The sequence below is a fragment of the Anastrepha ludens genome, chromosome 6, assembly GCF_028408465.1.
Source record: "Anastrepha ludens isolate Willacy chromosome 6, idAnaLude1.1, whole genome shotgun sequence".
Lineage (NCBI taxonomy): Eukaryota > Metazoa > Arthropoda > Insecta > Diptera > Tephritidae > Anastrepha > Anastrepha ludens.
Genome location: NC_071502.1, coordinates 24,441,039 through 24,583,312, shown reverse-complemented (window position 1 = coordinate 24,583,312; position 142,274 = coordinate 24,441,039). Strand labels below are relative to the sequence as shown.

General features: G+C 35.8%; 16 protein-coding genes across 26 annotated transcripts in view; 8 read left to right on the top strand and 8 right to left on the bottom strand.

Moving 5' to 3' along the window:
* Positions 1–42,945: 42,945 nt before the first annotated feature.
* On the bottom strand, positions 42,946–67,538 carry LOC128868440 (DE-cadherin). Of its 2 annotated transcripts, XM_054110533.1 has the most exons (3): positions 67,339–67,538; positions 65,245–66,593; positions 42,946–46,914 (listed from the first exon to the last, which is right to left on the bottom strand). In XM_054110533.1, exons 2-3 carry the CDS (start codon positions 66,103–66,105, stop codon positions 43,015–43,017), a joined length of 4,761 nt encoding a protein of 1,586 aa, XP_053966508.1. In that variant the 5' UTR covers positions 66,106–66,593; positions 67,339–67,538; the 3' UTR covers positions 42,946–43,014. The 2 variants fall into 2 exon arrangements, with proteins under 2 accessions (XP_053966508.1, XP_053966507.1); XM_054110532.1 differs by having other exon boundaries at positions 65,245–67,538.
* Positions 67,539–68,342: 804 nt separating this feature from the next.
* LOC128868441 (DNA repair protein complementing XP-A cells homolog) lies at positions 68,343–69,941 on the top strand. The gene is made up of 3 exons (XM_054110534.1): positions 68,343–68,589; positions 68,646–68,775; positions 68,859–69,941. The coding sequence occupies exons 2-3, from the start codon at positions 68,660–68,662 to the stop codon at positions 69,580–69,582; spliced, it is 840 nt and encodes a 279-aa protein (XP_053966509.1). The 5' UTR covers positions 68,343–68,589; positions 68,646–68,659; the 3' UTR covers positions 69,583–69,941.
* Positions 69,942–72,579: 2,638 nt separating this feature from the next.
* Positions 72,580–78,559, top strand: LOC128867557 (F-actin-capping protein subunit alpha). Its single transcript, XM_054108915.1, has 4 exons — positions 72,580–73,428; positions 75,587–75,756; positions 75,833–76,006; positions 77,679–78,559. The coding sequence occupies exons 1-4, from the start codon at positions 73,188–73,190 to the stop codon at positions 77,952–77,954; spliced, it is 861 nt and encodes a 286-aa protein (XP_053964890.1). The 5' UTR covers positions 72,580–73,187; the 3' UTR covers positions 77,955–78,559.
* A 1,492-nt stretch (positions 78,560–80,051) lies between these two features.
* LOC128867561 (uncharacterized) lies at positions 80,052–80,960 on the bottom strand. The gene is made up of 3 exons (XM_054108922.1): positions 80,673–80,960; positions 80,486–80,608; positions 80,052–80,426 (listed from the first exon to the last, which is right to left on the bottom strand). Exons 1-3 carry the CDS (start codon positions 80,827–80,829, stop codon positions 80,293–80,295), a joined length of 414 nt encoding a protein of 137 aa, XP_053964897.1. The 5' UTR covers positions 80,830–80,960; the 3' UTR covers positions 80,052–80,292.
* A 557-nt stretch (positions 80,961–81,517) lies between these two features.
* LOC128867562 (39S ribosomal protein L54, mitochondrial) lies at positions 81,518–82,187 on the top strand. The gene is made up of 3 exons (XM_054108923.1): positions 81,518–81,705; positions 81,776–81,921; positions 81,974–82,187. Exons 1-3 carry the CDS (start codon positions 81,609–81,611, stop codon positions 82,133–82,135), a joined length of 405 nt encoding a protein of 134 aa, XP_053964898.1. The 5' UTR covers positions 81,518–81,608; the 3' UTR covers positions 82,136–82,187.
* A 1,821-nt stretch (positions 82,188–84,008) lies between these two features.
* Positions 84,009–86,818, bottom strand: LOC128867558 (transcription factor Adf-1-like). 2 transcript variants are annotated; one of them, XM_054108916.1, is made up of 4 exons: positions 86,315–86,818; positions 85,269–85,389; positions 85,018–85,205; positions 84,009–84,860 (listed from the first exon to the last, which is right to left on the bottom strand). In XM_054108916.1, the coding sequence occupies exons 1-4, from the start codon at positions 86,475–86,477 to the stop codon at positions 84,559–84,561; spliced, it is 774 nt and encodes a 257-aa protein (XP_053964891.1). In that variant the 5' UTR covers positions 86,478–86,818; the 3' UTR covers positions 84,009–84,558. The 2 variants fall into 2 exon arrangements, with proteins under 2 accessions (XP_053964891.1, XP_053964892.1); XM_054108917.1 differs by having other exon boundaries at positions 84,009–84,851.
* Positions 86,819–87,472: 654 nt separating this feature from the next.
* LOC128867556 (glucose-6-phosphate exchanger SLC37A2) lies at positions 87,473–93,771 on the top strand. Of its 8 annotated transcripts, none has more exons than XM_054108906.1 (9): positions 87,473–87,665; positions 88,333–88,497; positions 88,561–88,712; positions 88,778–89,343; positions 91,557–91,592; positions 92,301–92,505; positions 92,587–92,735; positions 92,964–93,165; positions 93,241–93,771. In XM_054108906.1, exons 2-9 carry the CDS (start codon positions 88,379–88,381, stop codon positions 93,405–93,407), a joined length of 1,596 nt encoding a protein of 531 aa, XP_053964881.1. In that variant the 5' UTR covers positions 87,473–87,665; positions 88,333–88,378; the 3' UTR covers positions 93,408–93,771. The 8 variants fall into 8 exon arrangements, with proteins under 8 accessions (XP_053964881.1, XP_053964882.1, XP_053964889.1 ...); XM_054108907.1 differs by having other exon boundaries at positions 87,473–87,725; XM_054108911.1 differs by lacking the exon at positions 87,473–87,665 and adding an exon at positions 87,783–87,801.
* A 5,487-nt stretch (positions 93,772–99,258) lies between these two features.
* LOC128867560 (phosphomevalonate kinase) lies at positions 99,259–102,120 on the bottom strand. The gene is made up of 2 exons (XM_054108920.1): positions 101,999–102,120; positions 99,259–100,295 (listed from the first exon to the last, which is right to left on the bottom strand). Exon 2 carries the CDS (start codon positions 100,076–100,078, stop codon positions 99,524–99,526), a length of 555 nt encoding a protein of 184 aa, XP_053964895.1. The 5' UTR covers positions 100,079–100,295; positions 101,999–102,120; the 3' UTR covers positions 99,259–99,523.
* A 292-nt stretch (positions 102,121–102,412) lies between these two features.
* LOC128867559 (transcription factor Adf-1) lies at positions 102,413–106,062 on the top strand. Of its 2 annotated transcripts, none has more exons than XM_054108919.1 (5): positions 102,413–102,904; positions 104,301–104,421; positions 104,669–104,850; positions 105,068–105,736; positions 105,807–106,062. In XM_054108919.1, exons 1-4 carry the CDS (start codon positions 102,742–102,744, stop codon positions 105,355–105,357), a joined length of 756 nt encoding a protein of 251 aa, XP_053964894.1. In that variant the 5' UTR covers positions 102,413–102,741; the 3' UTR covers positions 105,358–105,736; positions 105,807–106,062. The 2 variants fall into 2 exon arrangements, with proteins under 2 accessions (XP_053964894.1, XP_053964893.1); XM_054108918.1 differs by having other exon boundaries at positions 102,414–102,904; positions 105,059–105,736.
* Positions 106,063–110,149: 4,087 nt separating this feature from the next.
* On the top strand, positions 110,150–115,920 carry LOC128866990 (D-glucuronyl C5-epimerase B). Its single transcript, XM_054108074.1, has 6 exons — positions 110,150–110,782; positions 111,479–111,988; positions 112,059–112,211; positions 112,521–113,311; positions 114,232–114,446; positions 114,516–115,920. Exons 1-6 carry the CDS (start codon positions 110,558–110,560, stop codon positions 114,665–114,667), a joined length of 2,046 nt encoding a protein of 681 aa, XP_053964049.1. The 5' UTR covers positions 110,150–110,557; the 3' UTR covers positions 114,668–115,920.
* A 3,851-nt stretch (positions 115,921–119,771) lies between these two features.
* On the bottom strand, positions 119,772–121,224 carry LOC128866198 (coenzyme Q-binding protein COQ10, mitochondrial). Its single transcript, XM_054106735.1, has 3 exons — positions 120,984–121,224; positions 120,717–120,818; positions 119,772–120,650 (listed from the first exon to the last, which is right to left on the bottom strand). Exons 1-3 carry the CDS (start codon positions 121,091–121,093, stop codon positions 120,197–120,199), a joined length of 666 nt encoding a protein of 221 aa, XP_053962710.1. The 5' UTR covers positions 121,094–121,224; the 3' UTR covers positions 119,772–120,196.
* Positions 121,225–122,627: 1,403 nt separating this feature from the next.
* LOC128868033 (UPF0545 protein C22orf39 homolog) lies at positions 122,628–124,241 on the top strand. Its single transcript, XM_054109748.1, has 2 exons — positions 122,628–122,767; positions 122,821–124,241. Exons 1-2 carry the CDS (start codon positions 122,708–122,710, stop codon positions 123,217–123,219), a joined length of 459 nt encoding a protein of 152 aa, XP_053965723.1. The 5' UTR covers positions 122,628–122,707; the 3' UTR covers positions 123,220–124,241.
* Positions 124,242–124,417: 176 nt separating this feature from the next.
* On the bottom strand, positions 124,418–126,961 carry LOC128868032 (uncharacterized aarF domain-containing protein kinase 5). Its single transcript, XM_054109747.1, has 7 exons — positions 126,851–126,961; positions 126,157–126,783; positions 125,764–126,009; positions 125,533–125,698; positions 125,113–125,464; positions 124,884–125,048; positions 124,418–124,824 (listed from the first exon to the last, which is right to left on the bottom strand). The coding sequence occupies exons 1-7, from the start codon at positions 126,863–126,865 to the stop codon at positions 124,704–124,706; spliced, it is 1,692 nt and encodes a 563-aa protein (XP_053965722.1). The 5' UTR covers positions 126,866–126,961; the 3' UTR covers positions 124,418–124,703.
* A 976-nt stretch (positions 126,962–127,937) lies between these two features.
* On the top strand, positions 127,938–129,683 carry LOC128868029 (post-GPI attachment to proteins factor 3). Its single transcript, XM_054109745.1, has 7 exons — positions 127,938–128,192; positions 128,288–128,451; positions 128,515–128,667; positions 128,737–128,861; positions 128,925–129,061; positions 129,153–129,357; positions 129,420–129,683. The coding sequence occupies exons 1-7, from the start codon at positions 128,054–128,056 to the stop codon at positions 129,493–129,495; spliced, it is 999 nt and encodes a 332-aa protein (XP_053965720.1). The 5' UTR covers positions 127,938–128,053; the 3' UTR covers positions 129,496–129,683.
* LOC128868031 (peptidyl-prolyl cis-trans isomerase H) lies at positions 129,667–130,639 on the bottom strand. The gene is made up of 3 exons (XM_054109746.1): positions 130,264–130,639; positions 130,028–130,204; positions 129,667–129,969 (listed from the first exon to the last, which is right to left on the bottom strand). The coding sequence occupies exons 1-3, from the start codon at positions 130,345–130,347 to the stop codon at positions 129,679–129,681; spliced, it is 552 nt and encodes a 183-aa protein (XP_053965721.1). The 5' UTR covers positions 130,348–130,639; the 3' UTR covers positions 129,667–129,678.
* Positions 130,640–141,518: 10,879 nt separating this feature from the next.
* Positions 141,519–142,274, bottom strand: part of LOC128868028 (aromatic-L-amino-acid decarboxylase) — an 8,301-nt gene continuing 7,545 nt past the window's right edge. The window contains exon 4 of the mRNA XM_054109744.1: positions 141,519–142,274. This exon is cut by the window's right edge and continues 381 nt beyond it. The gene's annotated coding sequence lies outside the window, so the exon portion shown is untranslated.

Below are 142,274 nucleotides of genomic sequence, written 5' to 3'. Positions count from 1 at the left end.
AAAATTTTTTACAACCAAAGTAAAACCAAAGTTAATGACCTTCAAGAAGGAAAAATATGTACATAAGAAAACTACAAAAATTGACAATGTCAAAACTTCTCAAAGAGTTGGTATATATTAATCTTATAACTACATGTATGCGTGCATATTATATACTTTTGTATGTATGTTTGCTTATGTAGTACATGAATTTCTACTTGTATGGAGTCCACTTAAAACATCTTTTATGTAAAAAATATGATCGACACTCCCTCTTTCTCAGCGCCAACGCTGCCAAATACAACAATTGATGGGAAACAATACACGCTGAGTTACTACCAGGAATTCGACAAAATGTCAGATACAGACAAGCAGAAACTGCCACATACTCGAATACTCGAAATGCAGCCCTTTCATTCCTTGATATTTATGTACTCGCGTGTGCACACATATGTGTGTGTGTTTATGTACAAAACTCCTTCTAGCGATGCATGCAACAAATGACACTTGAAGGGTAATTAATTTTGTGTGAATTCCACGATATAAAAATTATTTCTTCAAAGATTTATCTTGCGAAAATATTTAACACTACACTTTAACGAGTGTAGTATTTTACAATAAAAATTTTGAATCAAAATATGATTTCTTTTTTTGTATTTAGTTTTATTTTAGCACAGTGAGGCCTTATTTGTGACCTCGGTGTGTTGTTGTTGTTCCAGGCGGCAATCATTCAAACTCTTAATAATTGTATTTTTATATACTTAAATTGAGGGAGTCGGCCTGCGTCATTGTTTTTTTTTAAATGAAATTTTTTTTTTTCGGAAATGAAATTTTTTGTCTAAATGTAATAGCATCTCAAAGCAACCCCTCATTATATTTTATGCACAAACATTCACTTTTTTAATCATGCAACTTATTTCGGTTGGTGTCTGTGAAAAAACCTGCTTTACTACTTGCACTGTCGAATTACCTCAAAAATTAACTTCCACCAAATTTCACTAAATACTCGTATGTACATATGTACGTGTGCATATAAACTTGACACGGAAACAATTTGAATATTTCATACCGACACTTGAAACTCAGTTCAAAAGGGTATTTTTGTGCGTATGTGACGCCCTGTGTGCCGCCCTGTGTGCCGCTCTGGCGCATGCCCAGCTCACTCACACTTGAATACACATATGCACAAGTGCAATCGTAGGCTTTTGTTGTTTGTTTTCATACCAAACGTCACTATTGACTGAATTATGTCACAGATGCGCCATGCAGCTGTTGTACTGTGGAACGGAATCGTCCCTTATAAGGTATCCACCACTTGACAACTGGCAACTACTGTTTTTTACATCTCTGTTTATATGTTGTAAATTATTTGCTGGATTATTTGTTTTTGTTTTTTTTTTACACTCAATGAGCAGTGCATAAAGAATTCGTTCATAAAAACTGTCAACGGCAGGAAGCAGTTGGTGAAGTTGCTCTGTGAAAACAAGTGTATGGAATGGCATATTCCATATATAAAAAAGCAAATTTCTAGTAAAGGGTGATTAATTTAGAAGCATCTGGTTATAAATTGAAGTAAAACAACGAGAATTCAAGCTGATTGGACAATCTTTATTATTTTTGTGTAGAACCATTCATGACATTTACTTGTTAAAGAGAATGCCTTTCAAATGTTGACCGCAGCTGCGCCATAATTTTCGGTCATCCGTAAACACCAATTTTGAATGATTCGCTGGGGGACTTCGGTCAGTTGGTCGGTCGGTAGCTCGTGAATAACTTTAGTAATGTTGACTCCCTCAATCAAAGAATTTAAACTTTACATATCCCCACTAATAAAAGTCCAAAAATGTGATATCGCACGATTTTTGTGGCCAATTCACTGATCCGAGACGTGAGATGAATTGTTTACCGAAATGGGGACGCAGTAAATCCATTGTTTCACGGACTGTATGGCAAGTAGCCGCAATGGCCGTCTTGTTGGAACCAAATGTTGTGGAGATCACAGGCTTCAATTTTCGGCAACATGACGCGGTAGCGTTCGCCATTCTCTGTTACTTTAGCGCCAGTCTCGTCTTTGAATAAATATAGGCCGATGATTCCTCCAACCCACAGGCCGCATCAAACGGTTGCCTGTTCTTAAATGGCTTTACATTGCTCTTCAGCCCAAATACGGAAATTTTGCTTATTGACGTATCCATTAAGCTAAATATGGGCCTCATCGCTATACACCATCGCTGGGCCCGAACGCGGAATGAACGCTTTTTACAGAGCGTCGTAATACAATTTTACGATTTGTAAACGTTGTTGAGGCGCAAGTCTTTCCATGATGAAATTTCAATGAATACTGAAAAGAAATATGTATTTAGTTTGACAGTAGTCGCGCCTGATCTGTCAAAAAACCTTATTGGAAAAAGTCAAGTCACCCTTTACATCAATCAGTCAACAATTAGATTGGGTTAAGCTTTATTACTTCCTCTTCGTTATTGGTGCAGTCACCACCTAAACGATTTTGACGTAGTTTCTTTCTCGTATTAACCGATGCCAATTAGAAATACCAAGTGAAGCCAAGAGAATCCAAGTCCTTCGCCGTCCAATGCAGTGGAGGTCTTCTTCTTCCTCTGCTACCAACAGCAGGTGCCTCACTGAATACCTTCCTAGCCCGAGCGTTTATGCCCCCTCGTACGACATGACCTAGCCAATGAAGCCTCTCGATCTTTAGTTGTTGCATGCCGCCGTAGAGCTCATGAAGCTCATTCTTCCATCGTTTGCCACACTCACCGACGCCTACGTGAAAAGCATAAAAATCTTTCGCCGAATCAATCGCCTGAACACTCCAAGGAACACCTCATCGGATATTGTCATCGTCCAAACTTCTACGCCATACAATACATAGGAAGGTACTGATAAAAGACTTGTAAAGTGTTTGTTCGAATGAGAGTTCGATCAGTCGAGTACGTTCAGCACTCGTTCACATATGTACATATGTCGTAATCATTTTTCTGTGTCGAGTGGTACGTTCAATGATGTGATGATTCGACCCCAGCATGAGATTAAGGAAGTCATACAACAGGGAGTCGTCCTTACCAATACCTCATTTGGTATCAAACGGCTCGGAGAGGTCCTTCCCAATTCTAATGAAGCTGCTGGCATTGTACAGCGTATTAGCTTTACAGGAATACCAAATTCAGACATCGGGACATATGGTATATACAAATCCTTTTCTTCCTGTCGATAGCGACTTTAAAATCAACGCAGAGATGATATGTGGCGATTCTCCTTTCAAGGGTAATTTTCAAGAGCTCACATATTATAAATATCTGATCAATTGTTGATTTTCCACGTCCGTGGACATTGGTTGATGACGAGCTTTAGCTTCTCATAAAATACGCTCGATAGGGCGTTGCAATTGAGTAGTAAAGTGCTCACTCGATGAACAATAATAACTCTTTATAAGGCTCTCATCTTGCTCGTGCTATCGTATGGCGCAGAAACTTGTACAATGACCACTTCCGATGAAGCGTCCCTTGGTGTGTTTGAGAGAAAGATTCTGTGGAAGATTTTTAGATCTTTGCACGTTGGCGACGGTGCGTATCGCAAACGATGGAATAATGAGCTGGATGAGCTTAATGACGACATAGACATAGCGCAGCGAATAAAGATCCAGCGGCTTCGTTAGCCGGGTCATGTCGTTCGAATGGATACAAACGATCCGGCTTGGAAAGTATTCGATGCGGTACCAGGCGGTGGTAGCAGAGGAAGAGAGGAAATAGGCCTCCTCGGCGTTGGAAAGATCAATCTGAGAAGGACTTGGTTTCACTTGGTGTGCCCAAAGCAGTGCGAAAGCAGTTATCACGCCAATAAAGAAAGTTCCACGAAGTTAGTTGGTGAAGATTGCAGGATCTCATTTATTACACATTGGGCGGAGGCCACTTACATTCCAATCAAAAGGAAAAGGTTGAAAAGAAGCTGATGCATGCGTAGGGCGCTCCTCGCCACCATGTTTTAATAAAGGGTTTTCCAATAAGAAGTGTTATTTTGATATTCAAAGAAAAAATCTAATTTTTTAATATAAATGATCGGATGTTTATTTCATTACAAAGAAAAAGGTATGCCGTTAATAGTGGAAATTAACATCAGGCAAATGACCACCACGACCACGCTTACGGGACAATATCCTTTTCATGAAATTTTCCATAACCGACTTGCTTAGTGGCTGCCCTATATCCTCGATAGCCTCACGAATTCCATTTTTGAGGTCTTGAATCGGCCCTGGGCTGTTGGCGTAGACCTTTTCTTGCAGTTGGCCCCAAAGAAAAATATCACAAGATCTCGGTGGCCAATTGTGATCACCTCGTCGAGAGATAACACGGTCCGGAAATTTTTCTCGTAAAAGATCAATGGTTTCGCTGCTTGTGTGGCACATAGTGCCGTCTGGTTGAAAATAAACGTTGTCCAGATCAATACCAATTCCGCCCAAAAAAATCGTTCATCATCTCTTGATAGCGCAATCCATTCACCTGTTATTGGAAAACCCTTTAGTTCAGCCAGAGGCTTCATTCACCGTCAACTGCGGAAGTTTTGTTATTCTTTAGCTCTTGCTATGGCATAGTCAGATCATGAAACTGCAGTCCCGTCGTCAAGAACTGAAGGATCGGGGTTTCCACATTCTTTGTGGCATCCACTGCTGTCATCATTCAGTAAGTCTGAAAAGTGTTCACTCTATAATTTATGTATACCTTGGGACGTCAGTCGTCAAGTAGCCGTATTTTTCCTTATAGGAAAACGCCCCGGTCTTGAGGCCTTCCCTAAGCCAAGACCTTCTCTAAACGCTCTAAACCAGAGAGAGGGTAGAACTTCCGGGCATTTTCCTATCGGCCAACCACTCACAACAACAGCCTCACATAAATAACCATAATAGTGTAAAATTTGCTTATGAACATATTTTGCAGCTTTTTTTTATTTAACATACATACATATGTACATACGAGTATAAGTTGATATGTATGAATGTCTCTCGCGAAGTTTCTCAGAATTGCAATCTCCAAGTAGGGATGTGTGCGCTTCATAATTTTACTCAATCGAATACGACGCTCACACATATGGAAGTGCTAACGGGCATACAAAAATAATAGTTCATACCTACATACATACATACATAGTTTTTGTATTTACTTCATTTAGGGTTGTCGGTTGGTTAGAGTTTATTATTGGGGTCATATTTCACTTATAGGGTTTCCAGTAAATTTTCCCCCTTTCACTGTTATAATTTTCTTTTCCCTTCTTTTTGTTTTTGTTGTATTGTTGTATTTATTAGTTTTTTTTGGTTTTGATTTTTTTTACGTTTTGATATTTTTGCTTTTTGTTTTTGCAATTTACAACATACATATTTGGTGAGGGTTGTTGTGCGACAAATTCGCAAATGCACGCCAATAAATGATTGCATGGAATTCCCTGTAGGAAAATCCTTTGGCATCGCATTGGTGTACCTCTAGTCCATGACTAGTTTGCATTCTTGCTTTCATGCAAGCTGCTGTATTGGTGAGCTTCCATTATACCTTCGCCACATTTTTTAAGTTTTGCGATAGTCCTGGAATATAAATAAAGGTCGTAACTTGGGACTTGGTTTAAAGTTGTGATCATTTTTGAAGTGAAACTTCTTTAGGCGCGTCGGGGGCCCCAAGGCAGATTGAAAATAGGCGAGTGAAACGGTAAGTTCGGAGCGTTACCGAAATCCGTCAAATGGGCGGGGCCAAGGAGCAGCTGCTCCTTCCCACTCTCGCCTATTCGCTCTCTCTGTCGCTCTCTCGCATCGAAAGCGCTGAACGATGTGAGGGAGCCACCGAGACACGCCGTATAATAAAAAGCAGAGTACACAGGGTCAAACTGAGCGTACATTTATTTGTATATGCATGTTATGTTCCGCAATTATCTCTTTTATATACAAGTAAATAGCGTGTGGAGACTATAATAGAGGATTTTCGCTTTAAAAATTAGTTTGACACTGGTATTTGAACAAATTTCTATTGAAGAATACTTAGTTACACAACGAAATACTTCGTCTGGCCTTCTTCTTCTAGAAGATAAACCAGTGCAAAAATGCAAACGTCTCTAGCACACCCTGTAGCGAATAATTTCGAAATAATATGAACTGAAATTTATATAGCACACAAGTAAGCATTGAAGTAGACTGGCGACATGCAGGCAACCGACAATCGACAACCGACAACGGGTATTATAGAAAGCCATAGCCCGTGCAAATGAGTGCTGTGTGTGAGTATCAGATAAAGCGCCGATTGAATGTGTGTAAGCGGGAAAGCAATAAGAAACTGCTGTGAAGTAAATAGATGGTAGGTATGGAGGAGACGAAGCGATACAATGAGTGGGTTTGCCAAACGAGTGACGATAGTTGAAGTAGAAGGTTGTAAAATGACATTTCAACCGTTTCGGTGATCAAAGCAAATTGATTAACGCGCCAAAAGTAGGCAAAAAATACCATTGGAAGTGCAAAGAAATGTCAGCGTCAAGTGCAACACTGCACCCAAGTGTCAAATTTGAAGCTAATAAGGACAAAAATAAATAGTACAAATTTATGTGGAGTGATATAGAAAAAAATATAATATATAAAAACCTGAATTTAACACGAGAGAGGGGGGAGAGATCTAAACCGGGGCTCCCATGCATGGAACAACCAACTTAGAAGTTTCACTTCTACCGTGCGTGAGTCTGACAGACCCTAGTGTTTTTTTAGTGACCACCGTTTTGACAATTAGTAAATTGAATTTGAATGTACCTTTGCAATATGATTGGACTCATTGTATCGGGTGCTTTTTTAAGAGCTTTACAACTTAAAATGATAATAGAAAAGAATTTGTTTTTTACAATAATCTGGTAGATCATTCCATAGCAATATGATATCCGGCATATGTTCGTATCGGCTCCCAGGACACAGGGGTATAACTGGGAACGAAGTAACGGTCACATTGGCAAGAAAGGCTGTGGCCTCGTTTTTAATAGTACCCGAATACTTCCTTGGAGGTTAGCTGGCACCAAACTATAGCGTTTGCTTTTTGAACCACCTATTGTTTTGATAATGGTAACACAAATGACATTTACGAAATGGAACGCTATACGCTTGAACGAAATTGGGAAATATTGAAAACCTATTTCCAAAGTGGTGAGTCTTCTTCTTCTTCCGCGGTTACAGTAAATGGCGAGCGTTACCGGATGACATGGACGACATTGTTTTTCAACAGGACGTTGCAACTTGTCACACTACCAAAGTTACACTCGAACTTTTGGCTACCGTTTTTGAATTCCGATATCAATTGGCCGCCTCGGAGCTGTGATTTAAGCCCATTGGACTATTTTTTGTGGGGAGCCGTTAAGGACAAATACTATGCGAACCGTCCAGAGACGATTGATGCTTTAAAACACGAAATCGAAGTTGCCATTCATGAAATTGGAGCCCAAACAATCGAAAATCTGCTTAAAAATTGGGTTGATCGAATGGCTACAGCCAAGCAGTCATTTGAACGATATTATTTTTTATTCATCAAAGCTGTAACTGAATTATTTTAATTTGCTATATCTTTCTTATGAAGAAGCATTTTTTGTTATTAAATAAAACATGTTATTTAACAATAAAAAAATATACGATTTTTTTCTGTAATAGAAATACCATAAAATTTGATTTTTAATAATTTTTTTTTGATGCATCAAATAAGCTGTGAGTCACTGTGTATTTGCTAAGAAAGTTATACTAATAATTCTATCTCCAACTCGTAGAGTTGTTAAGCAAACTCCGACCTCGTTTGCATTCGAGGAACGAACAGCAGCTCGTAATTCGGACAATGCTTCATTACTTTAGGATTTTCTACAGGGTGTGTATGCCCTCCCTAAATATGAAACCAAAAAATTTGCACAACTGCACTCATCCCATTTGCGTTCTAAATAAGGCTTATCGTTATTTATAATTTGTTTGTCGATACAAGTTGTTGTTTTTTATTAGCTTTTTGCGAGGACTCAAAGAATATCGAAATACTGGCGAGAACTTACTGACATGCATGTATACACACATGCATAGGTACATATTGTATTTTATTGCTTTAGCACATCTGCTTCCTTTCCTGTTTGTTATATAAAATACATATACACATACATACGTAGTGGGTGGCTACGTAAAAAACTCGAGTACGTGTATCTGGATATTCCGATCGATAGATTTACCCATTTTATATGAGTTTTTATTAGTTTATTCAATCTGCATAAAAATATGCACTATTTTCGGTTAGTAATTGATTTGTCAATCCTTGCCTAGTCCTGCGCTATAGCGCAATTTTTCTTGCCTATCTTTCTTTTCTTCTGTATGTCTCTCGCGGCGTAAAGTCAATTTATACTCTCAAGTTGTTTAAATTCTTGAAAACTGTATACATTTTTTCTTGTAAAATAAATCGAATATATTAAAAATAGAGGTGTTTTGTACCGATCTGCTTTTCCAAGCGACAGATTTTTTTTTCGATTGCATACTTTTTAGATTTAAATTTATTCGATGCCTTCTACTCATCACGGTACCTCATCCAGACCCAGTTCCCTTATTAAACTTAAGATGGACTCTATGTATGGACTGAGCATATGTGTCTTTCTTCTCGCTGCAAATGCCCGAGATGTCTCAACCTTCTCCGCGCTGTAGCTTCACATTCAAGGAGAAGCTGCATAGGAGTCTCCTGGGATTAGTCGCAGAAACGACAAGAATCAGTGGACCATATCCCAATTATGTGCAGATGACTACGCAATCGACAGTTGCCTGTAAGAATGCCCGCGAGCTTTCTCAGTTTAGCCTTGAGGAGGATCTTTTACACCTCTTTTGGTTGTACACTCCCAGTAAGGATTCGACTAGCGTAGCCCCATAGTTTGGTGCCAGCTTACTCCCCTTAGCCTCCTAGGTTTATCCTTGATGGTGTATTTCCCATACTAAGAAAGGACTCCGGTACTATATATTAATGACGAGGCCGCAGCCTCTCTTACCAATGCCTCCGATACTTCGTTCCTTGCTATACTTCTGTGTCCTGGCACACAAATTAGCGGGATGCGATTGTGAATTTCTAACAGTTTCAATTTCTCGATACACTCAAGGACCAGTGAGGACTTGGTCTCACAGGATGACAAAGCCTTGAGTGCCGCCTAACTGTCGCTTAGAATGTCAATTCGCTCATTCCGGTAGATCCTGTCCAAGCTTGTCTCTGCACATTAGACAGATGGCATACACCTTCGCTTGGAAAATGCTTGGAAAACTACCCATCGGTAGTACAGTGGACCACTTCTAGAGTTTTCTTTCATATGCAAGTATACTCCAGTTTAGTTTGTCGAATTCACCTTTTCGAATTTGATGACTTTAGAGATATCATCTCTGGGTAGCTGGGATAGCGAAGTTCACTGCGTCGGAATTGTGTTTACTCAGACTATAAAAAGTTAGCTTCAGTGGGTGAAGAAATATAAAAAATTGCGCTTATGCTGTATTACCACTCGACTCTCAGTTGAGCTGACGTCATTTTAGAAATTTTTTAAAAAATATTGTAGGCAAATAACTTTTTTATTTATATTATCAACCACTTTACCCCCACTTTTTGTCTTTCACTGAAGTTGATTACTTTCACACTTTCCTTTCGTCCAAACTTATAGCTCGACAAAATTATTAGGCGTGCAAGTTCCACTTCTCCTGTGTAATTTGGTATTTAATTATTCTTAGATTTATAGATAGATTTTCTACGAGGTTTGCACTTCGACCTCATGGTCTTTTATGGTAGTAGTCTGGTCAAATACTAATTTTTTATAGATATTTTTTAGGAATTTGTTTAAAAGAAAATAAAATGCGATCGTTTTGATTTTATAGCTACAATGGGAAAATTTTTCTGAAAAATAGCAAAATGGCGGACTTTTGAAAAAAGGTATGTTCTTCGGGTGGAATTCAGACTGTAGTATGGAATGTTAGGGCTGAAAAGAAACGAAAGTAGCACCTGCCAGAATGACAAGCCTACAGAATAATAATCAGTTTAACTTTTTCGTTTCGGATGTCCTGAAGAGCCAAAATCCTGTTGACAAGCTAGCTATATTTTTTGCTTACTTTTGTGCCCACTACTACAAAAAAATATGTATGTCAAAAAAAACTTGTTTTTGTATACTATTTGATGTCAATAACAACATACTATAAAATCAAAAGGATCGCATTTTATTTTCTTTAAAAAAAAAATCCTAGAAAATATCTATAAAAAATGAGTATTTGACCAGACCTTATGCCATTATTCTTAGTTCATTTCGTCAAACAGTATGAGAATATAATTTTATATGTTAACAAAACCCCGGTCCTGAAAATTACCCATCGACGAACCACTGCGATATTAACACAATCTGTTCCTTAATTAATTTTTTTATTTTATTATTATATATTTTTAACTCTTACTTTCCTAAGTTTCTGTAAATAATTATAATAAACTTTTTATTTGCCTATAGTCTGAAAGCAACTTGTATTTTCATAGAATACATTTATATGAATAAATTATTTTGGAATACTTAGACGAACCAATGTAAAAATTACCCAGTAGCTTAATTTCCGAGAATTCGCTCTCAAAGAGAAAAATAAAAAAAAAAAGTACAGAAACGCAAAACCCATAATGAAAAGATTTTTAGAGGTGTACTACCTAACAGACCGTTATTCGGCTCTGAGCGAATTTTACAGATATGCCGACGTTATTCGTTTTGTGTTTCACTAAGCTAAAGCTAAAGCTAATGAACGTAGAATCCAAAGTTCCCGTCAACATTTTTTTTTCACTATACCTAACGAGCAAATCTGGTATCTATCATCCTTGCGCAGAACCAGTAACAATTGCAAGTTTTACGGACATCTGAATAAATTGTTGGCGGGAAAAACTTGCAACTTCCCCTGAAAATGAAATGTGATTTTGCTTACTCACTTTCCCCTACTTTGCAAGTTTTTTGGATACATGACCACCAAAACTTTGATAACACTGATCACCAAAAAAAAACTTTCGGAAAATATCTTGGAAATCAACACTTGTTTTAAGACAAGTAAGACATGCTGATTACAAATATAGAAACCGTTTGTCTCTATCACCCACCGTTGTTGAGATATTTTGCATTGACCATTTATATATGTTTAATATTGTATCAAAGCAAACAACTCGCAGGCAAGTCACAGTAGAGCATATATCGCTGAATAGAGCACTACTTGACATAAATACACATAGTTTAAGATATAGTACACTTGTAAAATACATAGGTATAACGTAAAGTTCCTTAAATTAAAAGTTAGTTTGGTTTGAATTTCTTGGCTGTAGACTTGCGTTTGTGCTGACAATTTGGCATGTTGCGCTGAAGCATCCAGCAATAGTCGGCTAACATTGCTGCACTCCATCGACTTTGATAGCGTGACTCCATCACCGAGATGTCCTGATGGAAACGTTCACCATGTTCATCACTAACAGAACCTAGGTTTTCTGGAAAGAAGTCGAGATGTGAGTCGAGGAGATTAATCTTGAGGGACATGTTACAACCCATTAACTTGTACGCACTAATGCACTTCTGCACAATATTTACATAGTCAGGAGATTTATTATTTCCAAGGAAATTGGCTACAACAGACTTAAATGCCAACCGTGCTTTTTTTCAGTTCTGCTGAGTAAATCTTCGAAGTGACTGTCTGCTATGATCTTCCTTATTTGTGGACCTATGAATACACCTTCTTTCACTTTCGCATAACTCAACTCTGGAAACTTGTTGCATAGGTACCGAAAAGCATCTGAGTTTTTGTCTAGTGCCTTCACGAAGTTTTTCATGAGCCCCAGCTTTATATGAAGTGGAGGCATAATAACTTTTTCACGCTCAACCAATGGCACACGCAGGACGTTTTTACTACCTGGCTCCATTTTATCTCTAATGGGCCAATTCTTATTTATCTAGTGGTGCTTCCTATTTCTGCTGCCCCACTCGCAGATAAAGCAGCAGTACTTGGTGTACCCTGTCTGCATTCCCATGAGAATAGTGATCACTTTTAAATCACCACACATATTCCAATTGTAATCGCGATAGCAAATTTTTTCAAGAAGTAGCGACATGGTTTCGTACGTCTCTTTTAGATGAGTAGAATAACCAACCGGTACTGATGCATACATGTTTCCATTGTGTAATAATACAGCCTTCAAATTTACCTTGGAGGAATCAATAAATAGACGCCATGCTTCAGTCTTATGTTCTACACCGAGGCTTGACATAAGACCTTGGATGTCAGTGCAGTAGCACATATTGTCACTCATTGCAAAGAACTGCACTAGTTCTTTGTGTCTATGTCGAAATTGTGAAGTTCTTGTACCTGGTGATAGCAAATTAAACTCTTCCAGACGTGAACCTAGCAGTTCAGCTTGACCTTTTGTTAGTGCCAGGTCCCGTACAAGGTCGCAAAGATCATCATTATTAATCAAATGAATTTCATCATCATCAGGATTGTAGTCAGAGTCTGCCATGTTGCTGAAAGACGAACTTTCTTCTTGTGTTGCATCATCGACTCTGTATTCTGTAGGTGATGTTGGTATTGGACAACTGACTGGATCATGTGGAATTGGTTTTGAAAACGAATATCTTGACACTTCACAGATGAACGAGTCTTGTATGAGAAACCTGTGACATTTGTCAAACAGAAATAACAGTCAGTGATGTGGTTGCTTGACTCACGCCATATCATAGGAACTCCAAATGCCAGATGGTTGTTATTTTTAGCCTTCCTTATCCAACCCCGTAAGTTGCATGCACATGTCAAACAAATGAACTGTGGTGCCCATAACTTGCCGCTGTCAACCTTTGAATCAAAGTATAGTTCATAAGCTTTTCTCAGAAATGGTGTAAATGTCTTTCGGTGTCTTTTGTCTGTGAGATAGCCGCACACATAACAAAACAAGTCTGGTGAATTGATGCAGCCTCTAGACGCCATTGTTTTCACTGAAAAAAAATAGCAAATATGTTATTAACTTAGTAAACTAAACTCTATTTTCTTATTCATTCGTAACAATAAGGGATTTAAAAATGTATGTTTATGTTAATATCTTAAAAACCTGACGTGATAGAGAAAAACGGTTTTCAGATTTGTAATCAGCATGAGAAACTGCTTTAGAAAATGTAATCATCAAACAAGATATTTTTGGGTTGTTATTCAGTGTAATTTGTAACAATTGTAAAAATTTGCTTCATGAACAGACCTGAATTGCATCCCATAAATCAATTATCCGTTAGTCGTTGCCTTTTCGGTCATTCCTCTGGCAAATATTGCAATACAATTATTTGATTTTCTCACAAAACTCGGGGCACGCGCAGGTTCGTTAAAATTCAATTGTTGTTTCATTTTTCATCTGAAACCGCATTTACGTACATACTCGATCATATGAAAATATGTACGTGCATACATTTTTCCTTTTTAATTACACAAAAGTTGACTGAGGTTTAACTTTTGCGTAATTATTTTCACAGTTCATTGGTTGTTGCTGCAATTTTTGCTTATTTTTACAAACACACATATTCTGTTCACACTTCATGATCGCAATTGTTGTTGCTTCTTCTCGCCAATTATTTTCTTCATTAAATTTCCAGGTAGATTACCTTCTCACTTTGCACCTTGATTTCAAAATGCCATAATTTCAAGAAAAAAAAAACAAACCAAAACAAATGAAATTCAACCTATTCTTGGCGGTTGCTCTTTTATTTTCGTTGTTTTTGTACTTTACTCAATTATTATTACGCCAAGTATTACTCGAACGCTACACCACCGAGACTACAATTTTTCTGCAACAATCGCATATTTTGAATTATTTACGTATGTATGTATGTATATTCGTATGTCCAAATGTATGTATGTGTGTAAGTTTGTAACTTCGGCACATATTTTCCATAGTATTTTTTTGAAGCTGCATTTTCCACTTACTCGTTGATGATGTAGGTATGTATGCATTGTTTTTATTGTTCGCCACCTCAATGGAGAGTGTGAAGTATGATATTTCATTGTGGTTGTTATTGTTGTCATTTTTAGGTGAATTGCTGCATTATTACATTAGTTTCACTGCCTCACTGTAATTTCATACTCGTAACATAGAGTAGCATTCTCAAAATAATTATGGCTCCTTGTTAATGAAACTTTGATGAAGAGAGATAAATGGCGCAGAAAGCTATAAATATTACGCTGATATTGCTTTATACGGCTTTAGGATAGACTAAATGACATTTTTAATAGGACTAAAAGCAGACAGTTGGTAATTACGAGACAAAAAAAATTGAAATTTATGCAAGTGGCAAAGATGATACAATTCGTTATTAACACTAGAACCAACTTGAAGAAACTTAGCTGACATCTCACTGGCGCACAGTGCGGCCGATTCCCAAAAAGCTGGCCAAAAGTCGAAAAAAAAAGTTTCTAGATAGAGTTTTTTTGTCTTTGGGTTGGCTACAGTAATGCCTTGAGTAGTGAAAACCGTTCATAGCAACGTCCTGTACCCTAAGTATCCTCTGTATTTTCAGTCGCCTTCGTTTGAGCATCGTATTACTGTCGATGAATAGTGAAAATTGTACACATTTGAAAGATTTTGTAATGGAGTAAATTGAACAAAACCAAATGGAATCATCTTCGGAAGGTTAGTAAAATACGAGAAATCTTTAGTACATATCAATACCTCGACACAAAATTTTTAGCTGCAGCAATACGTAGATACATTTTTTGCAATTTTTTTATAAAATTTGAGTTTTCAAAACTGTATAGTAATACAACGCCGTCATATGCTGCTTTAAAACCTATTAAAAGTTACTCAAAAAAGTAATGGTTACTGAATAAAACAAGATTCAGCTGCTACCACTTGCTACCTTGCGACCCCGAAAACATATAAATTTACATGCATCTTGATTATGTTCTTGAATATACGCTATTTCACGTGAAGGGGTGGCCAATATGGGTGGAAGGGGGTGGATTTTCAAAATTTTAAGATCAATTTCGTAATCAGCGACCCCGACAACCCCCGAGTAAGAAATTTTGAATCAATTACTTAATTTTTTGAGTTTGGCCAGCTTTTCGGGAATCGGCCGCACTGTGTGGCGTGGTGAGGGAAGCCACTTAATCTTATTTGGATAAACTATGTCTAACACCCTGTGAGTCATGATATTGTCCTACAAATTGACTAACCTCAGCCAGCGCCGAATAAGCTATGTTTCCACGACACGAAATTCACTCTCTCATTCGTACTTCACTTCCCAATAACCCCTCAAAATACGTAATTTGCCATACACATTTTGAGAGTGAGTTACCTCATTTGTATATAATTCAGGCAAAATTACCATGTGAATTACAAGCAAATCGTTGTCTTCCCTAATTCTTATCAAATAGGCAAACAAAAACAAAGAAACATTGAATAATAATCAGAAAAATTGTATTTATAATAATGAGCGCCCTCGGGTGGGCATGTAACCTCTAGAGAAGCGTGACCTTCTATTATACAGACTGTACTTAGCGCATTATTTGGAGAGGGAAGCAAGGCGTCAGGAACTCGAATTTCGATACGATACGTTAGCTTATCAATACTTTTACCATAGCTTTAGAGCGATATTTTCGGGAATTGAGTACTTAACCCCCGGGATGTATGGGATTTAGCAATACAAGGCAACGGCCGTGACTGGGTTTAACATGGTAAACTCCAGGGCTCTATCCTTGTCACTTGCTTTATTCAAGTCGGCACACAGCCCCCTGGATTTGATCCTGTCTTTTCCTTGACCATCCTGGATAGCTGCTGCGCACCCACCGGGCAGTGAACGAATGTGTGAGATGAATGTCCAACCAGGGCATCAAATTTGGGTTGTGCGCTGGGTTGGGCCCCTCCACGGAAAACAAAAACCAACCAGTGAAGACCGCAATAGCCTCGGATAATGAACCCCTCAACGTTGACGACCATCGCAAACGAAAACCGGACTACGATTTACGGATATGCACTTGGAATGTCCGAACCCTAAATAGGGAAGGTGCCTCTATCCAGTTGGCGGAAGCCCTCGAAAAAATTAAGGCTGATAGCAGCGCCATCCAGGAGATAAGATGGACAGGACAAGGCTGCTCTAAGCAAGCAGGCTGCGATATCTACTATAGCTGCCATGCGGAGCGGCGCGAATTAGGATGCGGATTTGTTGTAAGCGGGAGGCTTCGGTCCCACGTCTCTAGGTTCACACCTGTGAGCTATAGGCTAGCCACAATCCGTATCAAGGCACGGCTCTTCAACATAAGCCGGGTTTGCGCGCATGCCCTAACGGAGGAAAACGACGATACCATCAAAGACAATTTCTATGCGAGACTCGAGCAAGTATATGACCGCTGCCCAGCCCACGGCGTGAAGATCGTACCCCCATTAATTTTCGTCCATCATAAAAGGATTAATTTACTTAGAGTTTTGCGTTTCAGAGCCACATTCTTAGTCTGATAGATATTTTCATGCTAAAGCCTGATACTAAATACATTTTGCGTGCACGAGATAAATGAATCAACCTTTGTGTATGTTCCCCAATGATCGCTCCAAGAAGCCAAAACACAAAAATTTACAATGAAATTTACCTGGATTTCGATGAGTCTTAAGCTTGTAATGCTTTTTATAGGTAACAATATTTGATATGCATTTCAAATATACGCTTCGTATGTGTATTTATGCAGGCAACTTTTTGAGTACTGGTACTTAAGCTCAGTTAAAGGTGTGCCTCTTAAGAAATTCGGCGCACACCACAACGGAACATTTCTTGAATATTTCCAAACGGCTAATATTTAAGCATTTTACAATACTTTGATTCTTCAATCAAAAGTATGCTTATATACATACATTTTTTTTTTAATTTTAAGCTTTCATTATTCTCAAATGCACTTGGAATGCCTCCAACGCGAATTAATTATTCTGGTCAGATCACAGGCGTGGTTTGAATAAACATTTACTTTTGACAAAATGAGTGCATTAAAAGTAAGAAACCCGTATAAAACTTATTTTAAAGGCCTAACAAAATATGAACTCACTGAATCACTTTTACAAAATATGCTTGAAATATCAATAAGCAAACAAAAAATATGGATGAAAAATGTAACGGTATAAAGGTATGAATGAGAAGTGCACTCCTAGTTTTCTTGCATATCTTAACTCTAATCGACCAATCAATGAAAATGCACTCAAAAACTATGCGATGATTCAAACAGAAAAAAGTTTCACACAACGAAAATTTATTATTCTAAGTAACAGAATGTCCCAACTGCACAATGCACCTTGGAAGCAATGTTATGTTACTGAAAAAATGTTAATTATGACTAAGGATTTTCACTGTCAATAAATATTTAGTGGTAGTGCAATTTTTTGTTTCATTATCAGTAAACATTTTAATGAAATTCGTGTTTTAACTACCACTGAAGAAGTTTTCGCATTTATTTTTTAGTGCATTATGCCCAACCCTGATTAATACTGACTCTAAGCTGTACAGACGATAATATTTAGACGTACCTACCTGAATGCCTGCAAACAAAGTTAAGTAGAAGTATTTTACAAAATATTATTCGTTTTGATTAAAGGATACATTTACTTTCATAATGTGCAGCTGCCTTATTGTTGCAAGCTGAAGTGGTCGTATGTTGCCATTCCAAAAGGTAACAAATGCATATCAAAGGCCGATTGCAACTGCTTGTGTAAACACATAAGTATGTATATATGTATGTCTCAACACGCATTCATAACTTCATACATACATACACACATCCACGCTTACTCGCATGTTTGCGAATAAATAGCAGAGTCTGATTTTGAATGCAGCTGCCAGCTGGCTTTGGCCAAAATATCAGAAACAACAGCGAAAACAAAAACCAAAAGTAACAAACACACAGATGGAAATAAAACCAGTAATAAAACAAATTAGTGGAACAAAAGTTCAGGTCAGCTGCTTCTTGAATGCAATATAAGGAGTTGCGTACATATACAGGGTGCATAAAGTAGTTGAGGATGGCTATAACTTCCCGAAGACATTTTTTTTTTTTCTTTTTGCTCTTTTTCAGATAAAACATTGAGGACTTCAACTAAACTCAAGTAATGAAGGGAGATGTAGTTATCGGCGCTATATCACAAATCCCAATTACAGAGATAAAGAAACCTTTAATTTTCTTCAGTGCGCCCGTTCATTCGTTCATAAGGTTCGCCGTGAATTGAAAGCATCAGCCGGCAATGCAGAATCTATTGACAAATGCAAAAAACAACGAGAAATATTCTGACACTGTCGATCTGCAGAATTTATTCAAGAATCATCATCAATCATTCACGAGGACAATCAATGAGTACCTTTTCGTGGAAGCTTATTGTTTCTAAAGATGTTATCCGTCGAGTTATCCATAAAGATCTCCGGTATAAATCCTACGTTGTGTGCAGAAGACAGTTTATGTCCTAGCAAACACGAGAATAGCGAGTGCTCGTTCCGATCAAAACGCCTTCTAAGCAAAATTAAAGAAGCGCCAGATCAAGAACAATTTGACCCTAACGAAAAAAAATGTTAACCTTCTAAACAAAAGTAAACACCCTGAAGCGCCTGATCGAATGAAATGTGGTGATTTTTTTTTTTTTTTTGATGAAAATAAATTTTGGCCAAGACCAAAAGATCAACTGCAAAAATTACCAGAATGACAGACCTCATACAGAGGTTCCTGTTGTCATGCACACGAAGTTTCCAGGAACTGCTATGGTTTTAGGTATTGTGAGCAATAAAGGGCAAAGTCATGCCACCACACTTCTTTACTCAAGGATTTCGAGTGAATTCTACTGAATATATCGAGGTTCTAGAGACAGTAGAGAAATCTTGGATTGATAGTGTACGCGCTGACAGCCAATACATCTTACAGCACGAAGCGGTGGCGATACAAGATTATATGGCCGAAAACTTACATGACCACATAACAACGAACTTATGGCGGCCTAACTTCCCAGACCTTATTCAGCTGGATTACTAGGTATGGGGCGTAGTTGAGCGTGAAACCAATAAACATCCTCAACACACCATTTCTTCTCTGAAGGCTACAACTAATACCGTTGTGCTCAATATGAAAAAGGAGCATTTGATTAGGGCATACGAGTACAATCGTTTTCGGAACGCGAAATTCTTATATAAAAAGATAATGTTGTGTAAAAAGTTCATAAAGTTTGATTAAATTTGTTGTGTAAAAAGTTCATGAAGTTTCATTAAATTTTGTTCAAAATAAATGCTAATTAGTTTTACTCTCAAATTCTCCTCAAATACCGTACGCACCCTGTCTGTGTATTTTATGTAGGTATAGTATACAGATAAGTGTGTATATACCGCATATAAACGCATCCAAACCTCTATAGGCTCTCAAAAAACAAAAGTTGCTCCTTAAGGCCGGATTCACACTATGATGACGATCACGGTCCGCTCTCGGTCCGGTAAAATATTCACAAACGAAAAACAATGACTGTATTCACACTATCCGTGCTGTTCAAGTTTCGGTACAGTCACACTCCAGCATCGATCAAGTTCGAAGAATATTTTGCTGGAGCGTGATCGAACTTGCCGCGGCTTGTACTGATAGTGTGAATAACGTTGCGTTCTCGGTTCAGTCTTTCGACAATAGCAACCTATTGGAGAATTGAAAAAATTTTCAATTTCATTTTCATTTTCAACGAACGATGAATCGCGACTGGACCGATGTAAGAACACAAATGTAGATGTCGAAAGATTTTACCGAACCGAGACTAGACCGAGAACGAACCGTGATCGGCACCATAGTGTGAATCTACCCTAAGAGCAACAGCAGGAAACCAACTCCGACCGGCATTCACCATTGCAAAAGAAAATTAACGGGGAACCTTTTTTTTTTTTAGGGTTTTTAGGGTCTAAAAAATCGATTTTGGTTTATTTGAGAAAATGAATGTACATAATCTCAAGAATGTTGTGTCCAAATTTTAAGTCAATCGGTGCAAAACTCACAAAGTTAGAGCATTATAACCGTTGGCCGCTCCGACTCGGCTACCTGCTATAGAAAACTTTAAATCGAATTTCTGGAAAACGACGTTTTTCAAGTCGGTGGACACTTTTTCTCTGAATCTACTCGACCGATCTTCCTGAAATTTTGTACACACTTTCTCTACATAATTACCGAGGTAACCCTGGGAGTTTTTTTTTCAATTTTATTTATTTTACAATAAACAATATTATGCGATTTATCGTCTAAAAATCGCACTTCTACTTCAAATGTTAAAAAAAAATTGAAAAAAAATTTAAAGCATTTTATTTTAATTTTAATTTATTTCATTCTGTTTTATTTTCTTTCATTTTATTTGGTTTTATTTTATTTTACTTTTTTGTTTTACAATATTTTTTATTTTATTTGGTTTTATTTTATTTAATGCATCCCAAGAAAGGAGGCCAGCTTCGCTGCAAGCCAATAATTTATAACAGGTACAAAGATTACAATTAAATAAATGTATATAAATATTATATAAAATAGTTAACAATTTTACAAACAAGAAAAACGTTTACTGCAAAAAGTTTCGGACTAAATGACAAGAATTGAGTAAAGCTGCTTATTGCATGTCGAAAATTAAAAATTCTGGAAGTTGAAGAGTTTTCACGTTGTCTGCTAAGTTTTTATGCACGAGTCCGTGGGCTGAGATGTTATTTGATAGTATGTAGACCTTCCTTAGCTTCCACTGGCGTTTGACATCAATGCCTAAGTCAGAATATTTGGATATTTTTTCTGCATAAGTTTTTTGCATGTTTTTGTTCAGAGGAACTGCAATATCAATTATATAACCAGTCGTTTGAGATTTATCAATCAGGAAAATATCTGGCCTATTGTGGCATTTGTTAAAATTGTTCGGTCATAATATAGAAGTAGTTGGAGTCTTCTTGAACAAGTTCTGGGGTGTATCTGAAGTACGGTATTTTGCTTTTAATTGGAGTTGTACATCTGCGTCAGCTTTAGATGATTTATTTTCGCGTTGTCATTGTGTCGCTTCAAGTACATAGAGTTTGCCAGTGTGGTGTATCCCGCTAGCACGTGGTTTAACGCCTCACTCCGACTATTGCATCTTCGACATCTGTCTGCAGCAGCATTTGGATCTCGCATTACGAGATATTACATATTTAATGTAATTTCTTGTTGGAATCCCACCATTTTGTATGTAATAGTACCCTTCGTTTCGGTAAATATCGACCTGTTGGTAAGCCATAAGTGCAACAATTTTCGGTGGACATGTGGGCTCAGCAAGTCTTTTCGATACACGCCATGAACAAGCATTTCAGGCCATTTTTAAATATTCTCATCTGTTGAGATTGCGTTCCTGATTTCGTATTTCGATTGATTCATCCGAAGTGGGGTGTAATTATCATCCGCAGCAATTGCAGCCTTGTGCAGATTTGATTGGGAACACTTATGTTGAAAGTATGCTCTTATGTTTAAGATAAGCTTGTCATGCAGGGCTCCAACATCAATCTGTCCCCTGCCGCCCGCTTTTCTAGGTAGCATCATTCGAACAACAGAGCTTGTTGGATGGCGGGACTTGTATTTAGTCATAATTATACGTATTATTCGCTGTAGATTTTCTATTTCAGTAGATGACCATTTTACAATTCCGAAGCTATACAGTACCACCGGGACGACAAATGAATTAATAGCGTGGATTTGGTTTTCCCCATTAAGTTGGGTTTTAAAGACATCATGAAGACGCATTTTAAATTCTGTTATCAGATTTGCCCTCATTTGCATCGTATTTATGCTACTGCTTTGCATAACTCCAAAGTGCTTGTATACCTCTCCGGGCTCCATTTCCGTTATGTTGAGTCCACTACTTTCCGTAGTTACATGTCGAGAAACCACTTTCCCTTTAACTATTGTAATCTTTCGGCATTTATCAAGTCCAATCGGCATTTTAACGTCATTGGAGAAGGTTTCGACACATTTCAAAAGCTTATCTAGATGTTTGGAATTGCTGGGGTAGAGTTTCAAATCATCTACATAATAAAGTTGGCGCAGCCGGACTCTTCCAGACTGTCCATGCTTTAATACAAACCCATGTCCCGTATCATTCAGGATGTGACTTAAGAGGTTCATGCTGAGAACAAACCAGCGTGGACTCAACGAGTCACCTTGAAAGATGCCATTTCGAATGTTTATTTTGGTTGTGTATTGAGTGCTTTCTGAACCAGGTATTTTATTTTATTTTATTTCACTTGATTCCATTTTTGAATTTAACTTATTTTGTTATAATTTATCAATCTAGTTTTTAATAATTTAATTTAATTATTGTTTTTAATTTAATTTAAAATAGTTTTTTTTCGTTTAATTTTTTAATTTAATTTCATACGTGCCATTGTAATTTTTTTTATTTTTTATATTTTATTTATTTTTATTATTATTCTTTCTTTATTTATTTAATATTATTTAATTTAATGTAATACTTGCCTTGGTTGGTTGGTTTAAGTGGTGATTCACAAAGAATCCAATTAGCGCCTTCGCACCATTTTATGGCCACACCCCCCTACCAACAAGTTTACGGTTATTCCTTCCCGACTATATCCAGTCTGTGCGATTGAAAAGCCTTGTAAAGTTGTTTATGTCTGCACCGACCAGGTCTCCAAAAGCGGTTTACCAAGAGCTAACAACCTCGCCTTCCATAGTTTAGGGCATTCATAGGGGAAGTGGAAGATATGCCCTTTTTCTCCGGTTGATTACAACTATGGCAGCATATTTGTAATTATAAGGGATGCCCATTTTGACTGATTGCTCTCCTATGAACCAGAAGGCAGTTATCCCTGTCGCGAGCCTGCAGGCAACGTTTCGTTTCATATTTGTCAGTGTTGACGTTTGTTTATGGTTGTTGGTGGACTATTAAGTTCTGCTGACTCTCCATCTTCCTCAGATCTCTCCATCTAGAATATGCGATTTGTTGGTATTGTGATTAGATTGCGTTCTTGCCAGTTCGTTCGCTTTTTCATTTCCTTCAATTTTCCTACGTCCCGGACCCAGATTCAGGCAATTTTATGGCTTACACTCAAAAATGTTGAAAATATATTGTAAAAAGGTGGAACCACTTAGAGGCAGTTTTAGCATTTTTGACGTTTGCAAACCATTCACACTCTCCCTTTCATTTTTTTTTTTTTGTTTGTTTTTATTTCTTTTTTTTTAACAAATTAGACTTTAAAGAGATTATTCTATATTTTTACTGGTATAATAGGACATACTACAACACGCAGCTTTTCAAAGTTTTAAAATCTGTACAGAATTTCTAAAATAATATAATTTCCAGAATTGAAAAAAACGTTTATATTAAAAAACTTTCAAAATTTCCCCCATAATTTTAACTTTTTAACTAGAAATTTTGTGGCAGTCAGCGAAAAAAAAAATTTTAATCAGCGATATTTTGTATGAAATTTTGTTCCCAGAAAAATTCTAAAAATTCTGGTAAAAAGTTGAAATTTTTTATCAAATCCTGAAAAATTTTGTACAAAGTTTGAAACTTTGGTTATGTTTTATGATATTAAAATGCTTCACATCACTATTATTAATATTAACGGGCCAATGGGCCAAATGGATAACCAAAAAATGTAAGCTGTAATTTAGAAATTTCTTCGCAATATGACACAACTTAAAACAAACCTGGAAAGACGTACGAAAGGATGCAGAAAATAAGACAATGGCTGCCCATACGCGTATGTAGGCTTCATGGAAGAAGCAACAGGTAGTGGAACGTAGAAACGTGCTTAATACAAAAATTTACACAGAGTGAAGAAATAAAAGAGCGCTTAAAAAACAAAAATAAAAGAGATCCCGGTCCCGCTTAAGAAACAACAGAGAGAAGAACGAGCAAAGCAAGCCATGTAAAGTTGAGCTGATCAGACAAAAAATGAATAGCCCTTATACAGAGGCCATTATCGCAACCATCGGCCAGCACGTACATACCTACACACACATATAGCTGAGAATGAATAAACACAAAGTGCAAAGATGAATGTGGAGTACATGCGAGTCCAGAAAGCAATAATGAACATTTGGAGAGAAGAATTGGAAGAGAAACCTCAACAGAAAACAGAGCGGTGAAAATGCGCTAAACAAATAAAAAGTCAAAGAACCGAAAGTAACGTACGAAAATGAAGTGAAAAAGTACAAAGAAAATACAAATAAACTGAAAAAGCAAGAAAAAGTAAATATAATACTATAAAGCTTAGCAAACACAAAATACCGGTTTCAGTTGCCCCAACCAGTTGCACTCTGTGCCCCTACTTCCATGCGAAGCCGACACTGTGCACTGCCGAACACCAACACTATACACCACTACCATTGCACGAGCCCACATAAAGTTAGCAGCAGCAGCAAGTTGATATTGGCGTTGCCACAGCAGTTAACATGGCTGTCAAGTATGGCTGTATTGGTAGGTATGTATGTATGTATGTAAGCGCAATTGGATTTGTTGGAAGCCGACAGCATATCACACAAACACATGCACATACGTGCATATAAATAATGATGGTTAGAAAATATAAAAAAAATAAACTACTGAAGTAGATTTTGAGCTTTTGCAGCAAAATATTCCACCGATTCAGCAATTTTTCATGAACGTCATTATATTGATGTATACAGGCAGGAAATTCTTGACCAATGCTTGTACTATGTACAAGCACCAACTGTGCGTCAAACTGTTGCCCATGTGGAGAATGAAGATCACGGCGTTCATGATGATTTTAATTATGATATTCATTATTAGCAGCAACAAACTATGTACATACAGATGTATGTTTAAACGATGATGGCCCACTCAGCCATGCATACATATGTACATACATTTCTTCCTAAGCATACACATATTTACAATACATACATACAATCATATGTATGAATATATGTATGTATCTAGTAACTTTATGCAGCAAAAAGTCTCAAGTAAAAAGCCAAAGCAGCAAGAATTATTGTCGAGTCAGTGGCGACGCCAACAAGGAATTCAAGTAAGAAGTAAAATTAACAGCAACAGATGGCTCGTCGCAAGTCGCGGCTCCGTGCTTTGGGGCAACACGTACGTACAGGCAGCTCGCCATTCGAACCAAGCACGTTTCTACAAACTGATATGCACACACACACACATGCATACATACATATATACATATAATTAGCTTTAAGAATGTACACATAGATTTTCATACATACATACATACAAGCACAAAGTTACGTACGTAGATGTAAGAATATGCGTTTGCTTACATACATACATACATACAGCCAGCAAGACAGCCAAACAAATAAACCTACAAGTTGCAGCCCCAGAATTGTTTTAAAAAACGACGCTGATGAAGTAGGACGAAGTGGCCGGCCGTTGCTATGTTTGCACAAGCGTCTCGATACATACATACATACATACATATAAAATACCTGTATATATGTATGTATGTCCATGTGTTTTTTTATACTCGCATGGAATGGAGTGCCTTGAACTAGCATAGAATGAGGAACCACTGAGTGGAAGACGTTGCTTGCGTATACTCATACAAATCCGAGGGGTCCACACACTCAAGCGTACACCTTTCACTGGCATACAAAACATGCGCACATAAATGCAGACGGACAAACGATGAGTAAGTATTCAAAGATTGCTTTTGTAACTACAGACACACATACGCACACGCATATGTACGTAATGATGCACTTTTTCTGGCTGCACACCTGAGTTTTGAGCAGCAGCTGCTTCAAACGAGCGATGCGAGCAGGTAGCGTGCGCTTGTCAAGAACAGAATTGAGAACTGCAAGAAACAGGAGGTACGGCATAAGGGGATGAAGCGGTAGTGAGGTGATGTACATACATACAAACATACATATGTACATGCATACATTCATATGTACATGCATACATACATACACACTGTATATATTGAATTGAAAAATGATTCATTTTTTTTTTAACTGGCAGCATTTCTTAGACATCAGCATTCGATCACAAGAATTAAGTGCAGACGCGCACGTTTCTCTTCGTCCTAAATGAAAATGCGATTCCTTTGAAAAAAAAAATACTTTTTACTATTTAAGATGTTATTAGAAACATTTATATGTACAACAATTTGATTTTTGCTTGGCCATTGTTTTTTTCATGCATTTTTTTCATTTATTTTTTTATTTATTTTTTATTTTTCATTTATTTTTTTATTTATTTTTTATTTACTTCTATTTTACTTTAATCGCTCATTCACTTTCGCTACCGTATTACGGTGCATTGGAATAAGCGGTGATAATGACTGATATTGCACGTTATTGCTTTCAATTACCCGCTTTGCATTGGCAGCAGCAGCAGCTATACAAACATGATTTGCCCAACTCATGGCGCTGCCTGCAATGTCGACCTAATTTTTAACAAGTTTTTATTGGGTCGCTTTCGGTCTTGTCTATGCGGTACAAATTTTGCAATTAATTTTAAGCTAACTTGGAGATGTTGAAATTTTCATGCATATATATGTATGTATGTATCTCAACTCTAAGCGATGAAAATCAAAATATGTCTACGAAATCGGCTCGAATTATTTTACTCATATTTATTACCCATACGAAAATGTGGATGTCAAGAAAGTTATTTATTTATTATTTAATTTTTAATATTAACCCTCAACTACATTCGCTATATTTACTTACGTTACTACATTCGTGGGATAGTTTTCTACTCCAATACATTTTTTATCATATTTTTCAAGGCATTGAATTCAAAAAAAAAAGTTTTAGTATAAACTGTGGGCAAAAAGTAAGGTGAATTTGGTTGTAAAATGAAAAATCTTTATTTATTCTTGTAAATCAATTTCATCCCCTTCAAAATAATCCTCTCTCGATGAAATACACTTATGCCAACGATTTTTCCAATCCCCGAAACATGCCAAATATTCCATTTCCGGTATAGCCATCAGCATCTTCTTCGATTCAACTTTTATCTCCTCAATCGACTCGAAACGCGTTCCCCGGAGTTGTCTCTTGAGTTTTGGGAATAGCCAGAAGTCACACGGAGCCAAATCAGGCGAATACGGTGGTTGCGAAACGATATGCGTGGAATTTTGGCGAAATGGTCACAAAGAACGAGTGCAGTGTGAGACGGTGCATTATCATGATGCAAAAACCAAGAGTTGTTGGCCCATAATTCTGGTCTTTTTAGACGAATTGCTTCACGTAAACGACACATAACGCTCAAATAATTTTCCTTATTAACAGTTTGGCCAGGTGGAAGAAATTCATAGTGCACCACACCACGAAAATCGAAAAAAACTGTCATCATGAACTTTATTTTTGAACGACTTTGACGTGCCTTTTCGGTCTGGCCTCGCCTTTATCACGATATTCGCTTAATTGGTCGGTTGGTTCAGGGTCGTAAGCATAAATCCAAGACTAATCTCCAGTAATGATGCATTTGAGCTTGTCCTGATAGTCTGAAAGCATTGTGTGTGTGAAACATCAACGCGACGACTTTTTTCCAAGAAATTGAGAGTTTTCGGTACCAAACGAGATTTGACTATTCGTAGGCCCAAATGGCCTTTCAAAATGGTTTTCACAGATCCTTTTGATATTCCGATCATATCAGTAAGGTCTTTAACAGTCAACCGTCGATTTTTGAGCACTAACTCCTTCACTTTATTGACTTGTTGGCCATCTGTTGACGTCGATGGTCGTCCGGAGCGCTCCAAGTCATCAACACGTTCTCGACCCTCTTTGAAGTCTTTGTACCACTTATAAACATTTTTCTGCGACATGGTCGAATCACCAAATGCCTTCTACAACATGCTAAACGTTTCCGCAGCCGAAATTTCATTCCGCAAACAAAATTTGATGGCACTTCTCTGTTCAATCAAATCAGACATTGTAAAAATCGAAAAATGCACTCTTGGTCGTTTGGTAAACACAAGCGTAAATATATTACTGATATTGACATTCACATGAAAGTTGGCCCAGATTTTATTAACAGTGCTGCCAACTCATGAAAAAATTAACTAGAGCGAAATTTTAATCCCGCGAAATTTGACAAATAAATTTACCTTACTTTTTGCCCACAGTAAAACAACGGATACCTCTTAACTAAAAACACATTTCTTTTTATTTAAATATGTTACAATAAAAACAAAAAATTGCGTATCTTCATACACCTTCAAAAATTTACTCTTAAAAATATAATGCATTACTTTTGTCAAAAAAAAACTTTTCAAAAGTGATTCTTAAAATTTTTTGTTGGTAATTTGTTTTAAAGAAATATAAATAAAAATAGCAGTAAAGCAAAAAATCTTTTACAAAATAACATAAAAATTCTGACATGGGGTCTTTTAGCACATTCAGTCGTCAGTGAAATCTTACAAATACTACATGAAAAAGGAACTGATTTCATTTGTCACATTGTGTACATCTTTTTGTTTCTTTAGAATGACTTTTACAAATAAAATTATTACACTTTGAACAGAGTTTAGTTGTTTTCATGTCTTTTGAACGCGGACATATAAAGCAACGAGCACTTTCGATATTTCGATATCTACCGAAGTAGTGGGATATTCAAAATAACACCTGGTATTGGAAATCCCTTTATTTATTTACCGCGAATCGGGGTTCCAACACAAGTACAAATCATGAAATTTTTTTTTTTAATAACTTTTTTACTAAATAAAAAAATGGTTGCGCATGATGGAAATCTTTATTTTGACCTTTACGCGCTCCATTGCTTGTCCTGTTGAAAACTGCAGCTGTTTAGTTCACAAATACATACCAATCAAATGATTGACGTACGCCGCCAAAGTGTAAAAATTAGATCTGCTCATGAAGCAAATATCAAGTTTTGATGTGCATGTATGAAAAACATTTGCAAAGTAGTGGAAAGTGAGAGAGCAAAGCGACATTTCAATTTGAGGGGAAGTTGCAAGTTTTTACTGGATACATTTTTACTTGTAAAAGTGAGAAAAACAGCTGATCGCAAAGTTAAAATAAGCACGCATTAAAATTTGCGAATTGAGTCTAAGTTCTAAATTTAAATAAATTTAAATAAAAATGGTGATTAAAATGGAGAATCTAAGCAAATATATTTTAGATAAAATTTATAAAGTTCATTTGAAGTCATATATCGAATAGGAATCCGCCAATGATATAGAGGCATGCACTTCTGAACCACAGCTTCCAGTCACCGCTGCTGCAGTTTGCGAAATACAAATTGAAAGCATTCAAGGTATATTTGGTGTTTTATGCTTGCACTTCTTGGTTATTAACTAATTTGCATAGGCGGAAGCAAGAAAAATATGAAGAAAGCTATGAGTGTCACAACAAAACAATTGCTAATGGAATGTTTTTCATCTGACAACTATGGAACAAATTATTGTGTACCATGGCGCATTCATTAAAGGTGATGGTGCTAGACCAACAACAATGTTTTGTACGTTTGATTATCAAAGCAAAGTATTGGCAAACGAGAAATCAAAGAACGAACTCGCTTTGTTTCATTCTGGGCTGACAGCCACATGGACACGGCGAAAGGAAAAAAACAAATCAGCTGATTTACCGATACCACCTTTAAGGGGTTATATACAGTTAGAGGGCCGAAAAAAGCGAATTTTCCAGAATTTTTTCTGAGAAAACTTTTAAATTTATTGATCTAAAAATTTGTGCACTTATTATGTTATCTTTTAACTGTATTTTAAGACTTAGTATTAATAAAAATATTTATTTGGAAATGAGCTATAGCTGATTTCCGTGAGCTCCTCTCAAAAAAGACGTTTTGCGGTGACCACTTTGTCTCTGAACTGGATCCTCTGAAATTTAGAAAACCAAACATATTTATATAAAGTAATGTTAAATCTAGTAATTAATTGATGGAATAATCAAAATAATTTTGTTTTACAAAACGGCGGCTTCTCAAAACAAAAATTGATTTTTAATCAAAATTTCGGCCTTAAATGTTTAAAAAAAAAAAATATTGTATTTTTATCGCTGAGAAAAAATCTTCGATTAATTATTAAAAAATATATTTAAAAAGCTCGTGTTAAAATTTTAGACTAATCGGTTTAGCCGTTTTCGAGTCATGTTGGTCACCGACTTTGAAAAAAATTTGCCTGTAACTTCGAAAATATTTACCGGAACGATATTACATTTTCTGTGTGTGTTCTTAAATATATGTACATTAAGCAAAAAAATAAGAAAATTAATGTTTTGAAAATTCTATCTGTTGTAACCCCTTAATAGATTCGCCTTGTTTGTTGTGCTTTTCTTTCAATTTGATACGAAGTAGCTCAACTGAACAAATTTTTACTTTTTGCGATTTTCCCCGCCAACAATTTAATCACATATTCGTAAAACTTGCAATTTATTACTGGTTTTGCGTTAATTTACTTTTTTTATTATATCTTTTTCTCTTTGTGAGCGAATTCTCGAAAATTAAATAATCTTCCCATAGGTTAATTAATTTTGCGCCGTCTTGTACATCTTGGGGCACAAAATACTCCGATTTGCATGAGGTTTTTTGTATTTTTAAGGTAATCTCTCCTGGAAGGATTTTTCGATGTAATTTCTATTTAAAATTTTAAAATTAATTTTCAGCTTGCAATAAATCAAAAATGTCTCAACCGATTGCAGTGGCTTACATAAAACTTCGAAATATTAACTATCACTCTGCCTTAATCAAATTTATCGATGATTTACTGTTCCTATCTCCTGGGGTTAACAAAATCTTACCACTCCAATTTCGTGGGTGCCCTTACCGGACGTTGGCCGCAAGGTGTACAAGCTGTTAGACTCGGCATTACATCGAATCTTTTTTGCGTCACTTGTATGGAGGATGAGGTGGAATCAGCTCAGCACTTTCTCCTTAACTGCCCTGGGCTTTCGCATGGCTAAGATTTAACTTTCTTTGCTACGCCTACAAATTTAGCAGGATTTGGTATTAAAAACCTGATGAATTTCATCAATGGTACGAAGCGGCTAGTACCACCGTAAATCAGTCATCGTTCGGGTGTCTTCACCAAATACCCATACACATGGTGAATAAGTCAAAACAAACGTTAAATTGCATGTACTACCTAGCAGACCATTATTCGGCTCTGAGTGAATTTGACAGATATGCCCACGTCATTCATTTTGTGTTTCGCTGAGCTAAAGCTAAATTTTGTGAACCACAAAACGAATGACTTAGAATTCAAAGTTCCCCTAAACAATTTTTTTCACCATACTTAACGAGCAAACCTTGTATCTATCATCCTTAGTTAAATTGGTTACTACCATGATTGTTAATCTATCATCCTTGGGTTACTATTATTGGAATATCACTAGCAGCAACGATTCCTTAGATATGCATTGAACAAAATTTTTAAAGTTGAAGTAAAAGAGAAATGTTGTGGGTCGTTACGCCAGCCGAATTGATTTGAAATAGAGGATTTCTTGTAGATATGTAATCTTATCACCAAACATTTATCTCAATTTACCTGGTTTAGCAGATAGAATGGCATGTGTCATCACCCTGCTGAAACCAAAAGTTTCCATATGATTTTCAAGGGTGTTTAGGGGGAAATCATAATCCTGGCCGTATAACAGTCGCCAGTGACAACTCGATTTGCTCCGTTTTTTTGGAGAAGTTTAATTCGATAATTCATGCAGTGAAATTTTCAGAAGACTTTGATGGATCATCTGTGCTAAATGCGATAATTTGTTTGCTCAAAATGTCGAAATTTACAAAATGGCCCGAAAAGGGATGCCTGTCCACTTATTCATACATATGTACATATGTACATACTGACAAATTTTGTTCGTATACAGGTATTCGGTGAAATGCATTTTTGACAGGAGTTCCCCTCTTCGGCTAATTAAGCGGCAAATCTGTGCTAGATGAACAACAACGAAGCTGAATGAGAAAAATTGAGTGGATTCACATTAGCAAATAAATCACGTATACCTGATTTTTTCGCTTTTTATTCACACATAAAGAGTGCATGCGTGCAGTTGTACGTACATATGTACGTGTGTATATGGTATACCGACAAGTATTGTGCAATTTCATCAACCCGAACACATTTTCCAGCATTAGAAGTACTCCAGTTTTAATGCTGGCCACTGTGTGCGATTGGCTATTATCTTCGAAAAGAGATTGAGTGCAGCAGATTAGGCTGAACAAAATGAGTATTTATGTGCATACCGAATTATGTACATATGTATGTGTATGTAATTGCATATGCATACATGCATACATAAATAATTTATATGCTTATGCTCTTCATTTGTACATACATATATGTGTTCTCGAAAATCTTTGTTTATTTATGCGCGTAAACAACATTTGCCTTCCATTTTCTATTTCGTGGCATATTTTCATATCATAGAGTCAACCTTTAGTAGACAATACAGTACGCACGAATGATGAAAGCATGATTATTTTTTCCGGAATTTTAGTGCTGACATATACAGGCAGGTCCATATAGATGTGTTTTTTTTTGTTATTTTTTTTTTGTTGTAATTTTGTAATTTTTTTTTTTGTCTGAATCACATGTTATTTATACAGTGACAACTCTTTTCCATGGCAAATCTTGAACAGAAAGTCAGAAACAGTCACCAAGATCTTGGATAGTTGGGTTAACAGGATGCGCTACTACGAAGCCAGCCGGGGCAGCCACATGAATGAAATCGAGTTCCATTCCATTAATAATGGGAATGCTTGCTCTTTCGAATAAGCCACTACAGCAAATTTATACCGGAAAAATTAATGTTTTATTTAATTTCTTAATCTTTAGAAAGAAATCTCTTTATGGATCATCAAAAAAGAATTAGTTACTCAGTAACCTTTTTAGTTTTCCAATATTAAATACGACAACTAACGGCAATCAAAAATGCCGCGATTCTGGTGTCAATACCCCTCTTGATTTCTCTCAAAGACTTCCCCTATCGAAAAGACGCGCTCTATTAAGCACTCATATATTTACATACACACATTTTATAACGGGTGAGTTTTAGCTATTATCTTTTTAAACAGTTGGTTTAAACAGCTGACGCTCGTTTCGTGTTTTGTTTCACTGTCAAACATCTTCAGTTTGGTTTATAATTTAACCATGAATCGTCTTACAAACGAACAACGCTTGCAAATCATTTAATTTTATTATAAAAATGCGTGTTCTGTTAAGAAAGTTTATCGCGCGCTTCTTCCATTTTATGGTCAGTTTAATCGACCCACTGAAGCGGCTATTCGAGCTATTGTGACTCTTACGTAGAGTGCGAACTGAAGAAAATATCGCAGCTGTATTGGCCAGTGTTAATGATGACCATCAATTATCGATCCGTCGCCGTTCGCAGCATTTGGGCCTCTGTTACTCAACAACGTGGAAAATTTTGCGAAAGGATTTAGGTGAGAAGCCTTTCAAAATACAGCTGGTGCAAGAATTGAAGCCGAACGACCTACCGCAACGCAGAGTTTTTGGTGAATGGGCTCTTGGAAAGTTGACCAAAGATCCACTTTTTTATCGGAAAATTGTGTTCAGCGACGAAGCTCATTTTTGGATCAATGGGTACGTAAATAAGCAGAATTGTCGATTTTGGAGTGAAGATCAGCCAGAAGAATTGCAAGAGCTACCAATGTATCCAGAAAACGTCACAGTTTGGTGCGTTTTATGAGCTGGAGGTATCATTGGACCGTACTTCTCATAGATGCTGCGAATCATAACGTAACTGTGAATGGTGAGCGCAACCGTGAAATGATATCCAACTTTGTTTTGCCCGAAATACAAGAGCGTGACTTGCATGACATGTGGTTTCAGCGAGACGGTGCCACATGCCACACAGCACGCGTAACAATGGACTTGTTGAGAGGCGAGTTCGGTGAACATTTTATTTCACGTTTGGGAGCTGTCAATTGGCCACCCAGATTTTTGTGGGGCTATGTTAAAGCTCATGTCTATTCAGACAAGCCTGCTTCAATTAACGCATTGGAAGACAACATTAAAGCATTTATATGTGAGATACCGGCCGAAACATTGGAAAGAGTATGCCAAAATTGGACTAAGCGGACGGACCATTTGAAGCGCAGTCGCGGTCAACATTTGCATGAAATAATCTTCAAACATTAAATTATATGGACTGTACTATCGATTTAAATAAAAAGTTCTGAATTTTACGTGTGTTTTTTTAAAAAACTTTCCTATAGCTCTTAAAAATCACCCTATATATAAAAAAAACTACTTGAAGTTCTTGTAAACAAACTTGACTTCTGTAATTAGGGCAATGTGAGGGTAATTCGCTGCTTCATCTATTGCATCGATAGTGTAAACACAAATGTACGTGTATATGTAGCTGTACGTATTTATATATTATATTTCACATACGAAGATGCAGTTTAAAGTGCCTGCATATGTATTGAATTTAAATAATGCTACTGATAAGACATGAATATATGTAAGTAGCTGACTGAGAGGTAAATGAAGAGATAAATATATTTTATTGTATGTAAACTACCGTGTATTACACCCTGTATGGCTTGAACAAGCTTGAACTAGAAAACTCATATACCGAGGTAAGTGTACAGCAATTTTTTTCTATGCTTTCGTTTTTGTAGGCGCGCACAAAAAACTGTCCAAACCGACTAGAATATCTCAGTCAAAACTTTTTGCGCCGTAACCATATTCCGCCTTGTAACTAGCAAAATCTGGCATTACATTGATTTACCACCATAAGCATGATGCTAAGCGATTCTCATAAAGAATTTTGAATGCAGCAGTCAAAAGCGCATTTCCGAAAGACTATTGAAAAAGTATTCGCATTTGATTTAGTGATGCGGGTGGAACCGCCGTATCAGAGCAGAAAGTAGAAACCAATTGTAGGTGCTTGCGGGAGGATGAGCCACCTCCCAGGTGAGTCATGAAACATCTCTTCAACTACACTGACGAAATCCAGGACCGAACACAACTATTGGGCCAGAGAGTTTATAGACAGGCATTGAACGACATTCATCGGCAGTCTCTTACCACCTTTCTAAACTCTCGCTCAGTGACAAATTTGTTTGCAATGCTTGTATTACCGCTAGTTCCATAACATGTAAAAGGCAGATTTATAATTTTTGCAAATGGATTCGTTATTTGACAATTGTGAACTAGACAGCTGCAGTGTAGAAACAGACAAGCAAGGGGAACGCGTAAAGGTCAGAATACAATTTTTCAACATTCCAAATTATTTATATTTTATTTAGTAAAAAAGTTCCCTTGCAAGAGCAACCATTTAAACTAACCTAACCTAGGAAAAAATATACTCAAAAACAAAATTGAATGATTAGTTTTGCGCCATATTGTATTAAATAACAAATGCAAGTATCAAATGGTTCAAAATTATCGTCTTATTTTGACAATTTTTTTTATTTTTTTGCTGAGGTGTTGTGGATTTTCTTCCATATAAAGCAATTGTTCGGAAGTCTGGTATGCAAAATGGAATTACTTCAAACTTACACTTTATTATACTAAAATAGAATGAGTTATAAAATTGACGGTCGCCGTAGCCGAATGGGTTGGTGCATGACTACCATTCAGTAGCAGTATTGGAATTTGTAGTGGCAGTCAAGCTGCACGGAAAGCCCTTGCTAACCCACGCTGCTCTTCGAAGTTAGTCGGTGAATGTAAGACAAAGCTGGACAGTGTTGTAAAACACAACAAAGTTAGTCTTATTGGGATGCCTAAACATTTTGGTATTACAGGGAACGAGTTAGCTGTTAAACTGGCTAATGAAGGCTCTGCAAGTATGCCACTAGGCACTGAACCCTTTCTAGCTGTCAAATTCGCGTCGATTCAACTATAGATTGACGACATCATGATGAGGTCTACCCATAGAGGACGTTGGTCTGGGTTGAACTCGTGCAGAGCAGCCAAGTGCTTTGTGAAAAATAGCGACCTTTCTCCTAAATCTTAGCAGAAAGGACCTGAGACTACAGGTGGGTGTAATCACCGGGCACAACGCCTGTGGTCAGCATATGACTGCCATGGGGGTGGTCGACAGCCCGATATGCCTATCCTGTCTTGAGGATGACGACACTGCAGAGCATTTTCTCTATAGCTGTCCGGCGTTTTCCAGAATCAGACTAAGGATATTGCGTTGCGATATACTGAGTATGGATAAAGTTCATACTCTTACTCTTCCGGATCTCTTAAGATTCATCAATGAATCCAAGAGATTTGTGGAAGAGTGACCTCAAACTAATTTATCCATCTTACCACCCACATTTTATCTTTCCTATCTCTATTATTTCTACTGAAATCTATACGGGTGTAGTACAATGGTCTCCTGACTGAGTGCTTGGACTTGTCCAACCCCCCACAAATCTAATCTAATCTAATCTACTACCATTCGGAAGTGCGTAGGCTCGAATCCCTGTGCATGAAATATCAAAATTATAGGAAGTGTTTTCTAATAGCGGTCGCCTCTCGGCAGGTAATGACAAACCTCCGAGTGTATTTCTGCCATGAAAAAGCTCCTCATAAATATATTTGCCGTTCGGAGTCGGCTTAAAATTGTAGGTCCCTCCATTTGTAGAACAGCATCAAGACGCACACCACATATAGGAAAAGAAGTTTGCATATCGTGAAGTTTTCCACAGATTTTGGTTAAAATGTTGAGAATTTTGATGAGAATTTTTTTTTCAATTTGTTAATTAATTAAAGAAGGTTTTCTGGTGTCGGGAGAAAACTTCAAAACCAGGATGTACCGCTTCTTGTGTGAACGTGTACGTAGCAAATTAGAAGATGCCGATAGGAACAAAATTTCGTATGGGCGCGGAAGCCAGAAATGCTCCTTTTCGGAGGTAGGGCGGATTTTATAATTTTAGGTACTTTTTTTTACCTGTCTCCCTATAATTTTCTTGGCGTAGATTCTATGAAGGTTATATTTATTTATAATGATAGCTAATAGTCTAGGCTTCCCAACAAATGCTTTGTCAACTCGCGACTTCCCTTCTGCCGAGAGTTAGGGGAGTGAAATTAAAAAAAATTGAAGAAATTTCTCGTGAAAACTTGCCAGAAAATGAACTTCGTTCAATACTGTGTGTGACTAATTAATTAAAACGCATTTTTTTGCCAAAATTCGTTTTTATTCATCAACATAGTCCCCTTTTAAGGAGATACAATCAGTCCAAAGCTTTTCCAATCTTTCGATACCGCCTTTGTAAAACGATTTTTCTTTGCCTTCAAAATAGGCCTCAGTTTCGGCGATTACTTCATCATTTGAGCCAAATCTCTTACCACGGAGCATCTTTTTGAGGTCTGCGAAGAGCCAGTAGTCGCTGGGGGCCAAATCTGGAGAATACGGTGGATGGGGAAGCAATTCGAAGCCCAATTCGTTCAATTTTGCCATCGTTTTCATTGATTTGTGACACAGTGGAATCTGTAAATTTCTTGAAATTTTCGCTGCCTCAAAAAGCTTTCTCAATTTTAGTAGAAAACTTTTCTTCGCCATTTACATGGTAGTTGCTGTGCTTAATGAAGTCGAGGGCTATGTTGACTATTTTCGTATATTACCACCTCAATCTCAGTTTTTTCGTAAGCAAACCGCTGTCATGATCCCGGTTACGTCAGTCCATCAAATTGGCTGAGAGTCGGTTAACAGTGTGATATTTAACAGACCTCTAAACATTTTTTCACCATGTTTAAGGGCTACTAAAAATATGTATTAATTTAGAGGTGAAATTTAGAATTTAGAGAATTCTCAGTTTTAATGACAAGTTGATTTTTATGATTTTTACTGATACGTGCATCTACTGAACTTTTATACGGCGCCTTAAAGTATGCTATCTTAATTTTACTTATAAATTACTTCTGTTGCTGGTTATTGGTTTCGTTTCTTGGTGGAACAACACTTTTTTCTTCGCCATATGAGGCCGTTTCTTTGCGATTTCGTCTTTCAAACGCTCCAATAACGCTATATAATAGTCGCTGTTGATGGTCTGCCCCTTCTGGAGATAGTCGATGAATATTATTCCATGCGCATCCCAAAATACAGACGCCATAATCTTGCCTGCCGACTGCTGCGTCTTTGGCCGCTTTGGGCGGTTTTCACCAGCTGCATGCCACTCAGCAGGCTGCCGATTTGACTCTGGAGTGAAATGGTGGATCCATGTTTCATCCATTGTGATGTACCGACGCAAAAACTCCGACTTATTGCGCGTAAACATGGCCAAACAGCTCTTTGAATCATCGATTCGTTGTTGTTTTTGCTCCGGTGTGAGCAAACGCGGCACCCATTTGGAAAACACCTTTTTCATACCCAAATGTTCGTGTATTATGGTGTGTACACTGCCTGCTGATATCTTTAGAATGTCAGCAATCTCCCTCACTTTCACTTTACGGTCGGACATAATGATTTTCAGTGTTTTTTCAACGTTTTCCGGAATAACAGCGTCATTTGGCCTTCCAGTAGATGGAATGTCATCGGTGTCTGTACGACCACGTTTGAATTGGGCATACCAATAACAAATGCTTCTTTTTGATGGAGCAGAGTCCGAATAATGTTTTTCAAGCCATTCCTGGCATTGAACGGTATTTTATTTCATTAAAAAACAATGATAAATCAGCACACGGAATTGCTTTGAATTCATTTTTTTTTTTTAACTCAAAAGTAATATAGCATCACTTAAAGCACTGTAACTTGTAAACAAATGGTCGCATTAACATATGATTTTGACAGTAAGCCTAAAAAAGTTGCCAATTTTCGAAAAAAATATTGATTTAGTACTAGTGCCGCCATCTATGTGTCAGTCACACACATTATTGAACGCTCTGGTATCATCTTTTTTCGTGATGATGATACATTTTCCGGCAAGTTTTCATAACCTTGGAAAGTTCTCTTTCATTTGATCCTAAACATGTACCTACTAGCATGTAACCGTTCTTTAGATACACCAGTTTTATGTGTCCCTCCTGAGTTTAATAAGGCAACTGGGTCTGGATGAGTAGAGGCCACAAAAGACTGATCTGAGCAAATTAGCTTTTTATTATCATACAATTCAGTATTATTTCTAGAAATATACACATAATTTTCTAAAAAAAACACACTACTTGTTTTCAGCAACTTTTTTACGTTGCCTGAAATAAGATACGTTTCATAATCATATGGCACCCCTAATTTTTCAAACTATTTTAATCAATAGATTTCAGAGGAAAATAAAAATTTTACACATCGATTAAAGTAACAAAAGTTATCTGTTTCTTTATAGAATTTAGAACTTTTTTTTAATACATAAAGAAATTGTTTAGCAAAAACGTATTTTCAGGCGTTTCAAAATGACAAAACACTGTTTTATTAAAGTGATCGTTTAACAAAACGATTTTTTTTTTCTATCATCTAGAATATGGCCAACGGGCTTCAAAATGTTGTAATTCTCAGGACTCCGTAAAAAAATCCGAATAACACAACGACTTCTGCCTGTTTTGTTTGCAATTAATTTGATTGGCAAGCCTGAATCCTTGTAGGACAAAATTTTTTCAGCTCCTCTTGTGATAATATTAAACCCCTCGGCATTTTAGGTTAAAATTAATGTCATTAAAGTGTCTTATCAATTTGAAATGCCGAAAAGACTCGAAAAGTGCAACTTCTTGGAAAAAGATTACGGATTGTTTGATGGAAGTCTTAAATCTATAACTGTTAAAATGAGTAAAAGCTACTCCGCCAAGTAAAAGCTACTCCGGCAAGTAAAAGCGATCTTATAGTAGTTCAAAAATTCTTTCACGTGGCCCCAAAGAAAAAAGTCACAAGATCACCTCTTCGAGAGATAACTCGCTTTCTTTTTCCGTAAAAGATCAACGGTTTCGTTGCATGTGTGGCACGTAGTGCCGTCTTGTTGAAAATAAACGTTGTCCAGATCAATACGAGGGGTGCATTTTATATTTCGGGATTTGGCAACCCTGGTGTTGCAATCTGGCAACTGACAGCTGTATCGCAAAGTTTGACATTTTTTGGCTTTTACGTACTCAGAACGTTTTGAAATACCAGCGCTATTTGTGTTGTTTACAGTAATTTAAAAGATTCATCTCGGTCCAAAAATGGAATTAAAACGTGAACATTTTCGTGCGATTATTTTTTACAACTTTCGACGTGGATTAACTCAGCAACATTGCATGGATGAACTTAATTCATTTTTTGGCGATGAAGCTCCATCAAGGACCAGTGTTTATCGATGGTATGGTGAATTCAATCGTGGTCGTAGTTCACTCCAAGCCGAATTTCGTGAAGGTCGCCCAAAATCAGTTGTTGTGCCGAAAACCATTGATGCTGTGCGCGAACTGATATTGCAATATCGTCATGTGACCAATCGTGAGATTGAGACAATCTTAGGCATTAGTGGGACCAGCATACATTCAATATTGCATAAACATTTGACTGTCAAAAAAATTTGTTGGCGTTGTATCCCACACAATTTGTCAATCGCTCAAAAAAAGGCTCGTGTCGATTGGTCGAAGGAAATGCTCAAAAAATACCATCGCGGGGCTTCGAAATACGTCTATGACATCGTGACAGGTGATGAATCATAGATTTACGCGTATGAGCCCGAAAGTAAACAGCAGTCGACTGTATGGGTGTTTCAAGATGAGCCAAATCCAACAAAAGTTGTTCACGCACGAAGCACTTCCAAGCAAATCATCGCATGTTTTTTCTGAAAAACTGGACATGTCGCAACCGTACCACTAGAACAACGCAGAACAGTAAATTCTGAGTGGTACACAACCATTTGTTTGCCAGTTGTCTTCCAAGAAATTAGGAAAACCAATCGCCAAAGACGGATCACTCTTCACCAGGACAATGCGAGCTCTCACACATCGGCTCAAACAACTGCATTTTTGAGCATCCAAAACATCGAATTAATGGGTCATCCGCCGTATAGTCCTGACTTGGCACCGAATGACTTCTTTTTATTCCCGTACGTAAAAAACAAACTGAGAGGTCAACGTTTTTCGACACCTGAAGAAGCGGTTGCGGCATTCAGAATGCATGTTTTGGAGGTACCTCATTCAGAGTGGCAAAAGTGCTTCGACAATTGGTTCAAACGCATGCAAAAGTGTATAGATCTTCATGGAGAATATTTTAAAAAACAATAAAGTGATTTTCGATGATTAAAATTTGTTTTTGTACTCTAATCCCCACATATAAAAGGCACCCCTCGTACCATCCAATTCCGGTCATAAAAATCGTTAATCATCTCTAGATAGCGCAATCCATTCCAAAATAACACCTGTTATTGGAAAACCCTTTATATGTAATTCGTTGCGCTGCTATTGTTTTGCACACAAGTGTATGTACACTCACTTTGACAACAGCGCAGATTTTCAGGTAGAGGCAATAGGCCGCTCCCCCTCCCGTGAAGTACTACCTAACGGGATGGAAACGGGGCTGGGGTGGGTTTTCAGCGGGTGAGTAGAAAGCTAAGTCCCAACTTTTCGGCTTTCAATGCTTTTTGTCAACCTCTAGAGAGAAAAAAATTTCACGTTATACTTACTTCGTTTACGTGCTGTAAAAACATAAATATTTTTTTATTTTTTCTAACTTTAGACCACTTTTTGAATAAAATCAAACATGTTTTTAAATTTTTCCTTTTCTTTTTATTTTGATTCTCAAACTCATTGCTTCACACACTTTTATCATCTTTACTCGTTTTTTTTAATAAATTCTGGCCAGTAAAAAATCAATGCCTTACAAAAATATTTTTTTTATTTGTATGCAGATATGTATATTATTAAGGCTACATACATATGTGCATACTCCTAATTATACATAGGTGCCTATAAACAAATATTCGCATCTAGACTTTAATTGTTTTTTTTTTTTTTTTTTTTTTTTTTTTTTTTTGTAATTATTATAACTACAAGTGGCATTTCGCGTTTTATTACTATTTTAGATCGCTTGGAGAAAATACTACATTACATTTACGGCTACGGCATAGTGTAGACTTGCCGGGGTGTAAATGGGGACCACACAGTTAAAAAATATATTAAAATGCTCACTTATCACTTACAGTTATTCATATATACTAAATGTATGCATGTATGTGTAACATTTAATTAAACAACAGTAAATTATTCATTTGTAACTCAATATTACAGCTCGCTGCCCAGCTACTAGCTGGCTATGTAGTAGATTTTTTGTAAATTAAATGGAAAGGAAGATTTTCCTACAGATCCTAGCGATCTTAGTTTTTTTATATTTATTGCCTTTTTAAGTTACTTAGTTTGCTTTAAATTACGATTTCGTCATTACTTTTGAATACTTAAATACTTTGAATGTAATGGAAGTACTTTCGTACGTTAGAACAGAAATAAAATAAAAAGGAATATTACAATAATAATAATAATAATAATAATAAAGACAACTAAATGCGCGTTTCGTGTTGGATTCAATAAATTAACACCGGTTTTTTATTTATTTTGTCTTAGTTTTGCTTTTTTGTTTTTTTGCATTTTTAGTTTTAGTTTTGCATACTTCGATTTCCTTCGTGGAATATGTATAATCGTACATCTGTAGCTCATGACTTGTCCACAACATATTTATTCAAAAATAGCAGTCATCATGGCTCCACTACAAATAGGTATACATAGTTTGTTCGGTAGTTTTTTATTTATTTTTTCTCTCTACGCTTCTCTACATTCAATTTTTTAATGTCTTACAGTTATGTTCATCACTTGTTTTCGCATTAAATTATTAGTAATACAATAAAAAAATTTAATTAAATTAAATTAATTTAAATTAAAACGAGCGCTTATGTGTGTGTGTATGTATTTGTGTATGAGCTGCGTACGGCATTTATTGGAACCCAATCAAGCGTCTCTCCACCATCCACCATCCAACACACACACACACATTCATTTGCATACATATGTATGTACATCTACTAAACTCGTATGTATAAATATGCGCTTAATTTTAAAGTCTTTTACATTCTGCATGAAATGTCATTGGAAAATTTGTATTCCGGTTTTAATTTAGTTCTAGATTTAGTTTTATATGCGCCAACCTTGTTCGTCATCCACATTTGAGTCCGTGTCGGAAGGTTCTTCGCCATACATATCGGCCAATTTGCGGAATCGTGGCCCGAAATTCGACAAATAGTCAAAATTGAGATCGCCATCATCAGTGCAGGACGCCAGACTCGAAAGACTGCCGTCCGAGTTGCCATCACCTTCGTACGCATAGTGTCGCACATCGTCCACCGGATACGTGCCCGCCTCCCGATCGCAATTCTCCTTTTTATCACCCAAAAAGCCACCTATGTCGGGTATCTCATTATTTGGGTCTTTGATCGCTTGCAACGCATGCGGATCTTTGTAGAGCTTCTCCTCGTAGAAGGGTTGTGTGCGTAACACATTGAGATCATAGTCAGTATCCCGCTCGCCGCCGCCCTCATCTTCATAGTTGATTATCGTTTCGCGTATATCATCGATGTCTTTTTCATGCCAGCCATTCTTCTGTTTCTTTTGCACAACCACAGCCAATAAAATAATGAGCAGCAGCATTATACAGGCCACAATCGCAATAATGAAATTTCGATCTATCCCAAAACTCACTGCCACAGCAACGGCGCGTTGACAACCCGAATCGATGTTGCGCGATATTGCAGGCGCACCCAGGTTGTAGGTGTGATTATTGATCGTGAGATTTCGTATGCAGCCAAAGAAACCTTGCCTGCTCGGCGTGTAGGTCCAGTTTAGCTTGTAGCCGAGTTGCAGTAGATCTACGGGTGTGCCACCCAGCTGCAGCGGTGCATTAACATTTAGAAATTCGTTGGGACCTTGCGGCGCACCCAAACTCATGCAAGTAGATAGTCGGCAATTGTCTACTGTCATTTCAATGCTGGCCTTTTGTAGTATAATGTCTAGTTGATAGGATTTGCCTACCTGCAATTGGATGTGACGATGTTCGATACGTATGGCACCCGAGCCATAGTCCACCGTCAGTGCGGGATAACCTTTGACTAACTCTAATGACAAGAAATCGGATAGTGGCAGTAGTGGGTTATAGTTTAACGGACCTAAGTACATAATTAAGCCTTGATCGGTTTGAGGCGCCACTTCGAGGCTTATTTTCGTATTCTCGCACGGCGAAATGGGTTCATAGAATGCGTAGCCATTGCCATAGAAACCAACAGAGACCAATTCACAGTGTGGACCCGTAAAACCGTCAATGCAGTCGCACATGTCGTTCTCACCTATGCGCGGTGTGCCGCCATTGAGGCAATAAGTGCTTATGCGCGCCTCACAAACGCAATGCCACTCAATGAAAGCCGTCACGCCCACAAATGACGAAGTATTTGAGTAGATCATGTAGGGTATGTTGGACTTGTGCAGCGTGTTCATGCACGATGATTCGCATTTATGCCGCTCGATGAGACATTCGTCAATATTCACCATAAGCATTTGCAGGCCCAACTCCTTTTCGAGCATCTGCTGATGCTGTGCCACGATGCCATTCAACTTCTCTGGCGCATAGTAGGGTGAGCCATGTGCTGAATAGCGCACATCCAAGGTATTGTTGGTATTTTGAAGCACCGTAAAGACATCTACATTTGTGACGGATGTATTGAATAATTTGGCAAGCGAATATTGGAGACGATCTTTTAGTGAAAGTGAATCGTCGGCTTGCGCGTCGCGCGCCACTGCGATGAATTGTTCCTTGGTAATGTTGAAGAAGCGTATGCTGCCGCTCTTATCGACCGCTTCTTCGGGCAATTCGCGTACAACAATTGTGACATCGGCGTCCACTGAGTGGCGCGGAATGAAGGTCGATTCTTCGGTAACAACGAACTCAAGCAGATATTCACCTTCTTGTGTACGTTCAAGCATAGTGATCATGCCAGTACTGGGATTCAAACGGAAATTATCGTGTGGTATGCCATTCTTCCAACGGAATTCCTTGTCTTCGAGATCCCAATCGTCGGGATCATCGACAAAAACGCGCCCCACATCAGTGTCGGGCGCTTCACCTTTGTAATTGTATATGAATATGCGCGATGAACCTTCCGACATCGCATTGTCATTGTCATCGCCAATAATCAGATGTAAAATGCTCACCATACTTCGCTTCGGTTGGCCGGAATCGCTTATTCTTATGGGTATAAAATATTCCTTTTGTTCCTCACGATCGAATTGCACATTTGCAAACAGATAATCGTTGTCGATGCTAAATTTCGCCTTAATATCTGCGGACGCCTCACTATCGATGCCGTAAGTGTATGGCGGCCCATTCTGCGGTTCGTCATAATCATTCGCTTGCAACTGTACAACTTGTCCGGGGTTTCGGTTTTCTTGCCAAATAACTGGCATCGTATTCACCAAGAAGGGCGCATTATCGTTGATGTCTTGTAGATTTATTATCACATGCGTCACAGATTTCAAACCGAAGCCATCTTCATCAACTGCCGCAATCAGCACCTGCCAACTCTTATGGCCATCTGGTGGGTCGCGATCCAGCGGCTTTATCAACTTTAAGCAGCCTTCATTGTCAATTGTCAACATTTTCTTCTGCTCTTCTTTCACCACCGAATATTTAATGTGTTGATCTGCCGAGCGATTTTTGATATCCGGATCGTAGGCTTCAATATTCAATATGCAATAGTCATAGACCATTTCCTCCTGTATGGTTTTCGAATATTTCTCCTTAAACTCTGGTGGATTATCGTTAACGTCCGCAATTTCTATCTTAACAATCGCATAATCGTCATAAATGCCATCGAAGGCACGTATCTTCAGCAAATATTCGGTAATATTTTCATAATCAAGCCGCTGGTTCACTGTGATCGTGCCGGTCTTCTCCTCGATTTTGAATGCATTTCCCACATTTCCACTTTCAATTGTGTACAGAATTTGTGACGCATTGTCCTCATCTTCTGCCATTACCTCAATAACAACGAAATTAATATTGGCATCCTCTGGCAAACGATCGGGTACATATTCGGGTAATTGAAAAATTGGCTTGTGATCGTTCTTGTCCGCAATTTCGATACGAAAAACTTGTTGGCCTCTATTCGGTTCGCCGTTATTGAACAAACTCGATGGCGAATTGTCACTCGCAATCACCTTCACATTGTAGAAATCTCGTTCCTCACGATCGAACGTGGTCAGCGCAGTTATGTTGCCAGTGTGCGGATCAATTTTGAAATATTCACGATTGTCGGCCAACTCAAAGGACACAATATTGTTCGCTTCGGTGCCATCCATATCAAAAGCACGTACCTGCATCACAGGCGTTCCCGGTGGCTCATTCTCGAGCAGTGTGCCCTTTTTCACTTCAGTAAAATATGGTATATTGTCGTTTACGTCCTCAACCTTGATTTTCACCACATGCTCTGCCACCAAATCGTAGGTGTTGCGCGCACTCATTGTTAATGTGTACTCTGTCACGGATTCATAATCGAGTAATTTACCCAAACCAATTGTTACGGTTGTGCCAGTCTGATCGAAGACAAACGTCTTTTTGCTATTCGTCTGCTCAGTGCGCCCAGTAATTAACTCGAATATCACTTCCGGTTTATCGGGAACATTTGAAACTGCACGCAGCGTAACAATGGGCGTGGAATAGTTCATGTAGTCCTCTTTCAGGTAAATGGGATCTTCGATGGGATCAACAAAGGACGGCGGCTTCTTTGACGACTCTACAACGCGTATACGCACTTCAATTTGTGCATCTTGCGGCGGATCTGGCACAATGCTATTGTAGGCACGTACGTTGATTGTGTAGTGTTGGCCGGGACGTTTGTCAATGGGACGGTTTAGATAAATGATGCCTGCTGCTTTGTCGATTCTAAAGTACAAATGATCGCGATCGGGTAGGATTTCGTATTCGACAATACTATTGTTGCCGTCATCCAGGTCACTGGCCGAGATGCGCATCACAATTGCGTCAGGCTGCAAATAAAGGAGAGCAGAAAAATGGAATTCAGGTCAGGATGCATGAATATACAGACATATAAGTTATTAGGCGAAGAGAAATAGTTTTTGGCTTTTGTTTAAATACTACTGAAATTAAATAGTTTATGTATTTAACCCTTTTGCATCAGAACGGAATAATCAGCAATAAATAATTTTTTTTGTTGAAGGAAAATATTAGGTGCGAAACTAAGTTCTCGCTGTTTTTTTTTATGAAAATACAACTTTATTCTCAAAAAATGGTTACAAGTGAATCATTGAAAGTATTGCCCATCGCTGGCTACTACTTTTCCCATCTTTCTGGTAGATCTCGTATACCGTCGCGTTAAAACTGTTCATCTTTTGAGGCTATCCACGGATCAAGCCATTCTTTGATGTCTTCATATGAATGGAACTGCTGATCGGAACAGGTGATAATCGGACGGCGCAATATCTGGAGAGTATGGCGGATGGGGTAGGATTTCCCATTTCAGTGTTTCCAAGTAGGTTTTTACGGGTTTGGCAACATGAGGCCGGGCGTCGTCATGCTGTAGAATCACTTTTTCATGCCTTTCCGCGTATTACGGCCGCTTTTCGCGCAGTGCTCGGCTCAATCGCATCAATTGAAGTCGATACCGATCCCCAGTGATGGTTTCGCTTGGTTTTAACAGTTCATAACAAATAACACCAACTTGATCCCACCAAATACATAGCATAACCTTAGCAGCGTGAATATTCGGCCGAGGCGATGACGTAGAAGCATGACCGGGCAATCCCCATGACTTTCTTTTCTTTGGATTGCTGTAATAAATCTATGTTTCATCACCCGTCACGATGCGATAAAGAAAACCCTTCCGTTTTTGCCGCTGGAGCAGTTGTTCACAGGCGAAACGTCGAAAAAACGACTTTCTATATCCCTTGGCTTTAATTCATAAGGACCCACAGTCCCCCTGTTTCTGAATCCTTCCTAAAGCATGCATTCGTTTGGAAATAGATTGATGGTGCATTCGCTTGGAAATGGATTGGTGGGTAATACTGAAGCACAAGCCCTTCTTTGCTTTGTTTTGACACGGATCCTCATTGAGTAATGACTCCAACTCAGCGTCTTTGAAGGTGTTTGGCCTTCCTTCACGCGGACGGTAGTCAACATTAAAATCACCGTCTTTGAAGCGACGGAACCAATCTCGCCACGTTGTTTCATTTAAGGTAGCAACTCCATAAACTTTTTGTAGCTCTCGATGCGCTTCAGCTGCCGTTTTTTTCGAATGAAAGAAGAAAATCAACACTTCCCGCAAATGACGATCATTTGGAATAAAATCAGACATTTTCACAAAACCAAAAGTATATGACACCAAAACACCTAAACACTAATGTGTCGAAGCAGTTTGTTTGCCATATGTCTAAGCTTGGTTTGTGGCGTTTAGGTTATGTTAGAATCGACTAGCACACTATCGAAGCTTTTTTTTCAAAATTAACAATATGGCGGCCTCAGGAAATATTTTTCAGAATTTCGAGAAAAAAACCGATTGTTTAAAAAAAATCGAAATTTTTGAACAAAAAAATCCTTCGATTAGGCACGAGTTTTTTATGTTTTTCAAAAGCAGTATACATTTTATTGAAATCTACGAAGCGGTTTTTAAGTTACAGTGGTCACCAGTTCAAAAACCATAGTTTTGAGAAAACGTTTTTTTAAAGTTTTGCTATCGAACCGGAGTGCCCGAACGCCCTTTGTTAATTGTTGAATATTTGTCGGATTCACTTCTAATGTTCACACAATATTTTTAAGTCCAATTTTTGGAAAATTGTGACAACCCCTCACCCCATAAGGCAATTCAAACCTTTTCGATTTAGAAAATAAGTGGCAGCACCAATCAAAAAACGCAATACTTTTAAGTCAAATATTCTTAATCATAATTTGCGTGAGACCCCCATATCCTATTACTTAATTCATCTGTGCTATTATTTACGACTTGCAAATACTAACATCTTGAGAATTAGGTGGCAACGCTATATGAAAAATACTTATAACTAAAGCTTTGCTCATTCTTTGGTCCAGAGGGAGAAGGGTGGTAGGTGATATATGTACTATACGAGGTGTGTTCAAAAAGTATCGCGAATTTTGAATTTTCGCAGGTTACGTATATTCCAATTTCGTTTGTTTTGTGGCAATATGTCTCTCACTCATGTCGACGAGTTCAGCCATTTTGAATGTTCAGTTAATTGTTGACAGCTGCTTTGCTTGCACGTGTTTCGGCTCGTCTATATCAAATTTTGTGTGAAAGACGAAATTAAGTGCTCGGATGCATTCCGAATGTTGACTGTGGCATACGGAGAAGCTACTTTGGACCAAAGCAACGAAAAAATGGATGAAGTGAGGAAAATGGTATTGGCCAATCGTCGAATCACCGTTAGAGAAGTTGCTGAGGACCTAGACATATCGATTGGCTCGTGTCATTCGATTTTTTTTCAATGATTTGGGCATGAGACGGGTCGCCGCAAAATTCGTACCAAAACTGCTCAATTTCGACCAAAAGCAGCATCGCATGAACATTGCTAATGAGATGTTTGACTCTGTCTGCGATCACCCAAATTTGCGCCAGAGGGTCATAACTGGGTCAAATCGTGGGTTTATGGAAACCAAAGCTCAATCATCTCAATGGAAGCAGCCGCACGAACCAAGACCGAAAAAAGCGCGCCAAGTTCGGTCGAATGTAAAAGTCTTGCTTACCGGTTCCTTCGATTGCAGGGGCGTTGTGCATCACGAGTTCTTGCCACAGGGTAAAACCCTCAATATTCCTTATATTACCGGCAAGTTATCCGCAATTTGCGCGAAGCAATTCGCCAGAAACGCCCGGATTTGTGGCCGACTTTTTGGCCAAAAACAACACAATAATGATGCCACAGCCACCGTATTCCCCAGATCTGGCCCCCTGTGACTTTTTCTTGTTCCCGAAACTGAAGAGGCCCATGGAAGGACGACGCTACGCTACGATTGACGAGATAAACACGGCATCGAATGAGGAACTGATAATAAAAATGATTTTTTGAAGTGCTTCGAAGATTGGAAAAAACGTTAGCACAAGTGCATAATATCTGTGAAAAAACACAAACACGCGACACTCTTTGAACACACCTCGTATGCGAAATATGTACGTATACAACTTGGGTTTCCATAACTTCCATGATGGCAATGTGAAGATGTATGTATGGAAAGAAACGACAGCTTCAAGAAGTGCACAGAAAGTAGCATCATGCATTTTAGTGCATTTGGAGGATATAACTGCTCAACATTGGTGCTTGCTCAGGCCAGAACCGTAAAGAATCGTAAGAAAATTACTCAGTTATCAAATAATAATATTGAAATAATAGACTACAAATTTTTGATATCGGGTCATTGCTTTCTACCGAATAACCGTGATTTCGGGTTAATAGGATCGAAAATAAAAAAAAAAAATTTTAAAAAATAGAAAAAACAAAAAAAAAAAATTACTTGTACAACCCTGAACATTATTATGAATTTACAGAAAAGTGTAGAAGAAATACATTTTCGATCGAACGAATATCGCAGCCGGTTTCTATTTCAACGGAATCACTAGAAGACATTCTTGAAAAATTCACCTTAATATATACATATATATTTATAATATTCTATAAAACTTGCCTTAGATGATTCTAAATTTCACGCTTTGGATATTCCACCTAACAGGGGAGTGAGCACGACGGTCAACATCAAAAGAGAATTCGCATAGTTGAAACAACAAAAGTGTCCCTCTAGCCGATCTAATGAAACTTGCCTGATATCAGAAAAGAGAATTGACAGCAATTGAGTTATGGTATACCAGTTTTATACTTTCACATGCAAATTTTTCGTCAAGCGACCAGAGCCCAAACTTAGCAAATGGTGAAGTGGCGAATCGAAGGCGCTTATAATTTTTATTACTACCAAATGAGAAGTTGGTGCTGCCAACACCCTTAAAGATGATCCAAGAAAACACGCCAATTGAGTTATTTGAGTTTTATTATAGTGTGAACTATATTTTTATAAAAACTTTAAATAAAAAAATTCAAACATATTAAAAAAAATTTAAAAAAATAATAAAGTACAAAAAAGTTATATAAAAAATTAAATAAAATTAAATAAAAAAAAACATTAAATAAAATTCTCACTAAAATTAAATCATATATTAACAAAAAAAATAAATCTTAAATAAACAAAATTTTAAATAAACGAGTTTTAAATAAGAAAAATAACATTTAGTTAACCAAAAAAAAATTAAATTTTAATTAACAAAAGTTTTAAATAAAAGATATATGTATTAACAAAAAACAAATAGAATAAAATAAAATAAAATTTTCACTGAAAATAAATAAAATTTTAACTAAAAAAAACAAAATTTAACTACAAAAATAAAATTTTAACTAACATTTTAAATAAAAACAAAAAAAAGTTTAACTAAAAAAAATAAATTTTAACTAACAACAAAGAAATAATAATAAAATTTAAAAAAAATGTTAGCTAAAATAATAAATTTAAAAAAAACAATTAACAAAAAAATTTAAACTAAAAACAAATTACATTTTAACTAAAAATAAATAAAATTTGAACTAAAAAAATTAAATTTTAACTACAAAGACATAATAAAAAATCTACTTAACTAAAAAAATTAAAGCTAAATAAAAAAAATTTCAGAAAATTAAATTTTAACAAAAACAAAAATTTAACTAAACATAAATACAATTTTAACTAAAAAAATTAAATTTTAGCTAACAAAAATTTTAAATAAAATAAAAAAAAAATTAAATTAAATTTTCACTAAAAATAAATAAAATTTTAACCGAAAAAATAAAATTTTAACTGACAAAAATTTGAAAAAAAATGTTTAACTAAAAAAATTAAATTTGAATTAAAAAAATTTTAACTAAAAAGATACAATTTTAATTAAGCAAAAATGAAATTTCAACTAAAAATAAATAAAATTATATATAAATAAAATAATAAAAAAAAAATAAAAAAAACAATTCAATTTTAACTACAATGACATAATAAAAAATCGACTTAACTAAAAAATTGAAAGCTAAATAAAAATAATTTAAGTAAGAAAATTAAATTTTAACAAAAACAAAAACAAAACAAAATTAATAAAAAAAATTTAAAAAAAATAAAACACAAACTTTTTAACTGAAAAAAATTTTAAAAAATATTGAAAAAGTAAAACTAAAAAAAAATTTAATTTTAATTAAACAAATTTTAACTAAAAAGATACAATTTTAACTAAGAATAAATAAAATTTCAACTAAAAATAAATAAAATTTGAACTAAAACAATTCAATTTTAACTACAATGACATAATAAAAAATCGACTTAACTAAAAAATTGAAAGCTAAATAAAAAAAATTTAAGTAAGAAAATTAAATTTTAACAAAAACAAAACAAAATTAATAAAAAAAATTAAAAAAAAATAAAACACAAACTTTTTAACTGAAAAAAATTTTAAAAAATATTGAAAAAGTAAAACTAAAAAAAAATTTAATTTTAATTAAACAAATTTTAACTAAAAAGATACAATTTTAACTAAGAATAAATAAAATTTCAACTAAAAATAAATAAAATTTGAACTAAAACAATTCAATTTTAACTACAATGACATAATAAAAAATCGACTTAACTAAAAAATTGAAAGCTAAATAAAAAAAATTTAAGTAAGAAAATTAAATTTTAACAAAAACAAAAACAAAACAAAATTAATAAAAAAAATTAAAAAAAAAATAAAACACAAACTTTTTAACTGAAAAAAATTTTAAAAAATATTGAAAAAGTAAAACTAAAAAAAAATTTAATTTTAATTAAACAAATTTTAACTAAAAAGATACAATTTTAACTAAGAATAAATAAAATTTCAACTAAAAATAAATAAAATTTGAACTAAAACAATTCAATTTTAACTACAATGACATAATAAAAAATCGACTTAACTAAAAAATTGAAAGCTAAATAAAAAAAATTTAAGTAAGAAAATTAAATTTTAACAAAAACAAAAACAAAACAAAATTAATAAAAAAAATTAAAAAAAAATAAAACACAAACTTTTTAACTGAAAAAAAATTTAAAAAATATTGAAAAAGTAAAACTAAAAAAAAATTTTATTTTAATTAAACAAATTTTAACTAAAAAGATACAATTTTAACTAAGAATAAATAAAATTTCAACTAAAAATAAATAAAATTTGAACTAAAACAATTCAATTTTAACTACAATGACATAATAAAAAATCGACTTAACTAAAAAATTGAAAGCTAAATAAAAAAAATTTAAGTAAGAAAATTAAATTTTAACAAAAACAAAAACAAAACAAAATTAATAAAAAAAATTAAAAAAAAATAAAACACAAACTTTTTAACTGAAAAAAATTTTAAAAAATATTGAAAAAGTAAAACTAAAAAAAAATTTAATTTTAATTAAACAAATTTTAACTAAAAAGATACAATTTTAACTAAGAATAAATAAAATTTCAACTAAAAATAAATAAAATTTGAACTAAAACAATTCAATTTTAACTACAATGACATAATAAAAAATCGACTTAACTAAAAAATTGAAAGCTAAATAAAAAAAATTTAAGTAAGAAAATTAAATTTTAACAAAAACAAAAACAAAACAAAATTAATAAAAAAAATTTAAAAAAAATAAAACACAAACTTTTTAACTGAAAAAAATTTTAAAAAATATTGAAAAAGTAAAACTAAAAAAAAATTTAATTTTAATTAAACAAATTTTAACTAAAAAGATACAATTTTAACTAAGAATAAATAAAATTTCAACTAAAAATAAATAAAATTTGAACTAAAACAATTCAATTTTAACTACAATGACATAATAAAAAATCGACTTAACTAAAAAATTGAAAGCTAAATAAAAAAAATTTAAGTAAGAAAATTAAATTTTAACAAAAACAAAAACAAAACAAAATTAATAAAAAAAATTAAAAAAAAAATAAAACACAAACTTTTTAACTGAAAAAAATTTTAAAAAATATTGAAAAAGTAAAACTAAAAAAAAATTTAATTTTAATTAAACAAATTTTAACTAAAAAGATACAATTTTAACTAAGAATAAATAAAATTTCAACTAAAAATAAATAAAATTTGAACTAAAACAATTCAATTTTAACTACAATGACATAATAAAAAATCGACTTAACTAAAAAATTGAAAGCTAAATAAAAAAAATTTAAGTAAGAAAATTAAATTTTAACAAAAACAAAAACAAAACAAAATTAATAAAAAAAATTAAAAAAAAATAAAACACAAACTTTTTAACTGAAAAAAATTTTAAAAAATATTGAAAAAGTAAAACTAAAAAAAAATTTAATTTTAATTAAACAAATTTTAACTAAAAAGATACAATTTTAACTAAGAATAAATAAAATTTCAACTAAAAATAAATAAAATTTGAACTAAAACAATTCAATTTTAACTACAATGACATAATAAAAAATCTACTTAACTAAAAAATTGAAAGCTAAATAAAAATAATTTAAGTAAGAAAATTAAATTTTAACAAAAACAAAAACAAAACAAAATTAATAAAAAAAAATTAAAAAAACTAAAACACAAACTTTTTAACTAAAAAAAATTTTAAAAATATTGAAAAAGTAAAACTAAAAAAAATTAAATTTTAATTAAAAAAATTTTAACTAAAAAGATACAATTTTAACTAAGGAAAAATAAAATTTCAACTAAAAATAAATAAAATTTGAACTAAAACAATTCAATTTTAACTACAATGACATAATAAAAAATCGACTTAACTAAAAAATTGAAAGCTAAATAAAAAAAATTTAAGTAAGAAAATTAAATTTTAACAAAAACAAAATTTATAAAAAAATTTAAACTAAAACACAAACATTTTAATTAAAAAATATTTAAAAAGTAAAACTAAAAAAAATAAATAACTATTCAAAAAAGATAGAAGCTCCTACACACGGTCAAATTAGTTTCGAATTTTCTCCAAATGGTTTTATACTTAAGTGAATTTTGTTATTTTATAAATAGATATTTTTATTTATGCTTTATACCATATAGAAATTTCATGCGCACATTTAAAGTAATTCGAAGAAACTTTTACGTAAATTTGTACGTGTCTGGCGACCATAAACAAGAAAATTCAATATTTAGTCCAATTTTTCACAGCATTTGTTTGATATGTTAAAGATATTCAAAAAATTGGATACTCAGAATATTCCCAGCAAAACTTGTACCTATCCGACATTTGACGGCAAATAAAAAATTATTTTTACTGCTAATTAAATTACTTATAGACATGGGTACACGTGGAAGAATCGTAAACCAGAGTGAAAATACTTTCCCTTAGATCTGCCCAAATCAAGTAATCCACACACATCCCGGTTAGCGTCAACGAATCGCACTAAAACTTAACTGAAGTAAATAAAAAACTAAAATATTAAATAGAGCGGAAATATGCGAACGAATTGGAAAGCGAATAGTAGTCACGTACTTTTACCTATGACTAACCAAACTGAGCTTTAAGTTCAGCAAGTGACACAAGAAGGTTTCAAGGTTCTATCACAATAAGTGGTAAACGAGGTATTAGTCAGTGCATTGAACTTAGGAACTGGAATGCCCACAAGAAAATACCAAGCAATAAATACGAACAAAGTGCAACAATGTACCTGCCTCCAGCACTAAGAAGCTCATCGCACACGCACACGCACACATTTCTACTCGCGTATGGTGTGCAGACTTATTTATACTCGCCGATGCGAATATTGTAGTTCGGTTGATTGGAAATACATGCTCTTGCTGGAAATATAGCTTTTTTCCAAACGTTTCCCTACATGAAGAATTAAAAAAAAAATATATTCTAACTACTATTCCATTAACCATTTACAAAATAGGAACTGAAACTTTTTCAGACTTCTATGTTGATGTATGCAAGTAACATACTAACATATGGGTTATTTAGTTTATACAGGGTGGTCCACATACAAGCTACTTCCAGAATTATAGTGACTCTAACAGCTCTTCCCCTTTCGAAAGCTTGAATGTGGGCCCGAAATGAATCTCAATAACAGAATTTCTGCCAAACTGGCCTGGTAAGAATTTTAAGGAAAAACAAAAACAAAGTCGTTCAGATTGAAATTATGTATTATTTTTTGAATTTTGAATGTATTTGAATATATCATATTATATATATTTGGATATTCAGTTGACTCAGAAATCTGGCCTAACGACCATCCGTTTCACTAAAGCTTCTCAATTTGGACTTAAGGAGTTATATACCTTGTGAGCTCGAAAAAATGGACGATTGTCATACTTTTTTTTAAATATGTTTTAAAACTTTTATTATTTATTGTTGATATCGCCCCTCCCCCAAAGAAGAGGCTTGCGTTGAACACGGTAACGCATGAGCAGCTCAACTGAAATCAAAAAAATAAATGATTATTGTAGATGTTTTTTAGTGAATCTGAACGGTTTATTTAGCCAAAAAAATTTTTTCTCGATATGAAAACCGTTTTGCACCAAAAAAACAAGGATTTTTGAGGGGTTGAAAAATTAAAAAAAAAATTAATTCCAGCGAACTATGCCAATATTTATAAAAAGGTAACCGTTCAGATTCACGAGGTTGTAACTTCGAATAATTAAAACAAAAGTTTATGCAAAACCGTCAAATAGTTTTTGATAAATAATGATCACCGCGACGATAATTTTCAAAAAACACGACTTCGAGATAATCGCGTCTAAAGTTCTGCGTGCACTTTTCGTTCCAAGAAAGGTCGCGCGCTTCCACGGTCTGTAACTTTCGTTCTAGCGCTCCGATCTTTATGATTTTTTGAATTTATATTTTTAAGATGATGTACTTTTAGAATATGCCATAAAAAATTTTCGATTTTTTAGTCCAACACAAGATATATAACCCCTTAAAGCAACTCCAATGGGCTTCGAATTTGGCCGAAAATCCTAATTTATGATTGTCCTCGAAAATTCAGCACGAAATTTCATTTCGGTCATTGAGCGCTACAAAATCGGCTATTTTTAATTTCTCCGAGTTGGGGCGCTAAGTTCGATAATTGTTAATGTCAACAAGTTTGTGGAAAATTGTATTAACAGAATACAGAATACTGTGAAACCAGATGAGGCGACGTCCGATGTAAAGACGTTCGGTTCTACGTAACCGGAACGACCCGGACTTATATCCGGGCAAGGACTGTCACCTCAGCAATATTCGCCGTATATGTATGGGGAATGTTTATGCTGGTACAACAACAACAACAACAACAACGTCATATAAAAGTCAATATAAAACGGAATTTTTTTAAATTCTCATTTATGGGATTCGAGGTAGTCAGAATTTTCAAAAAACTGGAAAAATATTCTGTGAAAATTTTAAGTGAATCCGACAAATACTTTTCCAGTTATTCAACAATTAACAAAGGGCGCTACTTAAAATGCGTTTTTCTCAAAACTATGTTTTTTGAACCGCTGATCATTGTAACTTAAAAACCGCTTGGTAGATTTTAATAAAATGTATACTGCTCTTGAAAAACATTAAACACTCGTGCTTGATCGAAGGATTTTTTTTTCAAAATTTCGATTTTCTTTTAACAATTAATTGTCAGTTTTTTTCTCGAAAATCTGAAAAATATTTACTGAAGCCGCCATATTGCTACTTTTGAGGAAAAAACTTAGATCAGGCATAAGATTATCTATTAATAAAACTAACTTCGCTTGTCCGATTGATTTTAGATGAATTTCCTAAAAAAAAAAATTATTGAAGATCATCACTTTTTCGGGATTTATTTGAAAACTGTCATAGCTTAAGTACTTCCTCCCAACCATTTTTTTATTTACTTACTACTTTTTCCAGCCAGTTTTTCGGGTTGTGTTGTGGCTTTCACGTGAGGAATAATAACTAATATATTCACTTCTCCCCCTCTTAAGCTCCTAGCGCTCCTGATCTGATGGTAGTCTATTTTAAAATTAAATTTCTAGCGAATATTGCTTGTATGCGTTTTTGTACTGTTTTTAGCAATACTGTTGTTGTAGTTGTTGTTAATAATTATATCCGTTTTTTGAGACTATGTTTGTTTTCAGTTTTAGGTTTGCTTGTTTTGTGTACTATTTCACGGTTTACAGGTATCTGTTTTGTATAACTTTTTTGTATTTGTTTTATATGTTGTTCTTTCTTTTATAGGGTTATTCAATAGGTGCGCTTCAACTTTTTTCCGATAGGGAGGGCGAAAAAAAGCGCTAAACAAAAACACTTTTTTTTTGAATTTTTTACAGAAATATGGCTTAAGATACTTTAATAAAATCAGTTGCATGTTATTGTACATCTTTTCAATAAGTTTTTAAAAAATATTAATAATAAAATATTGACAAATAAGCCCATGACAGAGTTTTTTTGGAGATATGTTTTTCGAGAGGTGCTCTGCGGTGCCAATCGGCATTCGTCGAATCATCTGAAACTAAAAAAGGCGAATTTTTCAGTTAAAGTATGACGTAATGCTCCCCCCTACATTAATAAATTTTTTTTTTTTTCATTTTTGTAGTTTTGGTGGCAAAAAAACGTAAAACGAGCATTTTTGGCGAAAAATTTCGCCATATTTGTAAGTGAAAAACAACCTTAAAAAAAAAAAAATAAAAAAAAAAACAGTGTAGGAGGGAGGTATTTTTGATTTAGAAAACGTGTGCCAAATTTGAAAAGAATCGGTTGAATAGTTTCGGAGTTGTGATTGGCACCGACTTTTAAGAAGTCGTTTCGGGAAAAACGCGTTTGAAAAAATGACTCTGAGAAATTATCGATGCTCCGGATTCGAGGTAGAGTGCCTACAAAGGCTATAACTTTGAGAGTTCTGCTCCGATCCACTTAAAATGTTGACACAACATTCTTGAAATGATTTACTATAAGATGAGTGAAGAAAAAAAAATTTCGATTTTGAGACCCTACCCCCCCCTTAACAAGCCGTCCCGTTTTGGGGTTATGTGAAATCATTGGTCTACAGTAACAAGCCGGCGACGATTTGTGAGCTCAGAGCCAATATTGAACGCGAAATTGCTGGAATTTCGGCCGATTTATGCAAAAGAGTGGTCGAAAATTGGGTTCAACGATTGGACTTCGTAAAACGTGCACGCGGTGGTCATGCAAAAGAAATCGAATTTCATACTTAAATGTATATGTTCAAACTCGATAATAAAAAAAAAATTAGTTAAAAAAGTCAAACCGTTTGTGTTTTATTCAAAAAAGTTCAAAAGTTGAAGCGCTCTTACTGAAAAACCCTTAATATATAGTTAAATTGATTCTATTAAAATTTGTTCCTCTTATTGCATTACTTGTTTCGTTCCTATCATATTTGATATTGCGATTTGACGGGTTGTTATCCAAATTTGTTTTCCAAATTAACTTTTCGTTGGTTATCAAGATATTTGCTGTTGTTGTTCTGATTATTGAGGGTTTGTTTGATTTGCTTTTTTTTCCTTGTTCACTCCTCTCGGGAGCATAGGACCTGGACAAGACTCTTCCATCGTACACGGTTCTGTGCTGTTATTTCTGCACCGTCCCATGAGATGTAGCGTAGCAACGACCTTCTCCAAGGGTTTTTTGATCGACCGCGACCTCTGCTCTTTTGCGGGTTCCAAGTCCAGTGCCATTCTCGTGATGCTATCTGGTGGTTTTCCCAGTGTTTGACCTATCCATCGCCACTTTCTGCGTTTGATTTGCCTAAGGATGGGTTCCTCGTTCGTTCATCTCCACAGTGCGTCGTTACTGATGGTGTTTGGCCAGAATATTCTGCAGATGATGCTGAGGCCTTTGTTGATGAAGGATTGTAGCCTCTGTGTGATGGTGTTAGAGACCAGTCATATTTCGCTGCGCCTGGAGATTCATTGTTTAGTTGCTGATTTTTTGTCAATCGATTTTTTGAATTTTTGTGTTATTAAATTGTTGTTTGTATATTTTTTTGTAGTGTTATTATATTTTATTTTATTTAATGTTGGGGTTGTAGTTGCGCTTTATTATCCTTTACTTATTGGTTGTTGTGCTTGTAGCTGTAGTTGTATTTGTTAAAATTATTGCTGGGGGGTTTTTGTTGCTGTTGGATGATGTTGGCTCAGACCGCCGAATGAAGTTTCGCATACTGCCTGATTCCCTTGATAACTTTTATTTTTGTACGGCGTAATATTTGTTTATCAAATTTCGTTTAATTTCAAAAAAAAAAAAAAACTTCGGGTAAAGTTTGCACTCACTTTTATTTAATAAGTTTTCCGTTGTTTGTTATTTATTTCTCAATGTAAATACTTATTCCTAATATTCAGAAATTTAATTCCAATCATAATTTCACTTTACACAATAGTTCACAAATCGTTGTAATATACAATATATTTTTAACAGTTAACTTTTAATGGATTTTCATGAATTGTCACTACTTTTCTTTTAATCAAAAAGTTTAAATATACATGCAAGTTTAAAAATACTTCTCTTATGAGAATATGTTATGGTTTGTATTCTTTTTGCAACGACATATCTTTGATTCATTACTATCAGTTGGACTCCAGGTCAATATAAAACCTTTATTTTATTTTTTTTTTTTTTTTTGTTTCATTTTTTAATTCACATTTTATTCAAACTTTTTGTTCACCACTTATTTTTTTTTTAATTTTTCTAAATTTTTGTTTTCGAATTTATTTTACTTTTTTCCGACCAGTTTTTCGGGTTGTAATGTAGCTTTCACGGACGGTGAATTGTTTGTGGGTGTGTTCGCATGTTATTTTAGTTCATTTTGGGTGTCAACTAATATATTTGTAAACTAACATATGAAGATTTATTCACACTATCTTGCTTTAGCCGAAAGACGGTGCAAGCAATGAACTACCTGTATTACAACAAAAAAACACATGGCCGTCGTACAAAATCCAAAGGTTGAGTTACATATGTACCTATTAGGATGCTCTCGACCAAACATTTCACGCATCACTGCAACCCTTACAAGTCTTTGGAAGGTAGGAGATCATGCAGGCAGACTCAACCTTACTTTCAATCCCATCTGCAGAAGCTGTCAAGCGGAAGGGATGAAGGAAAGACTTTTCCACTACTTATGTGAATGTCCTGAGCTAGGTAGGGCGAGACTTCACTCTTTCGGTTAGCCCTTCTTACAGTAAATTAATGAGATCTAAGACATTGAGATAAAGAATTTGCTGCTATACTTGGATCTCACAAAATGGATCTAACTTAAAAAAAACTAAAACAAACAAAATTTTTCTTTTTATTGAATTTTTTTTTATTCAAATTTTTTTTAATGTAAATTTCGTTTTTAATTAAAATTTTTCTTTATATTGAAATTTTTTTTAATGTAAATTTCTTTTTTAATTCAAATTTTTTTTTATTCCAAAATTTTTAAATTTAATTGTTTTCCTTTTATTTTCAAAAATAAACTTTTATTTATTTAGAAAACTTTTTGAAGTAAACATTGTCCCAAAGCATAATTTTTACGAAAAAGGAGCAGAAAAAACTCGTAAATACGCAACTAAAAAAATTATAATTCAAATACTTGAAAAAAGTTGAAAGTTTTGATGGAATTTTGAAAACATTTGACAAACATCGGTTTTTATTGGAATCTGAACTATTTTTTTCATTTAATTATTTATTTTGCACCAAGTTGTATATGAGAGGAAATCGTAGGGGTACGAACTAGTAGTGGTTAGAGCAAGGCAAGTACACATAAAGTTTTTAAAAATAATGTTGTAATATTTTTTTTACTAACGCTACTAGTTAGTAAATAGTTCTACTAGCTCTGGAAAGCCAGTCGATATGGGAACACTCAACCGCGTACAAAACTGCCAAAATTATGCTATGGACTTGGAATACGAAAACTACAAACTTTATTTTATCACTCTCTAGAAAAGACTGAAAAATATTAGTTGCAGTACTGGCGAGACACTGTCTCACTCCACATCACGCAGCCAAAATAGGACTAGCCCAAGCGATGCGTGTAACACATGCAACGAAGCGAATGCTAGAGGCATTTTGGAACACCTACTTTGGCACTGCCCTACTCTTTGTAGGACTTGACATGTGCCTAGGATTAGCATATTTTTCATCCGTGAAGTATATTGCTGACAAAAGGCTGAACGGCTTGTTAAGAACGGCAAGAAGAATTACATTAAATAAAATCTTTGACTGGCAACACAATGAACCCTAGAGATCTAAGTGAGATCTTTGTACAGATCAGCCAGCACTACCTAACCTAACCTACATGAATACACTGATAATAGCTCTACAGAATGGTTGCTAGGAGACTGTGAATACCCGTTGAAGTCGTTGCTAATGAAATCATTCAGGAATTCACTGAGAATGCCAGTCAGCGCAGAGCCATGCGAACTACTAGTTTAAAAACCACTTCTGCAATTAATAGTTATAATTATTTGCAATTCATATTTAAAATTTAATGAATATCTCTTTACCTGCGTAGCATATTGCAGTAAATTGTATGCTCATTATATCTCCATTAAGTATGAAGAGCAAAAATATAGCAAAAAAATTTAATGAGTACGGACTAAAAAATCCACGTCCACTATATATAGTTTTTGTTTATAGCCTGATTGTGCGGGACTTGGGAAACCAAAATACACCCTCTTAAGGGGTTATATACGTCCAGAATTTTCAAAAAATCCATTTTTTTCAATATTTCGAAATATATGTAGTATCTTAAGAATATACTGTGAAATCTTCATGCGGAAATCCCCAATATTATAGCTTCTACAGCCCTTTAACTAAAGGGTTTTCCAATAACAGGTGTTATTTTGAATTGATTATTAACGATTTTTTATGGCCGGAATGGGATAGTATTGATCTGGACAACGTTTATTTTCAACAAGACGGCGCTACGTGCCACACAATCAACGAAACCATTGATCTTTTACGGGAAAAGCTTCCGGACCGTGTTATCTCTCGAAGAGGTGAACACAATTGGCCACCGAGATCTTGTGATTTAACACCTTGTGACTTTTTTCTTTGGGGCCACGTGAAAGAGAAGGCCTGCGCCAACAGCCTAAGGTCGATTCAAGACCTCAAAGATGGAATTCGTGAGGCTATCGAGGACATAGGGCAGCCACTTTGCAATTCGGTTATGGAAAATTTCATGAAAAGGATATTGTCCTGTAAGCGTGGTCGTTTGCCTGATGTTTTTTTTCACTATTAATGGCATGTCTTCCTCTTTACAATGAAATAAAAATCCGAGCACTTATATTAAAAAAAAACATTTTTCTTTGAATATCAAAATAACATTGGATAACCCTTTAGGTAGAGAGCGCTCCGCGCGTTCCTGTACCTCAAACTTTAAACACGTTTTCCTCGATAATACTTTTTCCGGCACGGTCTGCATGATAACAGATAGTTTTTAATATTTTTTGATGCTGTTTTTTCTTCTAAATATTCGAAAGTGTTTTCTCTATAGATTGAATTTTCGATATTTTTATTAAAAAGTGTTATAAACATAAATAAAGTGGCATTTATGACTTTTTTTTAATGCTGTAAATTGCAAAATTTTTCTAAATTCAAAAATCCGGCTTGACAGACTATAACTACAACTATAACTACAAGATTTTTTTTAGTTTTTACAGATCCATCAACATTTCAAGTGGAAATGATGCAGACCGTGGAACAACTTTTTTTCATTGTACTTTGAGGCACGAGATTTTTTATATACAAATTTTTGTAAAGAAAAATTACAATAAAATAGATTTTTTTATAAAGTTTAAGTTTATTTCTATTGTTATCCCCTCTAAAAACTGTTTTTTAGCGCATTTTTGGTGCTGCTGGACGTAACCTCTTAAACTAAGAGACAAAAATTAAAGTTCCATAGATTACAAAATTCTTTGCTAGCTTTCGTTGTAAGATAAATATTCACATACATATGTAACAAACAAAATGTGTGTTATCACCACACCACCTCAAGGCCAAAAAAGAGTTTCATTTGCTTACAGAAACAATTTCAATCCAGTAACAACCCGGAATTATAACCGGCGAAGGACTGTCACTTTCGCTGCATTCGCCGTATATATATGGGGAATGTTTATGCTGGTACAACTACAACAACAACAACCGCATTAATCCGAACCGAAGAATGATAGAATACAAGGTTCTGCCTTTCGAATTCGCTGTGTCGTCAGACTCCATGAATAAGCAAACAAAGGGAAGGGATATTACCTGCTTGTGAAGAGGAAAAGTAGGTGAAAGCAATAGAAACTACCAAACACAAGAATGATAAACGGTTCGCTAGACAGGGCTAGTTTTTTACTGGGGCGGCAGTCCTCGGTCGGGAAAAACCCCGAGTCATTCCGGGAGCGTAAAACTGGTTGCCATGGGATATTGTAGACTCTTACTTATCCAGAATTGACCCCACTAAACTCACTCATCTAACACCCCTCTGGACCCAACCTGTCGGAACAGCATGTTTGCTGGGCCTACCTTTAGATGAGTTAGACGAAGACGACCGGTGATATTCACTACACTGACAGGGCTTGTATTGCTGCTACAACAACAACAACCAAGCACAAGGAATTATACGCACGCACCCACACTTTCTTGAAACAGCGTCATCTGCATAAAACCTCAAAAAACTGTGATTTCACAAAAACAAAAAGAGATCGGTTGATTTCATCGAGCGAAATTAACTGGCATTACTAGATAATATATATATGTATATATATATATGTATATATATATATGTATATATATATATGTATATATATATATGTATATATATATATGTATATATATATATGTATATATATATATGTATATATATATATGTATATATATATATTAATTGGCGCGTACACCCTTTTTGGGTGTTTGGCCGAGCTCCTCCTCCCATTTGTGGTTTGCGTCTTGATGTTGTTCCACAAATGAAGGGACCTACAGTTTCAAGCCGACTCCGAACGGCAGATATTTTTATGAGGAGCTTTTTCATGGCAGAAATATAATCGGAGGTTTGCCATTGCCTGCCGTTCGTTAATTTATATATCAAAAATAAAAGCTGGATATGTGAAAAACCAGCTTTTCCTTAATATTTTTCGCTTAAAACTATTTCATCTGTAAACGAATCCAATTTTCTTTTTTTTTTTTGAGGTTAGAATAAAACATGGAAGCCAGTTTTGCACCATTGTTGCCCACATCGGTACGATGTTAAATTGCAGTAATCCTGGGGTCCACATATTTAACACACAGTACTTTTGTGGCAACAGACAACTATGTTTTGTTCTGCACCGAATTTTACTACTTACACATATTTGATAAAAATAATTGCAACTCACCTGCTTATCTTCTGACATGGATTCGTCATAACGCGCCTTATTGAAGACTGGTGGATTATCATTGATATCTTCAATGGTCACCTTAAATGTGCACACATCGTCCAAAGGTGGTCGCCCGTTATCCGTTGCCTGCACAGTCACATACACCGCCTTTTCGTATATCGGTTCGTCACGGTCGAATATGTGAGCTGTTACAATTACACCCGTTTTAGGATCAATATGAAATTTCGATCTTTCAGCTGCCGACTGCACAAGACTATATTTTATTTCTTGATCCGAGTCAGGATCCTCAGCCTGTACCATTATAACGAAAGTGTTTTCGGGTCTCTCTTCCTTCACGGATGGTTTGTAGCTGGCACAGGTTTTAAAAGCCGGCTTACGATTATCCGAATATTGTTCGATCTGATTGACACTATTCTCATGTGCCGCCAGCGATGATGGCGACATCCCGAAATAGATGGCAGAATTGCCAGTACGCGCTGCCGGTAAGGCCGAATAGAGAGAGCTAACCGATTCAGGAGCAGGATTTGGCGAACGTCTTAGTCGCGCAAGTGGGCTTACTGAATTTGGGTTAGCCGGCAAAATTATACTATTTTCAACGTTGTGCGTGTGGGCAGGTATGAAAAACCGCGTAAAAGGGTCATCTCTGGGACTTGTGGATAACGCAGAAAGGGACGTGCTCGAAGCAGCGTAGACTAATACGGCAGTTTGCAAATTGACCAGTGCTAACGCAAAAGCTAGCGTCTGATATTTGTGTAATTTTCGACATAGATGCTTTCGTGGGCGCTGCGACTGCTGCTGATACTGTTGCGGGTGATAAATTTGTGTTTGTTGTTGTGATTGACAATGTTGTGGCAACATTTCGTAGCATTACTCCGTGAGCACGGCAACAGAATTAAACCGAAGATACTTTGAGCTATTCTAACTACAACTTTTTATTATTTAAATAACTTTACGTGATCTTTTTTAGGTGCACACATTTAATTTACTGTGAATGAGTCACCCAGTATTTCTTATTCATTCACCTTTCTTTTCAATGTACGATCAGCAACTCTGCCGACACTTGAGCACCTCCGAATCTCTCTCCACAGTTTTCACTTATTTCTTTCTACTTTGAACCGCTTTATTTAATAACTTTAAGCATATTGTGTATATATTTTTCGTATATTTCATCAACCAAACTTTCCAACGGCTATTCTATTTTCTTATTTTAACTGTTACATTTATTGTTGTTATCGTTATGGCTGCGTCGTCGCATCGAAATCGAAGCTCCAGAATTGTTCGGTATTACGTTTTGTGATTTTGTTTCTGTTGTTGTAGGCGGGGGCTGCATTTTCATGGAAACGGCGCTATAAACAAACACGAAAATACTGTGGGATAAGGCACACGATAATTCAAACACACATTCATTTGTACTAAATTATGTATGTATGTATATTTACACAATGATAGGTACGATAAAGGCAGATTAGCTCAAAGGCAAAAGCAACTAGCCATCATATAGACACCACAAACTTAATAATTAAGTTGTTTGCAAGTTGGATCTCTTCTCGTGATATTAATTTATTTATTTTTTAAACTCGTTTCACATGTCTGCTTCGCTCATTTCTTTCCACAATGCTTGTATGTACTTTTTTCACTCAATTTATTTTTACATAAACAGGTAATTCCAGGTACGAAATAGTGGTTACCACGAACACACACATACACAACCGCTCTCGACACGCCGACACGCAGCGCGCTGCCAACGAACGCCGCGACGCTTAACTTCACAGCAATTGTACTCGCTTCAAGTATCGTATTGGAACATTCACTCTATTATTCGTCAGTGGTTGTTAGCAAATTCAACAGACTCAAAAACTTATTAACAAAAGAGTCAGAATTTTCACAATCATCGAGGTTTTTATTTTGTTATTTATTTCAACTTTATATGTATGTTATCTGAACAATATTTCATGATATCAATGTAATACCATTCGCACAAATGCCATTCAAAACCGACATCAAACACCTGGAATTTTTAGCTGAGTATGAAAATTTTCACACAATTTCCGGTTTTCGAGCTACTACTAATATAAATTTTTCACAAAGCACCTTCGTTTTCTCATTTATTTCAGCCTTTGAGACAATCTTTATACAACCGTATTTCCATACTTCAACGGTTTATTTCAATATTTCAAATAAATTTGAATTTTTCCCGGAAAATAGCCACACGAACAGCTAAAGTAACCGACACAGAGAAATCACACCACTGATCTATACGCTCGTTCACCAACAAATGAACCTTTAGCAGGCAAAATAAATGCATTCGCTCAGGCAGTGATGCCAACTCCATTGAACTTCCCAAATGGCGTAAAAATCTGTTGACGAAGAAAGACTGGAGATGAATTGTTTTCGCAGTGAATTGTAAAATACTAAAATCAGAGAAAAAAACAAAACGTTTAAAGAGTGTTTTCTATTTCATCAATAGCAAAATTTCGCGAGCACTTGGTAAACACTTCAGGGATTAGACGAAAAAGACTGGCATCACTAGCATCCATGCCATTCATTGAAGGCTTGACAACATATGATCCACAACTGTTGCTTCCACATAGGGACAAGAATATCGAATCGAAAGTATTGATATGGAACTCATTTAAAATATCGCATTAAACAAATCGAGTATAGATAGATCGAAAATAACAGGGCCATTTATCAAAGTGGCACAAATTGCTACATATTTTTTTATAACCGCCGTGTTCAAAATTAATGGCATACTCTGTATGAAATAGTTAAAAATTGAATGCACTTGGGAGTGTGTGGTGGAGAGGAAAGCCTGCTATTAATATTGCAACAGGTTAACCAATATTCAGAATGGCTTTCTGACATTGTACCTTATTGGTTGTAATAACATAGAAGATTAAAATTTATTGGACACCTTTTACAATTAAATTAATATATTCTTCGAAATATGGCAATATTCACAGCCACGGTATGTCTACGAACCTCCGATTATTGCGGAATAGTTATCGTTTCGACTAACAGATATGAGCCATAGCAAAACAAATGTTTGCGTGTTGTCAACATTAATATACAAGTATTTGCCTGATGACAGCAAAAATTATGTGCTTCAAAATTAAAATGTAAAACGTTCAAACTTTCACGCAAAATTAAATTGGTTCTAATTTTTGTATCATAGCAGAATTTTAAAAATTGCTTGTCAAAGACCAAACTGACAATTTATGTCAGACAATATTATCAAGTCATAAGCTCTGATATTTATTGCCCTTCGAGTGTAATGAGCGGTCTCCATTGACAATGTGTGCTAATAATGTAGAAAGAAGAAGAGTGCTATAAACAAAATTAGTACGTACATATTTATATTTGTTTAATTTTTATAACACTTGAGAATTTTTATGCAGGAATAACGGGCGAAATGTCGAGCACCGGTCGTGTTTTTACTGAAGCGGAAAAGGCGCGCATGGAGCGCAACCGCATCAAGGCGCTTCACCTTAGACAAGCTAAATTAGTTGCACACCCCTATCAAAAAAAGTAAGTTTACAGTATTCTAAGTTCCAAATATGTACACCTACATAATCGTGTATTAGCAAACTTATAACGAATTGAATTTATAGAAATGTTAACTCGGCAGCCGGCGAAGAATCTGTAATTAAAGTACAAGGCACAAAATATATTGACAGTGGTGGAGGCTTTTTGTTAGAGCAACCGGTTATTTCAACTAATGGGCAGCCAATCACCACAGGAAAGGAAATAGGTGATTCTAATACCGAAGCCGCAAAAGTTTTAAATGATGCTCTTTCCATACCAGTCACCTTTGAGGAATGTCTAGATTGTGGAGATGCCTTCGTTGAATCATACCTATTCAGCAACTTTGGTCATGCTGTTTGTGACAAATGCCGTGACCAGGATGGGCGTCATGCATTAATCACACGGACTGAGGCTAAAGCAGAGTATTTGCTGAAGGATTGCGATTTTGATCGACGTGAACCTCCCTTGCGCTATATTAGCCGAAAGAATCCGCATAATGTACGATGGGGCGAAATGAAACTTTACCTCTTGTTGCAAGTAGAGAGACGCGCAATGGAAGTTTGGGGAAGCGAAGAGGAGCTGAGTCGCCAACACGAATTGCTTGAGGAAAAACGTGAGGTGACAAAGGTGAAGAAGTACAACAAACAAATGAAGCAATTACGCATGGAAATGCGAAGTAGCTTGTTTACGAAAGAAACCAAGTCAACGCATGAACATGAATTTGGACCCGACACTTACAACGAAGAAGATGATAACTACACGCACACATGTCTAAAATGTCCCTACACTGAAACCTATGAAAAAATGTAACTCCAATACAATACCTTTTGATTTGGGAATCCATACAATGAGGAACAGGTTTATATGCAGGACATTTTCTAAGACCATAAAATATTGAAGTGTGTGATAACGCGACGATATATGTATTCCGAAAAACATGGATTCTATTCATGCATCATTTTATGTAATTTTAATTTACAATCGTCAGAAAAGTCAACTGTTGTTTAACTAACTATTTGGATAACCTTAGTAGGCTGATCTACAATATAATAATAATAACAATAATAAGGCTTCTTAACATGTGTTAGCACTTAAGTATTACAAAAAAAATAAAAAATATCTTGTCTTTATTAAAAATTAGTGTAGGAAATAAATTTAATATCATAGTACTCCATTTTTTTTTTCTTATCACGATTTTCCTTAGCAATAGTTAGCTGTTAACAAATGGTCTTATGTGTCCTCTGCACATCATAGTATCTCATAAAATAGAGATGTTAACAAAGATAGGAACAACTTAAGTCGCCATCTTATATGACTTAAATTTTATCAAAAATTTGCCGTTACGACATAAATTGTTACCAACTAATGTATAACGGGCCGCCGTAGGCGAACAGATTGGTGCGTGACTTCTTCTTCTTAATTGGCTCTATAACCGCTTACGCGATTTTGGCCGAGTTTAGCAAAGCGCGCCAGTCGTTTCTTTCTCGTGCTAACCGGCGCCAGTTGGACACACCAAGTGAAGCCAAGTCCTTCTCCACCTGATCTTTCCAACGCAGAGGAGGCCGCCCCCTTCCTCTGCTACCACCAGCTGGTACCGCATCGAATACTTTCAAAGCCGGAGCGTTTGTATCCATTCGAACGACATGACCCAGCCAACGTAGCCGCTGGATCTTTATTCGCTGCGCTATGTCTATGTCGTCGTAAAGCTCATACAGCTCATCGTTCCATCGTCTGCGATATTCGCCATTGCCAACGTGCAAAGGTCCAAAAATCTTACGCAGAATCTTTCTCTCGAACACTCCAAGCGTCGCTTCATCGGATGTTGTCATCGTCCACGCTTCTGCGCCATACGTTAGGACGGGCATGATGAGAGTCTTGTAGAGTGTTAGTTTTGTTCGTCGAGAGAGGACTTTACTGCTCAGTTGCCTACTTAGTCCAAAGTAGCACTTGTTGGCAAGAGAGATTCTACGTTGAATTTCAAGGCTGACATTGTTATCGGTGTTAATGCTGGTTCCTAAATAGACGAAGTCTTTTACAACCTCGAAATTATAACTGTCTACAGTGACGTGGGTGCCGATACGCGAGTGCGCCGACTGTTTGTTTGAAGACAGGAGGTACTTCGTTTTGTCCTCGTTCACCACCAGACCCATTCGCTTTGCCTCTTTGTCCAGTTTGGAGAAGGCAGAACTAACAGCGCGGTTGGTGCGTGACTACCATTCGGAATTCTAAGAGAAAGTGGGTTCGAATCTCGGTGAAACACCAAAATGAAGAAAAAGTTTTTTTCTAACCTCCGAGTGTATTTCTGCCTTGAAAAAACTCATCCTAAAAAATATCTGCCGTTCGGAGTTGGCTTGAAACTGTAGGTCCCTCCATTTTTGGAACAACATCAAGACACACGCCACAAATAGGAGGAGCTCGGCCAAATACCCAAAAAGGGTGTACACGCCAATTATAAATAAATAATGCATAACGGGGATGTAAATATTAAGATATGAATTGAACCTTAGGATCTGTTATACTTTGAGAATATTTCATCTAAATACAATTAAATTTTGAAGCCAGGGAGTGAATGACCTTGTGCTTAACGCCAAGTTATACATGTAAACAAATTAAAAGGCAAAACTTGAACGTGTCGATGCATCAATTAAGAGGTTCCCAAATTTGTATATAAAGTTTTTTACACAAATTGTGTAAGATTAAGTAATACACTCAGTGCATCAATTTAAGCGAAGGTTGAGAGCAACCCTATTCGTTTCCACGACAGTCGGTTCTACGTTACCGAAACGACCCGAATTTATATCCGGCCAAGGACTGTCACTCCAGCAGCATTCCCCTTATGTAAGTATGGGGAATGTTTATGCTGCTACAACAACAACAGCAACCCTGTTCCCCTGACAGTCGGTTCTACGATATCGGAACGACCCGTATTTACTATACTATATATCCGGATAAGGACTGCCACTCCAGCAGCACTCCTCGTACACGTGTGAGAAATGTTTTTGCTTCTACAACAACAACAGCAACCCTGTCTTATAGTAAACTGCTACAACAGCAGCCCTGTCTCCTTCCCTCGACAGTTGGTTCTACGCATCCGGAGCAACCCGGATTTATATCCGGTCAAGGACTGTCCCTTCAGCATCATTTCCCGTATATGGATGGGGAAAGTTTATGCTGTTACAACAATAACCCGAATTTATATTCGACCAAGGACTACCAGTCCAGTAGTATCTCCCATCGCAGGCAAAAAGCAAACGTGCGACCCACGCCATCTTGGCACATTAAACTCTTAGCTATTCAAAATTTGCCCAACACAATATATGTTCAGCATGTGAAGGTTCCCTTAAACCCGTTCACCTAACATTGCTCTCCCTCTAGACCACTCCGTCGAAATAGATCGTGGGCGATCGGTGATTACATCGTACCGGAAGAACTTGATGAAATGCTACAACAATAGCAACCCTAATGGAATTACACAAATATTTCTCCAGGTACGTTTATATAGCAGTCAGTGTAAACACTGATATTTAAGCGTTTCGTGAGTTTAGACGTTGAGATGAATACCGCTAATGATATATAAAGGAATTGAACAGCACATTCGCGACATCTTGCGGTAGAAAATTGGGCTTAACTTTTAAACAAAATCTTTGATATTGTTTCCCACAGTCCAGTGTCATTCATTGATTTATGTGCCAATAAAAACATAGTAAACGCTAAACGTTATTACCTTTGAAGGAAGCTATTAGTTCAAAGAGATTTAGAACGTAGAAACTGTGTAAAAAAATGTAAATAGTGTTTTCGTTATGCACTGCGAAATTGTGTGTGTATCTGTCCTGCTCGCACTTCTTAGTAACAAGGAAATTGTCATTTCTGTCAATAAGCACAATATTTAAGAAAATTGTGCTCTGAAGCGAAAAGTTTGCATGAACAGAAAATTAAAAGCAGTTCGAGAGTTTTTGTTGTGTGTTTAATTTTACTATAACCTATTCGTAATAATATTCAAATTTAGTGCTGCATATGTAAATATTGAACAAATGTATACTCGCACATAGCTGTCATTTTATACTCTTTTTCTCTACGCTCCGCGGTGACTGAATCATAGCTGTCAAATCTATTACCCGATTTCTTGTGGGGAAATAAATTTTTTCTGCTGAAGTTCTGTTGGCTATTTGGGAATATAAAGAGTTCTTGCACTTTTATATTCTTTTAAAATAGATTTACCTGTGTAATAAAAGTGTGTACATTAGTTAAAAGAACGGAAACAAAAAACACTTAGCCAGTGCTAATCATTATAGTAGACGATTTGGGTGTATGTGTAGTTGTGCTTGAAGAAATTAAATACGGACCCTTGAGTCACAACTGGCCACTCACAAAATATCATAAATACTTTGGTTTTTTGTTGAAATATACTCATTGAAATGGAGCAAACACAAATTAGCGATGCTGAAAAAGTGCGAATCGTTTCTGATTTTATTATGCATGCACCACCTGGCGAATTCAATGAAGTTTTTACCGATGTACGTCAATTGCTCAATAATGATGCGCTGCTGAAAGAGGGCGCCAGTCACGCCTTCGCACTATACAACAAAGAGCAATTAACGCCAGTACATATTGATGGTAGTGAAAATAATGCCCTTATATCGGAATATAATGATCTGGGTAAGTAACAAAAAAAACCAATTTTAAGAAAAATTAAACTAGTTTCGTTGTTATTGTAACAACATAAATATTCCGCATAAATGTTTGGGGAATGCTGCTGGAGTGACAGTTCTTGGCTGGATATAAATAAATCCGGGTCGTTCCGACTTTTTAGAACCGACTGTAGTGGCAACGTTGTTGAGTCATAACTGACTTAAAAATAATACCATTTCTTCACATACCTTAATTGGTATATACTTAGAAATCGTTATCTTAAAATTATTTGTTGACTTTGAAGCAGTGACTGATTTAAGTCCAGCGATAAAACTGCATAATTTAATTATAGATTTATACCGATAAAATTGCACAAAATATTGATAAATTCACAGGTTGTTTAAAAATGGGTTAGAAATAAGAAATATTTCTGACTACCAAATACAATTTTTTTTTTTTTTCATATTTAAATCATAAAAACTTTGATAAAATAGTTGAAACAAGGAAGGACTTTATGGTTGTTGACATCAAAGAGATTAATTTGTAATAGTAAGTTAATAATTTTCCTGTAAGGACTTCCACATACCATCTACAATAATTAATAAACAGACAACCATCAGTTATATGATTGGTTAATGCCGTGAAGAGTTTACTGATGCCTTTAGATGCAAAAAGGATGCTGGTACCTCTGTTGTTGGGGCAGCATAAACATTCCCCATACTTACATACGGTGAATGCTGCTAGAGTGACAGTCCTTGGTCGGATATAAATCCGGGTCGTTTCGGTAACGTCGGTTCCAAGATGGAATCGGGAGTTGGAGCAGGGGTTTTTTCTAAATCAGCAGATTTATCTTTTTCCTTTCAACTGCTGAAAACTGCTAGTGTTTTTCAGGCAGTAGTGTATGCGATCATGCAGGCAGATGTCCTTGCGATCTTGCAGGCATGCAGAATGCTTAGAGAACGCAGAAGCGAGGGAGTTATTAACGTTTTTTCCGATAGTCAAGGTGCGATCAAGGCACTGTCGACGTCATCGTGCAATTTCAAACTGGTGAACTCATGTAAGAAGACGATCAAATCTCTTGGCTGTGCAGGTAACATTTCTCTGACCTGTGTTCCAAGACATAGGAACTAATAGGGAAATGAAATTGTTGATGAGCTTGCCAGGAGGGAAGTTTGTTGTTGTTGTTGTTGTTGTAGCAGCATAAAGATTCTCTACACTTACATACAGGGAAAGCTGCTGAAGTGACAGTCCTTGGCCGGATATAAATCCGTGTCGTTTCGGTAACGTAGAACCGACTGCTAGGGGATCGACTGAATTGGTTGCAGAGGTCTCCAGACTTCAACATCGCCTTGTGTGTTGTTAAAGGGGAATTACCCAACTTATTTCTCAGGAAAGTGCATAATAGGGGGAGCTCGTGTTGTATTTGAAAACCCCTTTAGCCCTAACACAATAGACGCAGAGAGTTCGGGGGTTTCTCGCCATTCAATTTCCAAACTAGTAGCTGTGTTTACCGACCAATCCACGATCGGCACACACGAAGGAAAGTTAAGTTTACTATTTAATCCCCATTGCAGAAGTTGTGGGTGCCTTTCAGAGAAGGAAACTTTTGAGCACTTTATCTCTAAGAGTCCGGGTTTGGCAGTTAGACGATTAAGGTCACTGGGTGCTCCTTTCTTCGACCGCCTAGGGCAGTGCGCCAATCTAAATCCCATCAATCTTCTTCTTTACATCAACAGGTCTGGTTGCCTGTAGATATCTACCTGTTGGAGGACTCAAAATGGTATCAAAATGGCGCTTTAGAGCTACTTGGGGAGTGCCATACTGGTAGTTCATCAATTTCGGAGACCTACTTCAGATGCAAGAAAACAAAGCAGTAGTTCAAACAATTATCTTATAGCCCACGAAACAAAAGTAGATACATAAGATATTAAAATCGGGAACTAGCTCACAAAGTATCATTAATAAATAGTTAGCAATTAAATTGTAGACTACTGAAACATATTATGTAGATCTTTGTCACAATTAAATAAAAATGGTTAGGGAAAGCCAAAAAAATTGTGAATTACAATGCTTCTCCAGGTCATCCACTTTAACCTCACTGTCATGTAAAGAGCATCATGAATTCTTCAATATTCCTATGCAGATATCGATAAAACTAACTATTAATAAATACAAAACCTTACAGGAAATGGTCGTTTTTATGATCCCCGTACCAAGCAATCTTTTAAGTTTGATCACCTACGCAAAGAAGCCAGTGATTACCAGGACGTGGAACCGGACGCCACATCTGAGCCATGGCGTGCTGCTCTTGATGTAGAAGCCATCAACTACACAAACAGTCATTATAGAAATGGCGTAAGTATTTGTACATTTTTTTTATTTCTTAGAGCAAAACAAATATAATATAACAACATTTTCAATTGATTCATAGGTATCCTCTGTATTTGGAAAGTCCCAAGGGGGTCAAATTACTCTTACACTTTGCATTGAAGACCATCAATTTCAACCGAAAAACTATTGGAATGGCCGATGGCGATCACAGTGGAGTATTACTTTGCAACCTGGCAATGGCAGTGCTGAACTTAAAGGGGTGCTTAAGTTACAGGTTGGCTTTGTCAAACAATACTAATAATGTTAAGCTAAGTTAATACTATACATATTCATGTATATATGTGCATGTATATATATCTAATTCGAAGTATGCTTCTTGATGTAGCCTTGCAAATGAAAAGACCCACAGTTTTCTGAATCGTCTCAACGGCATATGATTTTTAAGGGTAAACGTTACAACAATTTTTTTCTACCTTTCATGCTCATGGCAGGCTGGGAAAGCCACCAAACAAATGGTATAACATCCAAAGCCTTGTTGTCGCAGCATCATTAATATTATCCGTACATAGACGAGAAATTGAATGTCTTAGAAGCCTAACTAATGCCGCAAACCAAGTTTTACATAAATTTATGTAGTATACTTTCGATAATAGGTCTGTTCATGTAAAAATTAGCCAGTAACTTAATTTCCCAGAATTCGCTCTCAAAGAGAAAAATATCAAAAAAGTATATGAACCCAATAACAATTGGCAAGTTTTACGAACCGAACAGCTGATTAAATAGTTGGCGCGAAAAATCACAAGAACTACAATTTTTTTTGTTGAGCTACCTGGTATTATTAGGTGCGCAACTAAGTTCCCGCTGTTTGTCAATACATGCCGCCATCAGTGTGTGCTAGTCGATTCTAACATAACCTAAACGTCATAAACCAAGCTTAGACACATGGTAAACAAACTGCTTCGACACATTAGTGATTTTGTTCTGGTATCATATACTTTTGGTTTTGTGAAAATGTCTGATTTCGGGCCATTTCATCATCGCTGTCAGATGACGAATATTCCATTGGCAATTGAATTGTTGTGACAATCATAGCTTTCTACATATTTTCCTTGCGGCGTCTATGCATGTATGTATGTAAGTATACAGTATACGTATAGTGCCAAATTAGTTAATAACCAAGAAGTGGAAGCATAAAACACCAAAGATATCTTCAATGCTTTCGATTTGTATTTCGGAAGCTGCAGCAACGGTGACTGGAGGCTGTGGTTTAGAGGTACATGACCGATTCCTATTTAATATAGGATTTCTAAAATATATTTTAATCACTTTTTTTTATTTAACTTTAGAACTTAGTCTCAATTCACAAATTTTAATTCGTATTAATGTTTACTTTGCGATCAACTGTTTTTCTCACTTGTAATTCTTACAAATGAAAACTTGCAACTTCCCCTCGAAATGAAATGTCATTTTGCTTACTCACTTTCCCCTACTTTGCAAGTTTTTTGGATACATGAACACCAAAACTTGCTAATTTGTTACAATTGTTACAAATTATTTGTTTCATGAAGAGACCTAATATATGTATGTATAAGAAATGAGATATACCAACCTTCAGATTTTAATTTATTATTACTTTTAGTAAATGTTTAGTAATGTTAAGCCGCTATGGTCTTGTGGATTTGTGTATGAAACACCAAATTATAGAAAAAAATTTAAAATAGCTGTCGTTCGGAATTGGCATAGATCGGTATAGCTCTCTCCATTTGAAGGAGAACATCAAGTTGGCACATCACAAATTGGATGAAAGATGCACGCACGAATCATGCATACATGCATACATGCCTATACATATGTGTTTATTAATTAAATAAAGCTTACACCTTTATATGCACATTGGTATATATTTGTATATATGTTTTTATTTAATAATTTTTTTTTTACTACAGGTGCATTATTATGAGGACGGAAATGTGCAACTAGTTTCTACCAAGGAATTCCGAGAATCTGTGGTCGTGTCTAATGAACAACAAGTAGCAAAAGAAGTTATACGTTTAATCGAAGAAGCTGAAAACGAATATCAGTTGGCAATTTCTGAGAACTATCAAACCATGTCTGATACGACATTCAAAGCGATGAGGCGTTTGCTGCCAATAACAAGAACTAAAATTGACTGGGGCAAAATCGTTACATATAGTATTGGTAAAGAATTGAAAACGCAATAAGATCCGGTAGATGTTAAGGCGTCGTCGGGGGTGAAGGAAACATTGGTAGGCGAAGTCACACAACAATTAAAATCCAGCATTTTGGAGCGGCCTACCAGTCTTCGCCTAGCTGTCAAACATGATTAAGTCCAAAATATGAATATGTGGCGAGATCTGAAATTACTATTACGCAAAGTAGTAGCAGCATTTTAAATTTTTCAAAGATTGTACATTTTTTCCACTAGCTAAACCATAAATTTTCAGCCAATTTGGTACTCAAGTTTGCGCATATTGACACTTTTGCTCTCAATGGCTTCGAAAAAATCTCTCTCTTTGGCTTTGCGTAATTGCAACTCGGATTTCGCATACATTTACCTAAATCAAATGAAACACTTGCATTATATAGCCCGCAAGAGTTTATATACATACTTATATATATACATATATTTATAATGGTGGCTATAACTGCGAGTTTAGCAGTGCAGTGCTACATTTCGCAGCAATTTCATCACCATTGTCGCCTTTGTCGTTGAATGCAGAAAATAAGAAAAGTAGTATATAGTAAGGTACTAAAATAGATGAAAGGAATTTTAATAAAGTTAGTTTACAACACAAAAATTAAAGAAGCTTCTCTAGCACTTTCAAATTTTTAATTTTTTTCTTTAAAAATTCATTTACAGTCTAAAGAATAGCTTTTCAATGTTTTAAGCTTAATAGAAAATTTAAAAAGTCCATATAAAGTCAGTAGGAATGTAAGACTTTCGCAGACACGTACAATGGATATTGAGTGAAGAAACAAGAGCGGCGTTCATTAAATTAAACAAAAGAGGCCAGAACTGCACAGAAAAAATGAATACAGATACTATAAATGATTTTTTCGAAGAAGAAGTCTTGGTTTATGGTCCTGGTATCGCAGATTAAGCTTCGGTAACTATAAATTTCTTTTAATTCTACTTTATAAGCACGATAACTTTAATTGCGTTTTTCTCGAAATACCTTTTATTCCGTGCTGTCGAATATAACTCAAAAAGTAAACAAGATATCAACTTAAAATTTTACAGTGATATTCTTTAATACATTGGCCTTCGCATGTACCTCAAATTTTCTAATAAGTATCACTAAAAATATTGTTTTGATCAATTTGTTTATAAAAAAAGTGTAATTTTTTTCTTTTTCGCATCAAATGTTTATTTTTTTTCATTAAAAATAGGTAAGTGCAAAGCGGATTTCAATGTAAAGTTTTTCTCTGGTTGATTTCAGTTAATTACAAGAGGTTGTACATTCCACGGCGCAAATTAAAGGAGCAACGTTTGACCAGCTGTAGCTCCGCCATTTTTATTAGTTTTTTTTTTTTCAAAAATTTTTTTGTATATTTATTTAAGCATGAATATTAATATGTAATTTATTTTAAGATAATAAATACTCTAATTTTTTCGAACAAATTATTAAAAAACTCGTCTGAAGGAGCTGCCCCCTTAATTCAATGTAGAACAGAAAATGTTGATCCCCGTGCTCAGATTTAAAGGGTTAGGGATAGTCAGTGGCCCGAAAAAATGATGATATTCAATAATTTTTTTTGCTAACCAATTGCTTTAATTTACAAAAATAAAAACACAGCATTAATACATCATGTTTCAGACTTTCGAGAAAAAAACCGACAATTAATTGTTAAAAAAATCGAAATTTTGAAAAAAAAATCCTTCACTCAGGCACGAGTTTTTTATATTTTTCAAAAGCAGTATAAATTAGAGGGAAACTACCAAGCGGTTTTTAAGTTACAGTGATCACCAGTTCAAAAATCATAATTTTGAGAAAAACGCATTTAAAGTTTTGTTACTTGCTTTCGAACACTCTGGAGCGCCCGAGCGTCTTTTGTTAATTGTTGAATAACTCGAAAAGTATTTGTCGGATTCACTTCAAATTTTCACACAATATGTTTAAGATATTACACTTTAAGGAAATGCAAAAAAAATCTAATTTTTTTTAAGTTCTGACTACCCTTAACCCCATAAACCACACTGACCTGAAGTGAGAGATTTCGCAGCATACTTAGGTATAGTAAAGATAAATTCGAAGCAACTGTTTCCCTATACGGATAACAAAAGTTGTTTTAAACAATATTTTAATTTTTTATTTTCAGCCTTAAATTTTACGCCATTTATTTTTATATATTTGCTATATTTTCATTTTACTAAAATAACATAATAATTGCTATGTATGTCAACATGATGTTGCGTTGCTGTTCTCGTTCTAACAGCATCTGTTACGTCTATATATTCAGTCAGAGGATGTAACCAATGGATAGTCAACTTTTGCTTACTATTTTTGGGATATTCTCCGAAGTTGATTCTTTATAACTTCATTCAGACTTCTCTAGAATTTCAGCTTTCTTTATTAGGAAACGTTTTTCGGGTTGTGATTGCAGCTCCAGTTCTAAACGATCCAACAACCAACCTTCTTCAGGTGTCCGTGTCGCCCAAAAGAACATCTTACCTACGAATTGTCTTGAATAATCGAGGTCTATTTTTAAGCTAAACTGTAACGGTTATTACCTTTATCTTTAGCGCCTTTCACACGTACTTCAAACTGTGCATTTTTTCCGTCTGCAAAATTTTTGGTATCACCTAAATCAAAGCCAATTTCTCTAATAGGTTCACCCAGTAAACTTGAAGCACCTGTAGTTAATTTCAATCAATTTATTTACTTGGAAAACATGTCAGTGGAAACATATGTATATACCTCTGTGTTTCCTCAAAGCCTGGACGGCTAAACGAAAATATTCGGAATTTCTTATGCGATCCTTCATTTTATGTTGCATATACATAGCAGCCGAAATGGAAGCAACTGCTCCGTACACAGCAATTTTTCCAAGTGTTTTATTTGATGGGAACCGCATTTTTTGTAATAACACAATTTTTTATGTTTGATAACCTTCCTCATTTAACCATTATATCAAAGCTTCTCAGATAAACCATTCTCGCTTTTTTAAATCAGCTGTAAACTCGGAGCTACCATACTGTTTAAACAAAAGGCGCACAACTTTTATGACCAGAGTTCGAAAATAAAACGAAACGTCTCTTTCCGCTTCATTTCGCTCATTCCATTCATCTTTGCTGTAATTAAGTAAATTACTTTCTTTTTTAGAATGAAAATGTACGCCTATTTATCTTCAAAGCCAGTCTCCATAGAACGTTGGCTCCGCTTTGATTCAACGCGAGTGCTTGAACGCTTTGAGCTAAAGAATTGATAAATTATGCGATGTAAATAATAATTAATAATACAACGTGCATTCACTTTTGGAATAGTTTTGTTAGTTTTCATCTATTAATTGTCAAAGCACACGAAAACATGAGAGCTTCTCAATTTTACACTTTGGTATGGCGTTGAGGCTGCTCAGCATTACCATTTTGCTCCTTATTCTGGTTCTTAAAATGAGAAACTTTTTGAAGTTGGTTGATTAGGGTTCCATTAAGCTTTGGTCACGAGGTTTTGGCACACACTTAACTAAAACAAACTTTATTATTCAGTAAATAATTTCAGCTGGCAACGCTCGTGCTCTCACTCAACAGCTGACTTTTATTTGAGGTTATACAATTACTTTTTAGGTTTTAGCTCAATGATCGAAAGGTGTTTAAGTTCTTTTTTCTTAAATTTCAAAGAGAGTTAATTTTCAAAATGAATGCTAATATTTTTGGACAAACATTAAACAGGATTGGACGAAGCTGGTTGACGAACACATTTTTAGCACGCTCCTATGCAAAACCTGCAACTGGTAATATAACAAAAAAACTTATTTGCATGGTTTAGTTGTTCAATATTAAATGCTACATATGATTATTTAGCCGCACTTGGGGGAGGAAAAAAGAAAAAACTTGGAAAACTAGGCCCAGTAGTCGAGAAAAAGGAAATCCCAGTTGAAACAGATGTCAATAAGCTGGTTAGCTATGTTTGTGGCAGCAATATCTTAAAAACGGGACAGGATATTAAGGTAGATGTACAAAATGTCATTTATTGGATTTAAAAAAAATACTCTCATGTAGCTTAAACCTGATTCGGAATACCCCGAGTGGTTATGGTCCCTCAATGTTGATCGCATTACACCTGTGGATGAGATGGATCCAGAAACGAAGCAATATTGGCGACGCATACGTAAAATGGGTCTCCGACGCAATAATCAACTAAGTAAATTGAAAAAATTTTAATTGTAAGTTAAATGCTGGCATTCATCTCATTAAAGTTGATTCAGGCGAAAAACAGGTTAAGTTGATTCTTAAATTTGTCATGATAAAATATGATTATAATAGTGTTGAAAAGCAATGGGTTTCGAAATGTCTGTTATTGGAGAAGCATAACACATTTTTAAAAACTTGTAGGGACTTTTGTTGGAATGATTGTTCTTGGACGTACTATAAATTTTGTTCGCTTCGTAAGGTAAGCCCGACGATTACGGTAATGAAAATATTTCTGGTCATTGACTACTCTCTTGCATTGTTCGATAAGCGAATTGTGTACGTAAATAATATTCCTAGTCATGCACTAAAAAGCAACATTCTACCACAAAACTTGGAAACTTATATGAGAAGTTTTAAATACCCGGGTTATCTCTCTGAAACAGTGAAATTCTTTATTTGAACTGGCTAGCTTTTTAAAGACTATACAGTTTTTGCATGGTTTAATAATATAATTGAATTATAATAACCGAACTTAATATCTGTACATATATAAATAATAGGTGAATAAAAAGAAAGTAGATAATTTGTTGTAGATAAACTTTGATTTTACAAATTTGAAAATAATTACCACGATAGGGATACAATTTTGACAATAAAACCAGTTCCTTTTAATAAAAACTTACTAGAACTGGAAGCATTATTTATTGTACATTGGAAACATAAATAAAAGTTGATATTAGTCACCCCAAACGGTTTAGTTGTTGTTATATAACTTTATAAATTATGGCTCGCCTTGTCAAACTGTGTAAATCTCAAACTACTTGATTTTATATTATTTCCAGAAGGTAGAAATGCTTGAAAGAATGACTTCCAATCGCGGATTTCGATTAATTTTAGAGTGTTTCGAAATTTCTTGGACTTGTGAGTAACTTTGTAAAGGTGAACATCCTAACGGTTTAGGTATCCAATCAACAGGTCTCATGGTGTCCTCGGTTAGTGAGAATGTTATTTTAATACTAATATAAAAAACATAATTTTCAAAAAGAATGCCGACATTGATATAAATGCCCTGTTTCGATTCTGGCCTGCATAATTGTTGTTGTTGTAGCAGTAATTTTGCCCTGTCACAGTAGTGTAATCACCGGTCTTCGTCTAGCTCATCTAACGGCAGGCCCAGGAAACTTGCTGTTTTGACGGGTTGAGTCCAGAGGGAGAGAGTGTTAGATGAGTGGGTTTGATGGGGCATGTGAAAAGGTGGTTAGTGTTGTGCGATAGATGAGGGATGGGGGTCGGGTACACTAGACAGGGCTAGTTTACGAGGCGGCGGCCTTTGGTCGGGAAAACCCAAATCATTCCGGTAACGAAGAACCGGCTGCCATGGGAATGTCTACATAATTGTCACGAAGAAAGCCTCTCAGATTGCCGGTTTTCGTTCCTGTGGTTAATTTTTTTCATATCGGTGTTCCGCATTTTCTCCATATGACAGGTGGTTGCCTGCTATGTTGTACCAATACGGTAGCGATGAACTGGGACGTACAGTATCAAATTCTATGAAGGGCCGATTTTGATTTGTGTCTGTATAGTACCAGTTAACACCAGCAAACGCGCATCCGGCCAAGCTCTATTCCCACCAATAATGTGCAGCAACTGGTAGGAGAATTAAAAATTCAGGTATTTAGGCAAAGTTGTCGAATTGAATAATCAGTTCTATTAACTCACCGGACTCAAACGGCTACACTTGCTGTCGCAGGGGAAATAAATTTTTTTTTAAATAAAACCTATACTGTTTTACCAACTTATCTGTTACCTTTTATTAAGGTTTATTTTCGTACATTGCAGCAGACATTAAACCTCTAAGTTTTTGAATGGCAACCCCTTGATTTCCAGCAGTAATACATTAATATAAAATTAAATATGAACAAAACTTTTTATTAAAATAACATTTTTAATTTATTTTCTTTGCTTATAATTACGTTAGTGTAAATTTATCATCACTCGATCTCGATTCCAAACAGATCAACTAGTGTCAACTAACGTACGTAATATTTCAGTGTGTTCCATACAAATGCCAAAAACAAGTCTTAACAGAAGAATCTACTTCTGCGAATGGTACAACTCTGATAATAGCCGTATTTTTTTGTACAAATCACTTGTCACTTATGATATCAAGAGCATTACAATTATTTTAGAAGTTTATACCATTTAATGACCAAAGGAAATTCTTCGATAAAATGTTGTCCCCCCAGTTTTGTTAGGTGGCACCTTTTTAACTTTATCTCGAATTTATTAGTATTTGGTTTTGTTGCTGCTTTTTGGAAGTACATTTTGAAATTCTCATCGTTGGCAGGGGATCCGTTGGAATGTTGGCTACTCGATTCAGTTAAATTGTAGCTTTAAAACACTGCGCCACATACCAAGCTTTTAAAATCATCTATCGCTCTAAGCTCCTTAATCTAATATTTATTATGTTGTGCCAGCAACTGCATATCTGTAAGGTACTTGATAATATGTACCTTGGCTTCGGCCTTTTGTCGTACCCCTAGGGTGTTAAGCATGTCGGTGACGACCATACCGAACGACTGATCCTCAGCGCTAACTGCTTGCGTCATTGAATTTTGAAATATTTTAATGGTATTCAGCATATTATCGTGATTGTCTTCTTCGGTGCGTTCACGTTTCAGAGCTGGTTCATAAAAGTATGGTTTTTGTTCCTTCGCGGCGGTGGCTAACTGAGTGTCGCCTGTAACTGTAATTTCTAAATGTGAACTTGAGTGTATAGTATGTTGCGTAACAAAAGTTTAGTTTACATATAATAAAATTTGGAACAACAAGCGACTGTTAAATGCATGCTAACTAGTGTCCTTGTTGTTTCAAAATTCTTAAACAATTTCTTTGATTCAGCTGTTACCTACCATGCGGATGTGCAAGAGCTTGTGTTGATGTTGAGGCGGTGCCATTAAATGGTTGTGCAAATACGTCTACAACTGTTTGCTGCTGAGGTTGTTGTTGTTGCTGCTGTTGATTTGGATCAACCTGTGTAACCGTGTTGGTATTCTGTTGCACGTTATTACATTTGCCCAAAAGAGATTCTCGATATTGTCTACGCCATTGTGTAGAAAATCATTTGTAATGATTGATAATAGAAATCAAAAATATAATTTACCTAATTGAATCCACTAAAAACTGCATTTGTTTGAAGTAGCGCCATCGCGATTCTTGGCACAATTTCATTTCACGTGCGAATTTGTCGCGCAAACTTTTCCAACGTTTCGTACATTTTTGTTCTGTAAGAAACAATTTATGCAATTAAATAATATATAAACAAACAAGAAGAGTTAGCGACTTCAGTTAGCAGCAAGAGCAGAGAAGGTTAATTTATTGAGCAACCTTATTGGTAGGAATCAGATTGTTTATTAATAAACGTTCTCTGCTGACAATAACAAAGTACATTACTTGCATACAAAACAAAGTTTTGTTACTTTAATCTGACTGCGGAACGGAACCGAGTTCGCGATTAGCAGCTGAACGTCAACGCCGCACTCAGCGTACACGTACGAGTTCGCAGTGCTGCTTTGTAGTGCCCCCACAAATCGGCTGCACTGCACTGGCATGCTTTACACAAAAACTCACACATATAGTTGTTTCATTCACTCAAATACGTTCATACCCCCATAGCCAAAGCGCGCTTTGCACTGCAGCGAAAAAAAGTCAGCAAGCGTGCGACTCAGCAATAAAGTACAGCAACGCAAGCAGTCACCAACGGCGACATCGGCACCGATGAAAAAATTAATGAAAACGACATCGACGGCTCTTGCGGTTGCGTTTGCCTTCGACTGCTTCTACGACAACGAACAATAACAGCAAATATCACAATACAATATGTGTGCATATGCACACAAACATACATACATGTGTATATGCATACGAAGGCACCTATTTTTACTTTAACCCATCGCCATTATGAATCCATAAATATTTTGTGTGTTCGCCTATAGCTTTCATACACCAGATGCACGTTACGAACTATTCTCAGCCGTAGACCTTAAACTTTTTCCCACCATTATCTGTTCAATTTATAAATGGATTTTTATCCAAGTTTTCATACTACTATCAAACGTTTTCTTCCGCTACTTAAAAAACTTCAAATCTTCAATATGAGTAAATGTTTCTGCATGTATGTATATGCATACAAGTAGTATAATCTCTTACCTGGCACTCCAAGCAGCTCTGCGATCTGCTTCCAGGTTTGCGCCTTTCTAACAAAATGTTTGTAATTATAATGTGAACGATCATATATAACTGGGTTTTGCTTCACTGCCTCAATGAGATTAAGATCGAACTGAGTCTCCAAATTTGCATCCAACTTTTCCATTTTCACTTTTTTTCAGTTTATTTGCAAACAAATTTTCAGATGGTGTCTTTACCGCTAAATTGTACTTGCACGTTTACTGTGCTGCTTCTGCCCACATAGGCGCCCACAGAACTCCGCCAACGATTTTTGCACTTGGATTTCGCACAAAAAAATCACAAATTTCTATTGAAGTCAGCAGTCGCTGCCTACAATGATTCTTTTTTATATAGAGGCAGAGATATTTCTCTTGTAGAAGATGTTTGTATAACCACTCGAAATCACAAACTGCGAAGCGACGCAAACGACATCAAAAACTACTGCGGACAGAGATAGCCGATGCTGATGACGATGGCGATAGCCGAAGTCAGCGAAAACCTCGACTTCGGCTGTTCAATGCGCAGCGCTGTAGCAGAGATGCCACAGAATCGGTGTGGGCAGCGGTTCACATGGTGTTATCAGATGTTTTGTCTTATTTCATTTAATAGACAGTTAAGCATTGTGGTAATTTAATAAAATCGTAACAATGAATGAAATCAATGGTTTTGATAAATTAATAACTATTATGATTTGCAAACTTATTAAGAAAAATGTATTAAAAAAAGTGAAATAAGTATATGACACTTAATTTTTTTTATCTATATGATTATTTGACCTTGAATTAACTTCTTTTTTTTTTTTTTTATCGAAATAATTCAATCTTGAATTTGAAAATTAGTTAAATTTTAAAACGAAAATAGTTATTATTCAAAACCGAAACTAGAAATAATGCTAAGCAATTGTTGAAATAATTCTAAACCCGAGAGTGAATGAACTCTTTGTCACTTACATCTATTTCTAAAGCACGCGACTTTCAATATCTCAGGTGCACAAATAAGCAAAGTGTTTATTTCCATGTTGTCAATTACTTATTCCACTTTGATATTAGGCACACCGAAACTCGATAGCTACGAAATGTATTGCACTAATAACTATCGGACTATTTTGAATGGTTGGCAATGCGATTAATTTTGCACAAGTGTTTTTAGCTCTGGCATTTTCGCCTTTGTTTTCATCCAAGTTATCTTCCGCACAGCTGAAATTGAATTTATTCTTTATATAGTTGATATTTGACTTAAATCGAAAATGAAGTGACGAGCTTACATTCTTAATAAGATACCAGCATTTTCGGCATCGAGATTTTCTAAGTGTATCTTGAGAGCTGAAGTTAAGGTATACATTACATATCCGTTTAACTGCTGGCACAAACTGATCAAATAAAGAGAACATATGGTAAAATGTACACAAACTTTTAGTGCTGTTTTTTTTGTTTTTGCCAACGAAGCATTAATTCATATTTGTTACGAAGGCATGTGGGTGAATCATATAAAAGTATTTAATAAAAAACAGGTGTTTTTCTATTCAGACAGAGGAAAGATAAGAAGGCACTACTTAAAATTTGCGACTTCACCAAAAACGCTTAAACGACTTATAAATTCGCGCCCATGACTTTGTGTAATCAATTTTTGTGCACTAACACATTGCTTTCGGATAAGTTTGATCAGTAAAGAAAACGTTTAAATTAGTTTTTGTTCTCTAATAATTTGTTTGTGATACCACACAAGTGGTCATTGCCAGTTTTAATATAGACATACAATTGTTTGTGTTTAACTTTGCTTAGAGGAACTTTACTAGATGTCGTGGTAGCGAATTGACAGCTTCCGTTTTAGTTTACTGTACTCAGAGCGATAACAATGTGCGTAGATAATTTTGTGTTTAGCATCCGTTGGCGGTACATTTCTACTATGCAATCTTAAAGTCTACCGCATTAGCAGATTGTATATGTATGTGTGAATATGAGTGATATATAATATTTCTTTATTTACTTTATTTTGCGCAGGTTGTATAGGCAAGACCGCTGGTAGTTATTGAATCGGCTAGTTTTTATGCACACTTATCGCCATCGTAAAGCTATTAATATGTACGATATTCCATTAGGAGTCTTGGCTGCACAAAAGCTAAGCTTATTGTGCTGTCCCCGCCTGCAATTGCGCAAGGATATTATGTAAGTATTCGAATTGAGTAAAGAATTCGCATTTATATACGTAAAAAATACGAAATATTGCAGCTTCAAAGGATCTATCATTATCCTTACATATCTGGCATATGCTGCTTATCATATGTCCAGAAAACCAATATCCGTTGTCAAATCAGTATTACATGAGAACTGCACAAATCCCAGCAACACCTCTGACAATGACTGTGGCTATCCACCTTTTGGTAAGTGGAAGTTACTGACTTAGTTACTTATTATTGTTGTAAAATTGATTTCTTTTAATTCACAGATGTGCCCGATGCGTCCACATTGTTTGGCACACTTGATTCGGCATTTCTTGTCACCTATGCCATTTCCATGTTTGTGTCCGGCATTGTTGCCGAACGGGTTTCACTGCGCTACTATCTGAGCTTGGGCATGCTATTTTCTGGACTCTTCACACTACTTTTTGGCGCAGCCAAATCATGGAACATACATAGTATGTGGTACTTTGTTATTGTTCAGGTATTGGGCGGCATTGTACAAACAACTGGCTGGCCAGGTGTAGTCACATTGATGGCTCGTTGGTTTGGCAGATCGAAGCGTGGTCTCATATTTGGCATTTGGAATAGTCACACTTCGGTGGGCAACATACTTGGCACTTTGATAGCCGCCCATTTTGTGGAGAGCAATTGGATGCTATCGTTTGCCGTGCCCGGCGCCATTATGTCCGGTTTGGGATTTGTGATGTTTTTATTTATTGTCGATGATCCAGAAATTGTTGGTTTGGCTTCCACACGTCCTCATTTACCGGTGCATCATAGCAGTGGCCATGAAGACGAAGAACGTGGATCGGGTGTGGCAAATTATGATGCGGTGAGTCTTTTTTACCTTATGTTGCGTTTCAAAGTTTTAAAGTAATGTGCTAACAGCTATAAAAATACGCATTTCATTATAACCATATCCGTAATACAGCTATTATTGCTAGAAAAATATGTTCACAATGTGTTTTGAACTCGAAATGAGAGCGGACACCCTGCATAAAATTTAAAGCTTGTAGTAGTAGCGTTCGTTATTAAGTAAAAAAAAAGATGGTTTCATTGTCACTTTTCGGGCGCTATATCAACTAACTGTTCCCGAATCCTTCCATATAAAGTAAATTTTATTCCACGATTTTTTCCCGTTGAAATAATTTTACTAATTTATTTTTTTTTATTGCTACGTTTTTCATTTACCGATTTAACGTAGCCATTTTTTTGAAGAGATTCAACTGTGAAGTTCAAACGTCGTATTCAATTTGAGAATCCTTTTAGAAAACATTTGATAAATAGACATTAGAAATAATGTTTTCTTAAACATATGCAAGTAGGTCGTTATAAAAATGCACAAATATATTGTAAATGTTTTCATTCCTCTAGTTCTGACACTTTTTAAAGAAAATTTCATGGAAAAATGTTCCGGCGGTTTTGGCAGGATCAGTCTAATAAAATTGCTTTCAAATGAACACTGCTAAATATAAGCAGTCAAACCCATCTACAATAAACACCTAACAGTATTGAACATTTTTAGTCTACCATTCTATGTCTTAAATTTTGTGCTTGTAATTTGATTAAATACTTAGACTTGCCATAAATTCTGTGACAAATAGTACAACGCATACGGCGAGAACAAATTCGCAGAAAAAAGTTCCGTTATTTTTGCTTTTGTTCGTATTGTACTCAGTTTCGAGACATTTCGCTTGTTAACATTGGAGAGGGTTGCTAAGGAAAATCGCATTGCAGTGATTGCATTGCAAAAGTGTGGGAAAAGTGCAAGTGAGATTTACGAATTGCTGAAGAAATAATAATTATTAATATTTCGAGAATGTTTGTTTACCGCACGATCAATCGTTTTTCCCAAGCATCTGAAGTGACAGACAGAAAAAAGAGTTGTCGTCCTCGCGTGGGTCGAGGCCGTACGAGAAAGAATTCGCAGAAATGCCCTTAGAAAGCAGAAAATCATGTCCAAGGAAATGAATGTAGCGACCAGATCCATGTCAAGACGAATTAGATATGATCTCTACATGAAAGCCTTCCGTCGCTCAACCGGTCATCTTTTGGCAACGCACTTGGACAAAATTACCTCAACAGATGCAAGCAGCTTCTTCGGTAGCACGCGGTCAAAGGCCAAGAAAATATTTTTTTCATAGATCAGAAAATGTTCATTCTTGAAAAAGACTTTGTTCCAAGCGTTCCTCCCGGCAGTCGGTTCTACGTTATATCGGGCCTAGGACAGTCACTCCAGCAGCACTCCCCGTACATGTATGTTTTTGCTACAACAACAACGACGTAACCGTAACGACCCGAATTTATATGCGACCAAGGACTGTCACTCCAGCAGTGCTCCCCGTACATGTATGGAGAATGTTTTTGTTGCTACAACAACAACAACGTAGTTCTTAGGGTTCAGCGTAGCCACCATCCAGCCTCCGTAATGGTTCGGTGGAGAGTGTCTTGTAAAGGCGTTACATCTCTTCGTTTCTGCGAAAAAGAGGTTAAGACCGGGACAAAAGTGTACCAAGAGGATGTCTTAGAAGACGTGGTGAAGCCGTTGAGCAATACTCTCTTCAATGGAGAGCGTTGGATCTTCCAGCAAGATTCCGCTCCAGCCCACAAGACAAAAAACACCAAGCAGTGGCTGAAAAACAATATTCCTGGCTTCATAGCCGCAGAAGATTGGACTTCTGGACTGCAGTTTGTGGTGAGGATTGGAGAATATGTCCTGTCGAAGACCTCACAGAGATTTGGAGAGTTCAAACAATCTTTGGACGTCAATATCCATGGAAACCGTACGTGCTGCAATAGCCGAATGTGCCTTTTTCGAATGAAAATTAAATTTTTTTGCTTAATGTTTACTTGATTAAATAAAACTAACTGCATTAAAACAAGTATTATAATTTCATACCTGTAGCGACCTTAATTTGTAACAGAACTTATGGCAGGACTAAGTATGTACCTATAGTCTTGAATCATTTCATTGTATAATAAATTTACTCAGAGTTTTGAAAACCTTTTATTTTTTTTTTCAATTACCGCATTTTTCCATCGCAGAACATTGGCATTCATGGCTATGAAGACGATTATACAGTAAGTGCATGCTTGGTTTGTATCTACAGTCTGTGTCAGAAAAAAAGAACCGTTTTTTTTCTTGTAACTTTAAGATATATTTCGTTCTGCTTTTTGCTACGTCCCACTCAAGGTTGAGTGAGCAGTCCGCGAAGCGTTTCGGGACGGTATTTTTATGCACTCATTCGAAAGGGCCGAAATTATCTTACGCCGCGGTTGCAAAAGTGATTAAAAAATCAAAAAAGTTTTTTGTGATGTGGAATCAGCGGTATAAGGTGTACAAAAATGTTGATGACTTTTTCGAGCGCGCTTGAAGCAAGTGACGACAAAAAAGCAGGATGAAGTGATCCAATTTTTTAAGTGGGACCCTTCTTTGCTACTACGCCAAGCACGATCAGTTCTTGCCAAAAAGGGAATAGATGTGACTATCAACACCATCGAACGTCGATTGAAGGAGGCGAACTTATCCTACCGTCCCACATCATCAGAACCACTGCTCTTAGAAAAACACATTAAGAAACAACAAAACAAGCTAATGGCGTCACATTTTTGACTGCCCCGACTAATCGCGGTTCCATTTTTCTGACACAGACTGTATGTAAGACTATTTAGACTTCTTATTTAATATTCAACAATAACAATAAAACTAATCTAAGAACACTTATTTACTAAGTACATATTTATATTATTTCTTGCAAACACTTTCTCACGAATTTGCTTCAATTATAGGAGATAAATCATCGTGCATCTGAACGTACCCCGATGTTGACACGCAGCAGATCACAAACGAATACACAAAGCGAACGCAATGCAGTTGGCTTACTGCAGGCGCTAGCTATTCCCGGCGTTGTGGAGTTCTCATTGTGTTTGTTCTTTGCCAAGCTCGTAAGTTACACATTCCTCTATTGGCTGCCACTCTATATACAGTCTTCCAGTAAGTAGCAATGCTGTTGTAGTTTTAGTTGCATTATACCCACATACACAATCACTTATAATCGCATATTTTTTTAACCAGCTACCTTAAGTCCCAGCGTTGCTGCAGATGTCTCCACGCTGTTCGATATTGGTGGCATTTTTGGTGCAATCGCAGCGGGAACTGTATCCGATTATACAGGAATGCCAGCTACAACTTGCCTTGTTTTGTTAGTTTGTGCCGCGCCGCTGGTAATTACCTAAATATTATACAAAAAGTTATCATAATTTAGAAAATATCCAAAAAAAAAAAAAAATTCGCATTCTCTCGATGCTTTTTAACAGCTAAAGTGGTTACTTTAGAAGTGAAACACATTTCTTTTGGAAGTATTAAGTCTTGCATACATTTCTAAATTATGGCGATGTGTTTGGCCGCATAAAACTCTGGTCTTGAAATGATCGCGTTTTCTATATTTTTAGATGTTTTTGTATGTGCATTTTGGTGGCATATCTTTAGTCGTCAACTATATTTTACTTTTGCTGGCTGGTTTTATGGTAAATGGGCCATATGCGCTCATTACAACTTTTGTTAGTGCCGAGTTAGGACAACATCAATCTTTGTCGCACAATGCTAAAGCTCTCGCCACAGTGACGGCGATTATCGATGGTACTGGATCAATAGGTAGCTTATAGTCTTAATCTATAAAACCGACTACTATATTATTGCTAATGATTTTTTTTGTTTTTTAATTTCTAGGTGCGGCCGTTGGTCCATTTATTGCCGGTTTGGTGTCACAGAGCGGCTGGGAGAACGTATTCAATATGCTTATTTGCGCCGATATATTGGCTATGATTATAGTATCGCGCCAAGTGGTTAAAGAATTAATTAGGGGTCGCGGCGTGCGCCGTACACGTATAGAGTAGAACCTTGTCAACATAGGCGTAATTTAATATTCTATATATATACATTTATATGTATTTTACAAGTAACGATACCGTCTTCATATGGCTCACATTTTATTTTACTGAAATGACTACAACTACAAAGTATAATCATGTATGACGAACTAAATTATGCTGTTGTGTCTTGCATTTTTAAGGATTTACGTTAATGTGCTATTATATTTGAATTATGTTTATATGTTTAAATGGCAGTTTTGTGAAAACATGTAACTGCTATATGTATAATATTAGTTATAAAGATTCCATAATGTTTTAAATGTAAATAGAGCATAATAAAATGATAATCTATGTTTTATCATCTGCTACCTAATTTAGAATTCCAATATATGAAATTCTAAGCTTCTCATTAAAAGCATTTACCGTAAGAGGTGGCAGAAAAATTGAGGGCTCTCTGTTTGAAGAAGACGCACAGAATTTATCACCACAACAAATATGATGCATGAAATATTTTAAGCACCTAAACAAGTCTCTACGTTTCAATCCTGTATATTAAATAATAAAGACTGCTGGACCTTTTAGAATTTTAAATAAATTTCTTTTGTTCCTATACGCATTCTACGACGCTAAGGGGTTGCACTACTTAAGGGGTCGCGTCGCGGTGGTCTAAAGATCGAAAATTTAGGATATTTCAGGAAATTTTTTTACCAAAAAAATGAAAAATGATATATAAACTTTTAAGGTTTTTATATTTAACTTCTTTTACATACAAAAATTAAAAACAAAATTTATTATTAAATTATTAAAAAAAAATTTAATATTAAGTTATTAAAAAAAAAATTTTATATTAAATTATTAAAAAAAAATTAAATTTTAATATTAAATTATTTAAAACAAAAATTTTAAATTTTAATATTAAATTAAAAAAAAAAAAATTGAATTTTAATATTAAGTCATTTAAAAAAAAAATTAAAATTTTAATATTGAATTATTTAAAAAAAAAATTAAAATTTTAATATTGAATTATTTAAAAAAAATTAAAATTTTAATATTAATGGACTATGAATAAGTTCGTGCGGTTTTACAACAGATGGCGTAACTTGATTATTATTCCATCGATCCACATTTCCAAACATTCATTGGAGAGCTACTGTCGTAAGGCACAAACGTCAGTATAAGTTTTTTATTTGAAGCGTAAACAACAATATTTTTACCACACTTGAAAATGTCGAATTTCGTGCCAAATAATGTGTTTTTGCGGGGAATTCTTCTTCATTATTTTAATATGAAGAAAAAAGCAGCCGAAAGTCATCGTATCTTGGTGGAAGTTTATGGTGAGCATGCTCTATCTGAGCGAACGTGCCAGAAGTGGTTTGCACGCTTTAAAAGTGGTGATTTTGGCTTGGAAGACGAAGAACGCGAGGGTGCACCGCCAAAGTTCATGGATACCGAATTGGAGGAATTGCTCGATCAAGATCCGGCTCAAACGCAAGAAGAGGTTGCAAAAACTTTGGGAGTTGATCAATCAACCATTTCCAAACGTTTAAAAGCCATGGGAATGATCCGAAAGGTAGGCCATTGGGTGCCGTATGAATTGAAGCCAAGAGACGTTGAACGCCGTTTTATGGCATGCGAACAACTGCTTCAACGGCACAAAAGAAAGGGTTTTTTGCATCGAATTGTGATTGGCGATGAAAAGTGGGTCCATTACGACAATCCAAAACGTCGGGCAACGTATGGATACCCTGGCCATGCTTCAACATCGACGTCGGCGCAGAATATTCATGGCCTGAAGGTTATGCTGTGTATCTGGTGGGACCAGCTGGGTGTTGTGTATTATGAGCTACTGAAACCGAATGAAACGATTACGGGGGATGTCTACCGACGACAATTGATGCGTTTGAGCCGAGCACTGCGAGAAAAACGGCCGCAATACGCCGATAGACACGACAAAGTTATTTTGCAACATGACAATGCTCGGCCACATGGTGCACAAGTGGTCAAAACATACTTAGAAACGCTCAAATGGGATGTCCTACCCCACCCGCCGTATAGTCCAGACCTTGCGCCATCCGATTACTATCTCTTCCGATCGATGCAACATGGCCTGGCTGACCAGCACTTCCGTAATTACGATGAAGTCAAAAAATGGATCGATTCGTGGATTGCGGCAAAACCGACCGAATTTTTCACAAAGGGAATCCGTGAATTGCCAGAAAGATGGGAAAAAGTAGTAGTAAGCGATGGACAATATTTTGAATATTAAATTTGTAACCATTTTACGTCAATAAAGTTTCAAATTTCGAAAAAAAACCGCACGAACTTATTCATAGTCCTTAAATTATTAAAAAAAAGAGGTTGTCTGTAAAGTCGGTTTACTGACGATAGTTTAACGTGAGAACGTCATAAGAAAATACTGATGTACTGGTTGCAATTTTCAAAACAAAATTTTAATTTTATTTGTTTGATAGATATTTTGTATGGATATAGAGGAGGAGGTAAATGGAATCGCAATGGAATAGGTCAAGTTAAATTTACACAAACGTGAAAGTTGACGAAACATTTCTCAAATTCATGAAAGATATGTTCAATTTCGATTGTGCATCAGACGTTAATAAGTCAAAAACACTAAGAGGCAACATCATCGATTTGCCTTTTTCAAGACACTTTACACTCGAAACACTCCCTTTCATTTCCTATTTTTCCTATCATCGTCCTATTCGCAACAGAGAAATGATTCATTACCATGCACACGGGAAGAAGGCATATGCAAATACAAATATGCGAATTTATATATGTACATATGCGCATATACATTCATATATGTATATGTTCACTCCAGTAGGTGTGCAGATGTCGGACGTTGCCGAATGCGGGGGCCGATTGTGCTCTTTGTCGTTCGTTCCGCGCTCTCGCTTGCAGTTCAAGCAAGGTAACGGCGCATGAGCAAGATAACGACACATTTTTTCGTGCGTGCAGCCGGCTAAATCGAATTATAAGACGTTATCAAATAAAATTATAAAAAAAAATGAAAAATGATATATAAACTTTGTAGGGCTCTTTATTTAACTTCTTTTACATACAAAAATGAAAAATAAAAATTTTAATATTAAATTATTTAAAAAAAAAAATTTTAATATTCAATTATTTAAAAAAAATTATTAAAATTTTACAAGTTACAAACCCATCTGGCGTGACTGGTGAGTAGGCTGCTGAGTGCACAACATTAAAACATCAGATACATGTCTCAAATTCTCAACACAAATTATTAAAATATAAAAAAGAACCGAAGAAATTGCACTTAAGGTGTTAGTGGTAGTCAAAGGCGCGAAAAAGTTATAATTTTCAATAATTTTTTTTTGCTAGTCATTTGTTTTATTTTTCAAAAATAATGATATATTAATCATGTTTCGACTTGACTTTAGCAAAATTTCAAAAAAAAAAAATTAATAGTTGTAAGAGTTATCGTTGTATGTGTGGAGCCCGTTTCTCCAGAAGTAACCGGGAGATTCATCTAAAATCGATCGGGCAAGAGAAATTAGTTTTATTAATAGAAAATCTTGTGCCTAAGCGAAGCTTTTTTCTCAAATTTAACAATATGGCGGCCTTAGGAAATAATTTTCAGACTTTCGAGAAAAAACCGACAATTAATTGTTTAAAAAAATGGATTTTTTTTTTTTAATATTAAGTTATTTTTAATATTAATTATTTTTTATTTAATAAGTTTAAAAACGCCGCTTAAGTTGATCCTCCCGACAAATTGGACTGGATGGCTCTTCTATTTATCTGAAACACAACAGCCAAAAAAACTATTTATCAGTATGACTGTTACTGTGTCCCGTACTAGAATAAAAAAAAAATTGACAAAATGGCGCGGTTTTGTATTTGACACTCTAAAAATCGGTTTTTTTTTCAATTTTTTAATAAAAAAAAACCGAAACTATTGAAATAATAATATGATTCTAGTACGGGCGACAGCCAACATATTAAAATTTCAGACGTTCGGTTCAAGGCGAATCTATTAAAGGTGGTGTTGGTAAATCAGCTGATTTGTTTTTTTTTTGTTTCGCAGTGTCCATGTGGCTGTCAGCTCAGAATGAAACAATTAATTATTTGTTTTCTAGTTTCTCCAAAACTTTGCTTTGACAATCAAACGTACAGAACATTGTTGTTGGTGTAGTGCTATCACCTTTATTGAATGCGCCTACATTCGGTTGAATAGTTTTTTGTTTTTTTTTTTACAACATAAGGCCGAAAAAAGTAGTTTAGAGATAATTGAATTTAAAGTTTTGAGAGTGGATAATGCGTCCATTGATGCCGCCGCATGTCTGAATCTGACTCTACTTGCTAAAACGGCTGTGGAATCAAAAATACTTGGAATATCATTCCAAAAATTTGACAGTATTTTCTTAAAAATCTATACTTTTGGAATATCAAAAAAAGGAGCAAAAATTTTTTGAAAATGCAGGACCACCGGGAGCCCTTAATATATCATAGGATTTCCAAAATATATTTATGCTAAATTTGCTCCCAGGCATTGTGAACGACTCGTAGACTATTATACCAGTATTCTAACTGACTCTTGCGCATATTTGCTTACATATGTAAATAATTTATTGTTGAATTTCATGTAAATAAATATTTACATTCATTCCGATTTGCATATTCAACTTTATTTTAAAACGGAAAGTGGTATCAGCGGAAATTGACTAATTTGTTGAATGCTAGTATTCGTATAGATTCGCATAGGATAATACTTCAGTATGACTCAGTTAGTACCAGTTTGGTTCACAATATGTCAACGACAATGTAGGAAACGCTTTTGGGTTCCATGACTTCATTTAATATTGATTTGAAGTGCACCACTTACTGGAGTTTCGGGCATGGAACACCAAATGAAAAAGTGGTTTTCTAATAGCGGTCGCCCCTTGGCACGCAATACCAAACCTTCGTCTGTTGGTTGGTTCGAGTGGTGATTCATCCTGAGTCCAACTAGCGCTTCCGCACGATTTTGTTGCCACATCCTCGTTACCAACTTGTTTACCAGTTATTTACGGCATGACTATATCCAGTCTGTGCGGCTTAAGAACCTTATTAGGTTGTTGACATCTAAGCCAGACAGTTGATCAAGACTAAAAAAAAAAAAAATACGGTACACTAGACAGGGCTAATATACCGGGAAAAACCCGAGTCATTCCGGTAACGTAGAACCGGCTGCCATGGGAATGTGGTAAGGGCCCAATCTAGTGGTTAGGACCCTACGTTGTTGATCAAGACTCTCAAACAGCGGTTTGTCCAGAGTTAACATTCTGTCCTTTCATAGGGCAGGGCATACACAGAGGAAGTGGAAGATTGTTTCCATTTTCTCCGGTTGTTTACAACTGTGACAGTATATTCGACTGTATTTCTGTCGTGAGAAGCTCCACATAAGAAACCATCTACCGTTGAAAGACAAGAAATGTAAGCTCCAATTATATACATATTATATGCATATAAAGCGAGAGAGAGAGAGAGAGAGAGTAACAAATAGGGTTTTAAATGAGGGGTTTTTACTTTTTTCTTATAGAAATAACATTTTTTTGTTTAACCTTTTCTTGACTAACACCACTTTATTGAGCTGCATGAATGTTGCAAGTCTTTAAAAATTTATGAACCATAATTCGATTTTTTCTGCTTGCTTTGACAGTACAGATATATATATATATGTAAGGTATATGTATGTATATATGTTACACGTGTGCATTTTATTCTAAACACTATTCTACACTACAGTTTTTATTGAGATTTTTACCACAGTTTTACCTTTGAAAAACACTTATTGCTACAGTATTGCTTTATTGCTCTGGTACAAGGTGGCACAAGTTTAATCATCCAGTTTTGTTTTTCAAAAACTTTAATAAAAAATTAAATGTTTTTGAGTGATGAAAATCTTTATTTTGACCTTTACGCCTTCTAATGCTTGTCCGTTTGTCTACTTTACAAGTGTCAAATATGTTTGACGTACACGCAACTATTTACAAAAATTAAAAATCTTTCGATAAGGTGACTGATTTTGCTAATTTTTGTATTTATGTACGAAACTATTTACAAAATTATAAATTTCGATAGGGTGAATAATTTTGCGCCACCTTGTATTCATATTAGAGTGCAAATGTCGTTCGTATATCTTTGATACATGTCTCGCCATCTGACACACAATTGTTCTCCAAGACAAGATCCCATTGCTGATAATCGTCTAAATCACATTCGGATACAACATCGTCGATACCACTTGTGAACATCCAACCTCGTTCGGTACGTATTTCGTCCTTGGCATTAATACGTATAGTAAATACAAGTGGACCGTAAGTCTCACGGAAGTAATTAATATCCGACTTGCGGCGTATGTCGCTAACGATTATGATTTCAGCATTCGCATCCAACATTGCCGCGCGACAGAAGTAGCCATAGTCTTTGGCACGCACCGAATCACTCCATTCGATCATATCTTTCCGATATTTTTCCTTGTACGGGCCATCGCTCAACAATTCTTTCAAGTTTAGATTAAGTCGCTTTGCCCACTCAGCCTTTATGGGTGCTGAAATATGAATTATTTGACTACGATCACTGAATAAATTCTGAAGTGTGCTAGAAAGGTAATCTTTCCCCGACTTTCTTTTCCCGCTAATTAGTAAGATCTTTTTTATCCCAGCCATTTTAGCACTTAAGCTTGATTGATGTTCAACGATGCCGCATACAGTTGTGTGCTGTTTACTATTCACTCTCTATGCTCTCAATGCTAGAGTTTTCCTTTCACGTTAGCTGCTTAATTTGCATTTGAAAAATTTGAACTTTTGTATTGAGACTTTATTATCATTAAGCAGATGCTATTTATTTATACAATTTGACGTCAACGGATGCAGCCAATGAAACCTGAAATATACAAAGTAAAAATATTAGAAATCGTTATTTTAATAAGTTAAAATTTGATCCATACAATCTTTTTCAACATACAGCCATTGACAGATAAATAGCACAAATGTGAACCTTATCGGTTAAGTTAAGTGTTTAGTACGAACTCTGATTTGCTCAAATAACTTTGTTTTTAGTATAATTTTTTGTTTCTTGAATAAAATTTTAAAGTAATTACTAAAAATGGGACGTGGAAAACATTGCACGCCGAAGAAAAGAGCTCTTATATAGCGTACGAGTCAAAACGGAAAAAGCTATGTAGAAATAGCTGAAATGATCGTGCGCTCTCGGAAAATGGTTTATAATGCTCTTAATTTAGTTAAGAAAGATTTATCCTATCTAAGCAAAAAACGAAAAGAAAACCAAAGCCGCGAAAAGCTGATGCTAATGTGGATAAAGCTATAATACGCAAGGGCGAAACAGAACCTTTTAAGTCGGCACGGCAAATAATGCTTGAAATAAACCAAGAATCTGGTCTACAGGTGTCCAGAAAGCTTGTAGGAAGGTGACTTAACGAGCCCAGCATAAGCAGAAAAAAACCACTCCTCTCGAAAAGACATATCAAACACCGACTTGCCTTTGCAAAAGCCCACAAAGACAAATCTATTCAGTTTTGGAAAAACGTACTTTGGACCGACAAAACCAAAATAAATAGAATGGCATCAGATGGGAAAACTATTGTACGTCATCCAAAAAATCAAGCGCTAAATCCTAGGTGCACAAAAAATACGATTAAGGGGTTACATGGGTTTCGTGGGTTCAAAAAATCGATTTAGTTTTTGCCTTTCCAATTTCTACAATATCTCAAGAATAATATCCTAAATTTTCAAATCGATCCGAATAATAGTTTCGGAGATACAGCCTTTGGAAGGTGTGCGCTCCAAGCCACTTTTATTGTTACTCGGATCTTTGTAGCAGCATTCCCCGTATATGTATGTATGTAATGGATGGCTATGCGAGTACAACAATAGCAACAACTAAATTAAATTTATATAAATTCATACCTTTTTTTTTTTATAAAGTTGTAAATGTATTACAATATTTTCAGCCTTTTTATTCTTAAGACATTGGTTCTTGATATCTACTGAAAAGGACCAGTCTGTGAATGTACATGGGTATGTTATAAGAGGAGATTAGCACTGTAGAATATATCAGCAGGTGGTGGCTCTGCGGGCAAGAAATGTTCGTGTCCATAGTGCAACTAAAGGGTTGATTGTCCGCACGACACTGACCACCTATTCACATACCCGCTTAAGCCTACTTATCTACCATCCCTCTTCCGTTCTCTAATCGTAAACTAGATAAAATTCATGTATTCATGTATCCACCGCTCTAGGTATAGTAGTTTTGTGAGCTGCCACAACAACAACTTGAACTTTGGCGTCGAAGTCAGCAGAGTCGCATTCTCACATGTGAATTTGACGTCAGCTGCATTCTTCAGAAGAAATCAGATGGCTTCAGCATCGGCCAATTTAGGAAGAATGATTTTTGTATAAAGATTCTTCACTACAAAGACACCACTGACGTTATTTGTCAAGTTTATATTAATTATATTATATTAGTAAAGCGTTGAATTGACAAACTTTCACTTTTCAATGGATCTTATTTTCCTTCATTTTTCCAATGGCTGTGTAAATGATTCTCTTAATTAAGTAATTACATACCGTGGACTTCCGGTTAATTTCCAGGGAACATATTTTTTTTACTTATTGAACTATGGGCAAAGTAACTAAAGCATAAATTTATTGAACAGCCCACTTCACAAACAAAACAAACAATCGCATTGCCAACCATGAAAAAAATCTACTAATCGAAAAAAGGGAACATTAAAGCACATAACGGATTATGTATTGTAAATAATGCTAATCAAAATTTATTTATTTCTTTTCGATTTTACTTTTTATGAGTCGATGTTTTTATTAAAATAACATTTTTTTATTGAAAGAAGCCATTACAATTAAAATGTGCGGATATACACATCTTTTGTGTGGCATCTCTGCCACAGCGCTGCGACAAATTACTATGTCGAAGTTTTCGCTGGCTTTTCGGCCATCGCCTTCGCCTTCGCCATCGTCTATCTCTGTCCGCAGTCGTCGTTGGAGTCGTATGCTTTGCATTTGCGTCGCTTCGCAGTTTGTCTTGTCGGGTAGTTACACAAATAGCAAATATCTACTACCTAGAATTGAAAAAAAAGTTCCTCTGCTTCAATTGGAAAAAATTTCACTGCAAGCAGCGACTGTTGACTGCAATAGAAATTAGAGATTTTGTGCGTAATCTCAGAGCAAAAGTCGTTGGCGGAGTTCTGTGGACGTCTCGGTGGGCAGAAGCAGCGTAATAAACGTGCAGGTGCAATTAAGCGGTAAACCTATAAATCTTCAATTTACACGAAAATAAAAATAGCGCAGGAATGGATAAATTGGATACCAATTTGGAGCAAGCATTCGATTTGAACCTTATTGAGGCCGTGAAAATGAATCCGGTCATATACGACCGCTCACACTATAACTACAAACATTTTGTAAGGAAAGCGCAAACCTGGAAGCAGATCGCGGAGTCACTTGGAGTGCCTGGTAAGTACTGGGGACGTACTGTGTACATACATATCTAATAACTGCGGCGGCGGTAATATTGCGCATCACAGTGGTAGCCATAATAAAAGTAAAAAATATGGAAACGGTAGGAAAAACCAAGCCAACGTCAAAATTAAAATGAAAATCAAGTGTCAATTGAAATGTAAAATGGTAGAAACGTTGATATCCATAAAAAAGTAGACGGGGGTTCGATGTCTGGATTGCGTATTAGTGTGTGTGTGTGTGTGTGATTGGTGCCAACAGCAAGTACGCAGCAGACGATAGGAGAAGGAGGGTACATTGTGAAGAAAAAGGCAGCGGCAGCAATCGAAACCGCTACAGCACAGCAAGCAGCACATATTGTCTGTGGGGCCAGTATAGCGATGAGTTAAAATTAAAATAGGAGCACCATACTACCACACTGTGTGCGGGCTGGTTGGCCGTATGCCTGGGCTTCGGCTTACGGCTGTTGTTTTTGTAGGTTATTGACGACAGAGGCGCGGGCGGAGGCAGCTGCGATCGGGACGTCGCTGTTGTTGCGTAGTCATAGTCATTCTCCTTCACCCCGCAGCCGTAACCGTCAACGTTGACGGCATTCACATTTCGTAGGAGCCGATGTCGTTGCTGACTGCTTGCGTTTGCTGTACTTTGTTGTTGAGTCGCTTGCTTACTTGGTTTTTGCGCTTCAAGTGTGACACGCTTCCGCTCGAGCTCTGGTATATTAACACTCAAGTGGTGAAGAGACAGCTATATACTCGAGTGTATGCGCAGTGCGGCATACGTATGTGTAGCAACGACTACAACAGCGACGTTTGCCAACGTCAATCAAGCAGTTGAAGAGGGTGTAATCGTAAACTACAAAGCAGCAGCACTGTAAAGACAGACAGTGGCAGCGACAATTGTGTGTACGTGGTGGCGCGGTGGCGACGTTTTGCAGTTTACCTCGTCTCAATTTCATTCGGTTGTCTTTTCTAAATAGCTGGTTGGTTTTTTGTTGTTACTTGCTATATAAGCAACCAGAGAACGTTAATAATTATAATAATAAAATTAATAAACGTTCTCTGCTCTGGTTCAGTCGCCGTTTTCTATTTCGCAGTAGCACAATGTTTTCCCGTTTTTGTTGGTTTCATTTCCCCAACGTTCATCACGTTTGTTTACATAGCACGGTATCATTGAACAAGATTGATTATAATCAGCCTCTGTTTTTGGGTCGTATTCGTCACTTTAAATGGGATGTAAACAAAGTTAAGGCAAGTTTCTTTAGGCAATAGTAGAAGTTCTTAACAAATAATTGACACGATATTTTTTACATAATCTGTTTATGTTGTCAATGTTAACACTCTTTTATTGCTTATATTAGCACATACATTTACTTTGAACTTATTTGTAATTCTAGAACAAAAATGCACGAAACGTTGGAAGAGTTTGCGTGACAAATTTGCACGGGAAATGAAATTGTGTCAGGAATCACGTTGGCGTTACTTCAAACAAATGCAGTTTTTAGTGGATTCTATAAGGTAAACTAAATGGCCCGTAATTATAGAGAATTTAAAGAAAGGTTTTAACAATTATAATTGTGTTTTATGCCAGTTATAGTCAATTTAAAATGTATTAGCATTCTATGATTGACAAAATTTTAGAAACTTACTTTAAACTAAAAATTCGGTTTACCTGAAATGTTTTTTTACCGTTGAACTATAACTACGGGCCAATATATTTATCACTTCTCTATGGAACAAAAGTTAAACTGTTGCCATTTTGTAGACAATATAGGGAATCTCTCCTGGGAAAATGTAATACTGTGCAGCAGAATACTAATCAAGTGACACAAGTTGACCCAAATCAACAGCAACAACAACCGCAGCAACAAGCTGTAGTGGATATATTTGCACAGCCATTTAACGGCAGCGCCACAACATCGGCTCAAGCACTCGCCCATCCGCATGGTGAGTTGAACAAATATGTTTCTATACTTTGTGTTTAGTTGTAACAACACAATTTAACTGTAAGCAAGTGTGAGCGATGGACTTTTGCACACCACTCCAGTTGGACATTTAAGATTTCGAACATCGCTATTTGCTTTTAGTTTGAAAATATTTATTTTGAATTGGATTATTGTTTTGTATCACACTATATACTCAAGTTCACGTTTAGAAATTGCAGTTACAGGCGATACTCAGTTAGCCGCCGCTAAAGAACAAAAACCATACTTCTATGAACCGCCGTTGAAACGTGAGCGCACCGAGGAGGAGAATCACGACAATATGATAAATACAATAAAGATTTTCCAAAACTCGATGTCACAAGCGGTTAGCGCCGAGGATCAATCATTTGGAATGGTAGTCACTGACATGCTTAACACATTGGGTGTAAGACAAAAGGCTGAAGCAAAGGTGCACATCATAAAATATCTTACGGACATGCAGTTACTGGCACAACACAACAAATATTAGATTGTGCACAGAAGATTTTCGAATAGTCATCATATGTACCCATATAAAATATAGGGATGCGGTTTACTTGCAGTTAGTGCCGTGAGGCGAAAACCCAGAAAATATGCAATTAATTTTTGTTTCGTATTTAAAAACATCAACATAATTTAAATTACTCTTTAAACAACCTGAAGTTAAATACATTTCACCAAAATAATAACATAAATTTAAAACTTATTTACAAGTGATGTATTGGATTTAATATATGTTTGGAAAATTACTGAGAAAAATGATAAATTCAGTTTTTAGAAAGTTATATATTTTGAAGAATTTTGTGTTAGTTACAGGAATAGCCACACACACGTCCTTACACTACTTGAAATGCTATGGTTCGAAATAGGTAATTACATAAGCCCATAAATATTTTTTGCACAACCAGTGTTTATATAAAGTTTCTAATTTGATTTCAGTTGTAAATCTTCATTGAATTTAATTCACTAACTATACAAAAACATCATTATACTTGAAACAAGAATATGAAGCGGTGGAATTATTGCCGATGGCGTCTACTTCAACCTAACTTGGATTTTTTAAGTTTAGTAGTTAAGGATTATTATCGCTTAAGAGTTTAACGTAATATATACACAATAATATATGAGAATAGAAATACTATGTATGCATGTGTATGAATTTATAAATGAAAGAATAATTTACTTATTTTACAAATTTGCGTCTTTTGGGAATTTTCAGGGCATTTTCAATTCTTGTAGCTATAATAAGCGTGCCGATAAATGCAATGACACCCGTACGCCCGTATCAGCTGACACGATGAAGCAACGATCTACCATACTAAGGAACTGAACGGTGATGAGAATTCATTTACATGGGGCTCTCATGAAATTCATCGAGTCAGCTAATACGGGCGTACGTTTACGTTGGTGAGTGTGAGCACCATAACTTATATCGGCAACGGAAATATATTTTTCATTTAATAATTGTTAGTAAACATTTTTTCATTAAATTTCAGAATTCGGACACCGTTCCAATTTGTAAATTCAAGGTAACTATTATTTTAGGCCTCAACCCTAAATATTAAATTCTTAAAATCTTCGCCCTCTCGTTACGCTGCAATTAGTGGAGTCGTAGCCGTAACTACAACCATATGACCTCTGGTCACGATCCAGCATGCTTGTCCAGCAGGCTTATATGTGTGCGTGTCGGGTGACACTCGTACTTGCTTCGTGTCACGCATACTTGTTGTCGGCTTTTGCTTGATGAAAATCAAAAATTTTAGATATTAGCGTCAACCACCCGACACGCACACATATAAGCCTGCTGGACAGCATGCTGGAGCGTCACCAGAGGCCTATAGCCGCAACATTACATCATTTGTCGATCAGTCATGCCGTAACCATAAACAGCTGATATTGAAGTAAAATTAATGTTAACATTTCCATCGTTGCGCCGACAGTCCGTTCTAAGTTACCGGAACGATCCGGATTTACAGTATAACCGGGCAAGGACTGTCACTTCAGCAGCACAACAACAACAACATTTGAATTTTGTCATAAAAAGACGAATAATTTTCCACTAAAAATAACTAAATAACACTGTGGAACAAATTCAGGTTAGCAAAAATTAGGTCCATTTTGAGAGTGGCGAGTGAAAATAGAGGCGAAATTAAAGGACCCGTATCGCGCCGTTTGTTTATGTTAGTTCGAATTTTTTTTTAATCGGCCTTCGAAGTTTGCAGTCAAATGCCAATTTTCAGTATATTGTTTATATGGATTTTCGGCTATAACTCGTCGACTAATTGATATTTTTTCAATCTGTAAAAGCCAAATTATTGCTAGAGACCTGTGCAACAATTACAATTTTTGAAAAAATTGATTTCGAAAATTTTTATGGTACTTATGAAGCAAAATGTTGGAAAAATTATTATTTTTGTATGTTTTTTGAAAATATTTTCAACAAAACTAAGGGTTTTTTACTTTTTTTGTGGTCTATAATATGCTTCTCAGTTTCTTTATTGAATGTCATTTGAAAAAAAATTGTCTTAGTCGATAATTTGCGCTTTAGGCATACAGTCATAATACAAAACTTGCGTTTTTTGAGCTTAATATTAATTTATTTCTCATTTTTTATTTACCAATTTTGTTCAGTGTTGGTTTTGAAGAAACATAGAAAAAGAAAATATAGAAATATGGAAAAAAATATAATTTTGAAATGTTAATAATGAAAAGTTTTAAGTAGAAAAATAAAACAAATTAAATTAATAATTTGGCCAGCTGCCGTTTAGCAGGCGGCTGTGGATCAACATCACTGCTCTCTCTAATGTCTTGGTCATCGTCATCATCATCAGAGAGATCGATTATTTCGTCCAACAGATATTCTGGATTTTCATCTGTGTCTTCCCCTTCTTCCTCGTCTTCCTCTTCTTCAAAGGTGTTTTTATACCACCAACAATTTCAGATGTACCTTCACCAGGGTTGAATTCTGAGGAGAAATCCATGGGTGTAGCAGCGGTGGTTGTAGTACTGATACCTGTTTGAAGATCAGTACTTCGGTATGTTGGTACTGGAACGAATTCTGAGTGCGGTAATGGTAATTGGACACTTGACACTGCTACATAAGTTTTATTCTTTGCTTTCCTTCTATTCAAAGTTTTATTGTAGTTGGTGCATCCATAGCAATTTTCTTCTTGATGTGGGATATTATCTGACCACATCATTGGTACACCAAAAGGCATAGCCTTCTTCTTTTCACTTTTCCATTGCATAAGACTTGAATAGCAATTAAAGCAAACTTTTTTAGGGGCATAGTTTACGTCATTGATAAACTCTTGCGAGAAATATTGTCTATAGATTTCCAAAAACGAATCAGTCACATTGCCGCATTTTTCATCGCTTACTATGAAACGTCCACAAATATTACAAAAATTGTTCATTTTACATGTTGGTTCCGACATTTTTAATACAATATATATTATAGAATGTTTTTTTTTTTTTGTTACTTTTATGAAACTGATACAATTAACTTAAATCACTCACAAAATGAAATAGGTTCCAAAAGAATGAATAGCAAATTTTATCACGACCGAGCGAAAATTAAAAGACATCAGCTTCGGCTGAGTTTCGAGTCTTGCCAGATATTAAGAAATAATAAGGAAAACGTTAATTTTTCGAACATTTTGTGACTTTCGTCTAAGTAGCTGCCAAAGCATTTAATCCCGTAATTTTCTTTTTAAATTACAATACATTTATTTAAGAAACTGAGAAGCATATTATAGACCACACAAAATGCAAAAAAGACTTAGTTTTGTTGAAAATATTTTCAAAAAACATACAAAAAAAATAATTTTTCCAACATTTTGCTTCATAAGTACCATAAAAATTTTCGAAATCAATTTTTTCAAAAATTGTAATTGTTGCACAGGTCTCTAGCAATAATTTGGCTTTTACAGATTGAAAAAATATCAATTAGTCGACGAGTTATAGCCGAAAACCCATATAAACAATATACTGAAAATCGGTATTTGACTGCAAACTTCGAAGGCCGATTAAAAAAAAATTCGAACTAACATAAACAAACGGCGCGATACGGGTCTTCTAATTTCGCCTCTATTTTCACCCGCCACTCTCAGAATGGATCTAATTTTTGCTCACCTGAATTTGTTCCACAGTGTAATTGGCGCGGACACTTCTGTTAGGTGTTTGGCCGAGCTCCTCCTCCTATTTGTGGTGTGCGTCTTGATGTTGTTCTAAAAATGGAGGGTCCTACAGTTTCAAGCCGACTCCGAACGGCAGATATTTTTATGAGGAGCTTTTTCATGGCAGAAATACACTCGGAGGTTTGCCATTGCCTGCCGAGGGGCGAGCGCTATTAGAAAAATGTTTTTATTAATTTTGCTTTCACCGAGATTCGAACCAACGACTTCTCTGTGAATTCTGAATGGTAATCACGCACCAACCCATTCGGCTACGGCGGCCGACCACTAAGTCAATTAATTTTTCGTCGTTCATTTCTAATATTCAAATTTGTATCGCAAATATCAAAACAAATGTCAAGTATTTCACAGCTGCTTACGGTTACGGGAAAAAACCAAAATTCAGTTAATACATGCAGCGAGACCTATAATCGTTTGTTGTTTTTTTTCGTCGTTAAGTCCATTGTACTGCACTCGGATTCCCTGGGAAAGTGGTTCGCCGTCTCAACCTCCTCTCTACAGGCTGGGCACCAACCAGTCTCCTACAGTCCCCTCTGCTTAGTGACAGGAGGAATTGCGACAGTCGATCGGACATGACAGGTAACATCAGTTTTGTCCATCTGCAGCCTCTCTTAGCCTACCAAGCTCGCTTGTGGGTTAGACTAACCCGTTTGCTAACCGTGGCTTTGATGGCTGCAAAAGGGAGTGGCAGTTATGATGCCGATATGTTTGATCAGAACTGTTGATTGCCATGGTTAGGATTATGGTTAAGGTAGGGCATCACTAATCACATTTAAGGTCTTTCCACCCAGCCTTTTCCTTAATTTTTATATTCATCATTTGGTCTGTTTGTATTTTTGTAGAAAATCACAATCTTTTAAGAAAGTACTGAATATTCAAGTACAATTTTTTTTAATTTTTTTTACGTTTATGCTTAATGTTGATAGGTCACAGATAAACCGAAATTTCGCTTCTCGTATTCGGTTAAGTGTATACCTGAAGATATTACATAAATTACCGAAATGGTTTTGCCGCGGTAGGCATATGTCGACTTGCCTTAATGATGAGAAAAAATATGTGCAATCAATTTATTTTCCTTTAAATGGTGAAATTAGTTGCTTGGCATCTCTGCGAGTATTGTTATTTACAAATGCACCTCAAAACAATTGTCAAAATCATATGTTTTAGAGAAGAACCAGTAAAGAAAGCAAAGGTAGAAATTAGCAAAAGATATCACACTAAGCACTAAGCGAATAAAAATTTAACGCAGCTGAAAAATAAGAAAAAGTAACCGTGAAATTGAATAGAAGGGAGTATGTCTCCACGATTTTATTATACACCCGGACCACAATTACTAGGTGGTGGTAACAAAACATGAAAAGCCGGTTTATAGAAATTGGAGTTACTTTCTGAAAGACTGCCTGGCTCCCACGCAATTAATATATACGACACTTATAAAACTAAAAATATTCGGATAGTTAAGAATTGTGCTAGCAAAGGGTTGCGAATAATCCAATGTTCAAAAGCAGCACAATCGCTGGGACAGCAGCGCAAGGTCCCACGGCTGCAGCGACCATCTCAGATACAAATAGAATTACCAGTTTTAATAATAAGATTACCACAGGTATCACCCCATCTAAGCGCAGCGCTGACCACAGAAGTCGTAGTAACAGTCGCTTCATTATAAAAAGGGGCAGTAGTATCGGTAGTGAAACATATTTGCGCAAATCAAAAGCCAAGGTAATTATTATACTCGTATATACATACTTACATCTGCCTATACCTATTTTAGGACGAAGAATCGCTAATATTGCCTAACTGCCTTCGAAATTAACAATTGTTAAAGTAAGAAGGAAAGAAAATTAGCACGACAGTCGGTTCTACGTGTAAACGGAACGACCCGGATTTATATCCGGCCAAGGATTGTCACTTCAGCAGAATTTCCAGTATTATCGGATTTATACCCGGCCAAGGATTGCCTCTTCAGCAGCATGCCCGTACATGTGTGGGGATTGCTTATGCTGCTACAACAACAACAAGCATTTTCATTTGTATACAAAAACATTAGATTCCTACTTAACCATAATTACATTAGATTTCTACTTAACCACAATACATTTGTTGTTGTAACAGTTTTTTTGCTACAGCTTGTAAAGTGCTACAACAAATGAATTATGTTGCTGTTGTTGCAGCATAAACATTCCCCATGCATAAACGGGAAATGCTGCGGAAGTGACAGTCCTTGGCCAGATATAAATCCGCGTCGTGCCGGTTACATGAATTATAATAGTATGTGTTGCCAAAAAAATCGTGATAGTATTTTTTTATTTAGTATTTCTCGACAAGTCAATTATTTGTAATGCTATTTAGTCTTTCACCAACATCACTTGATATTTCTATAATTTTTGTGGTGTATATTTTTTGTTTCTATTTCAGCGTGAACCATTCTTTTTCCTCATCATAATGCGTTTGAACCTAAAGAATTTCCTTTTCGCGCTTATAGCATTTGTGGTATTCACCGGAGTAGTATTATATTTATTTTTTCCGGATTTCTTATTTCCGCACAACCTGGTTCGAAATTGGGATCGTCGACTCAATAAAGACAGTACTTTTGTTTCAAGCACGAATGATGACACCCATGCTTTGTTTTCGGCACCATTACAGAATATTGAGTGCTGGATAAATCAAGAGTATTCGATACCTTGCAAACACAGTTCAGAAAATAATGAGGTCTATGTACCATTTTCGTTTCTGCGTAGCTATTTTGATATTAGTGGTGCAATGCTAGCGGTTACTAGCAGTAGCGTCAATGACAATAGCAATAATGGAGATGATAATGTGGTGCCACGCTTTGCGTGGATGCATAGCAATGCAAAAGTGAATGTGCCTAAAGGCAAGTACGATACTCGTGGACGCTTTGCGTATTTTGAGAATTATAATGTCGAGGTAAATTCAATCTTAAAAACAAACAAAAATTGTCGATATTATAATTTTTTATTTTAATATATTTATCAAGGTGCGTGAACGCGTTAAGTGTATAAGTGCAGCCGACGGTGTGCCCATAAGCACGCAATGGGAAAAGAGTGGCTATTTTTATCCCACTCAAATTGCTCAGTTCGCATTGGCGCATTATAGTAAACACTTGGCTGAACCACCACCAAAAGTTAAGGTAATTGATTCGGCAATATAGATTTACGGTACCTATTGAATGGAGCGCGATAATATTTTATTTAAAGTTAACAGAAAATACTTATTGCACTAAACGAAAAACTATATTTTAATTCTAAAAATTAATTGCTAAAATATTTATCAAAAATTCAAAGTTAATAGACTTAAGTTCAAGAAGCGCACCTTTTATGCCTTTTTTTGCTTCTGAATTTTAGGTATTTAAAATTAACCTATCACTTAAGAGGTGCATTAATTTAATTGCACGCTATCAAAATTTCTGTTAATATCAATGTTTCCGCCATTTCTACAGGTTCTGGAGGATGCCGACACTAATAAGGCCAACTGGCAAACGCCAAAGTCCAGCAACATTTCACGCATTTGGCATCCTAAATTCAACACCTCCGTCATCCAATATGAAACTGCCATCGGTTATGATAGCGCTGTGCGTTTGGATATCAACCAAACACTTGAGCTGGTACTAAGTGTTGATCTGCTTTTGGTCACCAACAGTAGTAGCCTTATGGTGATGTTGCAGTCTCGCGAAACCAAACATAATTACATACTGCACTACATACCCGCCGACTTGCGGTTGAGCACGCAAGAGCAAAATATATACTATGGCATGGGTACGAGTGCTGTAAATCGGTGGCGTCATATTACACGCGATCTTTTCATCGATGTGCAGAAAGGTGTCATGAGTGGCAGCGACAAGAAGTCACAATTAAAGATACGACGCAATGAATTGCGTGTTACTGCGGTAGCGTTTCTAGGCGTAGGCTTTTTTGACAATATAACACTCTCCACATACGACCACTTGGCACATTTTTACGATGCTGCCGAATGGTTTATTCACAATCAGGATATGAAAACTGGCGGTTGGCCAAATCCAGTGAAACGCAGTCTAAACGGCTTCACCGAACTCAAAGCCGGCTGGCTCTCGGCCATGGGACAGGGGCACGCTATTTCCGTGCTTGCGCGTGCCTACTATCATTCTGGTGGTGATAAACGCTATTTGAAAGCAGCGGCGCTTGGCTTGAAACCCTTTCGTGTGTTCTCCAAGGATGGTGGCGTTCTGGCGCAATTTGTGGACAAATATTATTGGTATGAGACATAAATAAATGAGCGGCTGATAATAATTAACTGGCGCTACAATAGCAAATTAATTAAGGGGTTGTATACAGTTAGAATTTTCAAAAAATCGATTTTTTTTTTATTAATTTTTTTCTTAATATATATAATTAATATATTTCAGAATACACACAAAAAATTTAATATCGTTCCGGTGAAGTTACACGCAAATTTTAAACGGCGTTTCAGAGTGCTTGAAAGTGCTTTTCAAACTTTAAATGCGCTTTTTTCAAAATGGTGGTCGACTTTGAAGGTGACCGACATTACTCGAAAACGACGAAACAGATTAGACTCAAATTTTAACACGAGCTTCTTAAATATATTTTTTAGTAATTAATCGAAGATTTTTTCTCACCGATAAATATTTTTTCTTTTATAAACAATTTAAGGCTGAAATTTTAATCAAAAATCGATTTTGTTTTTTAGAAACTGCCATTTTGTCAAAAAAATGTATTTTGCTTATTCCTTCGACTAATTGCTAGATTTAACATTACTTTAACGAAATCTGTTAGGTTTTTTTAATTTCAGAGCATCCAGTTCAGAGATATAGTGGTCACCGCAAAACGTCTTTTTTTGAGAGATCAGCTGTAGCTCCTTTCCAAATAAATATTTTTACTAATACTCAGTCGTAAAATACAGTTAAAAGATAACATAATATGTATACAATTTTTTAGATCCTTAAATTTAATAGTTTTCTCAGAAAAAATTCAGGAAAACTCGTTTTTTTCGACCTTCTAACTGTATATAACCCCTTAAAGACACAACGAATTTTGCCTTTAGTCATTTGTTGTAGTAGCAAAATAATTGAATTGGCAAATGAATATGTTTCCATAAATATGCACATTTGAATAGCATTTACCTAAATACATACTTAATTTTAACAATTCCCTTAGGTACGAGGAATATCCGACCACGCCACCCTCTTTTGTACTAAATGGTTTTATTTACTCCCTACTGGGATTGTACGATTTAAATTATACAGCGCCAACAAACATTGGACGCGAAGCTGGCAAGCTCTTCAACCAAGGCATGTATTCATTAAAAAAAATGTTGCTGCTTTATGACACGGGTTCTGGTACTAGTTATGATCTGCGCCATCTGAGTTTAGGTATTTACATATAAAAAGTGTATTTGAATAATTTACTCGACCTGAAGATTTTTTTTTGAACGTCTGCAGGCTCCGCACCGAATTTGGCACGGGACGATTACCACGCGACGCATGTTAGTCAATTACTGTTGTTATCTACAATCGATAGTGATCCACTGCTAATGGAAACGGCAGAGCGATGGAAAGGCTATATGTTTGGCAAGCGCGCCAAACACAATTGAGGGCGGCACAGACGTGCGCAACACAAACATTTAGCCTATAAAATCTTAGAGTGATATTTAACTTTTACTTTTTGTGAAATTAAGTATTCTTTTTACTTACTTTTATTGATATACAAAAATGCTTATATTGTTTTTTAATTTTTTACAATTTTTTAAGTGAATATTTTTATAAACCCAATAATTCAGTATATTAAAAAGCATAGTATGATAAGTTAATTTATTATTGCTTGTATGGCCACAAACTGCATATAAATGAATGGGTCACAAATCAGTTGCCAGTTCGTGCACGAGCAAAAGAAATAGGAATAAATTTCATTAAATTATTAACTTTTATTTAGAAAATTCTTTACATTTTTTTTAAGAAGTATTAATTGAAAACATGCAGAGTTTTAAAATATATATATATTATCTGGCAACGTCTTTAGATATTAAGCTATTTTGCACAGGCCAAGCACAGGCTCTACTTTTGATAGTACTTATGATTTTATTTTTAGGATTCTTGCCAAACTATTTATAACGAATGCTTTAGAAACCTACCTTGCGCACTTTATACGGTATATAACCGCCTAACCGGCTTTCCACATTTCTGTATATGCTTGTTTCATTTTTAGAAACATATTTTTTTTTTATTATGTGTTGAATATGAAATAAATTAAATTAAAAATATTTGCTTAAAGTCAGATAAACTAAACATTTAGGGAAAGAAAGCATACTTAAAAGTTGTTTTTACTTTTATAAATACTTACCAGTTGGGCACCTATAATTAATCTGTCGTATACTATTGTATAATTTATTTATTTTTTATTTCGTACTAGAAAATAAATACACGTTGTTACACTGTTAAAAAAAATCGAGTTAGTAGTAGAGCTAGAGCTTATATCTTGCATATTTACACTCCCTAGACCACGCATCTACATTGATGCTCACACACACATGCATACACAGCTATGTATAGATGTACTATATAATTTTACTGTATTGTAGTCTGTTAAATAATCTAATCCACATGGAACGATACAATAATTAGTTTAGGCATTGTAGTGTTAAAAGAACGGGAGTAATACAAAGTAGAAAAACCAAACACTTAACAACAACAACAAAAAAACAACAAATTATAATATACATAATGTAGTCAAGGTAATAACTGCCAAATCGTGACCAGAAACTTCTTGTTCTCAAGTAACGCAAGACGAGAGCAACATTGCAACTTTGAGAGGAAATCATAAATAAAAATGTCCCATTTTAAAAATAAAGTACTTCCTTATTTGATTCTTCATGCAAACTAAATTATATTTTCGTATTATTATATAGTATTATTATGTGTTATTTTATTATTAAAATATAGTCATATATTTTTTCGACTAAATCACTGGCACGCATATTTATTGAAATCGGTAAACTGTATAACAGAAATTTGTACGGCAATAAGAGCAGAGTTTTGTGCTTATTTTAAATAAAATATTATAAAGCAGTTAAAAAGGTCTGTTCATGAAGCAAATAAATTGTAAAAATTGTAACAAATTAACAAGTTTTGGTGTTCATGTATCCAAAACAATTGCAAAGTAAGGGAGAGTGAGAGAGCAAAATAACATTTCAATTTGAGGGGAAGTAGCAAGTTTTTACTGTATACATTTTGACGTGATAACGTCTTATAATTCGATTTAGCCGGCTGCTCGCACGAAAAAATGTGTCGTTACCTTGCTCATGGTCGTTACCTTGCATGAACTGCAAGCGAAAGCGCGGAACGAGCGACATAGAGCACAATCAGCTCCCGCATTCGGCAACGTTCGACATCTGCACACCTACTTGAGTGAACATATATATGAATGTATGTATATGCGCATATGTACATATAAAAATTCGCATATTTGTATTTGCATGTGCCTTCTTCCCGTGTGCATGGTAATGAACCATTTCTCTGTTGCGAATAGGACGATGATAGGAAAAATAGGAAATGAAAGGGAGTGTTTCGAGTGTAAAGTGTCTTGAAAAAGGCAAATCGATGATGTTGCCTCTTAGTGTTTTTGACTTATTAACGTCTGATGCACAATCGAAATTGAACATATCTTTCATGAATTTGCGAAATGTTTCGTCAACTTTCACGTTTGTGTAAATTTAACTTGACCTATTCCATTGCGATTCCATTTACCTCCTCCTCTATATCCATACAAAATATCTATCAAACAAATAAAATTAAAATTTTGTTTTGAAAATTGCAACCAGTACATCAGTATTTTCTTATGACGTTCTCACGTTAAACTATCGTCAGTAAACCGACTTACAGACTTACTTTTTTACTTGTAAGAATTTGCAAGTGAGAGAAACAGTTAAACGCAAAGTAAAAATAAACACGAATTAAAATTTTTCGAATTGAGACAAAATTCTAAATTTAAATTAAAAAAATTGATTAAAATGGAGTATCTAATTTAGATATCCTATATTAAATAGGAATCGGTCAATCATGTAGAGGCATGCACTTCTGAACCACAGCTCCCCGTCACCGCTGCTGCAGTTTGCGAAATGCAAATCGAAAGCATTGAAGATATCTTTGGTGTTTTATGCTTGCACTTCTTGGTTATTAACTAATTTGGCAATATATGTATGTATATCATATACTTGCATACATGCATATACGGCAGCAAGGAAAATATATAGAAAGCTATGATTGCCACAACAATTCAATTGAAAATTTAATGTTCTTCATCTGACATCGTTGATGAAATAGAATAAATTATTATGGACGAAATAAATCATGTGGTGCTAGGGTCGTTATTTTGCATTATATTTGCTTTATTTTTTAATTTTTTTTTTTTTTACTTTTTGTGACTTCTTCCCGTCAACAATTTAATAAGGTGAGCTTGCAAATTTTTACTGCTTTAATTTTTTTTATTTTTCTCTTTGAGAGCGAATTCTCGGAAATTAAGGGGGAACGCCACTGTTTGGGGCCAAAAAAAAATCGATTTTTGAGAATTTGTTTTTTGTAAGTAGGAAAGATTATTCGAGGACCGAACAAAAGGCAATTTATTATATCGCACCCTAAATACAAAAGGGGCACAACTCTAAATTTTCCACACTCGAGCTTGACTTGTTTACAGTAGCACAGAAACCAAACTATGTGATATATCACGCTGAAATTTGCCATGTAAGCTTATAACAGTCCTACCAAAAAACAAAAAAATTATTTTTGCCATATGTCATCCGCGGACCGTTTTATTGATACCGTCTCGTTCATATTTGAGCAGAACGTACATTTTGAGTTGTGACCCTTTTGTATTTAGGGTGCGATATACTAGCAAACCCGGCCCCCTTCGCTGGGCACACTAAAATAGAATAGATATGGTTTAGAACAGAAAATATATGATTTTCATATTATTTATTTCTTTATTCTTTATTCAAGCGCTTTGGCATAAACAATATTTTTTGTTTTTCTATTTGTTTTTGAGTAAATATAAAATATAAATTGAAAATCAGGAAAAAAGAAGATTGTTTTTAAATTTCAAATCAACGCATATGAATAAACAATCGTCTTTTTCCTGATCATCCATGAATTTTTCGTTTCAATTTATATGTTTTATTAAGCATTGGAGCTTTTTTAACCATTATCCATTTATATTTTTCAAAAAAAAAAAAAAACGAAAAAAAATTTTTTTTCCACGAACACATAATTTCATTCGGATTTCACATTAAATTCTCAAATTTCGTAAGAAATTATTCACTGTTCCAAAATCCACTCCAAAAAAAATTCACAAACAATTTTTACATGTTGCACTTACGTTTTTTCTTTATGGCATCCAAATCAGAAAGAAATATTGACACATTGTAACTCACACTGTCAATTTGACAGTTCAGTTCCGCCCCAAGCGTTAAAAAAGTAAGCGACATTATGGCTGGTTCAAAAGAACGCTGTACCCGTTGCCAGTGCTCCGAATTACAACCAAACTTTACGAAACCCATTTTCAATACTTACTTAACAATGTGCGTAAGTTTGGTTTAATTCGGTGCAAAGACATGGCGGGTTCACGTTTTGGCATATATTTCGAGACCCTAGTCATCAATAGGTATGAAAATTACCCCGTATTAAAGCACTTATCAACAGCTTTCATTTGATACCCATATTGTACATACACAACCAAAGGTTACCCGGGTCCACGTTTTGACATATATCTCGAGACCCCAGTCACGGAGCGGCATGAAAAATACTCTGTACTAAAGCATCCACCAACAGCTTCCATTTGATACCCATATTGTACATACACATCCGAAGGTTACCCGGGTCCACGTTTTGACCTATATCTCGAGCCCTATTTCCAAAATAAAATATAATCCATGTTACTCGTGGATGATGTAGCTTTCGAATGGTGAAAGAATTTTTAAAATCGGTCCAGTAGTTTTTGAGCCTATTCATTACAACCAAACAAAGTTTTCCTCTTTATAATATTAGTATAGATGTATTAAACTATGTTAATGTAAATTTTTATTAAAAAATATTGAAAATTGACAAATTTATGTAATTAAACGTAACGAGTTAAAAACAAATGATTATTAAAAAATATTGAAAATTGACAATTTTTTTTTTTTTTTTTTTTTAGAATAATTCGCAAACTCGTCCAGCAAGACCCATATCGACTAAGAAAATAAACTTCGATACTGAATGAAAAAGTTCTGTCTGAATGTGTTTCATTAGAACAACCAACTGTCTTTCAAATCGCAATAACGGTAGTTAAGTATTGCACGTTCATAGCTTTAATAGTTTACCGATAAGAAAGTTAACCCTTAACGACCGCTACGGGGACATGAAAAGAATTCAGTTTTCATTTCATTTATTTATCATCGCTTTAGTTTTCTTTAACAAATATTGCAACTTTGTACATCCCTGGTTTGTTGACCACATAAAATTATAAATCAAGTAAATATATTGAATTAATATCAAAATAAATCAGATTAAATGTTTAGTTAAAGTTTTCATTCTTATAAACGTTTCAGAATTTCACCTCTAATTTCCCCGTCGTCTAATGGGCGAGTATTACAAAAAAGCTCTCGGCCGTTAAGAGTTAATATCATCCATCCACTCATACATTTTACCCAGGAACTTAAAAAAGCACGGTTCTTATACCACAAAAAGGAACTGTAACAGTTTGGTTATTATTTCTTGTTTTAAAATGTTTATTTACAATAGACTTAACCATTAATTTAATAAATTTATTATCTTTGAATAATTTTGTTTGAAAAAGATACACACCTCAGCTCTGGGTACAGTCGGTGAGGCTTTTTTTCTTGTTTGCTTATGATTACCATGTAAAGCTATTGTACAAAATAGTGTGATCTCGTGTGAACTATAAGTAAAATTATACTTATGTATGTATGCACTTATGTACAAATGTATGTATAAGTTTAACAATGCTATTTTTGCAATGTATAATAATAATAATATATAATATAATAATAAAATTATATAAATAAAAATAATCAATCACACAAAAGTACTTGAATACGCAGTTATTTATGTTTAACTTATTCATTGCGTCTTGGTCAAGATCTTCGCCATGACAATATATGCGATTTAATTGAAGGTGGTCCGTGTCGTCGTTCAGCTTCCGCCACAAAAGCATGCTCCATTTGATCGCAAATTAAATCGAAAAAAATATTTGCAATATTGCTGTGTATCAGCGATTTGAATTCGAAAGTTACTTTGAAATCGACAACACAAGATTGTGGAATATCCTTCAGACCGGGACTAAATCGCCAATTGTTAAGCAAATAATTGAATAATCTTCCATCGGTGCATACGGATTTTACCAGCACAGGATTTTGAAGCGAAACATTTGATGTATAACTTTCATTCAGCGGTGGGAAACCGACAATTAAGTCAGCCTTGAAGCCGTCATTACGCTTACTGTGTACGAGTGATTTTTTCACGTATGGCACAAACTTATAATAGTTCGATACGTCGGCGACCACATCATACATTTCTTGCATCGAGTATCTGCAAATTTGCGAAACGCCAACTTAAGTGAGTAATAGCGGATACAATACACATCTGCACGCCTACCCAATTAACTCCTTTTTGGCATATTCCCGATTCTTGTTTGTCAGATCACTAAAAGTGAAGAAGTCTCGTTGAGGACAGTTCACGTTTCTGCCGGCAGCTGTGCTACAAAGAGAAGTAAACAAACTTGAAAAAATTAAGTTGCGAATTGCGATTTCCATATCGAGTTCATGTATATTAGACACATTCGAACTGGTACGATATGCTTTGGTAGGGGGTTATATAATTTTCATTGAAATTAGATTTTTGTATGAAATAAGTAATACTTACAATTGTGTGTAGGTGCAACCGATAAGTTGCCTATTTGCCAGCAACAATTTTGCGTTCTTGAACATTACGCCACAAAAAATTCCACAGCTACGTGTGAACGATCTGCCCATCTGGAATTCACTATTCACACTATTGAAAACAATAACACACGAATTGTTTTTTTGTGCTTTGAAACGAATTGTTATTTAAAATTTTTATTTTACGTGTTCTCCGTATTCAAGTCAAGTCACAACTGATTCAATTTTTTTCAATGAGGTTATGATGTCAGTGAAGGAAATATTTCATCGACTCTTCTGCCGGTTTCACAGTAGTTTCTGTGAAGTGAATTTTAAAGCGTGTATATGTAAAATATCTTATAACTCAAGAACGGGCTCACCTATCCAAACCAAATTTTTAGGCTTTGTTTGGACTATTCAGAAGATGGTTTGTGTTTTGAAATTTTAAGAATCGGATACCAGGGTCTCGAGAAATAGGCCAAAACGTGAACCCGGGTAACCCTAGGATGTGTTTGTACAATATGGGTAGCAAATGGAAGCTGTTGATGATTTCTATAGTATAGAGTATTTTTCATACCGTTCCGTGACTAGGGTCTGGAGATATAATCCAAAACGTGGACCTGGGTAACCCTAGGATGTGTTTGTACAATATGGGTAGCAAATGGAAGCTTTTGATGATTCTATAGTATAGAGTATTTTTCATACCGTTCCGTGACTAGGGTCTCGAGATATCGGCCAAAATGTGGACCCCGATAACTTAAGGATGTGTTCGTACAATATGGGTAGCAAATGGGAGCTGTTGATAAATGCTAATGAAAAGAGGACTTTTCTTTTCGCTAGGTAACTAAGGACTCCAGATATAGACCAATTGGGAACTCGCCTTCAGGTTAAGAGATTGCATTCTTATGTACTACAACCAGTTAAAATGTTTTAAGCGGCGGGCGGCCCCTTCTTCTCTGTCTGTGGCATTTACCGAAGCGTATTTGTTGAGGTGGGTAACACGTGTTAGCCCGCAATGTGTGACCTGCCCATCTCAATCTGTTGATCAAGATTGTGGTTATCACAGATGGGATATAGCTTTTAAAAAATTAGAAATTTTCAATGTGGGCAGTATATTAACAAATGTAAGTGGCGTTCCTCAAACAGTCGGTTCTATGTTACCGGAACACCCGGACTTACTATATGTAGTATATCCGGTCAAGGACTGTCACTCCAGCAGCACTCCCCGTACAAGTATGGGGAATGTTTTTCCTCTTACAACAACAAGAGGACCTTAAAAGAACCATAGGTAATACTAGTAAGACACTGAATGTCCGTGTCCAGCACTGATGCATAAGAGGGGCAAACACCATGGTAAACATATTTTACCAGAGGAAAAAAGGGCTCCATAAAATAGGACAAACAATAAAATTTGTTGAGGAATTTGGGCTCAGAGAAATACTTTTAATCCATGAAAAAGGCACAATACATCTTTCAGGTCGTAGTGCTAAGTGCTCTTATAATAATAAAAAAAAAATACATTTAAAACTATATTAGTTACCTAAAAGAGTTTTGAGCCAATTTCGAAACAAATTTACCACAGTAATACGGGTTTTAAAATTAGAGCATAAAATTATTGTTGCCTATTTTTTCATAAGAAGAGGAAGAGAGCCGGCTTCAAACAGCTGTTTTCTAAATCACTATTTTCATATTACCAGATATGATTTAGTTGTTAAATAATACCCCAAAATGTCCACGGAGCCTTATAATGCAAACACAACAGATTCCGACCTAAAAGGTGAATGGTCTGTAAGTAGAATCCATGTCATTGCGTTTACTTTCATTCATAGTTTTAAATTTAGATCCGGCCATGTTCTGCTTATAAAGAAGAATACGATGATTGTACCAGTATCAAGGCGCGTTTCCATCAATACTTTATACATGGCGAAAACATTGATTGCTCCCAATGGAAAACGGATTACAATAATTGTGAACGCTACACGAATTCCAATAAGAAGGATGTAGCAGCTGGTGAAGCAGTAATTCGTAGTGAAGCTGAACGGCGGCGAAAACGCATGGAGGCACACTATGGTAACACAACGTGGAATAAGCGAACACAGCCTCCGGAAGACTGGTCTAAGCCATTACCTGAGTGGTTGGCGAAGAAGTATGAGAATACTTATTTGGAGTTGAAACAAATGGAATTGGATGGACGAAGAACACCTGAAGTGATTGAAAAATCATATTGTGCTATAATGTAGATCAAAAAGTTTAGACACTACTGAAATGTTAATAGGTTAAAATCAATACTTAAAATACATAAAATTCCATTTTTGGAAAATCGAGTTAACAGAATTAAATTAGAGAATTAGCGCCTAACTGAAAAATTAATTGAATAGAACTCAAAAAACTTTATAGCTAATCAGTAAAATATTGGCTTTGTAATTGTGGTTTTAGTGCTTGATATAAACATAGTTTCCCATATGTTTTATCGTACAAGTTATGTGTGAATATGTAGAAGGAATCAATTTAATTCGCTGGGGGAGCTTTAATCTCAGCTTTCTTACAGATATCTTGTTTGATTATAACATATTTAACGATCAGTTTTCCACCCTTGTTTAGCTATGCTTTTCAATTGAACTGAGTGAAAGCGCTCAATTCTGCAAGCTTAAACTGAGTGAGTGTAGTTGTTTTTCAAACTGATACAACTTTGCATAAGCGAGGAATATGGAAATAAGCAAGAAAATCTCGCAAACGCTGCGCAATGTACATTTTTGGGCATTCGATTTATAATAGCGGAACTTTCGATTCATGAATTATGTGGTTGACGTGGCAGCATAAACATTCCCCATACATACACGTACGGGAGTGCTGCTGGAGTGAGAGTTTTTGGCCGCATATAAATCCGGGTCGTTCCGGGTACAACAAATTATTGTTGTTGTTGTAGCAGTAACTTCGCCCTGTCAGTGTAGTGTAAATCACCGGTCGTCTTCGTCTAGCTCATCTAACGGCAGGCCCAGGAAACTTGCTGTTTTGACAGGTTGCGTCCAGAGGGAGAGGGGTGTTAGATGAGTGGGTTTGATGGGGCATGTGAAAAGGCGGTTAGTGTGGTGCGGGGTGCCTTCACATGCCCGACATATGTTTAGTATAACGGGGTCGATTCTGGATAGGTTAGGAGTTTAACCTGCTAGAGCATCCAGTACGTAATTGTGCCAAGGTTACGCGGGACTCTCGGGGAAGTTGGGAACGAATTATCTTTATTTACGGTTTGCGCTTACTCCACTTTTATACCATTTTTTGCTTTAGATGCAAACAAAGAGGTTTATGTTTAAAATATGTTTATATAAAAACTAAAAGTTGTTAACTTTGCTAAAAGCCATTGTTTGTTTTAACAGACTTTTTTAATTATTTTTTGTTTGAGAAGCCTGCCAAAATGTTGAGCCTTGAAGATTTTGTGACGAGTATTGGCCTTAAATAAATATTTTTTCAACAAAACACATTAAAAAACATTAACACATTAAAAAATTCAATTCTTAAGGATCTTATTAACATTTTTATGTCCTAAATAAATAAACCTTAGTCAAATATTGTTGTTTTTATAAAAATGATGTTAGTTTACTTTGCATTAAATCACCTTATATTCGTATTTAGCTAAAAATCCCAACTATTATTAAACTTTTTACATATGGTATGTACACTAACACTGTAACAAAAAACAATATATATGTATATAATTTATTTTATATTAATTGTAATCCTGTTTTGCTATATCACTTAGCAACGTGCGTGCTGATTCAGGTGCGCGATTTAATTTGTATAAAATGTTCAGGTACAACTCTAAGCACGATAATCGTAATGAGGAGGACCTAAGTAATATTCATTAATTAAAAGCGGATAGAAATGATGAAGTAATTACAATAATTACCAAAGGTTATATTCAAATATTAAACGCCTATAAAACCAGAATATGTAACTGCGGATTGAATTGTATTTGCTGTAAATGCAATGTTGTGCATATCGGGCCATTGTGCGCGGTCTATCCACTACATCGCCATGCTGACGGCCAATGGCCCGCACTGTATTTAAGTTCCTTTTAGAAGTGAAAAACAACAAGTAAGTAAGTAAGTAAATAAAGTACGGCTGCGCTGATTCACCTCACAACGAAAAGCATATTACGCGGCATTTCCTTTAATGTGCTCATTATTAGTTCAAAATTTTTCTTAGCCACCTGTTGAATGTACTCGATATCACTTTCACTCAGCCTTGTCTTAATACGTCCGCCATGTATGCGTATGGGCTGTTGAAACAGCACTTCTGCAAATTTCATGTGATCCTCTATGCCAATTCGCTGAGCAGACGATTTCATTTTTGTTTCGTCCCTCAACACCGTCGCCTCCCAGAACTCACAGAGGGGCAAACGCACGGATTCTGGTAGGAACTCGTATAGGCCGTGATCTAATAGCACCAGTTCAGCTTGTCCTGATTTCGCATTTTTGCGCACATATACTAATTTATGAATATTCAAGAAAAATGTTTACATGGTATATATTCTGAAATTCCAACAAATTGTTTACCATTTCCTGGATGTGGGTCAGCATGTACAAAGCCTGTATGGAATATTTGTTCCGCAAACATATTGAATAGCTTTAAATCCACATCTTTTAAATCGAGTTTTTCGCGTTGTATTCGTTCAACATCACTCACTTTGAATCCATCAACCCATTCCATGGTTAGTACGCGCTTTGGTTATAAAGTCGCAATTACAATTTTTTGTATTTAATGTTTAAATATAATTTACTATTTACCGGTTTTGTGCATTCCCAGAAAATATGTGGCACGTGCACATATTTGAATTTCTTAAGATCCTTGGCGCAACGTTCGGCATTTTGTCCCTCATTCTCGAAATTTAGTTCCTGCACTAAGTTTTGGCGCAAGTCGTGTAATATCCAGCCAAAATTGTAGTTTTTGAAAAATATTTCAATGACATCTTGTAGAAACATAATGGTTCCCAAGTCACTGGTAAAACGTTTTTGCAAGTCACCATATTGCACCTGAAAAAAAACCAGACAGATATTGGTGCTATATTTTTAGAAAACTCCAGAGCATTCAGACCGATAGCTCTTGCTGCTAGCTACGTATCTTAACCAAATAGGTAAATAATTCAAAGGTTGTAAGCTATTCGTTGCTAATAGACCTACCTTCACCGCTACTTCCTCGCCACTTTTCAACTTGGCTTTAAATACTTGTGCCAAACTCGCCGCCGCTTTTGGTTTGTAATCGAATTCATCGTAAATACTTTCCGGGCTTTTACCAAAATCTTCCCAGAAAACTCGTTGCACATCGGCTTTTGTGGTAGGCAAGCATTTGTCTTGCAGTTGTTCCAATGTGCTTGTGTATTCTTTCGGCAGAATGTGGTTAATAGCTGCGACACCTTGGCCCATTTTAATGTACAGACCGCCATTTAGCAAACACGTCTCAAGTAAACGCTTAGCGCTCTTTAAATGTATATTTTTTAGTTGTGACTCAAAGTCAGGCTCACTTTTATGCTGCTCAAGCTGAAAATAGTCGACTGCAATCATCAAAGCAGTTTTAAGTGACCGTAGAAAACGTACTGTGGCCCCACAGTAGATAAATTCATTGACAACTCCATCATACGCAACAAAACCTGTAAACACTCCAAGTAAGCCGATTCCAAAGTAAGAGCGAAAACGTAGGGATTTCGAATTGCGGATAGGAATTATTTTTTCTGAAGAATGGAGGAGACGTGCAAGCTTCGAATTTCTACAGGCTTTGTAAGTGTGTAGAATTCTGTTTGGGCGGATGAACTATGAATAAATAGTAAATAGAATTATTGGACAAGAATTTAGTTTGTTATACAAAGTTTTAACTTACAAAAATGCTACTCATTTCGAGATATCTAACGAATGGGCCATGAACTTTGTCTATTTTTTACTGCATAAAAACATCTGATTGCTATATCAAAACAAAAAACATATGAGCCATGTGCTCAATTGTATTGCATTCCAGTGTTGGAAGCGTTTTGGTTTTTTATTTTTACAGGCGCAAGGTAATTCGTCTCTTCAGTGTATTTCTTACACTGTTATACATTTTGAAAAAACAAAAAAAACAATAGAGTGGTGGTGAGTGGAATATGTCACAATGAAAATTTTAAATAAAAATGCAAGGTGGATTTAATAAGGTGACAGCATTCACCCAGCTGAATTTTTCGCCGTAGGTATGGCTTACGTCAAAATGATATGCTTTGTTTGTATGTATTGGTATGTTTACATTCGTATGTTTACATTTGCTTGCTGATTTTGACATGATGCTTGCACCAAACGCAACAACAAATACATGTAGGGTTTTACTTATATGTGTTTGCTGTCACCCGTAATAAATTCGCCTTGTAAAAATGCTTAAGATCAAATTATAATATGTTAGTAAACAAGGCGAATCTATTAAAGGTGGTGTTGGTAAATCAGCTGAGTTGTTTTTTTCTTTCGAAGAGTCCATGTGGCTGTCAGCTCAGAATGAAACAATTAATTATGTGTTTTCTAGTTTCTCAATACTTTGCTTTGATAATCAAACGTACAGAACATTGTTGTTGGTCTAGTGGTACACCTTTAATAAATGCGCCTTGTTATTAAATGTTTCCAATTTCTTACTAATTTATTTTGCCGACTGGTGTTTGCAATCCAGTGTTGTGTACCTGGTAATAAAAGCTATGTTAGAAGTGCTAACATGCTAACTAGTCCGCATTGCATCACATATTCAGTACGAAGTACGCTAAGTTCATACCCAATGCTTATTTCCATTTTTCAAACCCTTTTACAATAATAAGTTGGTTAATCATATTTGATAATTTGTTATTTACTTAGATATGATCTTTTTGAATAAGACATATAATCTGCCGCTGTTGAAGTCGACAGTTGAGAGTTGTGAGCAACACTGTGAACACCGCTTTTTGTCACCACTCATCCCCAACTACCCCAAAAATCGATATGTTATGGCTGGTGGGGAAAGTAGTTGGAAAAATGTTCAACTTAAAGTGGTGCGAGCTTAAAATTTTGGAAAATAGTTAAAATTTTAATTATCATGTGTAGTACAGTGTTATCCTATAGATATTTTTTAGTAGTTTTTCATTTAGTAGTAGGATGTTACGCCTCTATTGGGGATCGTACACAATTTTTCCACAATTGTCGTCAAAACTGCGAACGACAAAACTGCAGTGCTGGTACGATAAGAATACAGTGGAAGAAATGAAGTTTAAAATTTTATGTACATACATATTTCTAAATTGCAACTTGATATTTTGTTTTTTGCATACAGATGGGATTGAGATTCAAGAGCAGGCCGTAAAGTATTATCAACAGTCGATTTTTGACAAGGCGTTTGCATGGAATTGTGCAGACGAGTGCCAATACGGTTGTATGTGGCGTACAGTGGATGCTTTTGAAGAGCGTGGTTGGGATGTGCCACAGTTTTATGGAAAGGTGAATAACTTTTTGTAAATCATTATAATTTAATAACGTTTTTCATTTTAAAATTCTTAATAGTGGCCATTTGTGCGTTTTCTCGGCATGCAAGAACCGGCTTCGGTGTTGTTCTCTGTATGTAATTTGGTTGTGCATATTCGTATGTTGCGCCGCTTTCGTACTGAAGTGCGTCCGGATAGTCCATGCTTTAAGTTGTGGCACATATTCGCATTTGTAAGCGAGGATGTCCATTTATTTTTCCATTTTTTTACAATTCTACAATAACAACAAAAATGCTTTCAGGTGTGCATAAACGGTTGGATATGGTCGATAGTATTTCATACAAGGGATTTCCCCGTGACGGAATTAATGGATTATGCTTTTGCTTATAGTATTATACTTGTTTCACTTTATTGTATGGTCATGCGGTGAGTTTGAGAGATTATGAAAAATGATTTAATAACAAAAAAAAAAATGTATCCCAAATTCAGGATGATATATCGTCAGTCGCTGATATTACGTGGGTTAATTTCATTAATATTTCTATCGTTCTTCGTAAATTACTTTGCGTACCTGAGCTTAGGCAAATTTAGTTACTCTCTGAATATGACAACAAACATTGTTACTGGTAACGCAAGTTCTTTGTATCAACATAAACTGTTTTACTATCAATTCATTATTTTGATGTACATAAAAATTTGTTAATTTTTCATTTCTAGGTGCTTTATCTGCGCTGGGTTGGTTTATTTGGTGTTATTTGGAACGTCAACGGCGACCACATTATCGAAAAATTATCCGGTTTTATGTACTTTTCGGTATGTCTATGAGTTTAGAACTATTGGACTTTCCACCAATTTTGTGGCTACTAGACGCACACGCTTTGTGGCATTTGACAACAGTTCCAGTCATTTCGCTGTTTTATGAGTAAATATCTGATACATGTTATTCACTAACTACAACGAATTGAATGCTAATTTTTGCTCTAGTTTTGTAATTGATGATTGCCGCATTCTACGTAAGGAAAAGCAATTTGAGAGTGAAAAGCTTGGCAAACACATTTGATGAGTTCACGTTTAGGCTAATTATTACAATAATTTTGTGATTATGACACGCTGCTTTTTTCACATAACGGGATTTTAGTCAAATTTTATTCTACAAACTTAAGAAACAAAGTCGTAAAAATATTTTTATTATAATTATCATGTATAAAATTTTTTTAATAATAAGTATAAAATACCACTCTTTCTACATTTGTCCGCATTGTGATATTGTTACTGGTAGTTTGGGTTTATTGTTTGGGCCAGTGGGAACATTTTCAATTTTCCGCATTATTAACAAACCATCGAGCACACGACCAAAAACAACATGCTTGCCATCGAGGAAATTACACTTGGCACAAGTGATGAAAAATTGGCATCCATTCGTATCTTTTCCACTGTTCGCCATTGATAGTAGACCAGGCGAATCGTGTTTTAAGGTAAAATTCTCATCGCCGAAAGTTCCGCCATAAATACTCATTACACCAGTACCATCACCCTAAATATCAAGAGCCGTTACTAGCACATGTTATGTTACATCTCTAGTGATTACTTACATGCACGAAGTCACCACCTTGAATCATGAAATCTTTGATGACACGATGAAAACTGGCACCTTTATATCCCATGGGTACATCGTCCGGCCGGTATTCCCCCGTGCAAAGTTGACGAAAATTTTCTGCAGTTTTTGGTACCGTGTCCGCGAAGAGCTCAAAAATCATGCGCCCGATTTCCTAAACAACAAATATAATATTTAATTTCCTGACCGCGCGCATTTCCACCAACATCTTACCGTCGTGCCAACAGATATATCAAAGAAAACTACCGGATTATTAGGGTTTCGCAGCTGTGATTGAATTTGATTCCAAGTAGGCATATTTAGCGAGTAATGCACGTAAGTACAAAAAATGTTGGATTCTTTATTAGTTGTATTTGCTTAAAATGTGGAAGAATGATATACGACGAATTGGCGTTTGTTTACGTTGAGAAATGTCAAATGATAGCGACCGGCTGCAAGTGTCTACTGTCATTTCTTCGAAACAGCTGTTTATAAATCTTATTTCCTTCCGTGTTTGGTTTACGCATTTTGTTTATGAATTGTGCGAGGTAAAATCGAGTGGTTAAAAGTGTGACAAACTATATTTTATTACTAAAATTACTGCTAATAATTTGTAAGTATAGTAAATTTTTTAAAATATATAAATAGAGTGTAAATTGGGTGCGCGTGTACGATGAGTGCTATTAGAGCTTGGGGTTACTGCCCGACTCATGTAAGAATTTCGGAATATATGTAGTTTTAAATGGCAACAGGAATATAGTGCGAAATTTATGATCACAGAAGCCAGAATGTTTGAAGTGCCAGTGCATAAACGCATAAAGCATGAGTTAGGTGGATTTACCAATGACGGCGTTGTCTGAGAACGAGGGGACCTATCAGCCCCAAAACCACTATTTTGTTCATGTACTTTTTAATTTTCAGGTCTGTTTGCGTACCTGTTGGTTTGTTGTAATTATCACAGAAAGTTTGTGCTGGCTTGTGTCAATCAGTAGGCAAGTAGAATGGTAGAAATTTGAGTTGGTGGTGAAAATTTTGGTTGGCTTTCCATTGCTACCACGATAAATGTGTAAGTGCGTGGATTGAAAAATTATAACACACAAATGTAGTCACTATATCAACCTTTCGATTTATAGTACTTTTTATAAATTACCATTAAGAATTAATAACAATATTTCACGTTAAAAATGCTTAATTTTTGCATAAGCTTGAAAAAATGCCCTATTACAGACGCTTATTTTACTTAAAACAAACACAGAAAAGTAACAGCATTCACTTATAAACACTCCTTATTAATTCAAGATTTGATTTAAAGCTTTTTTTACTCAATAATACTTCGAATTTTATTAAAATTCTATTATTACAAATGTTCTTCAAAACGTTTGTAATACCGTGCAAAATAAATGTGCGGGGCGAATTGTCAAAGGAACGATAATGAGATGAGAATAAAGCGAAAGCGAAAAAACCCAGTCAGCCAACAATGAGGTTCGATAGAAAATTGTAGTTTTTAAAAGAGTTAAATTAACTTTTGGTCTTTGATAAATCATTATTTTCAAAAATTGTAAAAATATGGACAAAAAATCGCGATAAAACAATATTTTCACCTGCGGCGCTTTTTTATTTGGAAATGTACATATAAAGGGGTTTTCAATTGGCGCGGGTCGATTTTGGCGCTCTGTGGCAGCCATTTTTGTTTGGTGACATCTGTCAAATCTTTTGTTTATTATTCAGTTGTTTATGCCAAATCATCATGGCAAGTTAAACGATTGAACATCACGTTAAAATGATAAAATTTTGTTATCAAAATGAGTGCTCATTAACGCAAACGTTGCGCGCATTGCGCCCATTTTTCGGTAGACGTGGTGGCCCTTCCAATTTCTTATGGCCCATATTGAACCATATGGACCTAGACGACATGTGGTTCCAGCAGGATAGCGCTACCTACCACACAGCAAACGCCATTTTATTCCATTTCAACATCTACCCGCCCTTATTGAAAAACGCTTTACATACAGTATTGGCCAAAATTAAAGCACCCCCTAATGGCATTTCAAATAATGCTAAATCTCTCAATCAAACATCTTGAAATATGGCAAATGCATATGTCATGTGTTTCCTTGTTACTTAAGTATTTATAAAATATAATACCTGTAAGATCATATACTATAATATGTTAAGAGCGACCCTAATGTATATGTAAGATTATATACTATGTTAAGTACAACCCTAATTCTCCACTATGTTTTTCCGTTATCACTTTCCAATATGATACTGTAACATTATATTACATTTTAATAAATCTTGAACCGCCTAACGCTAAACAACGTGCTTAATAGCTAACAGGGTTATGGGCCCAGAGTGTGTCGCTAAAAATATTTGTGGAATCAAAAAAGAAATGAAATACGTTCTGTGTGAACAATAAGTTCTGTGTGAACAAAAACATTTGGTGAACAATAAATTTTTGAGTGAACAAATAAATTCTGTGTGAATAAAAAATGAACGGTATAAACATCGAAAAGTTAGACGGTGAAAATTATTCCGTTTGGTGCGTCCAAATGAAAAGTCTGCTAATTACGCTAGACTGCTGGTATCCGGTTGAGACTATATGCTTGGAAAGTTGGACCGCACTCGATAAGGCCAATTTCAGTAAATCGGATAGAAAGGCGTTAGCCTTAATAACGTTAAATGTGAAAAGTTCAGAGCTCATCTATATTAAGGACTGTGAAAATTCGAAGACGGCTTGGGAGAGGCTCGATGAAATTTACAACGCACGTGGACCAGCAAGAAAGGTGTCATTATTTAAAAATCTGGTTCGTTTCCAAATTCGACGTTGTGAAAAGTTAAGCCCACAAATCAACAATTTTTGTTCAATCGCTGAAAGCCTACGTGAGCTTCAAATATCGATTCCAGACGACCTCTTGTCTATTTTATTGCTGTGTGCGCTACCTGAGGAGATGGAAAATTTTGTTGTTGCGATCGAGGCGAGGGACGAACTTCCAACATTGGTACAGTTAAAATCTAAGTTGCTGGAAGAAGAGCATCGTCGTGCATCAAACGGTGTAGCTGAAAACAACATCAACCTAGAAGCAGAGCGCGTGTTGTCCGTTAATTCAGCGAAGCAGAAGTCACATAGAGGTCAAGAGAGGCGTCGGTGTTACATATGCGGTATGCAAGGTCACATAAGCACTCAATGCAAAAACAAAAGCAAAAGGAAAGACAATTCAGGTAATGCAGTATTGGGGATAGGCAGTGCGAAAAGTGACAAAAGAGATAAATTCATACTCGATAGCGGTGCTTCCAGTCACATGTGTTGTGAGAAAAAATTTTTCGTCAAATTAAGAGAATGCAGTGATGAAGTTATGCTGGCGACTGGTGAGAAAGTAAGAGTTGAAGCTATTGGTAATATAAAATTAAAATCAGAGTTCTCTGGCATTACTTTAATAGACGTGTTTTATGTTCCACAATTACATTCAAATTTTTTGTCTGTGGCAAAAATTATTCAGAGAGGTCATAAAGTATTATTTATGAATGGCAAGGCTTTTGTTAAAAATAAGTATAATGAAATATTGTTTAATGCGCCATTGAAAAGCAATATATATGAAGCTAAATTATACAAGCCTAAAGAGAATTCAGCCATGCAAATAGGTGGAATATTAAATGATAAATTAAGAATCTGGCATCAGAGATTTGGTCACATTAACTGTTGCGATTTGCTTAAGCTCTTTAATGAGAATATGACTAAAGATAAAGAGAAGCTAATTAAGTCCGAGTTTTTCAATTGTGAGATTTGCGCTACTTGTAAAATAAAGAAAACAAGTTTTTTGAGTTATAAAAGGGTTTTGTCAAAGCAACCATTAGAAATTATCCACTCAGATTTATGCGGCCCGATGAGAGTTAAGTCGCAAAGTGGTTCCCTTTATTTTATGTCTTTCATTGATGATTATACGAGATATGCACATGTTTATTTTTTAAAGCAAAAGTCAGAGGCACTTGAATGTTTTAAAAATTTTGTTGCTAATGTTGAGAATCAAACCGGGAAGAAGATAAAAGTTTTGAGAACTGATAACGGCCGGGAATACGTAAATGAAGACATGTTGAAATATTTAAACTTTAAAGGTATAATTCACCAAAAAACGATTCCGTACACACCGCAGCAGAACGGCATAGCAGAGCGTTACAATAGAACCGTTGTTGAAATGGCACGGTGCATGCTAGAGCAATCTAAGTTATCACACAGTTTATGGTCAGAAGCAGTCAACACGGCTACTTACGTTAGAAATCGTTCTCCAACGAAAGTTTTGAAAAATACCACTCCGTTTGAACGTTGGACAGGTCGAAAGCCTTACGTTGGTTACATGAAGGTGTTCGGTTGCGATGCGGTCGCATTAAATAAGAAACTTGGCAAATCGAAATTTGAACGGAAAGGTGATATTGTTAAATTCGTAGGGTATGCACGAGACTGCAAGGCATACAGACTTTATGATGTTCGTACGAAATCTATTATCGTGGCAAGAGACGTTATATTTTTTGAGCAGACGTTTACTACTGTTAAAAATGACGAATTATCGTACAATGATACATTACTATTGTTTAATCAGCAAGACAAAGATAATATAAGTGAGGTTCCTACCTTTAGTGGTCATGATAAGGAAGATGAGGTTGTACCATCTGAACAAAATGAAGATGGTGATTCTGATCCAGAACAAATTGTGAATCCTCAAGGGCGTATCAAAAGAGGAAGGCCGAAGATTTTAAGAAATGGTACTGTTGGAAGACCACGTAAAGTATTTGCAATTGATCCATGTGTGAATGTTTTAAATTCAGTTTCTTGCGTAAAGAATGATCCGATTACCACAAAACAAGCTTTAAGCTGTGAAAATGCATTACATTGGAAAAATGCTATGGAATCGGAAATGTCAACTTTAATGAAAAATAATACATGGGATTTAGTAGACCTACCAGAGAACAAAAATGTTATAGGTTGCAAATGGGTTTTCGCAACAAAGAGAAACACTGATGGGAGTGTTGAGAAGTATAAAGCCCGTCTTGTTGCGCAAGGTTGTTCTCAGCGAGAAAATATAGATTATTTTGATACGTACTCACCTGTTGTGAGACATGCTACTATTCGATTAATATTAGCTCTCTCAGTTAAGCATCAGCTTTTGGTTCACCACTTTGATATAACTGCAGCCTATTTGAATGGTGAGCTAAAAGAAGAAATATATATGCGCCAACCGATAATGTTTGAAGACCAAGAAAATCCGCAAAGCGTTTGTCGCTTGAAAAAGTCGATTTATGGCTTAAAGCAGGCCGGCAGAGATTGGTCAGAAAAAATAAATGATATATTAATGAAAATGGGATTTAATCGGTCGAAGTCAGACTGCTGCGTTTTTTATAAAATAAGTATAAAAGATATCAATATAATAGGCGTCTACGTCGATGATTTAATAGTTGCAAGTAGTTCGAGAGAATCAATTAAGAATATTTTAAATAAATTGAATGAAATCGTACAAGCTGTAGATAGAGGTCCAATACAGCACTACCTTGGAATGCAAATCGAAAGAGATGGAAGTCGAGGTGAAATTAAAATTCATCAAAAAATGTACATCGAAAAATTGCTCGATGAATGGGATATGTCAGATTGTAAATCTGCAGTTACACCGATTCCTAGTGGGTGTGTATTACAGAAATGCCCGAATCTTAACTGTGTCGGAGACTATACTAAAAAGTTTCAGTCGTTAATGGGTGCATTAACTTATTTGTCAATTATTTCAAGGCCTGATATTTCGTTTGCTGTTTCGAAGCTGTCGCAATTTTGCAGCCATGCTCACCACGAACACTTTCTTGTGGCGAAGCATATTTTACGTTATTTAAAACACACTGTTAACATGAGTTTGCGATATTCTAATTCTGATGAGTTTGTATGTTACTCAGATTCCGATTGGGCATCTGATACTTCAGATAGAAAGTCATGCAGTGGTTTTGTGTTTATGTTTGGAAATGGACCGATACAATGGGAATCAAAGAAGCAAAATGTAATAGCCTTAAGCTCAACTGAAGCTGAATACATTTCTATGTGTCAAGCGGCGAAAGAAGTTATGTTTCAACGAAATTTGCTAAGAGAAATAGGATTCAAGCGGTACGTCGAGTTTCCAACGGTCATCTACTGTGACAATCAAGGAGCTGCGTTTCTGGCGAAGAACGAGTCAACTAAGAAAAGGAGCAAACATATAGATATTAAGTTTCACTATATTAGAGAACAATGTAGTCTAAAAGAATTAAAAATTGAATATGTTTCCACTACAGATAATGTAGCAGATGGTTTTACGAAAAGTTTAAGTAAAATCAAACATGAAAAATTTTGTAAAAAGTTATTGACCAGTATAGATATAGAATTCAATGAAATTGTTTAGTTATACATTTTTTTCAAAAATGGTGTGAATTATGGTTGAGCCGGAGTATGTAAGATCATATACTATAATATGTTAAGAGCGACCCTAATGTATATGTAAGATTATATACTATGTTAAGTACAACCCTAATTCTCCACTATGTTTTTCCGTTATCACTTTCCAATATGATACTGTAACATTATATTACATTTTAATAAATCTTGAACCGCCTAACGCTAAACAACGTGCTTAATAGCTAACAATACCAAATATACAGCGTTTTGGTTATACTGAAAAAAAAATTGAAATGTTCATATTATTTAAAAACTGAATGGTCAAAACTAAAGCAACCCACATTTTTTTTTCTTAAGTACGGCTTTGTTTTGTTGTTTTTAAGTTAATTTCTCTTCCTAACGGTATTTACAGCTGAGTCAAAGTTCGTTAGAATAATTTGTGCAAAACACGTGCGGATTTAATAGGACAAAACATTTCATACGGGAAATCAGCAAATATGGCCATAAATGCGTATTCAAATGAATTTAAAAATAAAATAATAAGTGATTGGCAAAGTGGTTTATTGCGACACAAAATTAGTGAGAAATATTCAATAAATAATATAGAAGTGTAATATCGCGACTTATAAAAAAATTTGAACAAATGGGTTCTATTTCTGCAATCCATAGTGGAGGAAGGCCACGAAAGACTACACGACAAGACGACTCCACGATTAAAAGAAAAATTCAGAGTGATCCCACAGTCTCTTCTGAACAAATAAAAATTGATTTAAGTTTGCCGGTAAGTTCTAGAACGATCAGAAGACGAGCAGTGGAGGCCGGACTTTTCAGTCGACGACCTGCTAGAAAGCCATTTATTTCCGCCAAAAACAAAAAAGCGAGAAACTGTATTATTCTCTGATGAATCCAAATATAATTTGAAACATTCAGATGGAATAAGGCGAGTAAGAAGGCCAAAGCAACAGCGAATAAATCCGAAGCATTGTATAGGGGCCTATTCATCGAATAGAGGGAATTATGGACCGTTTCATGTACACAAACATCCTTAAAGATGTAATGCTACCACACGCTGAGGAGGAAATGCCACTGAGATGGAGGTTCCAGCAGGATAATGATCCGAAGCATACCTCTAGGCATTGTAAAACGTGGTTACAGCAAAATGCTATAGAGGTCTTAGACTGGCCAGCTCAATCTCCCGATCTCAATCCCATTGAGAATTTGTGGGAGATTGTAAATTCGAAAATTAATAGGGAAAATTGCAGCACAAAAGAAGCCCTGTTTGAAGCGGTTAAAGAAGCCTGGAACAACATTTCTCCGGAAATTATTAGTAATCTAATATCTTCTATGCCAAAAAGATGTTCTGAAGTTATCAAAAATAATGGGTTTAGTACAAAATACTGAAGAATAAAAACAATTATTTTCGCTTTTAATGGGGGGCGCTTTAGTTTTGTCCAGACAAGTTTTAAATAATATTAATAATTTTTAATTTAATTTTTAATATAAGAAATGTTGAAAATTTTTTGTTATGTTTATTAATCACCAAGATAATAAGAAGAAACAAGGTGTAAAAGTAAGTAATATTCGATGTTATTTGACATGCCATTAGGGGGGTGCTTTAGTTTTGGCCAATCCTGTATTTATGTTACAAAAAAAAAAAATTTATAAATAGTCAAAATTTGAAATAAAAACATATATGTATGTACATATGCTACGTATTTACATGTACTTATATACATGTTACAAAAACAAACAAAATTTTATAAAATAAAATTTTTATAAAAATAAAAAAAAATTTTGCCAGCGTCACTTATATATTTTACGATAATACAACATTTTCATAAATAGTATGAATTAGAAAACCTAAGTTAAATGCTTGCTGGGTTAACAATTACTTTATACATTTCTCCTCAACGACATTTCAGGGCAAGATGCAAATACGGTCGTAAAAAAACTAATTTTTAAGCTTTTCCTGGGGGTTCTAGAAGGACCCTAGAAGGGTGGGACTTTCATCGTTATAATGGTGTGACTTTGCTCTTTCTATTGGGTGCGGTGGGCGGTAGCTCACCCCCTCTCCCCCCCCCTCCGCCCCCCATCCAAATATAACGTGGTAGTAATGGAAAGTTTAGCCGAAAATTTAACATTTCCGATGGGCCAATTCGCAACTTTTTAATCCTCGATTTGTTTAAAAGTGATTATATAGAAAATACTTGCCTTTGCTGCTGCTTGATTTTGCTGCTACTTGATTTTGCTGATTGCTTCTGGAACTTGCAATGTTTTAGCAGTTATATTAGAAAAATGCATCAAGCCAAGCTTTACAATTTTTCCTGAGAACTACCCCAACTGCTGGCATGGAAGCGCTTTTAAATTTACCGCTACATTTAGCAATACAAGAGGAAGCTACTATGCAAGCACTCTATTTTCATATAAAAGAAAAACTTAAACCAGTAAGTAGATCTTACTGGACACCTCAATATCTTGAGCAGGGTTCAACATGCCATAGGCATAACACTGGCGAATGGCCAACTCGTACTCAATTTTACAAAGATAACCTTGTATCGGTTATCTTCCCGTCTAGGGAAGAGTGGCATACTAACCCAACATGGCTAAATGATGGCTCACAAAAATAGTGCACAGATGGTTCCAAAACGCTCCAAGCAGTAGGCGCAGGACTAGTGGGGCCTGGAGCACAGAAATCCCTAACACTAAGTACAGATACAACAGTTTTTCATGCGGAGCTCTTCACCATAATGGAAACAGTAGAAATCATATTCCAAAGAGGGTTCGAGAAAGTAAAAATTAAAATACTTTCGGACAGCCAATTGATTCTCAAAGGCTTGAATAGCTTCACACTGAAATCAAAAGCCCTAATAGGGTGTAACAATGCACTCAACAAACTGGCCACTCATAATCAGGTCTCACTGATTTGGGTACCAGGACATAGGGACACGAAGGAAACGAGAAGGCAGACTTTTATGCCAAAAAAGGGGCAGAAGGGCTATTTTTTGGACCAACCTCATTTTTCGGCTTTAACAAAAATAATATAAAACAGGAAACCAAAAAATGGATCCAAACTAAAATCAGGGAACACTGGAACGGCACAAGCGTCCTTAATCAGTCCAAAAAGTTTTTGAACTTCAATGCCAACAGAGTAAAATATGCTTTAACCCTAGATAAAAGGGGCCTCAGATTACTCTGTGGAGCACTTACAGGTCACTTTGCCTATAATAAACACTTTAACACAAAAGTGTTATCTAGTACAAGATCATGCAAGTTCTGCTGCGATGAAGAGGAGTCTATGGAACACTTAATCACCCAACTATGAGGCATTAGGCCACAGGAGACACAGAATCCTGAGGTCGTACCTACTAGAGAAGGAATACCTGCAATTGCTCCCTCCTAAGGAGCTGGTTCGATTCCTCGGTAGATTAAATAATTAGAATTAAGTAATTAGGAGCGCATAATAGGTCAATCTGGTCGCAGTGCATAAAAGCCTTAGCCTAATTTGTACCACCATTACCATTAAGTTCAAAAAAGTAGATAATCTAGTTATATGTGAACCTTTTATTGTACATAACAAAGTCGCTCTGTAATTTAATAATAGGTTCATATGTAACTAGATTTGGGTGCTCCTTTCTTGTACCGTCTGGAGTAGTGCTCGAACCTTCTCCGTTATATCAAGAGCTCTGGTTGGCTGGATCTGATATCTGTCCGTTGGAGGTCTCATAATGGTATCAAAATGACGCTTTAGTGATACTTGGACTCTGGGGGAACGGTAATGCAACCATGACGTAACTGCGGGTCCCGTTCAACATTAGCTTTGCCTGAACCGCAACCAGATCCCGGTTTAAAAACTCTGTAATGCAAAATGATTAATACAAGGTGAAATCCAAAATAAACAAGACTGGCGTCATAAAAATGTTTTTGATGGCGCCATCTTTTTAATGAGTTAGTGTGTTGGAAGTTACATTCCTAGCTGACTTCCAGTGAAAGCTTGGTGACATTCGATTCAGTGGAAGCGAAGTTATTGCATCTAAAGTGTCAGTATGTTTGTGCCATCGATACAAAAATTAATTTCGAACAAAGGACTAATATCAATTTTTTTTTTAAATCTGTAAAACGTTTACCGAAACATTTTAATTCATGAAAAAAGTTTGGGCTGAGCACGTTTCATTTCGCACAAGTTAACCAAGGACCAAGGACCTCATTAAAGAGGCGAGAAAATACGAGAGCTTCCTTTACAACATTGTAACTGGTGATGAAAAGAGGTGTTTCCAACATAAACCTGAAACTAAGCGTCAGAGTGTCGAATGGAAGACCCCAGACGAGCCACCAGCCAAAAAATCGCGTTTGGAGAAGTCAAAAATCAAGTTGATGCTCATTTGTTTTCTCGATTCCAAGGAGTTCGTGCCAACGGGCCAAACCGTCAAATTCGCCCTGTATACCGCGAAGGAGGAAGCTGGCGCTTATTGCATGATAATGCATCGTCTCAGCGATCTACTCTTGTGACTGATTTTTTGACTAGAAATCGCATTTTAATCATCAATCACTCAACGTATTCGCCTGGTATGGCTCCCTTGGTCTTCTACCTATGCGGAAAATTGCATTTGACCATGAAAGGAAAACGTTTTGCGTCCGTAGATGCCATCCAAAAGGCTTGTCCGACATCCTGAAGGACATTCCGGATTCCGGTTAATGACCTGAAACACCTTTGGGTATTTGGCCGAGCTCCTTCTCCTATTTGTGGTGTGCGTCTTGATGTTATTCCACAAATGGAGGGACCTACAGCTTCAAGCCGACTCCAAACGGCAGATATTTTTTATGAGGTGCCTTTTCATGGCAGAAATACACTCGGAGGTTTGCCATTGCCTACCGAGGGGCGACCGCTATTAGAAATTTGTTTTTCTTAATTTGGTGTTTCACCGAGATTCGAACCTACGTTCTCTCTGCGAATTCCGAATGGTAGTGACGCACCAACCCATTCGGCTACGGCGGCCGAATAAAGTTAATTTTGCACAAACAGAAAAAGAAATGTGTTTTTTTTTGTTCGGCTCCGGGCTTTTCAGCCCATGTATTAAGTCGTCAAAGGTTTAGGTGTAGTTTTGATTTCACAATTTTTTATTATTACAAATTTTATAAATACAAAATTAATAGAAAATAATAAATATCTAGTACATTCACATACATATTCGCGTATATTGGCTAGTACAGCGCACTATTGGCATAGCCGTTTAACATTTACATATATATATGTATGTATGCATTCATTGTTTGTATGTATGCACTACCCATTGGACTTAAGTATGTATTTTTTTTGAATTCATCGGAAAATAAATAAATAATTACAGCTATATGAGTGCACTAGAGCCGAATGTAGATCAATAGGAACACAAAGTGAGAGAGTGATGATGTTAATGAAGCTGCTTGGTACCGCTAGCTGAGCGCTAATACCAGTAATAGCAGTGCAGTTGCGTTACGTGTTAATTTTTAAACTAAATGCATTTTCTTCGTTCATAACTAAGCCAACGTCACTTACATGCATATATGTATAGTGACGTCATAAAATCGTTTTCGTAAGATCCATTTTTAAGGCCCTACAGTGTAGTTCATATTATAAAATTAAGGTTTAGCTTTGCATTCGTCACTTAAAATATAAAATTTAATACTATACATTGAATTGGAGGTAATTCGAGCTGGAGCTGGAGCTGGGCGTATTCCCAATACATTTTTCATATAATAAGAATAAGAATAAAATGTATGTGTGTAATAAATTTTGTGTCGGTGCCTAATGAACCGGCGCCCAGCGCCTAGGCCTCTTGATGCTTTAGCTTATGGTTTTCTCTTC

Bases quoted from the DNA above. Each gene is read 5' to 3' on its own strand.
- LOC128868440 (XM_054110532.1), bottom strand. From the start codon at position 66,105: ATGTTGCCACAACATTGTCAATCACAACAACAAACACAAATTTATCAC. The intron at 46,915-65,244 runs GTGAGTTGCAAT...CTTTATTTGCAG, and splicing joins CCATGTCAGAAGATAAGCAG to CCTGACGCAATTGTGATGCG.
- LOC128868441 (XM_054110534.1), top strand. From the start codon at position 68,660: ATGTCGAGCACCGGTCGTGTTTTTACTGAAGCGGAAAAGGCGCGCATG. The intron at 68,776-68,858 runs GTAAGTTTACAG...TTGAATTTATAG, and splicing joins GCACACCCCTATCAAAAAAA to AAATGTTAACTCGGCAGCCG.
- LOC128867557 (XM_054108915.1), top strand. From the start codon at position 73,188: ATGGAGCAAACACAAATTAGCGATGCTGAAAAAGTGCGAATCGTTTCT. The intron at 73,429-75,586 runs GTAAGTAACAAA...AAAACCTTACAG, and splicing joins ATCGGAATATAATGATCTGG to GAAATGGTCGTTTTTATGAT. The intron at 75,757-75,832 runs GTAAGTATTTGT...ATTGATTCATAG, and splicing joins ACAGTCATTATAGAAATGGC to GTATCCTCTGTATTTGGAAA.
- LOC128867561 (XM_054108922.1), bottom strand. From the start codon at position 80,829: ATGCGGTTCCCATCAAATAAAACACTTGGAAAAATTGCTGTGTACGGA. The intron at 80,609-80,672 runs GTATATACATAT...AATTAACTACAG, and splicing joins GGCTTTGAGGAAACACAGAG to GTGCTTCAAGTTTACTGGGT. The intron at 80,427-80,485 runs GTAATAACCGTT...GACAATTCGTAG, and splicing joins GAAAGGCGCTAAAGATAAAG to GTAAGATGTTCTTTTGGGCG.
- LOC128867562 (XM_054108923.1), top strand. From the start codon at position 81,609: ATGAATGCTAATATTTTTGGACAAACATTAAACAGGATTGGACGAAGC. The intron at 81,706-81,775 runs GTAATATAACAA...ATGATTATTTAG, and splicing joins CTATGCAAAACCTGCAACTG to CCGCACTTGGGGGAGGAAAA. The intron at 81,922-81,973 runs GTAGATGTACAA...ACTCTCATGTAG, and splicing joins AAACGGGACAGGATATTAAG to CTTAAACCTGATTCGGAATA.
- LOC128867558 (XM_054108916.1), bottom strand. From the start codon at position 86,477: ATGGAAAAGTTGGATGCAAATTTGGAGACTCAGTTCGATCTTAATCTC. The intron at 85,390-86,314 runs GTAAGAGATTAT...TGTTTCTTACAG, and splicing joins AGAGCTGCTTGGAGTGCCAG to AACAAAAATGTACGAAACGT. The intron at 85,206-85,268 runs GTAAATTATATT...ACAATGGCGTAG, and splicing joins TTTTTAGTGGATTCAATTAG to ACAATATCGAGAATCTCTTT.
- LOC128867556 (XM_054108906.1), top strand. From the start codon at position 88,379: ATGCACACTTATCGCCATCGTAAAGCTATTAATATGTACGATATTCCA. The intron at 92,506-92,586 runs GTAAGTAGCAAT...TTTTTTAACCAG, and splicing joins ACTCTATATACAGTCTTCCA to CTACCTTAAGTCCCAGCGTT. The intron at 93,166-93,240 runs GTAGCTTATAGT...TTTAATTTCTAG, and splicing joins CGATGGTACTGGATCAATAG to GTGCGGCCGTTGGTCCATTT.
- LOC128867560 (XM_054108920.1), bottom strand. From the start codon at position 100,078: ATGGCTGGGATAAAAAAGATCTTACTAATTAGCGGGAAAAGAAAGTCG.
- LOC128867559 (XM_054108918.1), top strand. From the start codon at position 102,742: ATGGATAAATTGGATACCAATTTGGAGCAAGCATTCGATTTGAACCTT. The intron at 102,905-104,300 runs GTAAGTACTGGG...TTGTAATTCTAG, and splicing joins GGAGTCACTTGGAGTGCCTG to AACAAAAATGCACGAAACGT. The intron at 104,422-104,668 runs GTAAACTAAATG...GCCATTTTGTAG, and splicing joins TTTTTAGTGGATTCTATAAG to ACAATATAGGGAATCTCTCC.
- LOC128866990 (XM_054108074.1), top strand. From the start codon at position 110,558: ATGTTCAAAAGCAGCACAATCGCTGGGACAGCAGCGCAAGGTCCCACG. The intron at 110,783-111,478 runs GTAATTATTATA...TTTCTATTTCAG, and splicing joins TGCGCAAATCAAAAGCCAAG to CGTGAACCATTCTTTTTCCT. The intron at 114,447-114,515 runs GTATTTACATAT...GAACGTCTGCAG, and splicing joins TCTGCGCCATCTGAGTTTAG to GCTCCGCACCGAATTTGGCA.
- LOC128866198 (XM_054106735.1), bottom strand. From the start codon at position 121,093: ATGGGCAGATCGTTCACACGTAGCTGTGGAATTTTTTGTGGCGTAATG. The intron at 120,819-120,983 runs GTAAGTATTACT...TTCTCTTTGTAG, and splicing joins GGTTGCACCTACACACAATT to CACAGCTGCCGGCAGAAACG. The intron at 120,651-120,716 runs GTAGGCGTGCAG...GCAAATTTGCAG, and splicing joins GCCAAAAAGGAGTTAATTGG to ATACTCGATGCAAGAAATGT.
- LOC128868033 (XM_054109748.1), top strand. From the start codon at position 122,708: ATGTCCACGGAGCCTTATAATGCAAACACAACAGATTCCGACCTAAAA. The intron at 122,768-122,820 runs GTAAGTAGAATC...TTTTAAATTTAG, and splicing joins ACCTAAAAGGTGAATGGTCT to ATCCGGCCATGTTCTGCTTA.
- LOC128868032 (XM_054109747.1), bottom strand. The intron at 126,010-126,156 runs GTAGGTCTATTA...GTTTTTTTTCAG, and splicing joins GCGAGGAAGTAGCGGTGAAG to GTGCAATATGGTGACTTGCA. The intron at 125,465-125,532 runs GTAAACAATTTG...TTCATAAATTAG, and splicing joins TGACCCACATCCAGGAAATG to TATATGTGCGCAAAAATGCG.
- LOC128868029 (XM_054109745.1), top strand. From the start codon at position 128,054: ATGTGTAGTACAGTGTTATCCTATAGATATTTTTTAGTAGTTTTTCAT. The intron at 128,452-128,514 runs GTGAATAACTTT...AATTCTTAATAG, and splicing joins TGCCACAGTTTTATGGAAAG to TGGCCATTTGTGCGTTTTCT. The intron at 128,668-128,736 runs GTAAGCGAGGAT...AAATGCTTTCAG, and splicing joins TGTGGCACATATTCGCATTT to GTGTGCATAAACGGTTGGAT.
- LOC128868031 (XM_054109746.1), bottom strand. From the start codon at position 130,347: ATGCCTACTTGGAATCAAATTCAATCACAGCTGCGAAACCCTAATAAT. The intron at 130,205-130,263 runs GTAAGATGTTGG...TTTGTTGTTTAG, and splicing joins ATATATCTGTTGGCACGACG to GAAATCGGGCGCATGATTTT. The intron at 129,970-130,027 runs GTAAGTAATCAC...CTTGATATTTAG, and splicing joins AAGGTGGTGACTTCGTGCAT to GGTGATGGTACTGGTGTAAT.